Source organism: Sminthopsis crassicaudata, chromosome 5 (genome assembly GCF_048593235.1).
Source record: "Sminthopsis crassicaudata isolate SCR6 chromosome 5, ASM4859323v1, whole genome shotgun sequence".
NCBI lineage: Eukaryota > Metazoa > Chordata > Mammalia > Dasyuromorphia > Dasyuridae > Sminthopsis > Sminthopsis crassicaudata.
This window is the reverse complement of record NC_133621.1, coordinates 313,180,536-313,324,714: the sequence shown is the minus strand read 5'-3', so window position 1 is coordinate 313,324,714 and position 144,179 is coordinate 313,180,536. Positions and strand designations below refer to the sequence as shown.

General features: G+C 37.8%; 2 protein-coding genes across 7 annotated transcripts; both read right to left on the bottom strand.

Annotated features, from left to right (window-relative positions):
* Positions 1-34,792: 34,792 nt before the first annotated feature.
* On the bottom strand, positions 34,793-35,743 carry LOC141544026 (olfactory receptor 1D2-like). The gene has a single exon (XM_074269679.1). It carries the CDS (start codon positions 35,741-35,743, stop codon positions 34,793-34,795), a length of 951 nt encoding a protein of 316 aa, XP_074125780.1.
* Positions 35,744-62,874: 27,131 nt separating this feature from the next.
* Positions 62,875-118,699, bottom strand: CD163 (CD163 molecule). 6 transcript variants are annotated; one of them, XM_074272110.1, is made up of 18 exons: positions 118,617-118,699; positions 111,608-111,765; positions 108,231-108,320; positions 105,123-105,443; positions 100,380-100,694; positions 93,159-93,479; positions 90,051-90,371; positions 87,205-87,519; positions 86,805-87,119; positions 86,379-86,441; positions 85,504-85,818; positions 80,234-80,554; positions 73,718-74,029; positions 73,353-73,388; positions 72,643-72,753; positions 71,970-72,056; positions 66,029-66,178; positions 62,875-63,600 (listed from the first exon to the last, which is right to left on the bottom strand). In XM_074272110.1, exons 2-18 carry the CDS (start codon positions 111,651-111,653, stop codon positions 63,560-63,562), a joined length of 3,480 nt encoding a protein of 1,159 aa, XP_074128211.1. In that variant the 5' UTR covers positions 111,654-111,765; positions 118,617-118,699; the 3' UTR covers positions 62,875-63,559. The 6 variants fall into 6 exon arrangements, with proteins under 6 accessions (XP_074128211.1, XP_074128209.1, XP_074128212.1 ...); XM_074272108.1 differs by lacking the exon at positions 118,617-118,699 and adding an exon at positions 111,856-111,912; XM_074272111.1 differs by lacking the exon at positions 118,617-118,699 and having other exon boundaries at positions 71,970-72,053; positions 111,608-111,853.
* Positions 118,700-144,179: the final 25,480 nt, after the last annotated feature.

The following is a 144,179-nucleotide window of genomic DNA, read 5'->3' as shown; positions in this document are numbered from 1 at the left end:
GAGAGAAAACTTCTCACAACAAGGAGCTTATATTCTCTGTGTATTATGCTAGTCAGACCACCTTGGAATATTATGTTGGGTTCTGGACACCATAGTTTATGGAGAAAATGGAGAATGTCTAGAGGGGGAAACAAAATAGTGACAGTTTTTAAAATCCATATATCAGTTGAAGGAACTGGAAATGTTTACACTGGAGAAGAAGGAAAGGGACATAATAATCATCTGAAATTATTAGAAGGGTTGATGTGAAAAAGAGCAATCTATGATCCTCTGTTAGGTTCAAGAGGGCAGAAGTAAAAGCATGGGTGGTTTTTAAAGAAATAAATTGAGATCTGATCCTAAGAAAAAAACTTTCTGACAATAGTATTCCTTCCCAAGTAGAATAGATTGGCTCTCATAGTAGTGGGTTCCTCCTTCTTAGAGGTCTTCAATCCAAAGCTCGGATGACCTTTTGTCTTGTATGTGGGGATTCCTTTCAGATATATGCTGGACTTGATGATTACCAAGTTATAGCCAACTTTAAGATTTTGTGATTCTGTAATATTTAGCTATATCTATACATGTGCATATGTGTCTAGCTTTATTATCTGCCTGTCACTTTGTCTATTGATTACACCCAAGTACATATTTACACACATAAATGTACACACACACACATAAATGTACACACACACACACACACACACACACCCCTCAAAATAGCTGGGTAAAAACAAAGAAAATTACTTTTCCTCACTCACAAAGTCCTTAGTCAGATATTTAGATAGTACCTTAAACTCGAGTTCTTCCTTTTCTCTCCTCTAGAAGATGGAAAATTTGAAGGCAGGAGCTTAAATGTCACAAATACATCCATTCCCAAGAGCAGAGGAGACAAAATGAGGGCCCTGGAGAATTGGCTCCTGGCTCCTCAGTCCCTTGGGCACCACAGTTAGATCATTGGACTTGGCAGGGGACAAGCAAAGCCTGGGAGGGATGAAAAACCTGGGGGACACAGGTGTTTAGAAAGTTTGAGTGCTTGAATGGACATATGAGCTCATCAGAGTGGCTGTTCTTCCATGGTACTGATTACAAATCAAAGTGCTGTCTTATCCTCTATAATTATGGCCAGTGTCAAAATTTGGTGGTTGTCTTCCTCAATGTCCTGGAGACCTTCTTCTGAGCCCTTCCATCAAAGAGAGTTGTGAGGAGAAAATGTGATAATATATTAAAAAACTAAAGCTCTATATAAGTAATTTTATTGGCATTGTTTTTGGCACCATTGTTATTATTATTATTTTATTATTTATTTTATTTATTTTTTGTTCTTACTACATTTTTGAACTTGTTGCTTTTCTGGGCAATCATATTTGCCTTTAAAGATGTACAATTTCATGTAAAGTAGTGAATAGAGGTCTGGACTTGGAGTCCAGAAGGTTCAGACATCATCTCTGATATTTACTTACTGGCTGATCTCAGATTGTCTCTAATTCTTGCAGAATACTTATTTTCCTCATATATTACTTATTTCATGGAGTTTTTATAAAGATCAAATTAGATAAATAATGTAAAATTGTTTCTAAACTTTATAACTTTCTGGAAATGACAGAGATCATTAGGATTACCTCCCTGTCTCAATTATCCTGGTTAATTTATTGCACTTTACCTGTGTCCATTGTGAGTCTGTCCATTACTCTTTAGATCAATTGCATCCTTATTCTTTAGAAATTTGTCTGTGGTTTTTTTTTTTTATAGCTATATGACATCATCATGAAAATGTCAGTGTTAAATAAAGATCACGTGTGCTATGTGAATTGTAGTTGTTTCAGTTGCTACAAAACTTTGTGACTGCATTTGGGGTTTCCTTGGCTAAGCTGCTGGGGTATTTTGCCATATCCTTAAAATTTTATAGATGAGGAAACTGAGGTATATGGGGTAAAGTGGCCTGCCCAAATTTACATAGGAGGAAGGGTCTGAGGGCATAATTGAATTCAGGAAGAGAAGTCTTCTTGACTCTAGGACTGACATTCCATGCTTTAGGGCATACCCTAGCTTCCCATGTGTCATGTTACTAAAATGTGTAATTGGGGGGTCTTTGGAGACATTGTCTCTAATAAGGTACTTTGGGAATACATCTTGAATTCAGTAGGGAGGAGGTGTGTTTACATTGTAGCTATTGAGTTAACTTTTTTTTTACTTTTAATTACCCTGATTTGAATTCAGTTGGCAATCATCCAACTTGTCCAAATCTCTAACTAGTCTCAAATCACCAATGTTGTTTTGGAATGTGTTACTTTATTTTTAAAAAAATAGCTTTTCACTTTCAATACATATGCAAAGATAGCTTTCAACATTAATCCTTGCAAGATGTTGTGTTCCAAATTTTTTCTCCTTCCCTTCCCCCAACTCCTCCCCTAGACAGCAATGGTTATCTAATAAGGCAATGATTATCTCCTTCTTTAAACTTTGATTGGGACTTATCAAGACTGAGAATAAGAAGACTCTTCTGGGGCCCTTGATTTTGAAACATTTTATAGGACCCAAACTTCCTGCACTTGGATTCCCACTGAGAACCAACTATTCAGCAAAATTAAGCATTATCTTTCTGGGAAAAGATGGACTTTTATCGAATTAGAGGTTTTCCAATAATTTCTCATGAAAAGGCTATTTGATTTGCAAATATAAGATTCAAGAAAAGCATGTAAAGGTATATTTATCCCAACACAGGAAAATGATAGTCATAACTCTTGAGAACTGTATCTTTCATTGGGCACTTAGGAGTATTCCTAGAAAGAGGGGATAGGTATAAAATGACTTAACCTAAATTGGTGTTTCGGAATCTAATACTTAACGTGCAACAAGAAAATGGGATTTACACACATATATTGTATCTAGGTTATATTGTAACACACGTAAAATGTATGGGATTACCTGTCATCTAGGGGAGGGAGGGAAATTTGGAAAATTGAATACAAGGGATAATGTTATAAAAAATTACTCATGCATATATACTGTAAAAAAATTATAATTATAAAATTAAAAAAAGGAAAAAAACCAAAAACCTAAATTGGTGTGATGATATAAAAAAAGATATTACACTGGGGGAAGAAGAAAGGGGAGAATAAATAGGGAGAGAACTGATAGAAAGGAGAGCAGATTGAGGGAAGTGGGAGTCAGAAGCAAAACTTTGGTGAGAAGGGAAAAGATGAAAGGAGAGAGAAGTATTAATGGGGGGAAATAGTATGGAAGGAAATAAAGAGTTAGTAATCATTACTATGAATGTGAATAGGATGAACTCCCTCATAAAATGGAAGCAAATATCAGCATGAATGAACATAGAATACTACAGTATGTTGATTTAAAGAGACAAATTTGAAGCAGAGAGATACAGAGTAAAGGGAAAAGGCTACAGCTGAAGCAAACAAAGCAAAGTTTTTGCAGAAATAAAACCAACTTAGCCAAAGGAAGGAAGCAGAAACATGGGAAAACATTTTTTCTGACAAAGTCTTCATATACAGAGAACTGTATCATATTTGTAAGAATACAAATCAGTCACCAATTGATAAGTGGTCAAAGGATTTGAATAGACAATCTACAGATGAAGAAATGAAAAACACCTATAATCATGTAAAAAAATGTGCTAAATCACTGTTGATTAGAGAAATTCACATTACATAAGTTACAACCTCAACCTTCTCAGATTGACAAAGATTACAGGAAAATTTAATGATAAATGTTGTAGGGGGTGTGGGAAATCTGGAACACTAAAGCGTGGTTGGTGGAATTGTGAAATGATCCAATCATTCTGGAGAACAATTTAGAACCATGTCCAAAGGGCTGTAAAACTTTGTTTACCCTTTGATTCAGCAGTGTCACTACTGGGACTGTAAGGTAAAGAGATCTTAAAAGAGGGGAAAGGACCCATATGTTTGTAGCAGCTATTTTTATGGTGGCAAGGAAATGGAAATTGAGTGATGTCAATTAATTGGTGAATGGCTGAGTAAGTAATAGTATGTGAATGTAATGAAGTACTATTGTCCTGTAAGAAATGATGAGCAGTCTAATTTCAGAAAAGCCTGGACTTACATGAACTGTCATTTTTATATTTTAAATGTATTTAAAATGGAAAACATTGAAGTGGCTTAGAAACAGAATGATGGATGCACACTGATGCTAGTTATGGAGTCATTTTTCCATGCCAGATATGAAGCTTACATTTCTATAGTTTTATACTCTACAAAATATGTTATTCATAGCAGCTTGGTAAAGGAAGGAGCAAAGGCACCATTATGCTAATTTGAAAACAGGGAAGATGAGGTCCAAACTAGTAAAGAGGCATAACAATGGTCACTTGAAATGATCAGATTAAAATCAATGAAAATCAGGGATTTTCACTGACAGCACAAAGCTCATTCCATGAAACTCTTTCTCATTAGAGGCCAAGATCAGGACAGAAGATAACAAATTACCAGCACCAACTCAGTGACTACTTTTTTCAAGTCTACTATCTGTGTATTCTTAAGGTTGATCTTACTGTGAATGACTGCTACATCTAAAGATGAAACTGTGTATTTTGGGAAAACTTCATTTCACAAGACTGGGGATTCATAACACACCTAAGATGAAAGAGATGAACTCTACCATACATGTGCCTTTAGAGTATCTCCTGTATGACTATTCTAGGTAGATATGATGGCATGTATAGATGGTGGAACTTTGGAGAAGTATACTTGAAAGAAATATGTTTGAAACAAGGTGTTAACTCAGTGGAATTGAGGAGATAATGGTTCTCTAGTTCACATATATACTTAGGACTTAGTTTGGTGATGTAATAAGTTCACACATAATCAGTATGTTGTAATTTAAGTAATTTAAATAAGGACAATTTAAGTAATTTATTTCCTTTTCTGTTAATCTAGGCAATTTATACTTTTGTAAATATTCATCCATTTTAGTTAAATTGTCAGATTTATTGCCATACACTTGAGCAAAATAGCTCCTCATTATTGCTTTGATTTTTTTTTTCATTGGTATTAAGTTCATCTTTTTTCATTTTTGATGCTGGTTATTTGTTTTTTTCCATTCCTTTTTTCTGATCAAATTAAACAAAGTTTTATCTATTTTGTTATGTTGTTTTTCACAAAAGCAACTATTAGGTTTATTTATTAGTTCAATGGTTTTCTTAGTTTCAGTTTTATTAATCTCTTCTTTGAGTTTCAAAATTTCTAATTATATATTTAAGTGGGAGTTTTAATTTGCTTTTTTATTAGCTATTTTAGTTACATGCCCAATTCATTGATTTTCTCTTTCTCTATTTTATTCATGTAGCTATTTAGAGATATACAATTTCCCCTAAGAACTGCTTTGGCTGCAAAACCCATAGGTTTTGGTATATTGTCTCATTATTGTCATTCTCTTGGATGAAATTATGGATTATTGCTGTGATCTGTTGTTTGACCCACTCATTTTTTAGAATTACATTATTTAGTTTCCAAGTGGTTTTTAGTCTGTCCTTCCCCGTACTTTTTATTGCATTGTTGTCTGAGAAGAAAGCATTTACTATTTGTGCTTTTCTGTATTTAATTGTGAGGTTTTTATGCCCTCATACATAGTCAATTTTTGTGCAGGTGCCATGCATTTGGAAGAGTATATGTGTTCTATCAGTTTTTTGCAGAAGTCTATCATATGTAGGTTTCTAGGAGTCTGTAAACCTCCCTAGTTTATTTTTGGTTTATTTTGTGGTTAGATTTGACAGATTCTTAGAGGGGAAGATTGAGGTCTCCCACTAATATAGTTTTGCTGTCTATTTCTACTTATAACTGGCTTAAAATCTTCTCTAGGAATTTGGCTACTCTCATTTAGTGCATATACATTTATGTTTGTTACTGCTTTATTGTTTCTGGTACCCTTTATCAAGATGTACTTTTCTCCCTTCTCTTTTTTAATAAGATGTCTTTTTATTTTTACTTTATCTGAGATCAGAATTTCTACCCGTTTTTCTTTATTTCAGCTGAAGCATGATAAATTCTGTTCTAACCTTTTACTTTTACTCTGTATATATGTCTGTATCAAATGTGTTTCTTATAAGCAATGTATTGTAGGATTCTGTTTTTAAATCGCCTCTGTTATTCACTCAGGTTTTATGGGAGAAGTCATCCCATTCACATTCACAGTTATGATTACCAGCTCTGTAGTTCCTTCCATTCTATTTTCTCCCTGGCATATACTTTTGTACTCTCTTTCCATCCCTTTCTTAGTAGTATTTTTAATATCCATCTCATCCGCTACTTTATCTCCCATCATCCCTCTCCTCCTTTTCTTAGTAATGTTTTAACCCATGCAACCCACTACTTTATCTTCTGTCACTCCTCCCCCTATTCTCTTATATTTTTCTCTAGTGTTTCTGCCCTCCATTCTATTCAGCCCCTCCCTTTTCTGTCCTCTTTCTCTTCCTACTTCTTTATAGGCTTAGATACATTTCTATACCCAACTGAATGATTATTATTCCCTCTTAGAGCCAAAACTGATGAGATCAAGCTTCAGATAATGCTTATCCCCCTCCCTTCTTTCCCTGATTGTAGTAGATCTTTTGTGCCTCTTCATGTGATATGATCTGTCCCATTATATCTTCTCTTTATTATCTTTCTAGTCCAAATATTTTCTAACCCTGTAATGTGTTTTTCTTTGACAGCATCACATCAGAGTCCACTCAGAACTAAACTTCCAACCATGTGATGCCCTGCCTCTGTCTGCCAAGTAACAGGTATAGTTCTCAAGAGTTACAGATATCATTTTCCCATCAAGGAGTGTAAACAGTTTATTCTTTAAATAATATATATTCTTCCTTGTTTATCTTTATATGCTTCCCTTGCATCCTGGGATAATAGATCTTCTCTGTTTTATTTGGGTTTTTCAATAGAAATGATTGAAAGTTTCTTACTTCATTGAAGATCCATTGCCTCCCCTGAAAGATAGAATGCTGCCCAGAACTTCAGCCTCCGGAGCACAGTGCAAAGAGACACTTATGAAGTATTAAAGAAAGAGTATTTTCCTCAATCCTGAAGATCAAGAAAGGTACAATTTACTTAATCAAATAGGTATTGCTCTTTTTTACCTCTCTACATGGTGACAAACCTGGACCACAGAAATCCATTCTTCAAAACAGTGGAAAGTCTCACTCTAAATATACCCACAAAGTTCCGTGTCACAATTCCTTCTAGGCAGACCAGGAAGTCATATGCATGGCTAAGATTCTAGCTGTAAAGCATTGAACATAGTGCCAGACACCTGTCATAGTCTAGTTCCCATTCCTTTATTAATGGAAAAAAGAGGAAAGGAGAAGTATAATGGAACCAATTAGATCACATAAAGATCTTTATCAACAACATCAACTGCCTCTCAAAATCTTCCAGGCGACTCTAACACTTAAATGATTTTAATGCTCTACATAAATATCTCTGACCTTAGGAATAGGAGGAACTATAGGTAGACGACACTGGTATAAAACTTGAAAAGTAAAATATAAATATCATGCAATGTAAAAAGTTCTCTAAAAGTTCACGGAGAGGGATTAGGGGGTAATATCAGAGGCAGTGCACAGTAGCTCTCCTAATGATGACAACCAAGAATATCAGGACCAGAAAGGAGGTGATAATGCTGCTAACACAGCCACCAATATCCATCTTGGGTCAGGATTGTCTGTAACAAGTTACTAAGAGGTCATGGGGGCAGCCTACCCTTGTGCTTAAAGTCCAAGGACCAAGCTTTGGCTGAACCACCTCCTACTCACCATGTCCAGTCTGTCAGCCAGGACCTTCTATGTGTTTTCCCAATGGTTCTGCTTTTTGATTCCACAAATCCTTCCCAGGATGAGTTGTATGAATTCTCCCAGGGGAAAGGAGACTTCACAGTTGCTAGAGTGGAGAAGTAGGGGGGGGCAGTAGAAGTTCCCTGGAGCCTCCAGAAGGGCAGAGGCCTCAAGACCTAGGGCACTCTACAGGGGATGGAATAAAGGCTTTAGTGAATCCACTGGTATTGTGTCTAAAAACAGTTGGAAGGGGGCAGCTAGGTGGTACAGTGGATAGAGCACTAGCACCAGTCGGGAGAATCTGAGTTCAAATCTGGTCTCAGACACTTAACAATTCCTTGCTGTGTACCTAACTCTGGGCAAGTCACTTAACCCCAATTGCCTCAGCAAAACAAAACAAAACAAAACAAAACAAAACAAAACAAAACAAAACAAAACAAAACAAAACAAAACAAAATAAAAAAACACTGCTGGAAGTCTGAAAGAGCCATTCTCAACCCTCTTCCCCATCTATTCATACTTTTCACATTAGTTTCTTTGAGACTTTGGTGCTTTAGTTCCTCCAAATGAGTTCTTTTGTTTAGATGAATAAAATGTAGCCCTAGTTCAATCATTTCTATTGAAAACTTGGAGCTGTAAGAATCCTAACATTAGTGTGACTAGTGTGGTATGCATTCTGTACATTGATTAATTAATATCATGTCTCTTTTTGCATTTGTGTACTCAAACATACAGAGTAAAAAGTCTTTCAATTAACATCCTTGTTCCCTAATGAGCATTTTTGATGAGGGAAAGGAAAGGGGGATCCACGTTTGTCAGTGATAATCCCATGAGGTACAGTTTCCCCTGTAAATGAATTTACAGTTCCAAAAACCTAGATTGATAAATAAAAGGTTTATTGTAGAAATTTGGAAGTAAAGTTCAGTTAGAAAGATTCCAGGGCCAGAGATGGCCGTTGGGTAGACAGGAACCCTTACATGGCCAGAAACATACCATGTGTTGGGGAGAAGGGCTCCTGCCAGGAGAAAGCTCCAGCTTGGCTCTTTTATACCTAGAAGGGACTTTGTGGGAGGTGCCAAGTTCTGGCAAGAAGAAACGGTTTGTGGGGGTTTGGGGAAGCTGAGCAAATAGTGGGGGCTGGCCCCGAATATTCAAAAGGGTGCTTTTTGACCAGGATTTGTGAATCAAGTTCAGCCATGGGGTTGGGCAATCAGAAAGGAATCTTAAAAGGACTTCAACCCCCATCATTTTGTCATTGCAGTCATGCATTTATAATGGTCTTGGTTGATTGATATTCAGGTACTTGATCTCATAGTAATTTTGAATAAAATTTTGGTTTCTGTTTTTTTTTTTTCAATTTAGTCTGTTTTTTTTTTTTTTTACTTTTATACAGAAATGCTACTGATATGTGAGTTTTTTTTAATATATAGATATTATACTGAAGATACTGGTTATCTCACATTTTTTTTTCTTAAATTTTGGATTCTCTGGGTGTTTTCCAAAAAAACAACAACCACATTATCAGTAATTAGGTAGAATGTGGTCTTTCCTTTGCCACTTTCTAGTTCTTTAATTTCTTGATCTTTTCTCTTAATCTTAAACCATATTTCTAAAAAGATGCAAAATTGTATAATGGAAAGGCACCAGTTATCACTTTCCCTCTGCATTTATTTGGAAAGCTTCTTTTATTAGGTCTGGGTAAATAATTCTTATTTTTGTGTTTTATATATACATATATATATATATATGGATATGTATTTTTAGCATGTTAAAAAGTGACCTTTCCAAGCTTGTACTTTATTTTGGTTATTGATTAGTTTTGTATTTTGTATTTTGTTTTGTTTTTATTTTGGTAAAAATGAGCATTGGATTATGTCAACAACTTTTAAAGCATCTATTAGCATGATAATGTGGTTAGGAGCTTTTTTTAAAAATGTGATTATTTTGGAACAGCTAGGTAGTGCAGTGGATAAAGGACCAGCCTGAAGTCAGGAGGACCTGAGCTCAAATCTGGTCTAATTTAACACTTCCTGGATGTGTGACCTTGGGCAAGTCACTTAACCCCAATTGCCTCAGGAAAAAAAAAAGATTATTTTTTTTCTTTTCCTAATGTTGAAACATGCTCATATCTGTGGTAATAAATCCAATTTGTTCATGCTGAATCAATGTACATATTGCAATGGTTTTTCCTAATATTTTGTTTAAAATGATTGTATGTCATGAGTAAGTGATCTGAGTGATACTGGTCTTTTTTTTTTTTGCTTTGTCCTTCCATCATTTGGATTAATATCTACTTCTTAATTCATTTTGTCTAAACAGTCTAGTCTAATTGCCCTCCAGAAATTTGATGGATTATCCCTCAATATGTAAATTAATTTAATGTCTCATAAAAAGCATTTAATACAACACATAGGCAGCCATCCAGAAGGTTAGGCAGACAAATAGACAGGTAGACTGATGGGTAGTCAAGCAGGTAAATAGACAAGTAGGCAGAGAAACAGAAAGGCAGCACATAGTGGGCTAGTTAGGCAGACTGGGAGAGAGACACAAAAATGTAGGTAGAAAGGCATAGCCAAACAGACACCTAGGCAGGCAGACTGGCAGAGAGGCAGACCAATGCTTATGCAGACAAATAGGTAGAGAGACATTAAGGCAAACAGGTAAGCAGACAGATGGAGAGACAGACAACAAGCGGGCAGACAGGCAAACTTATGCTTAGATAAGTAGGTAGGCAGACAGACATATAGGTGATCATGAAGGCAAGCAGACAAATGGATGGGCAGGCAAACAGACATCTGGGTACACAAACAATTGGGCAGATAGAAGGGCAGCCATGATAAGGTATAGCAAACCAAGAGGCATGAAGCATCAACTTGAAGAAGGAAACCTAGGATCCAGCAAGCTTTCATAACACATGCATTGAGAGACACAGAAAAGTAGATAGGTAATTTTTAAAAATCTATAAGTGCCACAGGACTTAGCAGACAGAGGGAGATCTGTACTAGATTAGAACAACCTAAGCAAATTCAAGTTCTCACCATGAACATTTCAGAACTGAGGAATCTGGACTCTGAATTTCAGTGCCAAACTACAAATACACTCTAGACCTAGACAAGTGAGATCTTTCCCTGGTCTTCTTCAGACTAAAGGAAAATCCTCTGTGGCTACTGGATATTAAGGTTATTGTTTCTATTATACTATCAGGATCTCTTCTCTCACCGGGGAGCTACCCCTGAACTCATCCTGCCTCAGACAAGAACCTCTGACCTCAGGAGTAACAGAGAGTGGTGGGCCCTTATCCCAGAGCAGGGGCAACGTTCTTCCCAGTGTATCCTTAGGTCTTGGCCTCAGGTCTGTGCCCCTTCCCCAGATCCTTGAGTCCTTTGCCAAGACTATGTCCTTCCCTTCACTGATAATAAAGAAGAAAGGTTCCCCCCCTATTTCCTATCAGGGTTACTGAGGGAGAATGGAGGATTTACCAGGATGGCTTCTGCTTCTTAGAAGGGTGATGGTTGTGAGCAGCCACAGCAGCAAGATCTGAATCTGGGGGCTGAATAATAAGCTGCTGGAAGACTGAGTTCATCTCCCCTTGGAGATATCATCATCAATGATCATGTCACCTAGAAGTAACATTGTCTGCAAGGGGAGGCAGGGACATCTCCTCAGGAGTCCCCACCCCACATCCCATCCCAATCAATTACTCCCAGCAATTATCATGGACCAAGAAAACTATCTGAGAGCAGCTGACACAAACAAAACTTTGCATGGACCCACACTTAACATAGTACACCAAGATGAGATCAAAATGGGTCCATGGTTTAGGCTAAAAAATGAGATTATAAATAAATTAAAGGAGCATAAGATAGTATACCTCTCAGACTTGTGGAAGAGGAAGGAATTTGTGACCAAAGAAGAACTAGAGACAATTATTGATCACAAAATAGAACATTTTTATCACATCAAATTAAAAAGCCTTTGTACAAACAAAACTAATGCAAACAAAATTAGAAGGGAAGTAACAAACTGGGAAAACATTTTTACAGTTTAATGTTCTGATAAAGGCTTCATTTCCAAAATATATAGTGAATTGCCTCTAATTTGTAAGAAATCAAGCCATTCTCCAATTGATAAATGGTCAAAGAGACAATTTTCAGATGAAATTGAAACATTTTCTACCCATATGAAAGGGTGTTCCAAATTACTATTGACCAGAGAAATGCAAATTAAGACTACTCTGAGATACCACTCCATACCTGTGAGATTGGCTAAGATGACAGGAAAAAATAGTGATTAATGTTGGAGGGAAGGTGGGAATGGACACTGATGCATTGTTGGTAGAGTTGTGAATGGTTCTATTCATTCTGGAGAGCAATCTGGAATTATGCCCCAAAAGTTATCAAACTGTGCATACCCTTTGGTCCAGCAGTGTTACTAGTGGACTTATTTCCCCAAGAGATGCTAAAGAAGGGAAAGGGACCTGTCTGTGCCAAAATGTTTGTGGCAGCCCTTTTCATAGTGGCTAAAAACTGGAAAATGAATGGAATTGGAGAATGGTTGGGTAAATTGTGGCATATGAATGTTATGGAATATTATTGTTCTGTAAGAAATGACCAGCAGGATGAATACAGAGAGGGTAGGAGAGAATTATATGAAGTGATGCTGAGTGAAAGATCATTATAGACGTCAACAACAATACTATATGATGATCAATTCTGATGGACGTGGCCCTCTTCAACAATGAGATGAACCAAATCAGTTTCAATAGAGCAGTAATGAACTGAACCAGTTACACCCAGAGAAGGAACTCTGGGAGATGACTATGAACCACTACACAGAATTCCCAATCCCTCTATTTTTGTCTGCCTGCATTTCTGATTTCCTTCATAAGCTAATTGTACACTATTTCAAAGTCTGATTCTTTTTGTACAGCAAAATATCTGTTTGGACATGTATAAATATATTATATTTAACTTATACTTTAACATATTTAACATGTATTGGTCAACCTGCCATTTGGAGGACGGGGTGGGGAGAAGGAGGGGAAAAGTTGGAACAAAAGGTTTAGCAATTGTCAATGCTGAAAAATTACCTATGCATATATCGTGTAAATAAAAAGCTATAATTATAAAAAAAGAGAAAAAAGTGAAAAAAAAAAAAGAAATAGAAGGGCAATGGCAAATGGTTGTGAGAAAGGATAAGGGAGGAACTTTTAGAGGGGTGGGTAGATTAAGGAACAGGAAGTCAAGGTAGGAGGTAGAAGTAAAGTAGAGGAGTAAAGGGGGTTAGGATGAATAGGGCAAGAAGGATAGTGAGGAAAGAAAGGAGAAGGAAAATACACAGTAAGTTTTTGTAGCTTAAAATATAAATGGAATGTACTTAACCATAACACAGAAGTGGATAACAGATTAAAAATATGAATTCAACAATGTGTTGCTTTCAGGAAACCTAAAAATTAGAGTTTTTATGTCAAAAAAAAGCATGGATAGTAATCATGATGTAAGACAAAGTTAAACTTAAAATAGATTTAATCCAAAGGACAAAAAAATGGAGAAGCTATGCTGTGCCAGTAATGTTAATGTTGTTTTAGACCATTTAAATTATCTAGACAGAATAAAATTATGAGCAACAAGACATAGGAGCTATATGAACAGAAGCATAAATGAGATAAAAATAATTGAAATATTTATTGTTAATATAAAGCCAGTATAATTCTTAAATGATAATTTTACTTAACGTATTTATTCAATATCATCCCGATTAAATTACTAAAAAATTTTTTTTTACTGAGTTATAAAATTAATTAAAAAGTTCTTTTGGAAGTACAAAAGATCAGGAACTTCAGAGAAACTGGAGGAAAGACAGAGGAAGTAGATTCAGTAGTATCAGATTTTAAATTATATTATAAGGTGAGAACGTGGTTGAAGTATAAAAAGAATGATTTCAATTATTTTAAAACAAATTTTTTTGCACCAATAAAACCTGTGTAGCCAAGAATAGAAAGGATGCAGAAAAGTCGGACAACAACTTTCTGATACAATATCTCATGATGTGAGTGGGTTGGGATATTGCTGTGGTGTAGGAAAGGATCAGCTGGTTGATTTAGAAAAACATGGAAAGATGTCAACTTTTGAAAGAAGATGCCATCCACCTTCAGAGAAAGAAGAAAACAATCTTACAGAGGTATATGAGTGCACATTTATATGTTTATAGAAATCTGTATGTATATGCTTATGTGTATCCACACTTAACTATAGCCTTTATGGTGATAGGGGGAGGAAGGAGGAAAATAAAGTAAGAAATGAATAGCAGGCAATAAAAGAAAACTGACAAAAAAGCAAAGAAAAGCTGGGTACCTTTGAAAACAATACATATATAGTATTTATAGGTTTCTTGCAATGGACATTTATTGCTTTATGTTGAATCTTATCTTGTGGTCTTCTGTATACACAGTATTAAAAGAAATTTAAGTGTCATCTAGATAGGATTGGTCTTTAACCTGGGAATAGCCAGAGCTGCATAAAGTAGGCCAGAGACAACAGGGTTAGGGGTTTAACTAATTGCTTTGAATGTTGGCAATTGATGTGCAGATTTTTTGTGTTCTCCTGAGAAAATCTCCTCGTGCTGGAATGAAGACACATTTTGTAGACATCTGTGACAAGGGAGGGGGAATATGAATTACAATACAATCATTTTCAGGTACCGAATGATTTCCCATGACATACCAGAGGATGCAGGATACTATGGGTATTCTTGGGTCCTGGGGAAATCATTCTTAATTGTTTCAAATTCTGGGGGTCGTTACTTGATGGGACACAGGAACAGAGCTCCATGGTTGTAAGAGATTCTGCAATTTTGGATTGACTTCTCTTAACATACACAGGAGATTGTTGTCAAGAATTGATCATTTCGGGGGCGGAGCCAAGATGGCGGAGAAGAAACACACGACTCTGTGAACGTCCTCACTCCCTCACAACCAATTAGATAAATTAAGTTTCAAAATAAGCCCAGGACTGATAGATACCACAAGGACTGGAAGCACGACTTACCAGCTGAAGAGATTCTGGAGTTTCAACAGAGAAGGTCAGTCCCCAGGGGAGGAAGAAGAGAGGCCAGCATAGACGGCTGGGTGCTCGTATACTGCGCCCATTGCGCTGGGAAGGGCTCTGGGATCAGAGAAGCCACTGAGGTAAAGGAATCTGGCACAGGCTCTTAGCTCTTCTCTGCTAATTATTTAGCAGTTCAGAAGAGAAAGTCAAAATATTTTAAAACTCAGATTAGATTTTCCCAGGACCCTGGAGGTGACTCAGCAGATCTCAGCACCAGGGCGTGTGGCCTCAGCTACCACCTGAGAATAGTTAAAAGATTGACAAGTGGGTGGATACGGCCCAAGGCAACACACACTGCCTAGCTTAGCTGGAGGGAGTGGAACTCAGCTCCAGGAAGTCCCAGAGAAGCGGAACCTTTGAACTAGGGACCGCGGTTTCTGGCAGACACTTCCAGTTTGAGCACAGGGGCTTTTCACGTCACCTGCTGCAGACATCCACGCCCCACCCGGATGCATAGGCTGGGCTTTGTGCTGTCTTTACTGTTCAGTCTCAAATCTCAGGGAAGCCGCTAAAACACAGTGCCCTCGGGGCACAGCAGCGCTAATCACCTCTGAGGCACTTCCAGGGAGGGGGTGGGGAACTCTCTCCCAGAGCTCTATCTTAGCTCAGGCACAGGAGCCGCTGCATCCATCCGGTCTGGGAGGAAGCTGGTAAAGAAGTAAATAAATAATTTCCTACCCCAGAGACAGACCCCAAAAGATTTTTTAAGTATGAGCAAAAAAGCCAGAAAAACTATAGATTCCTTCTACACAGAGAAAGAGCGGGTATCCAACCCCGAGGAAGTTAACAGCAGAGAGACAGCAGATAACAACCTAAAGGGGAACGATTCCTGCTCCCCATCACATAACTCTCTCCTAGAAGAAACTCTTAAAAAATTAAGGGAGATTGAAGAAAAATGGGGAAAGGAAAGGGAAGCTATGATAGAGAATAACAACGTCCTGAAATTGGAGTTGGAAAAAATAAAGAATTCACAGGAGATGCAGGGAAACAAAATTTATGAATTAGAAAAGGTTAAAAAAAACACAGGAAAGTAGGATTTCTGAATTGGAAAAGATAAAAAAGTCTCAAAAAATAGAATTTCTGAATTGGAAAAAGAAAATAATTCTCAAAAAAAAATAGGGAAATGGAAAAAAATTCAATAGAGCAAAATAATTCATTTAAAAACGAAATTGGGCATTTACAAAAAGAACTAAAAACTGTGAAAGAAGAAAATAACTCCTTAAAAGTCAGGATGGAACAAATAGAAATGAATGATTCACAGAGAACCCAAGAATCAGTCAAACAAAACAAAAAAAATGAGAAGCTGGAGAACAACGTCAAATACTTGCTGGGAAAATCTATAGACCTGGAAAATAGATCTAGGAGAGATAATCTGCGGATCATTGGACTTCCAGAAAACTATGACCAAAAAAAGAGCCTAGATTCTATTTTACAGGAAATTATCAAAGAGAACTGTCCAGAGATAATAGAAACAGAGGGGAAAGTAGATGTGGAAGAATTCATCGAACTCCTTCTGAAATAGACCCTAAAAAAAGAACACCACGGAATATTGTGGCTAAGCTGCAGAATTACCACACAAAGGAGAAAATCCTGCAAGCAGCTAGAAAAAAACAATTTAAATACCAAGGTGCCACAATAAGGGTCACCCAAGATCTGGCTGCCTCCACATTAAAAGATAGAAGGGCCTGGAACCTGATATTCCATAAGGCAAAAGATCAAGGACTGCAACCAAGAATGAACTACCCAGCTAAGTTTAGCATCTTTTTCCATGGAAGAAGATGGTCATTCAATGAAACAGAGGAATTCTATATGTTTCTAAGAAAAAAACCAGACTTAAACAAAAAATTTGATCTACATCCACAAGACTGAAGAGAAACAGAAAAAGGTACACAGAACCCTTGAGAACTGTAACTCTGTTGTGGGTATATAAAAAGTACTCAAGGATAATTTGATTTTACTGATATAAAAGAAAAAAAGGGGGGTGTAGTAAAGGGAAGGAGGTCGGTTCAGAAAAAGGGGAAGGAATGATAAAAAGAGGGAAACTACATCCCAGGAAGAGGCATAGAAAATACACCATATCTGAGGGAACTTAGTGAGGGGGAGAATCATTGTGTGAATCTTACTCTCATCAGGAGAGGCTCAAAGAATAAATAATTAACATATTTGTTTTTCAGAGAATTTTCTCTCACCTCATTAAAAGGGGGGAGAGGAAAAGGGAAAAGGAAAAGGAGAATAAGTGAAGGGACTTGGAGGGAGGGGGGAGGGATCCTAAAAAAAAAAAAAAGAGGGAGGGTTGCGCGTCACAAGGGGGGTCTGTAAATTAAATATCGGGGAGGGAGATCAGGGGGGTCAAGGGAAAAAAGCATAATCTGGGGATAATAGGATGGCAGGAAATACAGAATTAGTAATTTTAACTGTAAATGTAAATGGGATGAACGATCCCATAAAACGGAGACGGATAGCAGATTGGATCAAAAAGCAGAACCCTACAATATGTTGTCTACAGGAAACACACTTAAAGCAGGGAGATACATACAGAGTAAAGGTAAAAGGTTGGAGCAGAGCCTATTATGCTTCAGGTAAAGCCAAAAAAGCAGGGGTAGCTATCCTTATCTCAGATCAAGCAAAAGCAGAAGTAGATCTCGTTAAAAAAGATAAGGAAGGAAACTATATCCTGCTGAAAGGTAGCATAAATAATGAAGCCATATCAATACTAAACATATATGCACCAAGTGGTATAGCATCTAACTTTCTAAAGGAAAAGTTAAGAGAACTGCAAAAAGAAATAGACAGTAAAACTATAATAGTGGGAGATCTCAACCTTGCACTCTCAGATTTCGACAAATCAAACCACAAAACAAACAAGAAAGAAATTAAAAAAGTAAATAGAACATTAGAAAAACTAGGTATGATAGACCTTTGGAGAAAACTGAATGGCAATAGAAAGGAATATACTTTCTTCTCAGCAGTTCATGGATCCTATACAAAAATAGACCATATATTAGGACATAAAGATCTCAAAATTAAATGTAGGAAGGCAGAAATAATAAATGCCTTCTTCTCAGATCACAATGCAATAAAAGCTACATTCAGTAAAAAGTTAGGGGGAAATAGACCAAAAAGTAATTGGAAACTGAATAATCTCATCTTAAAGAATGACTGGGTGAAAGAGCAAATTATAGAAACAATTAACAATTTCACCCAAGATAATGACAATGATGAGACATCATATCAAAATCTTTGGGATGCAGCTAAAGCAGTAATAAGGGGAAATTTTATATCTTTAGAGGCTTATTTGAAGAAAATAGAGAAAGAGAAGATTAACGAATTGGGCTTACAACTTAAAAGGCTAGAAAAAGACCAAATTATAAACCCCCAACCAAAAATTAAACTTGAAATACAAAAATTAAAAGGAGAAATCAATAATATTGAAAGTAAAAAAACTATTGAATTAATAAATAAAACCAAGAGTTGGTTTTATGAAAAAGCCAATAAAATAGATAAACCTTTGGTAAATTTGATCAAAAAAAAGAAAGAGGAAAATCAAATTGATAGTCTTACAAATGAAAAGGGGGATCTTTCCACCAATGAAGAGGAAATTAGAGAAATAATAAGGAGTTACTTTGCCCAACTTTATGCCAATAAATTTGATAACTTAAGTGAAATGGATGACTTCCTCCAAAAATATAGGCTCCCTAGATTAACAGAGGAGGAGATAAATTGCTTAAATAGTCCCATTTCAGAAAAAGAAATAGAACAAGCTATTAATCAACTCCCCAGGAAAAAATCCCCAGGGCCAGATGGATTCACATGTGAATTCTACCAAACATTTAAAGAACAATTAGCCCCAATGTTATATAAATTATTTGAAAAAATAGGGGATGAAGGAGTCCTACCAAACTCCTTTTATGACACAGTCATGGTACTGATACCTAAACCAGGTAGATCGAAAACTGAGAAAGAAAATTATAGACCAATCTCCTTAATGAATATTGATGTTAAAATCTTAAATAAGATATTAGCAAAAAGACTTCAGAAAATCATCTCCAGGATAATACACTATGATCAAGTAGGATTTATTCCAGGAATGCAGGGCTGGTTTAATATTAGGAAAACTATTAATATAATTGACCATATTAATAATCAAATTAATAAGAACCATATGATCATCTCAATAGATGCAGAAAAAGCATTTGACAAAATCCAACATCCATTCCTACTAAAAACTCTTGAGAGTGTAGGAATAAATGGATTATTCCTTAGAATAATCAGGAGCATATATTTAAGACCTTCAGTAAGCATAATATGCAATAGAAATAAACTGCAACCTTTCCCAGTAAGATCAGGAGTGAAACAAGGTTGCCCACTATCACCATTACTATTCAATATAGTACTAGAAACGCTAGCCTCGGCAATAAGAGCCGAGAAAGAGATTCAAGGAATTAGAGTAGGAAATGAGGAAATTAAACTATCACTTTTTGCAGATGACATGATTGTATACTTAGAGAACCCCAAAGACTCTGCTAAAAAGCTACTAGAAATAATTCAAAATTTCAGCAAAGTGGCAGGATACAAAATAAATCCACATAAATCCTCGGCATTTTTATATATCACTAACAAAATGCAACAGCAAGAGATACAAAGAGAAATTCCATTCCAAACAAATGTTGAGAGTATAAAGTATTTGGGAATCCATCTACCAAAGAAAAGTCAGGAATTATATGAGAAAAATTACAAAACACTTGCCACAAAAATAAAATCAGATTTAAATAATTGGAAAGACATTCAGTGCTCTTGGATAGGCCGAGCGAATATAATAAAGATGACAATACTCCCCAAATTAATCTATTTATTTAGTGCTATACCAATCAGACTCCCAAGAAACTATTTCAATGACCTAGAAAAAATAACAACAAAATTCATATGGAAGAATAAAAGGTCGAGAATTGCAAGGGAACTAATGAAAAAAAACTCAGAGGAAGGTGGTCTAAGTGTACCTGATCTAAAGCTATATTATATAGCAGCAGTCACCAAAACCATTTGGTATTGGCTAAGAAATCGACCGGTAGATCAGTGGAACAGATTAGATACAAAGGACAAAAAAGGATACATATATAGCAACCTAATCTTTGACAAACCCAAAGATTCCAACATTAGGGATAAAAATTCATTATTTGGAAAAAACTGTTGGGAAAACTGGAAATTAGTATGGCAGAAATTAGATATGGATCCACACTTAACACCATATACCAAGATAAGATCAAAATGGGTCCATGATTTAGGCATAAAGAGAGAGATAATAAATAGATTAGAGGAACAGAGGATAATCTACCTCTCAGACTTGTGGAGGAGGAAGGAATTTATGACCAGAGGAGAACTAGAGATCATTATTGATCACAAAATAGAAGATTTTGATTACATCAAACTAAAAAGTTTCTGTACAAATAATACTAATGCAAACAAGATTAGAAGGGAAGTAACAAATTGGGAAAATATTTTTAAAAACAAAGGTTCTGACAAAGGTCTCATTTCCAAAATATATAGAGAACTGACCCTAATTTATAAGAAACCGAACCATTCTCCAATTGATAAATGGTCAAAGGATATGAACAGACAATTCTCAGAGGAAGAAATTGAAACTATATCCACTCACATGAAAGAGTGTTCCAAATCACTACTGATCAGAGAAATGCAAATTAAGACCACTCTGAGATACCACTACACACCTGTCAGATTGGCTAAGATGACAGGAACAAATAATGATGAATGTTGGAGGGGCTGTGGGAAAACTGGGACACTGATACATTGCTGGTGGAGTTGCGAAAGAATCCAGCCATTCTGGAGAGCAATCTGGAATTATGCCCAAAAAGTTATCAAACTGTGCATACCCTTTGACCCAGCAGCGCTACTACTGGGATTATATCCCAAAGAAATACTAAAGAGCGGAAAGAGACATATATGTGCCAAAATGTTTGTGGCAGCTCTTTTTGTTGTAGCTAGAAACTGGAAGATGAATGGATGCCCATCAGTTGGAGAATGGTTGGGTAAATTGTGGTATATGAAGGTTATGGAATATCATTGCTCTGTAAGAAATGACCAGCAGGAGGAATACAGAGAGGCCTAGAGAGACTTAAATCAACTGATGCTGAGTGAAATAAGCAGAACCAGAAGATCACTGTACACTTCAACAACAATACTGTATGAGGATGTATTCTGATGGAAGTGGAAATCTTCAACAGAAAGAAAAACCAACTCACTTCCAGTTGATCAATGATGGACAGAGGTAGCTACACCCAGAGAAGAAACACTGGGAAGTGAATGTAAACTGTTAGCACTAATATCTGTCTGTCCAGGTTACATGTACCTTCGGAATCTAAAGTTTATTGTGCAACAAGAAAATGGTATTTACACACATGTATTGTACCTAGACTATATTGTAACACATGTAAAATGTATGGGATTGCCTATCATCGGGGGGAGGGAATAGAGGGAGGGGGGGATAATTTGGAAAAATGAATACAAGGGATAATATTATAAAATATATATATATATATATATATATATAATAAAAAATTAAAAAAAAAAGAATTGATCATTTCAAGGTGCATTGGGATACTCTCTCCCCACTCAGACTCTGTTGGGAAAATGGTAGTTTTGAAAAATCTAAGTTATTAGTATATTCACTGAACACATCATATCACTTAAAGTGAAAATCCTAATTCCCTTCAGAATGGCAATTTTTTCCTTTTCTCATTTTGTATTTCAGGTTTTGGTTTGTTTTTTTTTTTTTTTTTTTTTTTTGAATTACAAAAAAAAGGTACATGAACACAAGCACTGAAGAGGAGAGAGACTGTGAGTGAGGTACTGAGAGTGTCCTGATGGTTGACAAATAACAGTGATCAGTTTTGTTTGCATGAAGCTGAAGAAAAGATTGCTTATTGATGGTAGTGGAGGAAGGTGCTACAGTGACAATGAAATCAGAAAGTGAAATCAGTTCTGCAAGGGAAGGGGCAAGAAGGTTTTCTGATCAGGAGAGAATCAGGTCTCAATGAGCATCAGAAGATGTAGGGAGCAAGGAAGTAAAAGATTATGGATGAAAGCACTTTTGTTAAGTATGGAGCAGGAATTCCAGAGATGGCAATGGCATGTAGATGCAGCATGGGATAAATCTGACATGTGATATTGGGGCAGGAGATGCCAGGTGAAGATGAATAGAAAGGAGAGACATATGGTGGGAGATGGGAATGAGAGTTTTTACTAGACCATGCTTAGTTCAAACCAGCCCAATTATTCAACTTTAATGCTAGAAAAGAAGGCTTCTGGGCCTCCAGTTCTGCAAGAAAGAGAAATTTTTGAGCCCTAAAAAGGACCCTGCCGTCTCTTCAATTATAATCCTTCTCTGGGAGGAGATCTCTTTTCTGTAAAATCTTTGGCTCTGTGAGCAGGTTTCTTGGGAAGCTTCTGGAGCCTCCAGCCAGACTCTCTCCTTCCAGACTGCCATCCCAGACTAGCCTCACTCTCCAGGCTCAATGCTACCATTTTTATCCTCCCAGAGAATGGGCCTGTGAGAACTCCCACAGCCAATGAACTTGCTCCTTTTAAAAGTGTAAACTCCTCTAAATATGTAAACTCCTCTTCAGAAGTCCAAAGGTGTAAACTCCCCTTAAAGGCTAGAACCCAAAGTGTGAATTCTGAGCTAGAGAATTGCCCAGACAACCTGAGTTATCACCTTGTAATCCTAACATCTCCCCCTTTCTTTTGATTTAGAACATAGGGTGGTCATGACCTTGAAACATAAATCCATCAATATGGGAGGTATTACACATAATTACATAAATTACATAAATACATAGTAACATAACACATGCTAGAAGTGATGTAACAAATAACATGATCAAATAATCATAAATTGAGAATTTATAAATGTCCATAAGTCCATTGTCCATTAGTCTCATCTTGTGTTAAGAAATCCAATGATTCCTGCTGGTTTTGAAGTTCTTTAACAGTCTTCTTATTAGCCATGCTCTTTCAGTGTCAGATGTTTCTTAGGTTTTCTCCTTTGTTTTGAGATCTTTTTCTTTTTCCGTCTCTCTGTGATGGACAAGGTAAATACGACTCATTGGCACCCATCTGATTCCTTCTTCATCTGAAGAAATACAAGCAAACCCTCTCCCCCAAGTAGTTAACCTATCTTGTCCCTTCCATTCACCACTTTCTGGGTCTCTCCACATCACCTGGCAATTATCTAAGGACAGTGGAGTTATTAGCACTGGACACTGCCCTTCTGGTGGGTTATAAAACCTGTCTGCTGGAGACAGTGCATCTTTGTCAAAAATTAAAAAATTAATGGTATTGAGAACTAAATTTAGAAGTTCTCTAGGGTTACCTGTGGCTCCCCCTTTCTTTTGTTTTTGGAGGAGTGCCTTAATGTCTCTGTTTCTTCTCTCTACTATTGGCTGACCTTGTGGATTAAAAGGTATGCCCGTGGTGTGTAAAATCTTATACTGCGCACCAAAGTGCGCAAAATGTTTAGAAGTATATGCAGATCCATCATCTGTTTTTATTTCTTGTGGCACACCCATAATTGCAAATGCTTGGATAAGGAATTCATTGACCACTCAGGCTGTCTCTTTTGCTGTTGGCACTGCAAAAGTGAATCTTGAAAAGGTATCTACCACCACTTGGATAAAAGACAGACAACCAAAAGATTTATAATGGGTCACATCCATTTGTCAGATATCATTGGGTCTCAAACCATGAGGATTCTTCCCTGGAGGGAGTGTAGGAGCGTGGAAAGGAAGGCAAGCTGTACAGCTTTTTACTATGCTCCTAGCTTCCTCTCTTGTTATTCCAAATTGTAAACATAAAGCTCAGGCAGCCTGATGATATTTAGAATGAGATTCTTGTGCTTCCTGAAATAAAGTAGTACTAGCTAACATACTTAAAGGGCTATCTGCCTTTGAATTTCCATCAAAAATAGGACCTGGAAGTCCACTAGCGGTCATATACCATCATGGCAAGGATGAAGGTATCCAGTGTGGCAAATAGAAACAAAAAATAGATTTGTGTGAGACATCCAGCATAGGAGATGGCTTTATTTTGTCTATGGATATTTACCAGCATCTTGGAATGGAAGTAGAAAAGAAACACATATCATTGAATGAGAGGTTGGCAATGAAGAGGTACATGGGGGGTATATGGGAGTGTGGAGGTGAGAGTCAGAGATAATGGCCAGGACAATGAGCAGATTCCCAACCATGGTGACCATGTACATCCACCGGAAGAGTCCAAAGAGCAACTTGTACTGTTCTGGTTGGTCAGAAAATCCAAGAAGGAGGAATTCAGAGACGCTGGTTTGGTTTCTTTCATCCATATCCCTGATGTATCTTCAGAAAAAGAGCTTCTTTGGAAATAGATTGATGCTTTGGGGAAAAAAGGTGATTCCTAAAGAAAGAGGCTAGTTTGTTAGGCATGATTGTTGATGCATTTCTATTGTTCTATGACAATTATTCTTACTTCCAGCAATGTCCTAAACACAAGTGAGTCTAAGGTCATAATGACAGATTCCCTTATTTCTATTTGGTGACTTTCAATGCCCAATACACTTATATCTATGTTTACCTAATGGATAGAGTATTAGGCTCAGGAAGATGTGAAATAAATTCTGCCTGGGGCCCTTATGAAAGAAGGGACTCTGGCAAATCACTTAACTTCCTCAGTTTCCTCAAGTGAAAAATGGGGATAATAACTATCTCCTCAGATACTAGTTATGTGAGAATAAACAAATGATTTACTCTCTGTCTGTCTCATTTTGTAAAATGGGAATAATTATAATCCATTCTTCTGGAACTTTGCAAACCCCAAAATGAGGCCCGACCTAGAATGTGACGATGGTCATGGAAGAAAAGCTTCCTTGATCACTGATTCCACTAAAGTGTTGAAAGAGAAGAGTCAAAGATCAATCTGAAGTTATCATGCTTTGCAAAAGAGATGTTGTTGGTTTGGTAGAAATGACCAGTTCATTAGTTCCCTTGCAATTCTTGACCTTTTATTCTTCCATATGAATTTTGTTGTTATTTTTTCTAGGTCATTAAAATAGTTTCTTGGGAGTCTGATTGGTATAGCACTAAATAAATAGATTAGTTTGGGGAGTATTGTGATCTTTATTATATTCGCTCTGCCTATCCAAGAGCACTGAATGTCTTTCCAATTATTTAAATCTGACTTTATTTTTGTGGCAAGTGTTTCATAATTTTTTTCATATAATTCCTGACTTTTCTTTGGTAGATGGATTCCCAAATATTTTATACTCTCAACATTTGTTTGAAATGGAATTTCTCTTTGTATTTCTTGCTGTTGCATTTTGTTGGTGGTATATAAAAATGCTGAGGATTTATGTGGATTTATTTTGTATCCTTTAACTTTGCTAAAATTCTGAATTATTTCTGATAGCTTTTTAGCATAGTCTTTGGGGTTCTCTAAGTATGCCATCATGTCATCTCCAAAGAGTAATAGTTTGATTTCCTCATTTCCTACTCTAATTCCTTGAATCTCTTTCTCGGCTCTTATTGCCGAGGCTAGCATTTCTAGTACTATATTGAATAGTAATGGTGATAGTGGGCAACCATGTTTCACTCCTGATCTTACTGAGAAAGGTTCCAGTTTATCGCCATTACATATGATGTTTACTGATGGTTTTTAATATATGCTCCTTATTATTTTAAGGAATAGTCCATTTATTCCTATACTCTCAAGTGTTTTTAGTAGGAATGGATGTTGGATTTTATCAAATGCTTTTTCTGCATCTATTGAGATGATCATATGGTTTTTGTTAATTTGCTTATTGATATAGTCAATTATGCTAATAGTTTTCCTAATATTGAACCAGCCCTGCATTCCTGATATAAATCCCACTTGTTCATAGTGTATTATCCTGAGGATGATTTTCTGTAGTCTTTTTGCTAATATTTTATTTAAGATTTTAGCATCAATATTCATTAGGGAGATTGGTCTATAATTTTCTTTCTCAGTTTTCAGCATACCTGGTTTAGGTATCAGTACCATGTCTGTGCCATAAAAGGAATTTGGTAGGACTCCTTCAATCCCTGTTTTTTCAAATAGTTTATATAGCATTGGAGTTAGTTGTTCTTTAAATGTTTGGTAGAATTCACATTTAAATCCATCTGGTCCTGGGGATTTTTTCTTAGGAAGTTGGTTAATAGCTTGTTCTATTTCTTTTTCTGAAATGGGACTATTTAGACTATTTACTTCTTCCTTTGTTAATCTGGGCAAGCTATATTTTTGAAGGTATTCTTCCATTTCATTTAAGTTATCGAGTTTATTGGCATTAAGTTGAGCAAAGTAGCTCCTATTGTTCTAATTTCCTCTTCATTAGTTGTGAGTTCTTCCTCTTCATTTTAAAGACTAACAATATGCTTTTACTTTTTCCTTTTTTTAATCAGATTTACTAAGGGTTTGTCTATTTTGTTGTTTTTTTCATAGAACCAATTCTTAGTTTTATTAATTTATTCCATAGTTTTTTTACTTTCAATTTTATTAATCTCACCTTTTATTTTTAGAATTTCAAGTTTTGTGTTTGGGGGTTTTTAATTTGTTCCTTTTCTAGCAATTTTAGTTGTAAGCCCAAATTGTTGGCCCTCTCTTTCTCTATTTTATGCAAGTAGGCCTGTAGAGATATAAAACTTCCCCTTATTACTGCTTTGGCTGTATCCCACACATTTTGGTATGATGTCTCATTATCGTCATTTACTTGGGTGAAGTTATTAATTATGTCTATGATTTGCTGTTTTACCCAATCATTCTTTAGTATGAGATTATTTAGTTTCCAATTATTTTTGATCTATTTTCCCCTGGCTTTTTATGGAATGTAATTTTCATTGCATCATAGTCTGAAAAGGATGCATTTACTATTTCTGCCTTACTGCATTTGATTTTGAGGTTTTTATGTCCTAGTATATGATCAATTTTTGTATATGTTCCATGAACTGCTGAGAAGAAAGTGTACTCCTTTCTGTCTCCATTTAACTTTCGCCAAAGATCTATCATATCAACTTTTTCTAGTATTCTATTAACCTCTTTGACTTCTTATTTATTTTGTGGTTTGGTTTATCTAATTCTGAGAGTTCAAGGTTGAGATCTCCCACTATTGTAGTTTTGCTGTCTATTTCTTTTTGCAGCTCTCTTAATTTCTCTTTTAAGAATTTAGATGCTGTACCACTTGGTGCGTATATGTTTAACATTGATACTGCTTCATTATCTATGCTACCGTTTAGCAGGATATAATGCCCTTCCTTATCTCTTTTAATTAGATCAGTTTTTGTTTTTGCTTGATCTGAGATGAGGATGGCTACCCCTGCTTTTTGGGCTTCACCAGAAGCATAGTAAATTCTGTTCCACTTTTTTACTTTTATTTTGAATGTATCACCTTGTTTCAGGTGTATTTCCTGTAAACAACATATAGTAGGATTCTGGCTTTTAATCCAGTCTGCTAACTGCTTCCTCTTTATGAGGGAGTTTACCCCATTCACATTTATGGTTAGAATGACTAATTCTATATTGCTTACCCTCCTGTTAACCCTTGCTTATGCTTTTCTCCTTTCCTTCCCTCTTACCCTTCTACCCAGTATTAAACTTGTGAACACCACTTGCTTTTCACAGCCCTCCCTTTTTAGTATCCCTCCCCCACCTTTAAGTTCCTCTTCCTATTTTACCCCTTTTTCTCACAATTTCTATATTCCCTTCCCCTTAGCTAACTCCTTCCCTCTCACTTTTCAATGAAGTGGAAAAAGTTTCACCATAAATCGAATATGTCTATTGATACACACTATGTTCATCCCCCTCCTTTCTTTCTCTCAGATATAATAGGTTACCTTTGCCTCTTCATAGGATGTAGTACCACCACTTTGCCCTTTTTTGTGATATAATTTCCTTTCCACCTCTAGTTTCTAGGACAAATTATACATGTGTTCTTTACATATCTTTATGGCAGAAATATAGTTCTCAAGATTTCTTTTTACCTTTTTAGAAATCTCTTGAGTTCTGTATTTGAAGATCAAACATTTTGTGTAGATCTGGTTTTTTCATCAAGAACAGATGAAATTCATTTAAATGTCCATCTTCTTCCCTGGAAAATGATGCTCATTTTTGCTGGGTAAGTTATTCTTGGCTGCATACCCAGTTCCTTAGCCTTTCAGAATATCATATTCCAGACCCTTCATTCTTTTAATGTGGATGCTGCTAGATCCTGGGTTATCCTTATTGTGGCTCCTCCATATCTGAATTGATTTTTTCTAGCAGCTTCCAGTATTTTTTCCTTCGTCTGATGGTTCTTGAACTTGGCCAGTATATTTCTTGGCATTTTGATTTTAGGGTCCCTTTCAGTAGGTGATCGATTAATTTTTTTCAATGTCTATTTTACCATGTTTCCAAAACATCTGGGCAGTTAGTTCTCTTTGATAATTTCCTGGAAAATAGTGTCCAGGCTCTTTTTTTCTGCACATTTTTTAGGGAGTGCGATTATTCTCAAATTGTCTCTCCTAGATCTGTTTTCCAGGTCTATTGTCTTTCCAATAAGGTATTTGACATTCTTTTCAATTGTTTCATTTCTCTGGTTTTGCTTGACTACACTTTGGTTTTTCCTTGAGTCATTCATTTCTACTTGTTCGATTCTAATTTTCAATGATGTATTTTCTTCACTCACTTTTTTTATATTTTTTTGTAATTGTTCAAATGAGTTTTTATCTTCTATGGAATTTTTTCCATTTTATTTTTTAGGGAGCTGTTTTCTTTTTCCAACTCACTAATCTTGTTTTCCTTGGAGTTGTGTTTACCTTTTCTAATTCAGTAATTTTATTTCTCAAGGATTTGATCTCTTTATCCACTCTGGATAACTTCTCCAGGCTCTCTTGCCAAGCTTCCCTTTCCTTTTCCCATTTCTCTTAGAGCTCTCTTGTGAGAGCCTTTTTGATTTCCTCTATGAGATTCTTATGTATTGCAGAGCAGATCATATTTCCTTAGGGGATTCCTGTGGAGACAATCTGCTTTTAATCTCCTCAGTATTTGAAATCAGCTCTCTCTCCATACAGAAACTGTCAGTGGTTAGAGCCCTTTTAAATTTTTTGTTCATTTTGTCAGAGCGGGATTTGAAGAAAACCAATTGATAAGAGAAACAATTGTTCTGTGTTTTTTTTTGGGGGGGATGGGGCTGGACGGTGTTACTGGGCTTTCTCTACAGACTGTGGGAGACAGCAACGAGGCACTTACATGACAGTGATGGCTGCACTGCTTCTGCACTCTGAGGCTCTAAGGATGTGCTGAGTCACTTTGGGTGGGCGTGGGGGTGGCCGGGTCCCAAGAGATGCTAGCTTTTTGGGGTTTTATTCTTTACCTCCGGTGTTTACACCTTCTCCACTGCTCCTGGCTTGCTGCCAAGATGGAACATCCACATTGGGGTAAAAGTCATTTTGCAGAAATGGAAGAGATCGCACCCCTCCCCCCTCTGGTCCAGGCTGTGTGAGCTGCCTGTCTTGCTCTGGCTGCCTGCTCTTGGTCTGTGCCCAGTCTGTTTGACCCTCCCCCAAGCAAACACAGACCTTCTCTGGTGAATTTCAAGGATGTCTTCTGTTGGTGATTGTTTGTGGGTTTGTTTTCCGGTCAAGCATTAATTCTGAGGCTTGTCCTGAGAGAAAATGCGGAGCTCATGCAGCTGTCTGCCTCCACGCTGCCATATTAGCTGGAAGACAGAGTTAAAGTTAAGATAGATTTAATCAAAAGTAAAAAATGGAGAAGCTACACTGTTATCAGTAATGTTCATATTATTTTAGACATTTAAAGTATCTAGACAGTATAAAATTATGGGCATATTCCTGCCCATATATATATGAACTATATGAACAGACACATAAAAGACTTTTTATACAAATCAAATCAAATTAAAATAATTGAAATAATATTTATTGTTCATATAAAGGCAGAATAATTTTTAAAATTACAATTTTATCTAACTAATGTATTCATTCAATGTTATCCCAACTCAATTGCTAAAAACTATTTTTACTAAGTTGGAAACTTAATTAAAAAGTTCTTTTGGAAGAATAAAAGTTCAGGAACTTCAGAGAAACTAGGGGAAAAAAGACACTGAGGAAGTAGATTCAGTAATATCGGACCTTAAAATATATTACCAGGTGAAAACATGTTTGAAGTGTAAAAAGAATGATATCAATTACTTTAAATTAAATATTTCTTGCATAAATAAAACCTATGTAGCTAAGAATAGAAAGAGTACAGAACACTGAGATAAAAACTTTCATAGACAATCTCTCAGGATGTGAGTGTGTTGAAATATTGCTATGGTGTAGGAAGGGATGAACTGGTTGATTTAGAAAAACATGAAAAGATTTGGACTTTTGAAAGAAGATGCTATCTACGTAGAGAAGGATAGAAGAAAATAAGCACAGTATAGTCTAATAGATATGTATATGAGTGTATATTTGTATGTTTATAGAAATATATATGTATGTGTTTGTATGCACACTTAATTAACACGTTTATGGCAGTGGGGGGAGTAAGGGAGAAAATAAACTTAAAAATAACAGCAGAAAATAAAAGAAAACTGACAAAGAAGCAAAGAAAAGCTGGGCAGCTTTGAAACAAAATTCATTTATAGTAGGTATTATATAGGTTTTCTTGAAATAGACATTTATTGTTTTATATTGAATTTTATCTTGTGGTCATCAGTGTACACTATATTAACAGAAATTTAAGTGTAGTCTGTACAGTATTAACTTGGGAATAGCCAGAGCTGCCTAAAGTAGCCCAGAGAGGGAAGAACCAGTGCTTTAATTGATTACTTTCAATGTTGGGAATTGAGCTACAGATTTTTTGAATTCTCCTGAGGGGCTCTCCTCTTGCTGGAATAAAGGCACTTTTGATAGACATCAGTTTCAAGTGGGAAGGGTGAGGGAAGATGGATTAGAACATAACAATGTTCAGGGCCTGAGTGGTTTCCCATGACAAGCCCAAGGATGCAGGACAATATGGGTGTTCTTGAGTCCTTTGGAAACAGTTCTTAAGTAATTGTTTCAAATTCTGGGAGTCCTTATTTGGTGGGACACAGGACTAGAGTTCCATGATGGTGTCAGGCGCTGCAATTTTGGATTGACTTCTCTTAACATACACAGGACAGTGTTGTCAAGAATTGATTGATCATTTCAAACTGCATTGGGGATACACTGTCTGAAAGCAGAATCTGCTGGGAAAATGATAGTTTAGAAAAATCTAAATTTGATTTGATTTGATTACACACATCATATCAATTAATTGAAAACTCTAATTCTTTTCACAATGGCAATTTTTTTCTTTTCTCATTTTGTATTTGTTTAAGTTTTTTTTTTAATTTACAAAAAAATAAATACATGAACATAAGCATTGAAGAGGAGAGATTGTGACGTACTGAGAGTGTCCTGACGGTTGATAAATATCAGTGACCAATTTTGTTTGCATGAACCTGAAGAAGAGATTTATTAATGCTGATGATGAAGAAGGTACTACAGTGATAATGGGAGGCATGGAGTAGTGTGATTTCTCGGCCAGGCCCAGTGAGTGTAGATGGAGCATTACTATTAGAAGGGAGGGTTAGAGAAAGTCAAATCCGTCTTGGGAGGGAAGGGGGCAAAGAGAAGGTTGTCTGAACAAGAGAGAATCAGGTATCAATGAGCATCAGAGATGTAGGGAGCAAAAAAGGAAAAGATTATGGATGAAAGCGCTCTTGTTAACTATGGAGCAGGAATTCCAGAGATGGCAGTGGCTGTAGATCTGGCATGGGATAGATCTAGCATATGATATTGGGGCAGGAGATGCTAGATGGAGGTGAATAGAAAGGGGAGATGTACAGTGGGGTATGGGAATGAGAGATTTTCCTGGACCATGCTTAGTTTAAGCCAGTCCAGTGATTCAGGCTTAAGACTAGAAAAGAAGGCTCAGGGGCCTTGTAATATGCAAGAAAGACAAGTTTACTTCATTCTAAATAGGATCCAGGAAGATTTAATTTACTTATTCAGGTGGAAACTGTTCTGTTTTGTTTCCCTAACAGTAACAAAGCTGGGTCACAAGATTGTCTCTTAGGAGAAAAAAGTGAGGGAAGGCCCTCCTTTCACCTGGAACCAAGATAAAACCAAGAACCCATGGTCCTGCTTTGCTTCTCTGTCTGGTGTGTCCATTCTTTCCTACTTCTGGGGGGAGATTTGGGAGCTTGAAAGATTAAGAGGGGAAAACACCCATAGTCTGGTGCAGCACTTTGGGCCCAGTTTGTTTGTCAGGCAGGCCAACACTGAGGGCCCCGAGGATTGATCTTTTAAGCCTCACCCTATAAGTAACTGAGACATGGGCATATCCAGTGATATGCTGCATTTAGAATTGAATATGGTTGGATTCATACCATGTACAAAGTAAGTTAAGTCACAGGTATCTCTCCAGTGACCAGGATGGTATGGGGGACAATGAATCCTACCCCTGCCTTTAGATGCGAGGTAGTAGATTTATTTATATTTCTGTTATTGCTATATCAAGGCAGTAATATCAGTTCATAAAAGGTAATTGGGCAAATGGAATTCAGATTTTAATCATCTTCCACTAAAATGTGGGAGACAATGGAATATTGACTTGAGCTGATACCTTTAGATAGAGAGCTCACAGCCCCTCAGGAGTATCCCCCTGAACTGTGAGGGGCTGATGTACTGGGCTCAAATCAAGAAGTGAGGCTCAGAGTCACATGGCTACACTTATGAAACAGAATTTTTCCCACCCATTGAAGACCTCATATTTACAACTGACACTTTACTGTCTGCTTTGCTGCTGCATCCTGAGCCCCATGGGATCCTATAATCTGCCATGCAGATTTTGTGTGTCTTCTCTGGCTATTAGAGCTATGAGAGCAGGGGCATCTTATCTTAATCTTTGTAACATCATGTTGAGACTGCTGCTTCACACAAAGTGCTGGATAAATGATTCGCTAATAAAATTAATCTTGGTGAATTTATCTGAGATTCAGTTTACTTCTCTAGTCTTTCCAGATTTGTTTCCATTCTGACTATCATCATCCACTGTGTTACATATTCCTCCAAGATCTGTGTCTTCTACAAATGAGGTTAGGAACCCATTTATGCCTTTATCCAGGGTATTGATAAAAACAAAACAAAACAGCAAAAATACCAAAACCATATTGTACATTCTAGATCTAAGCCAAGATCCCAGGGCGTCCCTTGAAGACATCCTGTTGAGGTGACATGGAACCATCAAGGTTAAGCTCAATGTGTGATTGAGCTCTTTTTCCCCTTTCTCATAGCCATCTCTTCATTCTGCAAACTATTAGAAGTCCCCCAATTGGAGACTCCCATTCTTTCAGTGACTCCACTTTGCCATTCCATGCCCAGAATCATAACTGAATGCTGATCATGCTGGACTACTTTGGAACAATTAAATAATTATATTAAACAATTTTTATTAAGTTTTTACAAAGAAAAATAGTTTCCATTAGGCGCTAGGGCACATATACAAAACCCAAGGGAGCTCTACATTTGGGTAGCTTTCATTTTATAGAGAAGGCATGGAAATGGCAATGAACATGCGTTTTTGTAGTATCTGAATTGGAAAAGGCCCTTCCCAAGGCCCTACTGCTCAATAAAGCAACCACAAGAGCAAAAGAAGCCCTGGAGTCTCATCCAGTAGCTTCCAGTAAAGAATGTGTAATTCCAGAAGAGAGAAATTGCTTCTTGACTAATGGTAGAGGTATGAAGCTTCCAGAATCTGTTGTCCCCCTCCCATTGGTGGGAACTAAAATTCAGTAAAAGCTGCTCATTTGAGATGACTGTGGTCAACTCCTGACAGTACCTGTCTTCTGTGACATGGCTGCATGTGCATGCTGACAGTGCTTTGGTCTGAGCATCTACTGCCATGGTCACACCAAGGCCTTTACCCAAGAGCAATGGTTTTCTGTGGTCAAGAGTTCAGAGAGGGACCTGGGTGTGGCAGAGAAGAAAGGTCACATACTCATGTAAGCTCCAAGGCCAAAGTTTTCCAGATCTGGCCTTCCTGATGCAAAGTAATTCAGATCAATTCAACAAGCATTTATTGAGGCCCTACTCTGCCACATAGTATGATTTTTTGGGTTTAGGGGCTGACATCCCACTGGTAGGGGATGGGCAGGAAGTCAGAGGAAGATCAAGAAAGTGGCATCTGATCTGCATTTTAAAGGGAGAGGGATTTTCTGGGAAGTGAGAGCAGCAGGAGGAGTGTTCCAAAGTGGAGGCAGCAAATAAAAAAGCATGGAGATGAGAGATCCATTGTTGTGTGAGAAAGAATAAAGAGGTCAGTTTGAGGAGTATGTGGAGGGAATCACTTACAATTATCCTGAAAAAGAGGCTGAGGCCCTGTAGAGAAAGTCTTTAAAGGCCAGAAATGGGAGTTTTCATTTTTGTTCCAGAGGCAAGAGGGGAATCACTGAAGCCTCTGGTACAGGGGAGTGACCCAGTCACTGCCACATTTTAGGCATGTGATTGGGCACTTGGGAGTGGGTTCAGTGGGGAAGAGGAAAGACTGGAGGCAAAGAGACCATTTTCTGAAGGTTGCCCATCTGTTATCTAGGCCAGAAAACTGGTCTTTGGGCCTTTTAATGTCTCTGCCATCTCAGGGTTATTTTGCCAAGTCATGATAAATTAGTCACTTTGTCTTAGGCTGGCCTAGTCAGTGGGAGGCCAGGTAGCAGCACAAAAGAAGATGTTACCAGCTCCACAATTATAGACCATATCTAAGGATTAGTTTGGGCCTGAAATACTTCTCTAGAAGGACAAGAGATGCCTGTTCCTTGTCCTGTTTTCCCTTATCACTTCTATAGCCCTCTGACACCTAGCAAAGACCTCATATTCCACACCACTCTGCTTAGGGCTCCTTTTATGTCCTGGTTCTTGAAACTGTAGATGAATGGGTTAAGCATGGGGGTCACAACAGCATACATCACAGTGGCTACAGAGTCCTTGGTTGTATGTGTCGATGAGGGACGTAAGTAGACAGCAACTAGAGTCCCATAGAATAAAGTCACTACAGAAAGGTGGGAGCTGCAGGTGGAGAAGGCCTTCCACCTCCCACTGGCTGATGGGACTTTGAGGACTGCTGAGATGATGTGCACATAGGACACCAAGATAAATGAAAGGGGAGAAAGGAATAATACTGTTCCCAATGTGTAAATAATGATCTCATTAAGGTGGGTGGTAGAACAGGAGAGGGTAAGGAGGGCATAAATCTCACAGAAAATGTGAGAGATTCTATTGTCAGCACAAAAGGACAACCGATGAAGGAGAAAGATGTGCAATAATGAATAAAACTGAGTGATGAGGAAAGTTATGATAAACATCAGTAGGCAGAGCCGAGGGCTCATGATTGTGGAGTAGTGGAGTGGAAAACAGATGGCTATATAACGGTCATATGCCATCATGGCAAGGATGAAGTTATCCAATGTGGCAAATAGAAACAAAAAATAGATTTGTGTGAGACATCCAGCATAGGAGATGGCTTTATTTTGTCTATGGATATTTACCAGCATCTTGGGAATGGAAGTAGAAATGAAACACATATCATTGAATGAGAGGTTGGCAATGAAGAGGTACATGGGAGTGTGGAGGTGAGAGTCAGAGATAATGGCCAGGACAATGAGCAGATTCCCAACCATGGTGACCATGTACATCCACAGGAAGAGTCCAAAGAGCAACTTGTACTGTTCTGGTTGGTCAGAAAATCCAAGAAGGAGGAATTCAGAGACGCTGGTTTGGTTTCTTCCATCCATATCCCTGATGTGTCTTCAGAAAAAGAGCTTCTTTGGAAATAGATTGATGCTTTGGGGGAAAAAATGTGACTCTTTAAAAAAAGGCCAGATTGTTGATGCATTTCTATTGTTCTATGACACTTATTCTCACTTCCAGCAATGCTCTAAATACAAGTTGGTCTAAGGTCATAGTTATAGATTCGCTTATTTCTATTTGGTGACTTTCAATGCCCAATACACTTATATCTATATTCACCTCACCTAATGGATAAAGTTTTAGACTCAGGAAGATGTGAATTAAATTCTGCATGGGAACCTTATGAAAGAAGGGACTCTGGCATATCACTTAACTTCTGTCTGCCTCAGTTTCCTCAAGTGAAAAATGGAGATAATAACTCTATCTCCTTAGATACTAGTTATGTGAGAACAAACAGATTATTTACTCTCTGTCTGCCTCATTTTGTAAAATAGGAATAATTATAATCCATTCTTCTAGAACTTTGTAAACCCCAAAATGAGGCCTGACCTAGAATATGATAATGGTCATGGAAGAAAAGCGTCTTTGATCACTGATTCCACTAAGGTGTTGAGAAAGAAAAGTCAAAGATCAATCTGACGTTATGGTCCTTTGCAAAAGAGATGTTGGTGGTTTTACCAACAAAAATAGGAAAGAAGCAATGTTTGGTAGAAATGACAAGTTCATTATTGAGTTTGAATTATTGGAAGGATATCCAGAAGCAGCATAGATTTGAAAATGCAGAACTGTATCATGGGTGAAGTTGGGCTGGGCATAGAATTTGAGGAATCCAAGAAGAGCAACATGAGACAATGTTAGATGCAAAAGAGAGGTGAGACCTCACCAGAAGGGCTGAGGGACAAGGCACTGAGTGCTCTGGACATGCTTTCTATTTCTCATCATTATCATGATGTCTGTAATATGGAGAGGGAGAGAAAGAAGAGATTCTGGTGGCAAGTCCTAAGAGCACATGAGTTAAGAAGCAGGATGAGGACATATCCATGGAATCCAAGGAACAAGTTGGAAAGAGGGCTGTACCAAGATCAAAGGGATATTGACCAAAAAGAAGCCATAGTTTTTTGAAGGGAAAAGGAATTTTTTTAAGTGACATTATTTTAACATTAAGTTAAAAATGTCAAAATCAATGCCATTTTATTTAACAACGATATATTAAGGGGCCTTATAAAAGATATATTAGGCATTTGTAGTTAGAAGAAACAGTGGATGGAGTGCTAGGTCTGGAGTCAAGAAGATCTGTGTTCAAATTTGGCTTCTTACATTTTCTAATTGTGTGACCCTAGGCAAATCACTTTATGTCTGTCTCAATTTTCTCCATAGGAAAATGAGGACTCCTTTGTCTCTACCTGTCAGAAATTAATTCAAGTGCTCTCTCATTCAGGAAGCCTTCTTAGATATGAGTTCTCTCCTCTTCTTCAAAAACTCTCATACTTACATGTCTGAATATTCTCTATCTCACATTTAAATGAAAATTTCCCTTAATGATAATAATAAAGAGCACTTACTCTATACCTTGTAGGAATGGTGGGTGTTTGTGAGTGTATTGTGAAAAACATGGAGGCAGGAAATGAAATGCTGATCTAGTAGTTCTGGGTGGCTAGAACATAGAGTGGACAAAGAAGAAAAATGGAGAATCACAGTTGAAAGGTAGATTGGAACCAAGTTTAGAGAGCTTTACTGTCCAGGCTCAGAAATTGTATTTGCTCTTGGAGGCAATGAGACTTTCAGATCTAAGCCTTAGGAAAGTTCGTTTGGCAGCTGGGTGGAGGCTAGATTGGAAAGAGTAGAGTCCAGAAGCAAAGTAGCCAATTAGCAAGTGATTATAGTAGGCAAAGATCAGAGTGACCAGGGCCTATGAAGTGACTATGTGAATGAGGAGAGGGGGGTGGAAGTAAAAGACCTTAAATTAGAATTATTAGGTTCTGTAAACTTATTAGAGATATGTAGAAAATGGAAAAAATAGGATTTAGGAGTAACATTTAGCCTTGAAGGCTAGAAGGATGATGATTCCCTCTACAAAAGTAGGAAAAATTGGAAGAGATTTGAGTGAGAAAGGAGCTATGAGAAATTTCACTTAGGAAATAGCAAATCTGAGACTTAATATGGATATCCAAGTGGAGGAATCCAAAGAACAGTTGTTAGAATGACATTGGAGTTCACAAAACTAGCAGATTCTACCTATAGAATTGGTGATCATCTATAGAGATGAAATAATTGAACTCATAGGAATATAGGAAGGGAGCAAGTATTGAGAAGACTGGTAAGCTGGCCCAACATTGAGGACATGGGGAAACCTCCACTTAAGCAGATAGTTTATGAGTCACAAAAAGGAATTGAAAGAGAGCAGACAGAATGAGAATCAGGGAAGGTGAGCCTCATAAAACCAATAGAAAAAAGAAGCTTTGCATTGTAGGGATCTAGAAGGAGTTCAAGGGCTCAGAAATGGAGATGAGGTCATCTGATTCAGCAGATATGTGACCATTAATGACAATAAAATTAGTAAAAAATGAGTGTGTTCTACCAGACTGGAAAGTCTCTGAGTATATATGTGGAGGTAGATTACAATTAACCCTAACCACAGGCCTGTCAGCTAAAGATTAATATGGTTCATCACCATCTGGGATACAGGGTGATTCATTTTTCAGTCACTGAAACTTCCTTAAAACATTTGCTAAGACATAGCGAATATTGTTTTATGTCACTGGAGAAAGTACTAATCTCAAAAAAATAACAGATCTGAAGCATTAAATGATTACACTTAATGCTTAAAATCAATTCATAGGTTTTTTTTCCCCACATCACTAAAACCGCTCTGTTCTCCCATCTGTGCATCTATCTTGCTCATTTCTATAACTGTGAATCTTGACTTGTTTTGCCTTAACAAGAATTTCATCTTTCTGAATGTGGAATTATCAACAAAAGGTGATTCTATTGCAGATCTGAGTCCCACTAAGGGAACTGTTTGCTAGAGTAGAAATTCTTAGAGCATTGTAAGGAAGTAACCACTTCCTCCTAAAACAGATGTTCTTAATTTCTTTGTCATTTAAGCCCTTTGGCAATCTGGTAATTTTTTTTTCCAGAGCATGATTTTTAAATGCACAATACAAATTAATTTTCAAGATTTAAAGGAAGCCAATTACATTCTAATACTACACTCAAATATTTAAAAATTCAAGGCAATAATTCCAGGTAAAGTCTGTGATACAGGGGCATAGGGGTGGGCAGAGTTAAATATGTACACTAGAATTGGGGTGGTGAGACATAAAAGTCTGCCAAGAAGGATATGCCAGAAATCCTTTGGTATAACTATCTAAGGAGAAATGGGAAAATCTTAAAACTGACATTCTGAAAAACAACAATGGAATTTTTCTGAAGAGATTTTTGTAAGATAGATGCTAAACAATGGAAGCTATGGCAGGTAACAAAAACAAGTATAATAATATGGCATGATCCTATAATATTAATATCAGGAGTGTTAAAGCCCCAAAGCAACTGAAGCTACTGACTGAAGTTAAGAACAGTAAAATAGTTAGCTTTTTAAACTCTATATTGAGGAAAGAGGAGACCCAAAAGTAAAGATAGTTGTTAGGATATGGCAGGTGATGATCCTTGGCAAAAGAATGAGACAATTCTGATATGACTTCTCTTTGCCAAGGAGAAAGGATAAGACAAAAATATCCAAGAGTTGTAACTTGAGCATTGTGAGATGTCAAGTTGTTCTCACTTGTACCAGATTAAAAAGAACAATAGTCTTCTTGGGTTCTGAAAGAACTGGAGGGTGGGATTGCTAGTCACCTACAGCTGGCTCAGAAATAATAGAGGCCTTAGAAAAATGGAGGGAAAAAAGGAAGCAACTCAAATCTCCATATTGTAGACCAGAGAGCTTGATTTCCCTTTCTGACAAAATTCTGGAAGGTAGTATTAAAGGAAGTGATCATGCCATGCAAACCATCTTCTACTTTAGACAGGTCTACTGAGTTGCTCCTGTTTGGTTAAGTCAATGTGTCTGCTGAAAGCATTTACTTCAGCTTTTGCAAGGCATTTCAGAAAGTACCTCATAGGATTCTCATCAAAAAGAGGAGAAATGAGAACTTTATGGGCAGTTTGGCATTTTGGTATTGTCTTAAAGGAAGGATCCAGAGGCCTGAATAGGAATATTACTTGATTTTTTCCCATTATTCATGAGTGATTTTGATAAGCACAAAGATGACATGAATATTGCATTTTTAGAGAACAAAAAAGCTGGAAGGAATAGCTAAAGCAATGTATGACAGTCAACATACCAAAAGACTTTGATATCTTAGAGCTTGAAGGTTAACTGAAGTAGGTAGTTTACACTTAGGATTTCACTGATGTAGGACATGCCCTGGTGAGAACATTTTCTTTCCAATGCAGATTGTCAATTTCTCTGAAATCTCTAATCTTAAAGAGTGACTCAGAGTCACTTAGCCAGGCTATGTCTTAGGCAGGCTTGACTCCAACTCTTCCAATACTTGAAATCAGCTCCCTATCCATTAAACTGCTCTCCTTATCTGAATCTAATAAGGATATATGTAAAATCAAATACGCAGATTCTAAAAATAAATTTCACAAGTTCATGGTAGAAGAGGGATAGCTAGACTGTGGTATGTTTTTTAAATGCTCTGGCAGTAAGCAAGCTCATAAATTATTATTATATTGCGCCTGTCAAACTAAGCTAATCCAGGCTTGGACTATTTAAGATCTTTGGATCATATATTCAGAGAAGGAAGCTACCTCAAAGGTCATTGAGTCCATACCCAGCATTTTACTAATGAAAAAACTGGCCAAGAAAGCAGAACTCAATCTCGTTAGTAAGTGTAGGAGGCAAGATTTTTATCCATGTCTTCATAGTTACAAATCCAGCATTCCACCTATTCTTTTTTCCTTCTCAAGAGGGAGAGAAAACTTCTCACAACAAGGAGCTTATATTCTCTGTGTATTATGCTAGTCAGACCACCTTGGAATATTATGTTGGGTTCTGGACACCATAGTTTAGGGAGAAAATGGAGAAGTTGGAGAATGTCTAGAGGGGGAACCAAAATAGTGACGGTTTTAAAAATCCATATATCAGTTAAAGGAACTGGAAATGTTTACACTGGAGAAGACCGAAAGGGACATAATAATCATCTGAAATTATTAGAAGGGTTGATGTGAAAAAGAGCAATCTATGATCCTCTGTTAGGTTCAAGAGGGCAGAAGTAAAAGCATGGGTAGTTTTTAAAGAAATAAATTGAGATCTGATCCTAAGAAAAAAACTTTCTGACAATAGTATTCCTTCCCAAGTAGAATAGATTGGCTCTCATAGTAGTGGGTTCCTCCTTCTTAGAGGTCTTCAATCCAAAGCTCGGATGACCTTTTGTCTTGTATGTGGGGATTCCTTTCAGATATATGCTGGACTTGATGATTACCAAGTTATAGCCAACTTTAAGATTTTGTGATTCTGTAATATTTAGCTATATCTATACATGTGCATATGTGTCTAACTTTTTTATCTGCCTGTCACTTTGTCTATTGATTACACCCAAGTACATATTTACACACATAAATGTACACACACACACACATAAATGTACACACACACACACACACACACACACACACACACACACACACACCCCTCAAAATAGCTGGGTAAAAACAAAGAAAATTACTTTTCCTCACTCACAAAGTCCTTAGATATTTAGATAGTACCTTAAACTCGAGTTCTTCCTTTTTTCTCCTCTAGAAGATGGAAAATTTGAAGGCAGGAGCTTAAATGTCACAAATACATCCATTCCCAAGAGTAGAGGAGACAAAATGAGGGCTCTGGAGAATTGGCTCCTGGTTCCTCAGTCCTTTGGGCACCACAGTGAGGACAATGGAGTGACAGGGGACAAGCAAAGCCTGGGAGGCATGAAAAACCTGGGGGACACAGGTGTTTAGAAAGTCTGAGTGCTTGAATGGGCATATGAGCTCATCAGAGTGGGTTTTCTTCCATGGTACTGATTACACATCAAATTGCTGTCTTATCCTCTATAATTATGGTCAGTATCATTTGGTAGTTTCCCTCAATGTCCTGGAGACCTTCTTCTTTGCCCTTCCATTAAAGAGAATTGTGAGGACAAAATGTGATAATATATCAATAAAAATTAAAGCTCTATTTAAGTAATTTTATTGGCATTATTATTGGCACCATTGTTGTTTTTATTATTATTATTTATTATTATTATTATTTATTTTATTTTTAATTTTTTGTTCTCATTACATTTTTGAATGTGTTGCTTTTCTGCGCAATCATATTTGCCTTTAAAGATGTAGAAGATCATGTAAAGTAGTCTAGACTTGGAGTCCAGAAAGTTCAGATATCATCTCTGATATTTACTTACTGGCTAATCTCAGATTGTCTCTGATTCTTGCAGAATACTTCATTTTCCTCATATATTACTTATTTTATGGAGTTGTTATAAAGATCAAGTTAGACAAATAATGTAAAATTGTTTCTAAACTTTATAACTCTCTGGAAATGCCAGAGATCATTAGGATTACTTCCAGTTTCCTGGTTAATTTATTGCTCTTTACTTCTGTATTCACTGTGATTCTTTCCATTACTCTTTAGATCAATTGCATCCTTATTCTTTAGAAATTTGTCTGTGGTTTATTTTTTTTATAGCCATATGACATCATCATGAAAATGTCAGTGTTAAATAAAGATCACGTGTGCTATGGGAGTTGTAGTTGTTTCAGTTGCTATAAAACTTTGTGACTCCATTTGGGGTTTCCTTGGCTAAGTTGCTGGGGTCTTTTGCCATATCCTTTCCCAATAAATTTTATAGATGAGGAAACTGAGATATATGGGGTAAAGTGGTTTACATAATAGGAAGGGTCTGAGGGCATATTTGAATTCAGGAAGAGCAGTCTTCTTGACTCCATGCCTGAAACTCTATGTATTATGGAATACCCTAGCTGCCCATGTGTCATGTTACTAAAATGTGTAATTGGGAGTCTTTGGAGACATTGTCTCTAACAAAGTACTTTGGGAATACATCTTGAACTCAGTAGGGAGGAGGTGTGTTTACATTGTAGCTATTGAGTTAACTTTTCTTACTTTTAATTACCCTGATTTGAATTCAGTTGGCAATCATCCAACTTGTCCAAATCTCTAACTAGTCTCAAATCACCAATGTTGTTTTGGAATGTGTTACTTTGTTTTTTTTTTAAATAGTTTTTCACTTTCAATACATATGCAAAGATAGCTTTCACCATTAACCCTTGCAACACGTAGTGTTCCAAATTTTTTCTCCTTCCCTTCTCCTAACTCCTCCCCTAGACAGCAATGGTTATCTAATAAGGCAATGGTTATCTCCTTCTTCAAACTTTGATTGGGACTTATCAAGACTGAGAATAAGAAGACTCTTCTGGGACCCTCGATTTTGAAACATTCTATAGGACCCAAACTTCCTGTACTTGGGTGGGCAGCTTTACCCTGTTAAAATTATCCCAAGTTCCTGCACTTGGATGATTGGGCAAGTACATCTTGTTTTTCTCTTCCTTAACAAAGCCCTGCTGGAACCTATTTCACAACAATCATTGACAAAATCTGACAATAACGTCTTGAAAAACATCACATAATGAAAACTCAAAGCAATGTGGTAGCTAAATTCCAGAGTTATCAGATCAAGGAGGAAATACTTCAGGCAGCCAGAAAGAAACAATTCAAATACTGAGGAACCACAACTAGAATTAGCCAGGATGTAACAGCTTCCATATTAAAGAATCAGAGAGCCTGGAATATGCCATTCAGAAGGCAAAGGAACTTGGATTCCAACCAAGAATCAACTATTCAGCAAAATTGAGCATTTTCTTTCTGGGAAAAGATGGATTTTTATTGAGTTAGAGGTTTTCCAATAATTTCTCATGAAAAGACTATTTGATTTGCAAATATAAGATTCAAGAAAAGCATGAAAAGGTATATTTATCCCAACACAGGAAAATGATAGTCATAACTCTTGAGAACTGTATCTTTTATAGGGTACTTAGGAGTATTCCTAGAAAGAGGGGATAGGTATAAAATGACAACCTAAATTGGTGTGATGATATAAAAAAAGATATTATAGTGGGGGACGACGAAAGGGAAGAATAAATAGGGAGAGAACTGATAGAAAGGAGGGCAGATTGAGGAAAGTGGGAATCGGAAGCAAAACTTTGGTGAGAAGGGAAAAGGTGAAAGGAGAGAGAAGTATTAATGGGGGAAAATAGTATGGAAAGAAATAAGGAGTTAGTAATCATAACTATGAATGTGAATAGGATGAACTCTCCCATAACATGGAAGCAAATATCAGCATGAATGAAAATAGAATACTACAATATGTTGATTTAAAGAGACAAATTTGAAGCAGAGAGATACAGAGTAAAGGGAAAAGGCTAGAGCAGAATCCATTCAGCTGAAGCAAACAAAGCAAAGTTTTTGCAGAAATAAAACCAACTTAGCCAAAGGAAGGAAGCAGAAACATGGGAAAACATTTTTTCTGACAAAGTCTTCATATACAGAGAACTGTATCATATTTGTAAGAATACAAATCAGTCACCAATTGATAAGTGGTCAAAGGATTTGAATAGACAATCTACAGATGAAGAAATGAAAACCACCTATAATCATGTAAAAAAATGTGCTAAATCACTGTTGATTAGAGAAATTCACATTACATGAGTTACAACCTCAACCTTCTCAGATTGACAAAGATTACAGGGAAATTTAATGATAAATGTTGTAGGGGGTGTGGGAAATCTGGAACACTAAAGCGTGGTTGGTGGAATTGTGAAATGATCCAAGCATTCTGGAGAGCAATTTGGAACTATGTCCAAAGGGCTATAAAACTTTGTTTACCCTTTGATTCAGCAGTGTCACTACTGGGACTGTAAGGTAAAGAGATCTTAAAAGAGGGGAAAGGACCCATATGTTTGTAGCAGCTATTTTTATGATGGCAAGGAAATGGAAATTGAGTGATGTCAATTAATTGGTGAATGGCTGAGTAAGTAATAGTATGTGAATGTAATGAAATACTATTGTCCTGTAAGAAATGATGAGCAGTCTAATTTCAGAAAAGCCTGGACTTACATGAACTGTCATTTTTATATTTTAAATGTATTTAAAATGGAAAACATTGAAGTGGCTTAGAAATAGAATGATGGATGCGCACTGATGCTAGTTATGGAGTCATTTTTCCATGCCAGATATGAAGCTTACATTCCTATAGTTTTATATTCTACAAAATATTTTATTCACAGCAGCTTGGTAAAGGAAGGAGCAAAAACACCATTATGCTAATTTGAAAATAGGGAAGATGAGGTCCAAATTAGTAAAGAGGCATGACAATGGTCACTTGAAATGATCAGATTAAAATCAGGGGAAATCAGGGATTTTCACTGACAGCACAAAGCTCATTCCAGGAAACTCTCTTTCTCATTAGAGGCCAAGATCAGGACAGAAGATAGCAAATTACCAGCACCAACTCAGTGACTACTTTTTTTAAGTCTACCATCTGTGTATTCTTAAGTTTGATCTTACTGTGAATGACTGCTACATCTAAAGATGAAACTGTGTATTTTGGATAAACTTCATTTCACAAGACTGGGGATTCATAACATACCTAAGATGAAAGAGATGAACTCTATCATACATGTGCCTTTAGAGTATCTCCTGTATGACTATTCTAGGTAGATATATATGATGGCATGTATAGACGGTGGAACTTTGGAGAAGTATATTTGAAAGAAGTATGTTTGAAACAAGGTGTTAATTCAGTGGAATTGAGGAGATAATGGTTCTCTAGTTCACATATATACTTAGGACTTAGTTTGGTGATGTAATAAGTTCACACATAATCAGTATGTTGTAATTTAAGTAATTTAAATAAGGACAATTTAAGTAATTTATTTCCTTTTCTGTTAATCTAGGTAATTTATACTTTTGTAAATATTCATCCATTTCAGTTAGATTGTCAGATTTATTGCCATACACTTGAGCAAAATAGCTCCTCATTATTGCTTTGATTTTTTTCCATTAGTATTAAGTTCATCTTTTTTCATTTTTGATGCTAGTTATTTGTTTTTATCCATTCCTTTTTTTCTGATCAAATTAAACAAAGTTTTATCTATTTTGTTAGGTTGTTTTTCATAAAACCAACTATTAGGTTTATTTATTAGTTCAATGGTTTTCTTAGTTTCAGTTTTATTAATCTCTTCTTTGAGTTTTAGAATTTCTTATTATGTATTTAAGTGGGAGTTTTAATTTGCTTTTTTATTAGCTATTTTAGTTACATACCCAATTCATTGATCTCCTCTTTCTCTATTTTATTCATGTAGCTATTTAGAGATATAAAATTTCCCTTAAGAACTGCTTTGGCTGCAAAACCCATAGGCTTTGGTATATTGTCTCATTATTGTCATTCTCTTGGATGAAATTATGGATTTTTGCTGTGATCTGTTGTGTGACCCACTCATTTTTTAGAATTACATTATTTAGTTTCCAAGTGGTTTTTAGTCTATCCTTCCCTGTCCTTTTATTGAATATACTTTTTATTGCATTGTTGTCTGAAAAGAAAGCATTTACTATTTGTGCTTTTCTGTATTTAATTATGAGGTTTTTATGCCCTCATACATAATCAATTTTTGTGCAGGTGCCATGCAGTTGGAAGAGTATATGTGTTCTATCAGTTTTTTGCAGAAGTCTATCATATGTAGGTTTCTAGGATTCTGTAAACCTCCCTAGTTTATTTTTGGTTTATTTTGTGGTTAGATTTGACAGATTCTTAGAGGGGAAGATTGAGGTCTCTCACTAATATAGTTTTGCTGTCTATTTCTACTTATAACTGGCTTAAAATCTTCTCTAGGAATTTGGCTACTCTCATTTAGTGCATATACATTTATGTTTGTTACTGCTTTATTGTTTCTGGTACCCTTTTTCAAGATGTACTTTTCTCCCTTCTCTTTTTTAATAAGATGTCTTTTTATTTTTACTTTATCTGAGATCAGAATTTCTACCCGTTTTTCTTTATTTCAGCTGAAGCATGATAAATTCTGTTCTAGCCTTTTACTTCTACTCTGTATATATGTCTGTATCAAATGTGTTTCTTATAAGCAATGTATCGTAGGATTCTGTTTTTAAATCGCCTCTGTTATTCACTAAGGTTTTATAGGAGAATTCATCCCATTCACATTCACAGTTATGATTACCAGCTCTGTAGTTCCTTCCATTCTATTTTCTCCCCTGCATATACTTTTGTACTCTCTTTCCATCCCTTTCTTAGTAGTATTTTTAATATCCATCTCATCCACTACTTTATCTCCCATCATCCCTCTTCTCCCTTTCTTAGTAATGTTTTTTAACCCATGCAACCCTCTACTTTATCTTCTGTCACTCCTCCCCCTATTCTCTTATATTTTTCTCTAGTGTTTCTGCCCTCCATTCTATTCAGCCCCTCCCTTTTCTGTCCTCTTTCTCTTCCTACTTCTTTATAGGCTTAGATACATTTCTATACCCAACTGAATGATTGTTATTCCCTCTTAGAGCCAAAACTGATGAGATCAAGCTTCAGATAATGCTTATCCCCCTCCCTTCTTTCCCTGATTGTAGTAGGTCTTTTGTGCTTCTTCATGTGATATGATCTGTCCCATTATATCTTCTCTTTACTATTTTTCTAGTCTAAATCTTTTCCCATCCTGTAATGTGTTTTTCTTTGACATCATCACATCAGAGTCCATTCAGAACTAAACTTCCAACCATGTGATGCCCTGCCTCTGTCTGCCAAGTAACAGATATAGTTCTCAAGAGTTACAGATATCATTTTCCCATCAAGGAGTGTAAACAGTTTATTCTTTAAATAATATATATTCTTCCTTGTTTATCTTTATATGCTTCCCTTGCATCCTGGGATACTAGATCTTCTCTGTTTCATTTGGGTTTTTCAATAGAAATGATTGAAAGTTTCTTACTGCATTGAAGATCCATTGCCTCCCCTGAAAGATAAAATGCTGCCCAGAACTTCAGGCTCCAGAGCACAGTGCAAAAAGACACTTATGAACCATGAAGTATTAAAGAAAGAGTATTTTCCTCAATCCTGAAAAAGATCAAGAAAGGTGCAATTTACTTAATCAAATAGGTATTGCTTTTTTTACCTCTCTGCATGGTGACAAACCTGGACCACAGAAATCCATTCCTCAAACAGTGAAAAGTCTCACTCTAAATGTACCCACAAAGTTCCATGTCACAATTCCTTCTAGGCAGATCAAGAAGTCATATGCATGGCAAGATTCTAGCTGTAAAGCATTGATAATAATAATTATCTCCTCAGATACTAGTTATGTGAGAATAAACAAATGATTTACTTTCTGTCTCATTTTGTAAAATGGGAATAATTATAATCCATTCTTCTAGAACTTTGGAAACCCAAAAATGAGGCCCAACCTTGAATGTGACATTGGTCATGGAAGAAAAGCTTCCTTGATCACTGATTCCACTAAGATGTTGAGAGAGAAAAGAGTCAAAGATCAATCTGAAGTTATGGTCTTTTGCAAAAGAGATGTTGGTGGTTTTACCAACAGAAATAGGAAAGAAGCAATGTTTGGTAGAAATGACCAGTTCATTATTGAGTTTGAATTATTGGAAGGATATCCAGATGCAGCATAGAATTGAAAATGCAGAACTGTATCATGGGTGAAGTTGGGCTAGCCATAGAGTTTGAGGAATCCAAAAAAGGCAACATGAGACAATGTTTAGATGCAAAAGAGAGGTAAGACCTCACCAGAAGGGCTGAGGGACAAGGCACACACTGGGTGCTCTGGACATGCTTCTATTTCTCATCATTATCATGATGTCTGTAATATGGAGAGGGAGAGAAAGAAGAGATTCTGGTGCCAAGTCCTAAGAGCACATAACCCAAGAAGCAGGATGAGGACATATCCATGGAATCCAAGGGACAAAATGGCAAGAGGGCTGTACCAAGATCAAAGGGATATTGACTAAAAGGAAGCCATAGTTTTTTGAAGGGAAAAGGGAATTTTTTTAGTGATATTAGTTAAGAACATCAAAGTTAATGCCACTTTATTTAACAAAGATATATTAAGGGGCCAACATTTGCAATAATATAAATCTAATAAAAATAAGAGACTATTTTTGTGACTTTGGTTAAAAGATCTGTGTTCAGATATAAACTCTGACATTTTCTAATTGTGTGGCCTCAGGTAATTTGTCTTTCTCAATTTTCTCAATGGGAAAATTTGCTATAAAAATAATGATAGGCAGCACCTACTCTATGATTTCTAGGAAGGTTGCATATTTATGAGCATATTCAGTGAAAACATGGAGGGAGATGAAGAAATACTGATCTAGTAGTCCATGTTGTCTAGAACATAGAGTGGAAAAATCACACTGGAATGGAAGATTGGCAACCAAGTTTACAGAGCCTTACAATCTAGGATCAGAAATTGTATTTCCTCCTGTAGACAATGAGACTTTCTTTTGTCAGCTGCATGGAGGCAGAATTAAAACCAATTAGTAAGTGATTATACAAGGCAAGGATCAGAGAGACCAGGGTCTACGGAGTGTTGGTGACTATGTGAATAAGCAGAGGAGATGGAAGTAAGAGCCCTTAAAGTAGAATTGAGAAGAGCTAGAAAAATACTAGAGATAGGTAGGAAGAGGAAAAGTAGAATTTAGGAAAAACAAAAGACTAGGAACCTTGAAGGCTAGAAGGATGATTCCCTCTACAGAAATAGGAAAGTTTGGAGGAGATTTAAGTGAGAAAGAAGCTATGACAAATTTCACATAGGAAATAGCTAATCTGAGATATAGTAAGAATATCCAAGTGGAGATGTCCACTAGACCATTGTCAGGATGAAATTGGAGTTCACAAAAACTAGCAAAGTGTATCCACAGATTTGGTGATCATCTATATAAGTGAAATAATTGAATTTATGGTAGTATAGGAAGGGAGCAAGTATTGAGAAAAAAAGATAAGCTGATCCAAGATTGAGGATATAGGGGAAACCACTATTTAAGCAGATAGATTACGAGTCACAAAAAGGAACTGACAGAGATAACAGAATGAGAACCAGTGAAGGTGAGCATCACGAAAACCAAGGGAATAAAGAGGCTTTACAGTGTAAGAATCTAGAAACAGATCAAGGAAAGGAGATGGAGATGACATTATCTGATTCAGTAGATGCCTGACCATTAATGACAACAAAATCAATGAAGAATGTGTCCTACCAGGCTGGAAAGTCTCAGAGTATATATGTTGAGATAATAACTGTTAACCCTAACCATAGGCCTGTCACCTAAAATTTAATATGGCTCATTACCAGCTAGGATATAGCCACTGAAACTTTCTCAAAACATTTGCTAAGACATAGGGAATGTTGTTTTGTGTCAATGGAAAAATATTAATCTTGGAAAAAAAATCACAAATCTGAAGCATTAAATTATACAACTAAAATCAATTCCTAGATTTTCTCACATCCCTAAAACTGTTCTGTTTCTTTATCTGTGTCTTTATCTCGCCTATTTCTTTATAAGAATTTCAGCTTTATAAAAGTGGAATTGTCAACAAAAGATTTATTCTCTTCCTCATCTGAATCCGACTAATATGAAGGAACTGGTTGCTAGAGTAGAAATTCTTGGAACATCTTAGGAACCACTTCCTACTAGAACAGAAGTTCTTAACTTCTTTTTGTTATATAGAGCCTTTGACAATCTGGTGAAGCCGATGGGTCCCTTGCCTGGGCATTTTTTTTTCCCAGAGCATGATTTTTAAATGCACAACACAAATTAGTTTTCAAGATTTCAAAGGAAACTAATTATATTGGAATACTGTACTTATATATAAAATAAATTCAAGTTCATAACCCCAAGTAAAGTCTGTGATACAGGAATATAGAGCCAGGCAGAGTTATATATATATATATATAGAGACTAGAAAAGGGTTAGTCAAACTTGGAAAGTGTTCCAAGAAGGATGTGCTATGGATCCTTTGGTATAAATTTATACAAAGGTTGCCAGCTAAGGAGAAATGGGAAACTCTCAAAACTGAAACTATGAAAAATATAAGTAGAAAAACTACTTTTATCAAAAATAAAAATGGAATTTGTCTGAGGAGATGGGGGGTTTTATTGTGTTTTTGTTATTGATTGAGAAGCCTAATGAAATCTCTTCCCACTCTGACATTTTGTAATTTTGTAACTTATGTGGCTATTTAGGGAAATCATGAAATGGCTTACATTTTTATGAGACAGATGCCAAAAAATGGAAGCCATGGCAGGTAACAAAAGTGAATAAAATAGTGTGACATGGTCCTTTTGTATTAATGTAAAGGGTGTTAAAGCCCAGAAGGAACTGAAGCGCTGAATGAAGCTAAAAACAATAAAATAGTTGGTATTTTAAATTCTGCATTGAGGAAAGAGGAGACTCAGAGGAAAAGATAATTGTTGGGGTGTAGGGGGTGGTGATCTTTGGCAAAAGAAAGAATCCATTTTGATATGACTTCTCATATCCTCAGGATATGCCAAGGAGAAAGGATAAGCAAAAACTATGCAAGAGAGAATTGGTACTGGAGGATTGTAAAATATCAAATTGTTGTCACTTGTCCCAGATTAAAACCAATAACGATCTTCTTGGGTTCTGAAAGAACTAGAAGGTGTGATTGCTAAGTCCCCTACAGCTGGCTCAGAAATAATAGAGGATTTGGAGAGAGGGGGGAAAAAGGGCAAAGTTACTCAAATCTCCACATTGTAGACCAAAGAGCTTGGTTTCCCTTTCTGACAAAATTCTAGAATGTGGCCTTAAAGGAGGTGGTCATGCCATGTGAACTACCTTCTGCTTTGGATAGGTCTACTGAACTGCTCCTGCTCACTCAGGGAAATGTGTCTGCAAATAGCATTTACGTCAGTTTTTGCAAGGCATTTCAGAAAGTACCTCATAGCATTCTCTTTAAAAAGAAGAGAAATGGGAACTCATGGGCAGTTTGACATTTGGTATTGCCTTAATGGAAAGATCCAGAGGCCTGACCAGGAATATGCCTTGATTTTTTCCATTATTCATGAGTGATTTTGATAAACACAAAGATGACATGAATATTGCATTTTCAAAGAACAAAATAGCTGGAAGGAATAGCTAAAGCAATGCATGACAGTCAACATACAAAAGACTTTGATATCTTAGAGCTTGAAGGTAAACTGAAGTACATAGTTTAGACTTATGATTTCATTGATATAGGGGACTCTGTGGTGAGAAGATTTTCTTTCCATTGCAGATTGGCACTTTCTCTGAAATCTCTATTTTTTTTTCCAGTGGAATTCTTTTTTTTAAATTTTTAATTTTATTTTTTTTTAAATTTTATAATTATAAAAAAATTTTTTTGACAGTATATATGCATGTGTAATTTTTTTTATAACATTATCTCTTGTATTCATTTTTCCAAATTTTCCTCTCCCTCCCCTAGATGACAGGCAATCCTATACATTTTACATGTGTTACAGTATAACCTAAATCCAATTTTCTTGTTGCACGTTAAGTATTAGATTCCAAAGGTATAAGTAACCTGGGTAGATAGACAGTAGTGCTAACAATTTACATTCACTTCCCAGTGTTCCTTCTCTGGGTGTAGTTGTTTCTGTCCATCATTGATCAACTGGAAGTGAGCTGGATCTTCTTTATGTTGAAGATATCCACTTCCATCAGAATACGTCTTCATACAGCATTGTTGTTGAAATGTACAGCGATCTTCTGGTTCTGCTCATTTCACTCAGCATCAGTTGATGTAAGTCTCTCCAAGCCTCTCTGTATTCCTCCTGCTGGTCATTTCTTACAGAGCAATAATATTCCATAACCTTCATATACCATAATTTACCCAACCATTCTCCAATTGATGAACATCCATTCATCTTCCAGTTTCTAGCTACAACAAAAAGAGCTGCCACAAACATTTTGGCACATACAGGTCCCTTTCCCCTCTTTGTATTTCTTTGGGATATAAGCCCAATAGCAGCAATGCTGGATCAAAGGGTATGCACAGTTTGATGACTTTTTGGGCATAGTTCCAAATTGCTCTCCAGAATGGCTGGATTTTTTCCTAGCTCCACCAACAATGTATTAGTGTCCCAGTTTTCCCACATTCCCTCCAACATTCATCATTATTTGTTCCTGTCATCTTAGCTAATCTGACAGGTGTGTGAAATCTCTATTTTAAAAGAGTGATTCAACATCACCCAGCAAGGCTTGTCTAGTCAGGATTTGACTCCAAGTCTTCCAGTATTTGAAATCAGCTCATTTTCCATTAAGCTGCTCTTCTTATCTGAATCTAACAAGAATATGCGTAAAGTAAAATATACAAATTCTAAAATTAATTTGACAAGTACTTGGTAGAAGAAGGGTAGCTAGACCATAATATGTTTTCCAATACTCTGGCAGTTTAAGTGGATAGTAAGATCATTAATCATCAATGTATTATGGCAACCAAACTCAGCTAATATAATTTCGTGCTATCCTAAGATCATTGGACCATATATTCAGAGAAGGAAGCTACCTCAAAAGTCACTGAGTCCATACCCAAAATTTAACTAATGAAAAAACTAGCCTAGAAAGTGGAACTCATTTAGTTAGTAAGTGTAGGAGGCAAGATTTTTATCCAAGTCTTCATAGTTCTAAATCCAGTACTCCACATATTCTTTTTCCTTCTTCTTGAGAGAGAACTCAGAATAAAGAGGTTATATTCTCTCTGTATTATGCTGATCTGACCACTTTGAAATATTATGTTGGGTTCTGGACACCATAAGTTAAGTAGGAAATGGAGATGTCACATGCAGATATACACATACACACACACACACACACACACACACACACACACACACTCATACCCCTAAATAGCATGTGTAAAAACAATGAAAATTGCTTTTCCTCACTCACACAATCCTTATGTAGATGTACAGATGGTAGTACTGAGGACCTTAAATTTGGTTTCTTCCCTTTCTCTCCTCTAGAAGATGGATAATTTGAAGCCAGGAGCTTAAAGGTAAAAAATACATCCATTCCCGGAGCAGAGAAGATGAAATGAGGGGCCTGGGAATTGGCTCCTGGCTCCTCAATCCCTAGGGCACCTTGAGGGTCAGGATTCTAGAAAAGACTGGAAGGAATGAAAAACCTGGGGGACACATGTTTAGAGAGTCTGAGTGCTTGGATGGGCACATGAGCTCATCAGAGTGGTAGTCCTTCCATGGTACTGATTACAAATCAAAGTGCTGTCTTACCCTCTATAGTTATGGTCCGTGTCATTTTGTAAGGGTCTTCCTCAGTGCCTGAGAAAATGTATTTTGAGCCCCTCCATCAAAGATAGTTGTGAGGACAAAATGTGATAATATATCAAAAAGTTAAAGCACTAAATAAATAATTTTCACTGGCATTCTTATTATTGGCACAATTATTATTATTATTCATTTCTTCTTACTTGTTCTCACTACATTACTGAACTTGCTACTTTTCTGGGCAATCGTATTTGCTTTTAACAAAGTGAGTAGTGAATAGAGGGCTAGACTTGGATTCCAGAAAGTATGAATTCAGATATCATCTCTGACATTTACTAACTGATTGACCTCAGATTGTCTCTTACTCTTGGAGAATACTTCATTTTCCTCATATATTACTTATTTCATGGGGTTGCTATAAAGATCAAATTAGATAAATAATGTAAAATTCTTTGTAAACTTTATAACTCTCTGGAAATGCTATATAATGTTAGCATTAGCTTCCTATCTCATTTATCCTGGTTAATTTATTGCATCTTACATCTGTGTGCACTATGAGTCTTTCCACTGATCTTTAAATTAATTGCACACTTATTCTTTAAACATTTGTCAGTGTTTTTTTTCTTTTCTTTTTGTAGCCATATAAAATCATTAGGAAAATGTCAATGTTAAATAAAAGTCATGTGTGTTATGTAAACGTAGTTGTTTCAGTTGTGTACAAAACTTTGTGACCCCATTTGTGATTTCCGTGGCTAAGATACTGGAATGGTTTCTCATATCTTTTTTTTTTTTAAATAGAGGAGGAAACAGAGATATATGAGGGAAAGTGACCTGTCCAGTGTCACATAGCTAGGAAAGGTCTGAGTCCATATTTGAATTCAGGAAGAGCAGTCTTCTTGACTCCAGACCTGGTAATCCATGTTTTTGTTTTTTGTTTTTTTACAAAACATATGCATGGATAATTTTTTCCAACATGGACCCTTGCAGAAACCTTTTATTCCAAATTTCCCCCCCCCCACCTCCTCCCCTAGCTGGCAGGTAGTCCAATACATGTTAAATATGTTGAAATACATGTTAGATCCGATATATGTATGGATATTTACACAGTTATCTTGTTGCACAAGAAAAATCAGATCAAGAAAGAATAAAAAAGAAAAACTGAGAAAGAAAACATAATGCAAAGCAAATAACAACAGAAAGAGTGAGAATGCTATCTTGTGTTCCACATTCAGTTTCCACCGTCCTCTCTCTGTGTGTAAATGGCTCTGTTTGTGACTGAACAAGTGAAACTGCTTTGAATCATCTCATTGTAGAAGAGAGCCATATCCATCAGAATTGATCATCATTTAGTCTTGTTGTTGCTGTGTATAATGATCTCCTGGTTCTGCTCATTTCACTTAGCATCAGTAAATGTAGGTCTCTTCAGGCCTCTCTGAAATCATCCTGCTGATCGTTTCTTACAGAACAATAGTGTTCCATAGCATTAATATACCATAATTTATTTAGCCATTCTCTGATTGATGGGTATCCACTCAGTTTCCAGTTTCTTGCCACTATAAAAAGAGCTGCCACAAACATTTTTGCACATGTGGGCTCCTTTCCCTCCTTTAAGATCTCTTTGGGATATAATCCCAGTAGAAACAATGCTGAATTAGAGGGTATGCATAGTTTGATACCTTTTTGAGCATAGTTCCAAGCTGCTCTCCAGAATGTTTGGATCCATTCACGGTTCCACCAACAGTTATCAGTGTCCCAGTTTTCTTACATAACTCTCCAACATTTATCATTATCTTTTCCTGTCATCTTAGACAATCTGACAGGTGGGTAGTGGTATCTCAGAGTTATCTTAATTTGTATTTCTCTGATCAGTTGTGATTTGGACTAGAAATGTTACAATTTCTTCAACTGAAAATTGTCTGTTCATATCCTTTGATCATTTATCAACAGGAGAATGGCTTGAATTATTATAAATTTGAGTCAATTCTCTATATATTTTAGAGATGAGGACTTTATTACATCCTTTGGATGTAAAAGTGCATTCCTTCTAATCTTGTCTGCATTAGTTTTGTTTGTATAAAACATTTTAACAATATAATCAAAATTATCTATTTTGTGATCAATAATGATCTCTAGTTCTTAGGTCACAAATTCCTTCTTCCTCCACAGGTCTGAGAAGTAAACTATCCCATGTTCTTCCAATTTACTTATAATATTCTTTATATCTAGATCATGAACCCATTTTGAGCTTATCTTGGCATATAGTATTAGGTGTGGGTTTATGCCTACTTTCTGCCATCCTAGTTTCCAATGGCACTCCATGTATTATGGTATATCCTAGCTGCCCTTGTGCCATGTTGCTAAAATGTATATTTTGGAGGTCTTTGGAGACATTGTTTTTAAAAAGGCACTTTGGGAATACATCTTGAATTCAATAGGGAGGAGGCGTGTTTAAATTGTAACTTTTGAGTTAACTTCTCTTACATTTAATAATCCTGATTTGAATTCAGTTGGCAACCATCCAACTAGTCTCAAATTACTAATGTTGTTTTGGAACCTGCTACTTTTTTTTTTAATTAATAGTTTTTTACCTTCAAGATAGATTTTAACATTCACCCTTGCAAAACCTTGTGTTTTGAATTTTTTCTCCCTCTCTTGTCCTAGAGAGTAAGAATAATGCAATGATTCTCTCCTTCTAGAAGAGGATGCTCCTCAACCTTTGGTTGGGACTTATCAAGACTGAGAATAAGACTTTTTCAGAGCCCTAGATTTCAAAACATTTTACTGGACCAAACTTCCCACATTTGACTAAGTGTGCAGCTCCACCCTGTTTACAACATCACAAGCCCCTGCACCTGGATGACTGGGCTACTACATTCTGTTTTTCTGTTCCCTAACAAAGACCCTGCTATAGCCTGTTCCACAACAATCATTGCCAGAATCCACCCATCCTTTCTTGAAAAAGATGTCATAATGAAAACTCCAAGCAGTGTGGTAGCTAAATTACAGAGTTATCAGATCAAGGAGGAAATACTTCAGGCAGCCAGAAAGAAACAATTCAAATATCGAGGAACTGAAATCAGAATTAGCCAGGATCTAACAGTTTCCATATTAAAGAATCAGAGAGCCTGGAATATGCCATTCAGAAGGCAAAGGAATTTGGATTACAAGCAACAGTCAACTATTTAGCAAAATTGAGCATTATCTTTCAGGGGAAAAGATATATTTTTATTGAATTAGAGGGTTTCCAATAGTTGCTCATGAAAAGACTATTTGATTTGCAAATACAAGACTCAAGAGAAGCATAAAACAGTAAACAAGAAAAAATATTTTATTTATCCCAACACAGAAAAATGATATTCATAATTCTTGAGAACTGTATCATTCTTAGGGCTCTTAGTGTAATGCCAGAGAAATTGAGGCAAGATAGCGATTAGAGTTTTTAATAATTTATTTGAAAAGGAGATATTTTCTGGGACCAAATGGATCCATGGTTTGGTCCCAGGGCTGAATGAGACTATCATCTCCAAGAACCCAGCAAACAATGTGAATTCTCAGTGACATGTATACATGTGGTTCAGACACAGGGGATAGATAGACTGAGCCAGAGGCAGATTCAGGGTGCTGAGAGCACAGGGGACTCTGACAAGGTGAGCGGAAGGCACCGGAGGTGGGAAATGACATAATTGGGGGAGGCACCCCAGAGATGGGAGAGGCATCTTGATAATACGGTATCTGATATTCTGATAGATTGGTTTGGGGAGAGGCATTCTGATATTCTAAAATATAAGATCTTTTATCCTTATCAAATATTCTGATGATTAAGAGAGAGGGTTAGTTGCAGGATTGACCAAAACAATTAGGTCATAATTCAGGGGAAACTGAGGCAGAACAATTTAGGGAAACTGAGTCAGGATAATTAGGGAAACTGAGTCATGACAATTAGAGAAACTGAGTCAGGACAATGAAAGAGAACTGTGGCACAACAATTTGGCACAGAGCAATTTAGAACCATGCCCAATGGACTATAAAACTTTGCTTACTCTTTGATTCAGCAATGTTAATAAGGGAAAGGAAAGGGGGAACCCCATTTCTTGGAGCATAGATAGTAAGATAATCCCATGAGGCACAGTGTCCCCTGTAAATGAATTTACAGGCCTGAAAACCTAGATTGATAAATAAAAGGTTTATTGTAGAAATTTGGAAGTAAAGCTCAGTTAGAAAGACGCCGGGGCCAGACGTGGCTGCTGGGTGGGCAGGAACCCTTACATGGCCGGAAGGATACCATGTGTTGGTGGGAGGGGTCCTGCAAAGAGGGCTCTGGCTTGGCCCCTTTTATACCCAAAAGATTGTGGGTGGTGTCAAGTTCTTGGTGGGCTTTTCAGTTAGCTCAGATCAGGTGAGGGCTGGGGGAAGCTGAGCTGATAGTGGGGCTGGTCCCAGATATTCAAAGGGTGCCTTTGACTAGGATTTGTGAATCAAGGTCAGCCATGGGTTGGGCAATTAGGAAGGAATCTTAAAGGGACCTCAACCCCCATCAGTGTCACTACTGGGATTGTAACCCAAAGAGATACTAAAAGTGCAGAAAGGACCCACATATTTGTAGCAATTGTTTTTGTGGTGGCAAGGCATTGGAAATTGAGTGGATGTTGATTAATTGATGAATGTTATAGTATGTGAATGTAATGGAATACTACTGTCCTGGAGGAAATGATGAGCAGACTGATTCCATAAAAGCCTGGACTTACATGAACTATAATTTTTTTACTGTAAGGATGCATTAAAAATGGAAAACATTAGAGTAGCTTAGAAACAGAATGATGGATGGACATCTATGTTAGTTATGGGGTCATTTTTCCATGCCAAATAAGAAGTTTACCTTTCTATAGTTTTATACTCTACAAAATACTTTATTCCTAGCAGTCTGGTACAAGAAGGAGCAAAAGCATTGTTATGCTAATTTGCATAGGGAAATTTGCAAAGGGAAGTTGAGGTCCAAATTAGTAAAGAGCCATGGCAATGATCACTTGAAATGACCAGATTAAGATCAGGGAAAACCAGGGATTTTCACTGGCAGAACAATGCTCCTTCCATGAAACTTTACTTCTCATTAGAGGCCAAGATCAAGTCAAAAGACAACAAAATACCAGCACCAACTCAGAGACTACTTTTTCAAGTCTGCTGTCTGTGTGTTCTTAGGGTACATCCAGTAGTGTAATGCCATAGAAATTGAGGTAAGATAGAGAGTAGAGAGTTATTAATATTTTACTTGAAAAGGAGAGATTTATTGGGACCAAATGGATCCATGGTTTGGTCCCAGGGCTGAATGAGACTGTTGTCTCCAAGAATACAACAAATAATGTGAGTTCTCAATGACATATATACATGTGGCCCAGACACGGGGGTAAACTGAGGCAGGGGCATAGTCAGGATCTGATAGCAGGAATATGAGACTCTGATAGGTTGGGGGGAGCCACCTGAGATGGGGAGAGGCATCTTGATAAAAAGGTATCTGATATTCTGATGGTTTGGGATGGGGGAGAAGCATTCTGATATTCTAAAATATAAGATCTTTTATCCTTATCAAATATTCTGATGATTAAGAGGGAGGAGTGGTTGCAGGATTGACCAGAACAATTAGGTCACAATTCAGGGAAACTGAGGCAAGACAATTTAGGGAAACTGAGTCAGGATAATAAGAGAACTATGGCACAACAGTAGATTGAGCTTACTGTAAATGGATGCTACATCTAAAGATAAAACTATCAGTTCTATATTGCCTGTGTATTTTTAGACGACATCCTTTCACAAGACTGGGGATTTCTAACACACCTAATATCAAAGAGATGAATTCTACCATACATGTGCCTTTAGGGTATCTCCTGTATGACTGTTGTAGGTATATATGATATATTTAAAAATTAAAAAGATGGCATGACATTTCACAAATTGGAATCTCATTGAAAATTGTTAGTTCTTGTCTTTCATTTTTGATGGGCAACATTATGTTAGAATCAAGTTATTATGTCTGGGTGTGGCTGATCACACCAATATGAGCTTGGAATGTTCTGCCACAGAGAGGACACAAATAATCCATGGCTCGGTACTCTCTCTAGGTAGAGCCCCATAGCCTAAGCAATTGGTCATCACATAATCTTGTTGTTTCTGTGTTCAGTGTTTTCCTGGCTTTACTCACTTCAGTTAGCATCAGTTCCTGCAAATCCCTCCAGGCCTTTCTGAAATCATCCTGCTGATAATTTCTTACAGAACAATAATATCCCATTACATTCATATACCATTATTTATTTGGTCATTCCCCAAATTATGGGCGTCCACTCAGTTTCCAGTTTCTTGCCACTGCAAAAAGGACTGCTGCCTAATAATTTATAACTAATTTCTAAATTCTAATGACCTCCTTGACTCCATTGTCCCCCATTTTGATACTTCCTAAAACTGGCATCCAAAATAATTCCTAAAGCATAATTCTAAATATGTATTACCATAAATACATTATATAATAAATTCCTAGGGACTCCTGTTGATTCTAGGATCAAAAGCATTTCAATTTTGTTGTAACTTGGACTTTTTATTCTTCACTTCCTTCCCTATACTCTGTGATTGAGGCTTCCATTGTAGAACTACAATTGTCTACTTCCTGTTCTTCACACTCAATCTTCTATCTTTTATCTTTGTAACTTTGCACTGGCTCTCCTCCATACCTGGAATTCTTTGCTCCCTCACTTCTTTCTCTTGACTTCCCTGGCTTCCACAAAGAGTCACATTATGTCTCATATTGAGAAAGAAAATATTTAAGATGAAATTAAGTTTGATGCCTGTTTATCCTAGGGAGCACTTTGGAAGGGAAGAATGGCATTTGGTTGGGACTTTGTGGTGGTGATATTGAAGGGAATGGGAATAAAGTATTCATCAGGGAAGAGGAAAGAGCTTTGGATGATGATATACAAAGAGTTCAGCATTACTACAATGGGAGAACATCAATAGACAAGCGTTTGTCAATTATTGATTGAAAATTTTAGAGAGATTTTCAAAGTCTCATCAAAGTATTTTGATCTGAGGGTTGAATGATTTCAGAACTTTGGACAGTTCTAGCAAAGGAAACGGGATTTAGAGCAGGAGTGGTAATGCTTTCTTTCCCCTTGGCAGGAAAATAGCTTGGGTTTTGGTAAAATAGCACCTCCTTCCATCTGTCACTCACTTTTTGATTCTTCCCTGCTTTAGTGATGATTCTCTTGAGGTCTAGATTTTAAAATAAAAATAGTTTCAGCTTCCTCCTGATCTGGGTGAGTCACTTTTCACTGGCCTCAGTAATGCCCCAAGGGATTTCTGAGTAAACAGAAATGTCCCTACTTGTATACCAATCCTCATTTCTTCAGGACTAATGTACCTCGCCACCTACCCTCATCCCCACATATTTCTTTGTGGTGAAATTCTGTCATCTGCCTAGGAATCTCATCCTTCAGCCCTAGTTGCTATGAATCCTCACTACTGTTCCAGAAATGGCTGAGCCATTAGACAAACCATGCAAATAAAGTAGGTTTCTAGGTTGGGTCACATTTTTCAATTATCACACCTGTTAACCTGCAGAATCATCTCCTGAACAGGGCTGTCTGGCTTTGTGCTTCTATTCATGTCATAACTACTGTAAAACTAAGTGAATTTTCCTTAGTCTATGGCCCAGAATTGATTTGTGCTTAGTGGTGTTACACTGTGATGTAGAAACAAAGATATTGGAATGGAAAAGTATAAAGTACAGGCTAGCTCCCTGGAGGGCCTCACGATCAGCCAGGGTCAGTATAAATCAAAATCCTTGGTCTTTAGGGGGAGAGGTGAAGGAAGCAGGGAAGGTACCACGTGGCTTGCCAAAGATGTATCCTGGATTCTGAGTCTGGAGTCGCCAGCCTCTCTCCTCCTTGTCCTGCTGCCAAGTGACTCTGACTTCTCTTCCCCTGCCCTCAAATCCATGCCTACAATTATCTTATTATCAAATATTAAACAAGCACCAATGGTGAGGAGAGCCATTATCCAAATATATGCTAATAGAGCCATTGTCCCACATAGAATAGGTAGCCTTAAGTGCCCTCTTGTCTGATTCATTTTCAGCCCTCTATAGAAAAGCAAGTTTGAAAATGATCTAGAGAATGAAGCAAGTTTTCCTTTGAAATTTGTTCTCTCCATATTCCTTAGAAATGTGCCTCATCAACAAACTCAAAAGGCAAATCAATATTACAACATCAGAGGTTTAGAGATAGAAGGGGCTCAGCAGCATTTAAGCTAAGTTCTTATTTTATAGATAGAAGGGAAAGGGGAGGAGGAAGAGAAGAATAAGGAAGAGTAGAAGGAGAAGGAACAGAAGATGATGAAGGTGGAGAAAAAGAAAGATGACAGAAGAAAGGAAGAGAAGGAGGAGGCATTCTTTTCCAGGCATTCTTCAGTTCAATATGTGGAACTGACCTCTTTACTGTTCTTACACAAAACACTCCATTTCATGATTATGCAGTTTCATTAACTATTCTCCCTGCTGATCATTCTGTCCTAGATTCCCTGGCATTACTCGAATTGCAACTCAACTTTGACTTTTTGAACGAAGCTGGTGAATCCTAAGATTATCCCCAATGTTAAACTATGAACTTCTTGAGGACAGGAACTGTTTTTGCCTTTTTTTTTCTATCTCTAGCACTTAACACAGTGATTGATACAGAGTGGATACATAATAAAATGCTTGTTGATTGACTTTACAGCAATGCTTCCTGAGATGAGCAAAAGCAGTAAAAGCAAATGCCCATTGATCAGAAAATGGCAAAATAAGTGACATGTGAATGGAAATTTATTGTATTATTAGAAATAACCAATATCTAAAAATGAGAGATATGAAATTACCATATAAATTGGTGTCATGAAGCAGTCAGAATCAGTCTAAAAACATATATGTGATACAGAGAATCACAGTGGACAAGCATGCTCAGGGATAAGAAAAAAATCTGAAAAAAAATCATGAATGTCTGGACACTTTGTTCTTTTTCCAAAATCTTTTTGTATCCCATTAAACATTCTTGTTTTCTTTTCCCAAGCCATATTTTCCCTGGAATATGACTTTATTCACTGAATCTCTTTATTTGTAATTACTATAGTGGGACAATCACAGACTAGGAGGTTATCTTGATGTCCTGTGAAGACACTTGAGTTTAGAATCAAACTTTATAATTTTGGACACAACCTATCACTCTGGCAAGTAGGCACAAACCAGAGATTGATAAAATTGCCCTGAATTAGATTCAAATATCGTAGGAATAAAGCAATCAAAAAGTCGTGGAAGAACAACAGGATGATGTAAATCTCATGCAATATCATTCCCAAGGAAGGATATACATACTTCTCAACATCTTAGTCACTACTTCCTTCTAAACTTAGTTGTTCTTATTGTTCTAATCAGAGAAATTGAGCTCTACATCACAATCGTGTTTATCCAATAGATGATTTTATCCAACTTTTATTCAAAAGGTTGTGTCTTTTTCAAGGAATTGTAGATGTTGACCTAAAAAAACAAAACAAAACAGGGGAAATATATTACCAATTCATCTATTCATACTATGTTGTTAGGGTTTAAAAAAAAGGTTCAGACATTTCCCATATTGCATATAATTATCATCATCATCTTTGTCATTGTCATCGACATTATCATCATCATCAACATAAGTAATATTAACAATAGCTAACCTTTATATAATGCTTTAAGTGTGCAAGTCCTTTATTTTGTCACATGTAACCTTCACAACAACCCTATAAAGTAGGTGATGTTATTTTTCCTGTTTTATAGATGAGGATACAGAGGTATATAAAGATTTTGTCTATACTTCATAACTAGTAAATGTCTGAAGTAAGGCAGAACTCATTTCTTGCCTCCAAAGTGAAGACTCCATTTGATATGTCACTTAAAGGTCTATTAGCTAGGATATGAGGATTTGGGCAATGTTAGGCACAAGGGAGAAAACTGTCCAAATGATAATATATTAATAGTATTTAATTGGATGAGAATACACATTAAAAATGACCAACAACAGCAATAATAAGCCTAAATCTAAAAACTACCTAATAGGAATAGATAAGGAATGGGCACTAAGTAGCAGGAAACCAATAGAAATAGACATTAATTCCATATTTTAGAAAACTGTTCCTGAGTATATAGTGTCTAGGAGAAAGTGAACAAGAGAGAAAAAGACAAATACCAAATACTGTAAAGGTGGTGACGGTGGTGATGATGATGGTGATGAACTGTTAGATTGGATAAATAATCAGAGGAGAAAGCATAAACAGGAACTGAACATATCATTTAATTAGTAGACTTAATTTGATTGAGGAACTTCAAAGGGAGGAAATTTATCTCTACCAGTGAAGGTCTAAGGACCTTGTCTGGAACAGTCTTAGAGTGATGAGAGGTTGTGACTTGTCCATAATCACACAGCCAGGATTCTGTGTTCAAATGTGAGATCAACCCTGAACCCAAGTGTTCCTGATTCAGAAGCCAGCTCTCTATCTATTATACCATTCCTCTTCTCATTATGGTAAAAAAAAAAAGTTACATAATAATGGGAGGTAGAAAATGGTCCAAAGGGAATATATATGTGTATTTGTGGAAAAAAAATTTTTTTAAATGACATTTCTCAACAAAGTTAATTGGGTTGAAATAATGTTCTGACCTAATTCTTTAGTTGGATTCTCACCATAAAATAAAGAAAGCTATATCCAAGGCTTTCATCAAAAATGTCTGAGCTGAGATATTTTTTGAGCAGCATAGTATTTGGAAGCTAATTATTTTCTAGACAAATACTTTTCACATGCAAAAGTCTTTATGATAACTCCTGCTATTTAGTGATTCTTTCATTGTGAGCTGGAAAAAGACTTCTAGAGAAAAAAGAAGAGCAATAGGTTATGTCTCAATCTAGCTTCCACTCTTACTATCTCAAAACAGCAAGAAACTTGAAAAATAAAACAAAAATTTTGAGAAGGAAATATTTCCCCATAAGTAAACTTCTGTTAAAACAAATAAAAAACTCAAAAGGTCACATTAGTAATCCACCTTTTTTTTACATAGATTACTTCTGACTGACTTCAAAAGGCCTTTACATTGAGCTTAACATAGATGAAGTGGTAATTCTACTTTTCCTCTGCTAACCCTCAAAGTGTTTTCTTGGCAGTAACTTTAACCCTCACAATTGGGGGAAAGCATAGCACTTTCCCACATTCAAACTGAAGAGACAAAAGTGAGGTTGGTACCAGTAATATAGACCCTTTTGACATCACATAAAACAGAAATGAAAAGACTTGTGGCAAGAATCCTGAGGGGAAATAAGATAAAAGCCTCTCATTGTTGTGGTTCCCATTAGAATCTCACTCTGTAATGGAAAGCATTCCTCACTTAATTCTAGTTGTGTAAATAGGAGAAAATCAGAAGCAGTGCATGCTAACATAGCAAAACTTGATAAAACAACAACAAAATTCTCAAACAAAGGAAAGCACCATCTTCAAAAAGACTAAGAGAGCTTAGCCCTCCTACTTCCTAGTAACCAACTACTAGACTTAGAAAGAAATAGTAAAAGAATATGGTAAAGGACACAACACAATGAACAAAGGTAAAGCTAAAGTATAGTGATACAAACATCCTCACTGAATGGTAAAGCAAAACATTAGGTTCTATGGGATCCCCGAATCATCATGGAACAAAAACAAGAATCTCCAGAATGTTTCAAGAGAGAAAAAAATAAGAATGCAAATGAGAAATTGAAATTTGGTTAGAAATCAGAGGCATCAGGAAAGAAATAATAGTGTTGTATAAGAGAGTTGAAAATTTAGAACTTTGAAAAGACAAATCACTCCAAATTCTTAAGATGATCTGAAAGCTACACACAGAACTACTAGGATCTCTCTCCATTAAGTTTTATAATTTTTTATTGCTGCCCACTCACTTGAGGAAGTTCTGTTCCTGCTCCTTTCTTCTGGAATTGCCATGGCATCCTTTTTGTTAATCCAGGAAATGGAAAGTGGTTCAGGCTCAGAGACTTCTGTAGCAACTTCAGAATCAGATCTTGGGATACCACTTATGCCATTAGGACCATCTGAAATGTTAAAAAAAATTTTTAAAAATTTTTTTTATTAATTTTTATAATTATAACTTTTTTTGGACAGTACATATGCATAGGTAATTTTATTTTTTTACAACATTATCCCTTGTACTCCCTTCTGTTCCAAATTTTTCCCCTCCTCCCCTAGATGGCAGGCATTCCCATACATATTAAATATCTTATAGTATATCCTAGGTACAATACATATGTGCAGAACCGAATTTTGCTGTTGTTGTTGTTGCAAAAGAAGAATTGTATTCGGAAGGTAAAAATAATCTGGGAAGAAAAACAAACAAACAAAAAAAAAAACAAATGCTCACAGTTTACACTCATTTCCCAGTGTTCCTTTTCTGGATGTAGCTGATTCTGTCCATCATTGATCATCCATGATTGGATTCGCTCTTCTCTATATTGAAGATATCCACTTCCATCAGAATACATCCTCACACAGTATCATTGTTGAAGTGTATAATGATCTCCTAGTTCTGCTCGTTTCACTCAGCATCAGTTGATGTAAGTCTCTCCAAGCCTCTCTGTATTCCTCCCATTGGTCATTTCTTACAGAACAATAATATTCCATGACATTCATATACCATAATTTACCCAACCATTCTCCAAATGATGGGCATCCATTCATTTTCCAGTTTCTAGCCACTACAAAAAGGGCTGCCACAAACATTTTGGCACATACAGGTCCCTTTCCCTTCTTTAGTATTTCCTTGAGTGTTTAAAAATTTTAATGAGAATAAAGAAAAGCCTACTTCGCTCCCTGTAAAGTGAGTGAGTCTGAACCAGGTAAAAGTCTCCAATCATAGGTTCTAATAAGAGTCTAATCCTTATACAGAGGTGAATGCAAGGAGGCTCATTGGTGGGGTAGAGAGAGGTTGGAATCAGATAATAGGTGTCCCTGGATCAAAAGTTTCCTCAAAGACCCCAAAAGATGCTTGATGGCTTCATTATCAATGGCTCCCTTAGATGAATTCTCTAAAGATCTCTGTCAAACTGATATCCTCATTTCCCTTACTCACATCTTAGCAGTTAGCTATACAGTTTCTCAAAGTAGGCTCAGGAATACTCAGGCCAATTCCTGAGCTTTTAGCTCTGTGTTGGGGTAAACTGAATCAGTGATAGTAAAGGTGATTTCTAGACTTCACATCCTGCAGATGATAAGGGGTTCAAACGACTGTTCAAAAGAAAATTAAGGGGGTGATTTTGCTAGCAGTGGGAGCAGCTCTCTATTCTGTTGCTCGTATTTGGACCTTGAACCCAGGCCAGGGTCTTGATCCCAGGATGAGGAGTAGTACTAGCACTGAGTAAGTATGTGGCTGCAAGGGAACTAGGACCTTGCTCAAAATTACTAAAGCAGAAAAGAGTGTTTGTGGTAACTCTGAGACAAGAACACAGACCAGGAGAAGGTAAGCATTCCTCTTCTTAGAACATACCACATTGGAAAAACTGAAAACTTACAGGTCCCAAGAATTTTTTTTGAAAACAACTGAAACCTGAAGTTTGGAACAATGTTCCCTTCATTTCAGAAGCAGAGTCTCATTTAAGCATACAGGTAGAAGTGCATATCCTTTGATCCAGTAATACCACTACTAGTTCTGTATCCCAAAAAGATCATAACAAAGGGGAGAAAACCTTCATGAACAAAAATATTTATATTTTGTGGTGGCAAAGAATTGGAAATTCAGGGAATGTCCATCAGTTGGGCAAAGACTGAATAAGTTGTGGTATATGAATATAATGGAATACTATTGTATTATAAGAAATGAGCAGACAAATTTCAGAAAATCCTGGAAAGACTTACATGAACTGATGCTAAATAGAGTGACAAAACCAGAACAACATTGTAAACAGCAACAACAACATTGTATGAATCGACTATGATAGATTTAACTCATCTCAACAATACAATGATCCAAGACAAGTCCAACACTCCTAATACAAAATACTAATGCAGGAATGTGTTTAACATGATTGTAAATGTGTGACATATATCAAAATGCTTGCTGTCTTGGGGAGCAGGGAAAGGAAGATGGGAGAAATGAAAATTTAGAACTCTAAATTTTATAAAAATGAATGTCAATAAGTATTAAAATGAATTGTCAAAATAAAATAATAATTATATGACTGCGAAACAATGCTATTTTTCCAAAAAAAAGAAGGGGAGAGGGAGAAATAAATAGAATGGGGAATAAATGAGCAAACAACAGAAAAGGATCCTGACTATAGAAAGTTATAAGAGTGACAGGAAAAATCAAAATACAAACTCAGAAGATGACAAAATCAAAACTGCTACATCCAAAGCCTCAAAGAAAAATATAAATACTTCTCAAGTCATGGAAAAGCTCAGAAAGAACTTTAAAAATCAAGTAATAGAAATACAGGAAAAATTGGGAAGAAAAATGAGAGTGATTTAAGAAAACCATGAAAAAAAATTAGTCGACAGCTTGGTAAAGGAGATATTTAAAAGAGAGAGAGAGAGAGAGAGAGAGAGAGACAGAGAGAGAGAGAGAGAGAGAGAGAGAGAGAGAGAGAGAGAGAGAGAGAGAGAGAGAGAGAGAGAGAGAGAGAGAGAGAGAGAATACCTTAAAAAAAGGCAGAGACTCACTTGAGCTGTCCCCCAAAACAATACTCAACAAATTCTAGAGTGGCAGGATCCCCAAAAGGAGTACAAATATTCACTGAAGAAAAGAAATCCTCAAAAGGTAGAATTGGTCAAATTGAAAAGGAGATACAAAAGCTCCCTAAAGAAAATAATTCCTTAAAAGTTAGAATTGGGCAAGTGGAAGCTAAGGACTTTATGAAAACTACAGAAACAATAAAACAAAATCAAAAGAACGAAAAAATAGAAGAAAATGTGAAATATTAGAAAAAGAAATAGCCTTAAAATGCATTGAGGAGAGATAATTTAAGAATTATTGAACTACCTGAAAGCTATCACACACACACACACACACACACACAAAAAAAAAAACCCAAAACAAATCTAAACATCAAAATTCAAGAAATTATCAAGGAAAGCTGCCCTGGTATTCTAAAACTAGAGAGTAAAATAGAAATTGAAAGAAACTACTAATCACCCTCTGAAAGAGATCCCAAAATGAAAACTCCATGAATATTATAGCTAAATTCCTGAGCTACCAGGTCAAGGAGAAAATATTACAATCACTCAAAAAGAAACAATTCCAATATCATGTACCCAGTAGGATAACACAAGATTTTAATAGCTTCTACATTAAAGGATTCGAGTCCTGGGAATATGGTACTCCAGAGGGCAAAAAAACTATGATTACAACCAAGAATTACCTGCCCAGCAAAACTGATATAATCCTTCAGGGGGAAAAATGAATATCTAATACTTTTAATCATTCCTGTTGAAAAAAAATCAGGGGTGAAAAGAAAATCTGATTTTCAAATACAAGACTCAAGAGAAGTATAAAAAGTTAAATAGGAAAGAAAAATCCTAATGGATACAGTAAGACTAACTTTCTACAGCTTGTTTAGCCATTCCCTAATTAATAACCATATGGGAAAATACATGGGAAAATAATAGTTATAACATCTAAAAACTTTCTTATTATTAGGGTAGTTAGAGGGAGTCTGTATAGAGAAAGGGCATTTAAAAATTAAAATTAAGGTGTGAGAATGAGGAATGCACTGGAAAAAAGGGAAAGGCAGAGATAGGATAGGATAAATTATCTGACAAAAAAAAGTTTGAAAGAACTTTTACAGTGGAGGGGAAGATGGAAGAATTGATGAGGGTAGTGAGTGAACCTTTCTCTTATTGGAATTAGATCAAAGAGGGAATAACATACACACAATAAAGAAATCTATCTTACATACAGGAAAGTAGTTGGGAAAGGGGAGTGACTTATAGAAGGGAGGGTGGATTGGAGAAGGTAAAAATCAGAATCAAAATGCTTTTGAGGGTGGTTAGGGTGAAAGGAAAGAGACAGACACAGAAATAGACACAGAGAGAAACAGAGACAGAGACAGAGACAGACTCAGAGAGACAGGATAATGGAGGAAAATATTTACAGCTATGTGAATAGACAATTTTCAGAAAAAGTTATCAAAACTATAGTCATATAAAAATACTCTAAATAACCATTGATTAGAAAAATGCAAATTAAAACAATTCTGAAGTATCATCCCACATCTATCAGATTAGTTAATATGACGGAAAAGGAAAATGACAAATACTGAAGGGGATGTGGGAAAATTGAGACATTAATGGTGAAGTTGTATACTGATTCAGTCATTCTATAGAGCAATTTAGTACTATGCCCAAAGTGTTATAAAATCATGCATACTTTTTGACCAAACAATACCATTATGAGGTCTGTATCCCAAAGAGATTAAAAAGAAAAGAAAAGGAACTAGCTGTACAAAAAGATTTATAGCCATTTTTTTTTAGTAGTAGAAAAGAGTTAGAAATTGAGGGTATGGTAATTAATTGAGGAATGGCTGAACAAGCTGTATATAATAGTGAATGAATATTGTGCTGCAAGGGCTGATGAACAAGATGCCCTCAGAAAAATCTGGAAAGATTTATGTGAATGGATGTAAAGTAAAATCGGCTGAAGCAGCAGTATTGTATACAGTTGGCAGCAATTGTATACAATAAGAGCAATATTTCACAATCAATTATGAATGACATAGCAGTTCTCTTCAATACAGCGATCCAAGACACTTCTGAAAGATTTTTAGTGAAAATATTACCAATTCCAGAGAAAGAACTAATGAGTCTGAATATGGAATAAGCAAACCTTTACTTTATTTCCCTTATTTTTCTTGGGGCTTTTTTGTCTGTTTTCCTTCACAATATGACTAACATAGAAATATATTTTGCATGACTTACACGTATAATCTAGATAGGACTGCTTGTCTTCTCAATGAAGTGGAGAGGGAAAAGAGGGAAGGAGAAAATTTGAAATTCAAATTTTAAAAATTAATATGAAAATTGTTTTTTTCATATAACTAGGGAGAAAATTAATATTAAGTAAAATTACAATATTGTCAAAAATATGAAAAACATAGAATGAAAATTTGTAATTTGGCCTTCTTTCAAGGATCCATGAAGAAAAATTTCCCTCAACCAGGAGAAGAGCCTTATTTTGATATGAGCAATAGTGATAATAAGAGCAGAAGGAGAATGGAAGATAATCTTGAATTATATCAAGATTCTTTTATAAAACAAGTTTCTCAGCTGAGAGGACAGGGACAGGAATTAGGAAGAAACAGAGAAGAGATGAGATAACTACCATTTCTCTAGGGCTTTAAGATTAGCAAGCACTTTTCAGACTCTGTCACATGATATATGAATGAAATATTTTATGTGAAGGACTTTTTAAAGCATTCTACAAGTATGCCAGCATAATACAAAGGATAGGACCTTGTGCTTGGACTAAAAATACCTTGATTCAAATCCCATTTCAGACACTTACCAGTTCTGTTATTCTGGGCAAAGCACTTAAGCTGTCTGTGACTCAGTGTATTCTTTTGTAAAAAGCTCTAAATCTATGATCTTATGAAAAGTAACTATTCTTGGGAAAAAAGATAGTTTTATTGCATCGCTTCCTACAAAGTCATCAAAGCTTCATTGAACTCAGAAATATGGGGCCAGATGAACTGTGAGCTTACCCAGAGGTTGGCTATTCTTGGGTTTGAGTCATTTAAAGCAGGCCTTTTCAGGGATTTACTCTTGCCTGTGGATAGGGGCTATTCTCATAATGGGAGTCCCCACCAACTAAGCAAAATATCTCTGAGCCCCACAGACCTGGGTGACTGAATAGATACAGGTCTTCATGTTCTTTCTGGTGAACATCCATCTTCTTGTAAACAGCATTCTGAAGAATATTTCCTACTTGGGAAAAGCATCAGAATAGAAGACTTAGGTTGAATGCTTCATAGCTTGATATCCCAACTCTTGCCATGCTCATTTTGGATTGGATGAATTGTCCTTTCAGTGAATGAAAAGACTCCTTTTCCCATACCTGGACATATATTCATATCTCTATGGTTGATCTTCCTCGTGGTCCACTTTCTAGCTTCCTTTCCCACATATTTTACTTCCTTAGAATTGTACATTTGTTTCCTATGTCCTCTCCCTCTTGTGCGTAAACCCTCTCTTGGCCACCTGTCTTTTATTGGCCTATCTTAGAACACCCAAGAGATATCATCAAGTCATATATTCATGCTGACTTCTGTCAATTATGTATATTGAAACAACTGAACTGATACATTGGCTCTATCCAGTGCCATTCCTTTAGTTCTGGTATAGCAATCCCCTAAATGTTCATTCTGTCCTGGTAAATTTCACCACCATGAAAACTTTCTTACCTTCATACTGAACCCCTGCATTAGCCTCAGATCATCTGAAGATGAATGTCCTATCCTAGAAAATCCCTACTAGTGGATCTCCTAAGCTGCAGCCTAATGAGGGTTCTCACCTCTGACTTGATGAGTCCATCTTCTAGCCTTTGCCCACAGGAAGAGAGCAAGCAGGAACAGTACTATCAAGATGACCCCAAGGATCCAGAACAGCTTGAAGGTTTTGTGACCTATGAAAGAGATACACTATGGCTTGTTATCCTAATGAAATGCCGTGGATTTTATTTATATCTAATGATATTCAAGTAGCCAAAGGTCTATCAATACATTCAGATAAAAAAAATTGGGTTTCTTGTGTAAATTACAAATGCACTTGTTGGCTCATTATTTTATAAATGTAGACCACCCATATCTAAATTCCCTATCTCTCCAAGGCACTGAGTCCTTTAAAAACATACAAGCTCATGTGGGGGGTGGAAATGGAGCCTGTTTCGGGGAAATATCAATAACCTAGCAATGGGAACTAGAGAAGTCCTGTCCCTTATGGAAGAGTCATCAGAAGAACTGCAGCTGGTCAGACAGTGAGAAGCATTTTCCAAATGGATGTGTATCTGAAGAATGTTTCTATATCCCCAATAACTGAACGGGATTTATCAGAGCCAAGTCCCAATAGGGAAACAGACTCAGAAGTTGATGGGGGGTATGTGTGAGCAGGCACACAGGAGAGGGTATGACTTGATTTTCACTGAGCTGCTCCCATGCAAGTTATTGGAACCCCCCTCTAGCCTTTAAACTCCATCATAGTGACTCCATGATAAGGGAGTTGTACCTGAGAATTCCTGAGGTTCTGTAGTCATGGGAACACCTGCAAGAAGAAGGAGGAAGACAGCTGTATCTTGAGGGCAGAAAACAAGATTCTATGCTGCTTCCTGCTTGTTACAGTCCCACTGTCACTTGACTATATTCCCTGAGTCTCTTTCTGCCCATCTCAGAACCTTTTCATCTCCTTCTATCAAGAGTGGGAAGTTTGAAGAAAACAGGGTCAAAGTCAGAGTGTCCAGAGATGACTACAATCTCTGGTAGCAGTAAAAGATGCCTTTTGTGCCTTCTAACTGCTTCCCTCCCCAGTACCCCAAGCCATTCTGACAAGACCCCCAGTGCTGAGGCTTCTGGTCTCAATATAGGCTCTCAGACCTTTACCTGAGCATCTCACACCAGCATCTTCTTTGTGCCCACAGTCTGCCTGCCCCCAGAGATCAGCAGTGCAATCCCACAGAGAGGACTCATTCCCTTTACAATGAATATTATTCAGCCAGATGGGTCCAGTTCCTTGGCCAAATGCAGCCTCCACAGAGGCACCCAAGGCTGAACCACAGCCCAGTTGTCGACAGACTACTTCAGCATCAGCCAGATCCCAGGAATCATCACAAACTGTACCCCAAGAGCCTTCGTGCCAGACCTCCACACGCCCTGAACATTTGTCTCCTCCTTGGAGCCGTAGCTTGCCTGGAAATACAAAGCATTGCTCTTTCCACATTCAATAAGATAAAAAAAAAAGTTCCCTAATTCCCAAATCCCAAATCAGAGGAGAAGGCAAGGTCTGTCATCGGGACAAAAAGACATAATTATAGCCAAGGCTGCTGACTTTGGATGTTTGGAATAAGAACACATATAAAAGACATAGCCTGCTTCCTTATTTGGCAGTGCATTGAATAAAAAGGATGGAACGAATGGAAGCCTCCACCACACAGAAGCTGCTTGGCCCTTGAGAAAAATCCTTTCTTCCTCTGGTGTCTGATGCAAGTCCTCTGCAACCAAACCTCCCCTTGGTGGGCTTGAGTAGTGATAGCATGTTCCCTCTCTTTGTAGGATATGTACATATCCAAATACACCTGGACTTTTCTCATCTATGATGAAATTGTACAGTTTCCAATGATGAGATCTAATCTGGCCAAAAGAAAGCGATCTACACCTAATTTGGTGGTTTGGTTCTTTGTGGAGTCAACCACAAAGGAATTTTTCTGAGCCTTTTTCCTCATATGAAAAATGAGAGGATTGTACTGAATGAATTCCAAGATGCTTTCCTGATTTATCCTCATCCCAGATTCTAATCAAAGTGTCTATTCTGCTATTAATGAAAAATTAAATATTTCTCTAACTGAACGATTAACTCTTAACCCTATAAAATCTAGAAACTCTGTGTCCCTCCCTAAATTTAAATAAGCACAGGGTTATTGACTATGCTGATTATTAACAATGTAACAAAAATGAAATAAAACCATAAATAATAGTTTATAATATAATTATCTATTTAAAAAAAAAAGACCACAGCTGATGACACCTTTAAGCATCATTACATCTGACTTCTCAATTCTGGGAACACAGTCCCACCATTCACTTCTCTCAGGATATCAGATATCCTTCTCAAGGATTTTCTTCATACTTCCTTGCAAGCAAAGCATTAAATATAATCCTCTAAGCAAATAAGTTCTCTCAGTCCTTTCACTTATTCTTTTCTTGAGCTATCACATTAACAGTTTCTCCAGAATGGCAATTAAATTTCAGTTTCTTCACAGATTCCTCAGAAATGACTGCTCTCTCTCTAAAATTCCATTTCCTCTTAAAGATACAAATAACAGTTGCTACATTTTTTAGTGGAAGAAGCTACTGAACCAGATGTTACATATGATGCTATACATATCTACTTCTCAGATTTCTTTTGTCTTCTATACTAACTGAAACTGAACTTCTTTCTGAAGACACCATATCTCTTGGATCTCTTCAATTTAAAAAAAAATTAAAGTAATTTTAAAAAATCAACAAACATTTATTTTTTCTCTCTTTAACCTCACCTTTCCCATCAGGAAACCAAAATGAAAAAAAGGAAAAAGCTACTTGCTACAAACATGTGTGGTCAAACAAAATAAATTCTAACCTTGGTCACATCTGTACATGTATACACATACACACAAATATGCACATGCATGCACACACATATCTCAGTCTTCTTTTTGAGGCTATCCCCTCTATGTCCAGAGGCTATTGGTTTTTATCATGGCTCTTCTAGAATCATAGTAAGTCACTGCATTTATTAGAGTAAAAACTTTCCAGAGTTAATGGTCTTTACGATGTTATTGTTGTACACATTGTTTTCCTGGTTCTGCTCAGTATCAATTCTTGTTCTTCCTTACCCTGGCTCTTCGAACGTATTGGCTTTCTGTTTTCTCAGTCTTCTCAACTTCTACAACCTTTTTCTCCAATCAATCTCAAGGATGCACAGGAGAAACCGTAGCAAACACACACATTATCAGCATCATCACCATTATTATCATTTCCCATCCTGACGCCATTTGAGTAAATTTGCTCTGGTAGTAGAATTTTAAGTTTGGCCTCTGACAGTTACTATGCCCCAATTATATTATATGCCATGAAGGCAGTGTATAGTAAATTGTGCTCAGGACTGAAGGAAGCACTTATACAAATGTTGAAGGGAAAGGAGATTTCTGTTGATTTTAATTTTCATGTATAAAGACCCAGGAAACACTAAAGGGCACTTTGGCATCAGAGATATGCCTAATTATCCATAAGAGTCAAAAGAAAACACATTGAACCAGTGTTTTGGTTGCTGAGACTAGCTGTAGACTCCTGCAGAGATATGAGCTTTTGTAGGTGAAGTTTTTGCCCTTCAATTGAGTTTTAGAAGGTTGTTTAAAAAATTGGCTTCCTTATAGGGACAGAGAATTTGTAGGCTCATATTTCCCAAACCAACCAGGAAGAAGAATGACATATTTAGTCTTGTGTGTAATTAGTGATTCCCTATTAATTTACTTTATATTTTTTTTCATTTTGATGACATGTTTTATTGTTCCTTTTCTTATTTTTTTCCTAGGTCAGTTAGAATGGTGAATAGCAAACTTCCTGGATCTGAGTTTACTTTAAATATTTCTAGTTGTGAACTAGGTGGGAATTATTTTTTAAAAAAAAGTTTTTGAACTTCAAGTTCCTATAAATTTTCTGGGAGTCTGGGTTCATATGAGCTATATATGCCCACATTTCCCTGAGGTCCTAAGGGCCACATTTATTATCCTAATGCCCATGTTCTGGGGACAGGTGAAATGAAATCTGGAAGCAAGAAACCAGTGACCAGGAAGTATAGACTCATAAATTTCTCATTAAATAATCAGATTGCCGGTATAGAATGAAACACTAGGGTCATCCCAACCTGAAGTGTAAACAGCATAAATAACCCCTCTCCCAGTTACTCCCAAGCTATAACTATAAGTGATGGGAAATGTACCTTCTGATCAAATAGTAATGAATGTTATCACTGTAATATAAGAAGCAATTAAAATAAATTCAAGAGAGGAATCAGCTTTTCTAGTGACTTGTAGATATGTCGTTAACAATGCAGGTAACCTGTTCTGGCTAACCAGGAAATAACTTAGTTTTTTCTAAAGAGTTGTTTTTTTGCAAGTATCTTGAGCTGGTCATAGATCTTGAGGCCATCAGTGTTAGGTAAAAAGGAAAAAGGAAAGTATTTTTTAGTATTATTTTTTCTCCCCAACTTTGTTGTAGCCTGAAAAGATTAGGTGGCTTGGTTAGCAGCCAAAGCCAATCCTTCCCCTTTGTGTCTTGCTCCTATTCCTCTGTAACTCCCTTGCTCCATTGATGACATTCCCTTTCCTTCTTCATATCCCAATAACACATATTCCATGTCTCCATTTCTCTCGGTTCCTTCTTTGATGCAAGGTGTCCCTTGTCCCAAAAGAAAGCCTCTTCATTCACAGTTAATCATATTTAAAATGTTGTCAGTTATTTGCTCTTACTACTTCTTCACCGTTTAGTCTTCCATAACCTCACCCTCCTGCAACCTTGCTTTCTGCCCTCCCATTAAATGGGAACTGTTCCTTATAAAGTCATCTAGAACCTCTTGATTGAGAAATTCAGGGAATGTTTCTTACTTGCCACCCTTCATACTCAGTAAGGCATATTGGAGAGCACTGGACTTGGAACTTTCATTTTTCTAGCCTAAAATTCAGACTCTTATGGGGGGGATGTAAATGTTGAAAATAAAAATTTACTCTCTCTTTGGTTTTTATTACTTTCATTTCCCCATTTTCCCTTCACCCAGATGTCTTCCTCCTTCAGCTTCCTTGTCTAGAGAGCAACACCATGTAATAAGCAGGTTTTTTTTTTAATTAAGAAAAGTTCAGCAAAATGAACCAATACATTGAAAAATTTTGATGTTACATATAGAATTCCACATTGATCATTCCACACAAGACAAGAAGGGGAATTTCCAATCTCCTTTTTGTGACCATGTTTGATCATACTGAAGAGGGTGTGATACTAGGCAAAGATGGGTCTGTGGTTCTCTCTCTCTCTCTCCTCTCTCCAAAGTGCTAAGGCTGGATCCGTGGGGAAAGAACCCACCCACTCAAAGCTGTGTTAAAATAAAGTTTTTATTGAGTAGGAAAGGGACGCCCCAAAGTCAGCGAGCAATAAGCTTTCAGGGAGAAAAGCCTTATTTCAAAGAATAGAAATTTGGAGCTTCAATTTATACACAAACAGGATCATAAAACAGAATTTGTATTTGAAAAAGACTTTTCTGCTTCCAGAGGATATGGAGAAGTTTGTATATCAAAGGAGTTTCTCCAGAGACTGTCAGTCCTCTGAAATTTGTATGAAAAAGGAATTTTTCTTCAGAGGATGTAAAGTTTTATTGGTCATTTACATACTGGGCTATCTGCTTTCCCCTCATCAATACTTCCATTACCTCTGATCTTATTGGAAATATCACCACCATTTCTTCATTTATATAATGCATATAAGGTGTGTTCTTAGTTTTATATACTCTTAATCCTATTTTTAAAAGGTTCATTTCTTCTCCTGAGCATACCTAACATGGAAAGGGGCAAATTAACGTACTCTCTATATTGTCACAGATCTGTCACCCATCTCCCCCAAGTCATTGGACAGAGGATCCTGTCAACCTCCTTATCCCACTTGCTGAGTAATCCTAATTTGTCATCATCCCCCAGTTCAGATTCTTATAGCTATTATATACTCTGAATCTTTGAATATTTATCTTTCTCACAACTTCATTGCTTGGCTCACAATCTTTCTCTTCTTCATTAATATGTTGATATTCCCTCAAAGACCCTGAATTTCAAATTCCTCAATTTACACAACTCTCATGAATTTCTACTCTTTTACTTCACCTCACTCTTTCAGTTACAACACAAAGATGATCAGATCTTTCATCTCACCATCACCCTTACTAAGCATTTCATTGTCATGACTGAAAATAATGAATATCCTTTATTTTTCCATCTCACCCTGTGCATTATTTCTACTAAATCTTTTCTTCAACCCCACTGTAACCTCCACTCAGGTAGGATTATCTCAATTAAAAACTCTTCTATGATGATAATCTTCCCCCTTTACAAATTTTCACCTCTTAATGACTCAGTTCAACTGCCCTAAGTCCTGTACTTGAATCCCTCCCTCACTTATCCTGTCATCCATCACAGCTTGCCAAACAACCACCTTGGATTCATTTTCTTAACTATGCTAGATGAAATGAGACATTCATGAAACTGTTCTCACCATAAATTTATGCCAGCTTAATAGCATAAATCTCACCTAGACTCTCACTAAAGATAGGGGATCCTAATGCTACTCACTAACCCTAACTCTTTCCTGCTATTTTGTTTGGCTTTGGCCACTCACAGTTTAGAGACCAGTATAGTTGATTATGTATTCACTCAGAGTAGGTGTTCCCCAAGACCCTGATTCCTCCTCTCTTCATTTCTCTCTCTCTCTCTCTCTCTCTCTCTCTCTCTCTCTCTCTCTCTCTCTCTCTCTCTCTCTCTCTCTCTCTCTCTCTCACACACACACACACACACACACACACACACACACACACACCAGTTTGTCAATCAATTACCAAATCTTATAATTACTCATGTCCTTTCTCTCCACCGACACAATTAACATCCTAATTCAGGTTTTCATCACCTATCCCTTGGTTTATTATAACAATCTTCTAATTGTTCTCAAGTCCTAATTCACTCTCCAGTTAGCTGCCAAAATGATTTTTCCACATTTGATTATGTCAAACCACCCCATTTTGCTGCTCAGTAAAGTAGCATGTCTCCTTTTTATGTCCAGGTCCTATGATATCTAAAGAAACTCCCTTTCTGGTGCTTTTCTACCTTCCTCATCTTTTAGTATTTGATTCTTCTCTACTCATTCTATGTTGCAGTCATATTGGCTGACTCACCCTTCCTTCTTACTCCCATCTCCCCCCTTTGCACTGATTGTTCCCCATGCCCAGATTGCTTTCCCTCCCAAACTTTGACTCTTAAAATCTCTAAACTGAAGATTTAACTCAAGTGCCCAGCTGCAAGTTTCATTCCCCATATGATTGCCATCCAATCTATCATTATTTTGTATTATCTAACTGATAAGTGGTATCTCTCCCCCACTCCCGTTAGAATGTCCTTGAGGACAGAAACTATTTTTTATCTTTCTCTGTATTGCAAGTTCCTTAGCATTGTATCTGGCTCATAGGAAGCTCATAAAAAATGCTATCTGATTGGGTGACTAATAATACATGTTCAATGTTTGTTGAATTGAAGTATATCAAATGAGATTAGCAACTGGATAGATTTCATGAAACCTGTGAACAGACCAAGAGACACTCACCAATACATGTAATCCAGGCCTCCTGTCTTGCACTGGATGGTGTCTTCTCCCATGGATCTGATGGACACTGCCACAGGGAGGTGGGCCCCTTAGGACATTGAACACCATTCACCCACATGCTTCTGGAACTTGCCTTGTTTGTAGGAGCAGGGTCAAGAATTCCATTGTCTCCACAGCCTAAATGCCTGCATACCACTCCCACAGTGACTGCAGTCATGTTGTGTCTGCCAACACTGCCCCAGGTCCCATTGTAAAAGACTTCCAGTCGTCCTGCACAGGTCTGGGTGTTGGTCTCACTGAGTAGCCTCAGAGACATGACCTCTACAGAGAAATGTGGCTTAAATTCCTTGATACATAAAATATTAGGAGATTCCCTCCCTTTGATTCTTTGGGGTCCACAGGACAGGTTTTTCCCAGACTCCTTTTGAGTATACTCTTCCTGGGATTGCAGGAGAGGTCACCAAAACCATAACAGTTCCAGCACCAAATCCTTCTGTCCAGGGTTTTCAATTTCTATATGACTTGGGGTTAGTGTTCAGGCATAAGTTACTAGATATTGTGTACCCTTGTGTTTGTCATAGGAACCAAAGTCAGCTAGACTCAAATTGGGACAGCAATAAGCCACAGGCATGTGAAAAAATAAGACTTTTCACTTACTACTATCATAGCAAAAACTGGTTGCACATATACAATGTCAGGAGAAGCTTTAATCACAATGCATCATGGGAGTATCTTTTAAAAATTATAAGCCATGTCTCATTGAGGGGAGATACAGAGAAAGAGAGAAAGACACACAGAGAGAATTTGGAGAGGTCTTTTATACCCTGAGTGCCACCTGCCCCCCTCCCCAAACTCTAGTTTCTAATTTTCATTAACCTTGCTTGTGATCTTATTGCAAAACTTTATCACTGATAATACTGATCATTAACCCTAGTAGCAAAGATAGAGACTGGTAGAGAATCCACAAACTAGTCCATGAGAAATAGCTGGACTTTGAGTAGAAGCAAGATTATTCCTAAGATGGGATTTCTGTTGCTAAAAGGGGGGGGGGGTGCAGGGTCCCTCTCTGTTCCTCCTTACTGGTGTATCACCAATTTGACACAGGCGTTTCTCAAGGAAACTGTTCCTTTTCAAGAACTTGTTCCAAGGTTACAGATTATTAATGGCATAAATGGGAACAGGATTCCTGGTTCTTATTTTATTAATTCTTTATATTACAAGAGAAAATCTTATGTGGCTGAGGAGGGAGACAAAAATGGGAGATAGTTTGATGAAATGTTTCTCGCTACAGTGGCCTTGTGTCATACAACCATTGAACATGCTTATTTCTTTTTTATGTATTAGCAAGTTTACATGTTAATATGTAAGCTTATGATCATTCTAATTCAATTCAGACTTTAATATGCATATCTATATTGCACATGGTAGATTATATATATATATATATATACATACATGTGTATATGTGTTTGTACCGTATATGAGGGTGGGTTTTCTCTCCATAAATATGTGCACATATGTGTGTGCATATATATTATGCTTGTCTGTCATACTGTACATGTGACTTTGTGTAAAACCAGAGCAGTATCATGAAGAAAAGACCATTAAGTATACATACTTTTGATGGATCTTTTCCCATCTTCTCTACAAGAATGCCCCTACAATCATTGCCTCTCTCTCCTTTATAGACTCTCAGCTCCTTGGTATACAAACATATGAGATAATAAGATTGATTCATTGCTGGGCCTGGAATCAGGAAGACCTGAGTTCAATTTGACCTCAGCTACCTACAATCCTGAGCACATAACTTGACCTCTGTTTGCTTTGTTGTTGTTTTTTTTTTTAGCTGTAAATGGAGGTAATAACAGAGCCTAGCTTGCAAGGTGGTTGTAAAAATAAAATTAAAAGATAATTTTAAAAAAAAGGGCTTACACTTGGTTTCTGATGCATAGTGGTTGCATTTTAAATGTTTATCCCCTTCCTTCCCTTCCTTATTACCAATATCTCCTTTAATTACCACTTCCATTCTTGTTTTCTATGGTCTTGCTTACTTCATCTTTTAGTTTTTCCCTAGACCCTTAAAGGTCTTTCAGATGTCATCCTAATTCTATCTCATGTTCTTTAGTTGGCCACATTCAGAAGAACCCTGCCATTTATACTGTCCCTGCTTCCTTTCTTCTCAGCACCTTGCACTCTGGATTAGACCTTATCACTCTCAGAAGAGGTCACTGAGCTTTTCACTAGCAGACATGGCAGGCTCTTCTCAAGCCTCATCCTTTCCAAGCTTTCTGATTTCACTGCTAACTCAGATACTCTTTTCTTTCTGGGGTTTTGTGATACTGCTTTCATTCCCATCTATCTAAGCCGTCATTCTCAGTATTCTTTGCTGAAACACCAACCATCTCATGACCTCTAACTTATTTTAATAGCTTGTTATTCAAGCTAACTTGTTTCTTTTCTTTCCCTTTTTCATTTACTGTTTTATATGCTTGGAGAAAATTGCTCACAAAGAGCACATACATTTCCTTATGGCGATTATGGTTATTTTTCCAATGACTATCAAATATCTCTGAATTCAGTGTTGTCCAGTTTTCAAAGTCTAAGTCTCTTTCATGCCTTCATGTAGATGAATGGGAGATGATCAAGAAAAGGACACTGAGAATGAATAGTGTAGAGAAAATCAAGTGAAAGAAGAGTTACAAAAACCCAGAAAAAAGAAACAATGGCAAAGCCCATTGCTGGTCTAGTCATCTCTCTGAGAAGGTTTTCAGTTCTCACAAATAGTTGAGTAAGTCCACGCACTCTGTCGCTTCCTCACAGGTACTTAAATTATAGAGCTCATAAGTGGTATTATATGTTGTAATATATTATGCTTGCTTTAAAAAAAAAAAAAGCAACTTAAACATTTCCTTTATCCCAATTGTTGTCTCAACAACAAAAGGGGGCAGAGGCTAGCTAAAGATAAATACAAACTTAAATTATGTCAGAGAGCCAAAGTTCTGCCTTAAAGTTAGGAATTTCCCCATTTAGGAACTATTAGCTATTATAATAGTATTCCTAACTTTTCATATGATGTTAAATCATTTTTCAATTGTATCTGACTCTCTGTGACTTCATTTTGCTTCTTGCTAATCTATAAACAATTTTTGTATTGAATTTTTAAAAATCTAGGACCTCACTTTCCAAGAAAGCTTTTGAAACTCAGCCCTATGTCCACCTTTCAATGCAACTGTAAACATTGTTGACATTGTTAAGACAGGATTTGGTATTTGGACATATGATCTTCCTACTTTATCTTCTACAATTTATTAGTGTGTAGAGCTTTGAGTCACTTCACAGTGGTCAATTTGCTAAGACTGGAGCCCTGCATATCTGCTCAAGGACCAAAGATCTCATAAAATAATGACTCCTCTCACTTCCTAGCCCTCGATAAAGCTCATGCAGGCCGTTCCCTTAAAGTAGAATGGACTTCCTTTATGTCTTCTGATTGAGTTCCTAATGAGAATGTCAATGTGGATGGAGTCTAGATCCATTAGGAGTGTTTGGAGTCATATACTTGGTTAAATCGGTGGTCATGATATAGTTGTTGGTCATGTGATTCTTAACCCCTTGTGACTCCTTTCCTATAAAGTTGCTCCATCACTGCAGTAGTTAACTGGGGTTTAAACATCCTGAAGGTCATCAATTAGAAAAGACAAATTGAATGTGTAAATTTCTCTGATTTCCTGTTTAGAAAACAAAACAAAACAACAAAAAAACAACAACAAAAGCTCTTTCTTTTTTCTATCTTTGTTGGATCACCATAATCACCCTCTCATTCTATTCACATCTGAACTCATTCTATGATGATTTTATATTTGTACCAAAAATGTTTTGGTATGAATGACAGTTAAAGATTATCCAGATGAAAAAATTAAAGCTATCTATAGTCATATAAAAAGTTCTAAATCACTATTGATTAGATAAATGCAAATTAATACAACTCTGAGGTGCCAGCTCATACCTATCAGATTAGCTAAGATGACCAAAAAATAAAGAGGAAAATGAGAACCATTTGAGGGAATGTGGGAAAACTGGGACATTATTGCACTCTTAGTAGAATTATGAACTGATCCAAGCATTCTGGAGAGCAATTTGGAACAATGCTCAAACATACCCTTTGATCCAGAAATACCACTGCTACTTCTATATCCCAAAGAGATTTTTTTTTAAAGGAAGACCTATTTGAATGAAAATATTTATAGCAGTTCTTTTTGTGGTAATTAAGAACTAGAAATCAAAGGGATGTCCATCAATTGGAAAAAGACTGAACAAGTTGTGGTATATGATTGTAATGGGATATTGTTGTGCTATAAGAAATCACAAACAATGATTTCAGGAAAGCTTGGAAAGACATGTAGAAACTGAAACAAAGTGAAATGAGCAAAAAGAGAAAACATCGTAGACAGTAACAACATTATTGTATGACTTAGTTATTCTCAGCAATACAATGGTCCAAACCAATCTCAAAGGATTCATGATGAAAAATGCTATCCACTTTCAGAGAAAGAACTGATGTTTTCTGAATAAAGATTGAGCACATTATTTTTCCTCTTTCTTTTTTTCCTTCCTTTCTTCCTTCTCATTTGTTTTATTTTTCTTTTTTTGGAATCTTTTAATTTTCAAAACATATGCAAGGATTTTTTTTTCAACATTGACCCTTGAAAACTCTTGTGTTCCAACTTTGCCCCCCCTTCCTTCCATTCCCTCCTTGATATGGCAAGTAATCCAATATATGTTAAACATTGTAAAAATATATCTCATCTGTTTTCTTGCACAAAATGACTGATATGGAAGTGTTTTACATAATTAAACCTATATCTGATTACTTACCATCTCAGGGAGGAGTAAGAGAAAGGAGGTAGAGGTAGAATTTGGAATTCAAAACTTTAAAGAAAAACTAATGTTAAAAATTGTTTTTACAGATAATTGGGGGAAAATAAATTAACTTTAAAATGCTTTGGTGTCCTATGTCTTTTATAAAGCACAATTTTCAAGTTTGATCCTTCTGTGACAAAAATCAGTGATCTTGGGCCACTGTACATTACAGGAGAGACATGGCAATGCCACATCTTAATAAATGTCTGTATTGCTCAAGGTGCCCTTATTGGCCAACCCTATGTTAACCTCAACCAAGAGCTTCTCTCAGGTGATTCTCTCTCATTCGCTTTCGTCCTCCCACTGGCCTTCCCCCTTTGATTGGATATTCAGTAGATATATTCAGAACAAACCTGAGCAGAACACTCCTGCATCTTCCTTGTGCCGGCATTCATGCTGACCCCAGTCTTTTGAGGGACATTGCCACAGTGAGGATTCATTCCCAGAGCAGTTCATATCATCCAGCCAGATGGGTCCAGTTCCCGCTCCAAAGTGAGCACTAACAGTGGCATTGAGGGCCACTCCACAGCCAAGCTGTCTGCATACCACATGGGCATCATTTAGATCCCAGGAGTCATCACAGATAGTGCCCCAGGAACCCTCATGGTAGACCTCAACTCTTCCGGCACAACGATCTCCCCCATTTGCAAGGTTGATCTTTCTCAGCTCTACAGGGAAAAATATCTGTTAATAAGCAATCCAGTCTAAGCCTTTATTAAGTGATGGCATTGTATTAAGTGATGACATTGTACCATAGAGCATTTGTGCTGAAGACAAACTAAAAACAAAACTGCCTTCAAGGAGTTTCTCTTCTACTGAGGGAAATAGAGCAGGTGAACTGACAATAAGTCAGATACTGGGGCTCCTTTGGGAGCCATTCAGGATTTCTGAGCAGGGAAGTAAAAAGGTCAGGTCTGTGTCTTAGGAAGATGATTTAGGCAGCTGACTGTAAGGATGTGCTGCAGAGGAAAAAGACAGAAAGCTGCTGGAGGCCACATGAGAGGTGACAAACGAGCCTGAGTTGAGGAGTCCTCCACAATGGAAAGAAGACGAAGGGAGCTAAAGTAAAATCTGCAAGACTCAGAAACTATTTGTCTGTGAAGAGGATTGGGACTGGGAATAGACAGGAAAGACGGTGAGTTCGAGGTTGTGAACCTCGATGCTTATGAATCTAGATTACACTGGCATAGACTGAAAAGAGTTTCCAGGTGCTGCTTGCAATTCTTACCTGAACACAATGGTGACTGAGGATGGGCACTTTGGCACTGGAATTGAGCATCCCACTGGTTTCCTGAAAACACAAATCTGCTCAGCTGTAGGCAGGAGAAGACAGATCAGGTGATGTGCATATGTGTGTTATAAAGAGAGAGAGAGAGAGAGAGAGAGAGAGAGAGAGAGAGAGAGAGAGAGAGAGAGAGAGAGAGAGAGAGACACCCAGTTCCAAAGACAAATCCCTGCTCTTTGGGGTCCCTCTAAATGTTGATTGACCAGAAAGGAAGAGAATAACACTGTCTTTGTTTTGACACTCCCTCCCATGGACCTCTGTGACCACAAACCTTCTTGTCCGAGTTGCCTGCTCTCAAGGAAAGGTCTCCCAAGGAGACCTGGTCTCCCTTTGCCCCTGGATCCTAAATGGAAGATTATCTTCTCTTACCTGAGCAGTTCACAGAAGCAATATTTGTAGGGGAACAAATTGGGGCTCCCAAGGCAGTCATTGGACAACTCTCCAGGTGGACTTCAGTCCCTGAGCAATGAAATATGTGCCCCCATACAGGGCCTTTGGCTTTTCCAAAATATGCTCCTGTAGGTACTGAGACAGCAACTCCACAGTCAAGCTGCTTGCAGAGAACATTGGCATTGGTCAGATCCCAGTGGGAGCCACAGAGGGCTCCCCAGACCCCTTGGACTTGGATCTCAACACGCCCCTCACACCTGGAGTTGCCATCCACCAGTCGGAAGTCTCTGTACCCTGGGAAGAAGATAGAACCTTAGACAAGAGCCTGTGACCCTGGAAGCAAGGGGGAGGGCCAGACAAATTGTTCTCTGACTCTCACTTGAACAGACGATGCCAATGGTTCTGTTAAAGCTGCACTTCCTGCCATGAACGGAGCCTGTGGGACACAGTGTGATATGATTCTCATTGCCCTCACACTGCAGTTCCTCAGGCAGAACCTGGCCATTTCCTTCTCCAAAGTGAGCCCCATCGAGGATGGAGACAAGGGTGCCACACTGCAGCTCCCGGCACAACACGTTGGCAGTCTGAAGAGGAAAATCAGGACTGCAGACAGAGACCCAGCTGCCCTCATGCTTCACTTCCACTCTCCCAGAGCAGGGAAAATCTCCTCCACTCAGTCGTGGCTGCATGTGTTCTGTGAGACGAGAAAGCTCCAATAAAGACCTCATCTTGTGTTGCTGGAAAAGTGCACATATTTTTTTCCTGAGCCCTACCCTGATCTTCCAAGCCCAGTGGGTTTCCACCAGGAAGTCCTCTCCTTTCCTCCTCCCCAGGAGCTGCTGCTCTCCTGGGAACAATTCTTTGAGAGCCTGGACATTCCACTGAAGCTTTCTTGGAAAGCCTATTTCTTCTACATACACATATCAAGCACCTGCTATGTTACAATCATGGAGTACACTTGGCAGGGGACTTCAAGGTGCTGCCTATTCTATAGACTGACACCAATTGTGCCATACATGGAGCTCCCAATACAAGAAATCCATCGCAATGGAAGAATAGATATAAAAATAGACCATTTTGCGTATGAATTCCTTTCCCCAAATTTGAACGTACTCCATAGCCTGGTTCCATCCCATATTTAATTTATAACAAGGATAGTAATAATAATTGTCAGCATTGGCTTGCATAGAATGTCTAACTCCATCTTTATAGAAACTCTGTGTAGTATGAGATATATTTTGACTGCCATTTTACAGGAAGGTTAGAGAGGAGTGGAATGACTCTTCAATATCTGCAGTCAGATATGAACACAGTTCCCTTTTTACTTCACATCCAGCCTCCCAGCCACCATCCAGTGATCTTTGAAGGGATCCTCTTAGTAACTGGAAATCTCACAGGAAACCTCACCAGGCCCGGACACGGAAAGGATTGACAGATTGATAGCTCTTTCTCAATTCTCTTCAATTATCAAAGTGATCAGTAGGTTTGAGTTTTGAGGGACTACATCTAGCTCTTTATCCAAAATGGACTTACTGACCATCTTGCCTGATCATAAAGTGTCCAATGAATTTTTGGCACGATGACAGGCCACTACATGTGCTTTTATCCTTTGGTAATAGCTGGTTTATACATTTATAATGTCTAAATATTATCATTGGTAATGATTTTAGTTTTAATAATGGACATTTAAGTAGCATTTGAAGTTGGACAAGTGATCTCGATATGTAAAATCTCACTGGAGCTTCAGAATCACCTGATCCCTGTTTTTCATTTGATTTGCTAGGCACTGTTGACCCAGGAATTCCAAAGGTCGACATCACTCATAGAACTGGATGCCTAAGGATCAATGATTATTGCATGTAATGAAACCAGTCCTGCCCATTTATGGAAAGAGTTCCACTTATGGAAAGAGGTTTGAAACATAGCTAAAAGAGGTTCATTGTCCAAGGCAATCTGGATAGACTTTGCATAGAAAATACCAGCCACAAAAAAAGAAAAGAAAAAGAAAATACCAGCCACATCCAGAAAAAGAAATAAGGAGAGTAAATGTATGTCAGCGCAAACTATGTTTACTTCTTTTTTTCCCCCTTCTCCTGGTTTTTCTCTTTTGTTCTGATTTCTCTCTTCTAACATGATTCACAAAGCAATGTGTATTATAAATATAGATAGATAGAAAGATAGAGAAAGAAAGAGAAAAGAAAGAAATGACAAGGAAGGAAGGAAGAAAGAAGAGAGGGAGGGAAGGAAGGGAGGGAGAAAGAAAAGAAGGAAGGAAGGAAGTAGTACAAAAAAGAAATCCATTAGAATCACTGACTGGAAAATGTAGACATGTCTTTGTTGAGGGCCCTGGCATTACCCTGACAATGGCAGGGTCTCTGCTAAGACTCCTGATACTTATGTTCTGTATAAGTCTGTGTACTCCCTTTCTGGGGATGGGGAGAATCTGTGTCTCTGGGAAACTGAAAATTGAGCAAAATGGAGGAAAGGAGGCCAAGTGGGGCAAGGGTTGAAGCATGGTCTGGATTGATCATGCCTTGGCATATTGATGCTGAGGTTTTCTAATTGTGAAACCATTCAAAAGAGTAGTACAAATTTAATTCCTTCCTCCACAAGTTAAGAACAGGATATAGAGGAAGATAAGTCTACTTTGGAAAATGGTCTTTCCAGAAAAGACTGGGCTTTGCAATTTGAGCCTGATTGGGTCTGAAATAACTAGAAGTGTCCTGGGACCAGGAGGGCAGAGAGGACTTGTTTCCTATTCAGGAAGGAGTCGGTGGGCAGGCAGTTCTCAGGAAGAGGTTTGAGCCTTAGCAGAATTCCAGCAGAGAATTCTTGTTGCTGTGACCCCATCCCCCCAAATTCCCTACTTTTTCTCTACTCTGATATTTCCTTATTCTTATTGGGAAAAGGCACGTGTCACTTTTATTAAATGACTTCTTGGCCCCTAACAACTCACAACTTGTATGTTGTGTATGTAAGATTTAGGGCTCAGTCTGGTTTTGCTGCTGAAGCTGTCAAGGAAATGGTGACTATAGGTATAGGCTGGAGAAGAAGGTACAGCATCAGGAGAAAGCAGCTCCCCAGATTATCCAGGATTGCTCAGAATCATGATGACTGGAATCGGCTGAGGTCCTGAGAGGATCCTTGCCCATTTGCCAGTGGAGGTCTTGAGCCTCTTAGAAGTTAGATTTCCTCCCGTGGAGAATTTCTGGGATCAAAACTCACCTGAGCAGATGACAGCAGCTTTTTCATACTCCTGACAGGAAATCTTTTCCCATTCCCAATTCCCACAATCCCAAAAAGATTCCTCTTTTCCAAAGCATTTAATTCCAGTGATCCAGGTGTGCTCAGGGATGTCTTCAAAATTGGATTGGAAATCGATGCTGACAGCAGTTCCACAACCAAGCTGCCTGCAAACTACGGTGGCTTCATCCAGTGACCAGCTTCTTCTGCACACAATTCCCACCTCCTCACGGACTCTTACCTCCACTACCCCTACACATTGGCTGTTTCCCCCAAGAAGCTTCAGCTCCAGGGTAGATGAGTCTGTAAAAAGGACAGCAATTTCAGATATAAGCAAACCATGAGATATGCCATGACTGTGAGGAAGCCAGTCCCTACACAATATGCAAAACCCTGGTACCCCTACCCTAGAGACTTCAACCATACAAATAAAAATAAAAAGTAAAAGTGAAGGAGTTTGCCCAACACTTATTATCTATAAATGAATGAAGTGGCTTTTCCTCTGCCCTGCTATAGAAAAGTGAGAAAATTTACCCAAATACTGAATACCTTGAGAATTAGAATAGACCAAACAATTTTCAAGGCATTCAGTATTTGAGTAAATTTTCTCATTATTCTATGGCATCAATGGCCCATTCCCTCCCTCCCTCCTTCCCTCCTTCCTTCCCTCCCTTCATTCCTTTTTCTTTCCCTACTCCAGTCTCATATTTTTGTTGTTTGTTTATTTTCTTTATCTATTAGAAATTAGACCTTTCCTTCTTTTAAAATAATAGTCTTTTATTTTCAAAATACAAGTAAAGATAATTTTCAACATTCACCCTTGCAAAACCTTGTATTCCAAATTTTTCTCCTTTCCTTTCTCTCATCTTCCTCCCCAAGACATCAAGTAATCCAATATATTTCAAACATGAGCAATTCTTCTATACATATTTATACAATTGTCATGCTTATGGCTTTCCTTTTAATCCCTTTCATTCACCTGACAATGAATCTTGTTTTGCATATGACTGAACCCCTTTCTTCTCCCTCATTCTTGCCCCTTCTTTCTTTTCTGAGTTTAATGTATTTCTATACCTCAACTTTTATATCTGTTACATGATTATGTGTGTTAGCTTCAGTATTCCTTTGTTTGGTTCATATAAAGGTGAATTTCACGGGATTCCTGATTATCTCCTCAGTTCAGTTCCTTCCTCCATATTTACTACCTTCCGGTGCCTCTTTCTCTTCCTTCCCCTTGCATCTCCACGATAGTCCCCTATCCCCCACATTGTCTTTCTTCATCTGAGGACATTGGAATAGAACAAAGTCTCACTGATTCTCTGTCATATTTATTTGCTCTATGACCCTTGAAGACATTAGGATTTTGAGAAGACATTTGTTTCTTATTCTCCGGTTAACGTAGAATTAAAATCATCTCCACATAGTCTTTCAGCTAAACAGTTGGATGTACATTTTGATGTTTCTTGCTTCTACGTATTCATTTTTTAAAATCTACTAATTTTTGACCTTTTAATTAAAAATGCTTAAAAATCCCATGTCTCATTAAAGGTCTCTCTTCCTAAAGGATTTTCTCAGTTTAATGAGATAAGTTATTCTTAGTTGTAAGCCTTTGGTATACCAAATTTTGCTCTCATTTTCAATGGCAGCTACTAAGTCTTGTGTTATTTTAAACTGATACTTGAATTCTTTTTGTATGTTATTAATATTTTTTTATTTGACAAGAAAACTCTGCATTTTGGCTGTTGTGTTTTGAGGAGTTTTTATTTAAGGTTTCTTTTAGAAGATAAATGGCTTAAAGAATTAAAGAAAATAGCAAACTATTTTCATTTTGACCTCTGATTCCAAGAATTCTGGGAAGGTTTTAAGATATTTATGATAACTTAAAATATGGGATCCAAGTTTGTTTTTTCTTTTTAAATCATGGTATTCAGGAGATCTGATAACTCTTAGATTATCCCATTTTGACATGTTTCACAGGTCACATATTGAGCATATTTTGCTCTTCTTTGATTTTGATTGAATGTTTATTGTTTTATTGAGTCAGCTTTTAATTGTTTGGTCTATTCTAATTTTTAGGGCATTCAGTATTTGGGTAAATTTTCTCAGTGTGCTATCCATTATTTTCCTTAAGTATTCTACTTTTTATTTCTTGTTTAATTTCACCTATTGTTTCTTTCATAATTTTTGTAGTTAGAACTTTTTTTCTCTGAACCTCTACTTGGACTAATTGTGGAATTATGTTTCCTTTGAGATTTACCCCTTGGATGTCTCTCTGTAATTTTTCACAGCATTCATCTATTCATAAAATTATTCATCTATTCATAATAGGAGACTAAATACCTGGGTTGTGGGATACATGTATAGGTCAAATTCTAATCCCATAATCCTGATTAGTATGGACAGGCTGTGCCTGATCCTGAATTTGATGACCAAAATCATCCCACCATTAGCAAGAATTACCTGCTTGTGAGTCAGGGCCAAGCCTCCTGGCCCAAAAGGGGAAAAAAAAAATTTGGTAAGTCCCTTCCTCCCTTCCTCCCTCCCTTCCTCCCCTCCTTTCCCTCCTCTTCTCCCTTCCTTCCTCCCTTCCTTCCTTCCCTTCCTTCCCTCCCTTCCTTCCTCCCTTCCTTCTCTCCCTCCCCTCCCTCCCCTTCCTTCCCTCCCTCCCTCCTTCCCTCCCTTCCTTCCTTCCTTCCTCTCTCCTTTCCTTCCTTCCTTCCTTCCTTCCTTCCTTCCTTCCTTCCTTCCTTCCTTCCTTCCTTCCTTCCTTCCTTCCTTCCTTCCTTCCTTCCTTCCTTCCTTCCTTCCTTCCTTCCTTCCTTCCTTCCTTCCTTCCTTCCTCCCTCCCTCCCTCCCTCCCTCCCTCCCTCCCTCCCTCCCTCCCTCCCTCCCTCCCTTCCTTCCTTCCTTCCTTCCTTCCTTCCTTCCTTCCTTCCTTCCTTCCTTCCTTCCTTCCTTCCTTCCTTCCTTCCTTCCTTCCTTCCTTCCCTCCTTCTTTCCCATGAGAAAGAATAAATCATCTCCCAATAAATTATTTCCCCCAAACAACTCACCTTCCTTCTGTAATGTACCCCTGATCTGGGGTCTTACCTGAACACAACACTCCAGCATCCTCATAGTGTCCACAGTCATGGTTTTTCCATCCTCTGTGTTTGCAGCCCCAAATAGCTGACTCATTCCCAAAGCAGGAAACATCATCAAACCAAATGTGTTCAATGTCATCACTAGCATTAACTTTTATCAGGGCACTAAATGCAGAAGGGCATCCTGCTTGCCTGCATACCACAGCCCCAGCATTCTTGTTCCAGTTGTCATCACAGACTGTCCCCCACTGGTTATTTACTCTCACCTCCACTCGCCCTGAACAGGTGTTCATTCCACTTCCCAGTCTCAGGGCTAGTTCTGCTCCCTCTGCAACAGAAATGCACAAACATGTCAATGATGTGGGAAATTTAGAGACAGAAGTGAACGGAATTGTCCTATTGAGGAGAAGGACCTAAGTTGAAGAGAAGAGCCAGGTGAAAACCACAGGAGTAAGGCAAAGTTAGTTAGCCTTTGAATCCCTGATTTACAGTTTTTGAGGAAAGGAGTAATCTTTCACCAAAAGAAAAAATTACCTCATAATTTTAGTTAGGCATAGAATTATTAATGAAAAAAGGGATAGAGGAAATTTTGAAAGACATAATAGATTCATATATCATTGACTACATTCTGATGACCAAGAAATAAAAGGAATTATACATATGGATATACATACATGTAGATGGATACCTATATATTCAAATAGATGGCCGATAAATGGATGAGAAATATAGAAAAACAATGCTCAAAAGAAGAATCGTGAATATGGAAGAATATCCCAAATCACTAATTGTAAGAGTAACCTAATAAACAAATCTTGACAAAAAGGGTAAAAAGATAGGATTCATCCATGTTGGAGGAATTGTGGAAACAGTAATGAATTACTGCAAGATTTGTGAATTGAACTAACCAGTCTGAAAAACAAAGAATTATACAAAGAAAGTGACTACCAAGTTCATATTCTTTGACTCAAAAGAGTTCACTGTTTAGGATATAATGGAGTATATTCAGTATAAAAAGTCAAAAAAAAAAAAAGCTCTTATTAAAAAAAAAAGTATTTATGGTAACACATTTTGCAGAATTTTGTAATAATAGAAGACTGGAAAGTGGTGAATGACCCAAGAAGGTAAATTAGCTCTGGAACATGAAAGAAACAGAATCTTACTCTACTGTAAGGACTATTCTATATATTCAGTTCATGGGGGGAAGCAGGAATGGAAGAATCCAGGAATTAGCTAGAAATAAATACCTTTTAAATTAGGGCAGAGACCTAAATCTAAATATGCATGTTTCCCTAATTTATTAATAATATCACCTTTTACCTATACATACAAAAATATTTATAGCAACTCTCTTCTCTGAGCAAAGAATTGGAAATTGAGGTGATGCCCATCAATTGGGGAAATGCTGAATAAATTGTGGTATATGATTATGATGGAATATTACTGTTCTGTGGGGAATGATGAACAGGATGCTCTCAGAAAAACCTGGAAAGTTCTCCATGAACTCAAGAAAAGTGCCATGTACTATATACAAAGTAATAGCAACATTGTGGGATGATTAAAATGACTGCTATTATCAGTAAAAAAAAAAGTGATTCAAAACTACTTGTGATGAAAAATGTTATCCATTCCCAAAAGACTGATTATGTCTTAATACAGATTGAAGAATACTATTTAAAATTTTTTTTACTTTATTTTTCTTGAGGGTTTTTTTTTTCTTTTTGGAGGGGAGATCTATGTTTTCTTTCACAATCAGACTTTTATGAAAGTGTTTTGCATAACTTCATATATGCCTTCTTAATGAGGGAGTGAAGATGGGGAGGAAGAAAGAGAATATGGAACACAAAATTTAAAAAATATATTAAAATTGTTTTACATGTAACTGGATGAAATAAAAATATTTAAAATGAAGTGGAGAGGAAAAAAGAAAAGACTATGATATTAAAAGGCATCAATAAATTTAAATTTTGAAAATATCTTTAAATTCATACCCATTGTTACCACACCTTAATATTCATGAGATGTTAGTCTATGGCTCATTTCTGCCAGACTCTACAGTTTTCTAGCAATTTTTGTCAAATATGGGGTTCTTGCCCCTAAATTTTGGTTCTTTGGGTTTATCAAACACTATATTACTATGGCCATTTACTACTGCTTTGTGTAGCTACTCTTTTCCATTGATCCACCACTTTGTTTCTCAGCTAATCCCAGATTGTTTTTATGATTACCACTTTATAGTTTTGTTTGACATCTGGTATGGTTAGGCCACCTTCTTACACATTTTTTTTTTCATCACTTCTCTTGATATTTGTGGCCTTTTGTACCACAAATACATTTTGCATTTTGTTTTGTTTTGTTTTTAGCTTTATCAAACAAACATTTAGTAAGTATCTACAATGTGTTAGGTATTGTGCTAATTCTTTTGAAATTAATTGGCGTGGCACTGAATAAATTAATTTAGGTAGTATTGACAATTTTATTATGTTGTCCTGGTCTACTCATGACTGTCATCTGCTTAGCTCTATCTTATTTGTATGAAAAGTGTTTTCTAGTTATTTTAATTGAAATCTCTTTTTCTATCTCTTCTTTTTGGGTTTTGTTGATTATATACAGATATGCTGACAATTTTTTTGTGTTTATCTTGGATTCTGTAACTTTCATAAAGTTCATTGCTTGGATTAGTTTTTTTTTTTATTATTTGATCTTGGGGTTTTCTAAATGTATCATCATATCATTGGCAAAAAGGATAGTTTTGTTTCCCTATTGCCTATTCTAACTAGTTCACTTTATTTTTCTTATCATATTTTTATTGCTGGCATTTCTGGTACAATATCAAATAATAAAGTGGACATCTTTACTTCACCCAAGATCGTACTGGGAAGATTTCTAGTTTATCCCTATTAAAGATAATATTTGTTCTTGGTTTCAGATAGATACTACTACTTATCATTTTTTAAAAGCATCATTTATTTCTATATTTTCTGGTAATTTTAATTGGAATTTTTTTTTATTTTGTCAAAAGCTTTTTCTGCATAAAATATTATAATCATAAATTCTGTTATTGATATGATCAATTTTCTATGTGACGCTTTCTTGATATTGAGTCAATCCTACAGTTCTTATGTAAATCCTATCTGATCATGTTTATATAATTTTTGTGACATATTTCTATAGTTTTCTTGCTAGCATTTTATTAATTATTGTACTAAATATTCATTACAGCAGGGTTTTTTAAATTTTTTCCACTCACCACCCCTTTTGCCTGAGAAATTTTTATATGACCTCATGTGTATGTATGTATACACACACACACACACTCACACACACACACATATATATATATATATATACACACACATATACCTTTATGTATGTGAGTAGATAAACTAGATATATAAATCAAATATTTACTGAAAATAAATCATAAATTCATTATCCCCACATTTAGTTACAATACCCTATATGATAGTATTTAACATATACTTTAATATATTTAATATGTATGGGACTACCTGCCATCTAGGGGAGGGGGGGTAGGAAGGAGGGGAAAAGTTGGAACAGCAGTTTTTGCAAGGATCAATGTTGAAAAACTACCCATGCATATGTTTTTTCAATAAAAAGCTATAATTAAAAAAAAAGTTTAAAAAAAGTTTTTAAATACCCTATATGGGGTTGTGATCCTCAGTTTAAGGATCTGAACAATTTTAAGGAAATTGATCTATAGTTTTCTTTCTCCTTTTTTGCTCTCCCTGGTTTAGGAAAAAACCATATTTGTGAAAATGCCTAGAACTGAAAAATGGAGTGACTTATTCATGGAAGAGAAGAGAATAGTTGTTATGGGCCAGAACTCTAAACTTGAAACAAAGGATTCTTACAAGGTTCTAAGTTAGTGGAATTGATAGAGATAATGGTTATCTAATTAAGCATGGTTCAGTCTGATTGATTTAATCTTACAACAAATAATGGTTTCCTAGTGATGATTGGTTTATACTCAGTGTGGAGCATATAAACTGGGACTAAGAAAGCCCTCAGGGGCAGAGGTAGAGAAGACAAAGGACTGGTGGCAGAAGCTTAAGCTCTCAGAACCAAGGAGAGAAATTCATTTCGATCTTTGATCTTTCTGTTGTCTGGCCTGGCCTCTTGAACTTCCCCCACTGAGACCAAGGCTGTCTGAAAGGCTCTCCAGGAAGCTGACCAGCCCCAGGAAGGAGAAAATAAAGGATGTGGACTATAAGAAAGCTAACTGGGCCCCAGGAAAGGAGACAAGACTTTGAAAGAGATAAAGGATTTAGATTTTAACCCCTAGCTACTTGTGTGGTGAATACTGAACTGAAAAGAAGGCTACTCCCAGAGACCCCAGGAAAACCAAACCAGAGAACATTACAAATAGTGTTATTGATTTGCAGAGTATGGGGAAGGTGTGATGTTACAAAGTATTTGGAATGCCAAAAAGAAGATTTTGTATTTTAAGGTATAAGTGATAGGAAGTCATTGAAATTTATTGATTAGGGAGTGAAATTGTTGAACCTGTGCTTTAGAAAGACAATTTTGACAGTTCACAGTGGATGAACTGCATGAGAGAGACTTGTAGTCAGCCTTCCAATTTTATTATTCAACCCAAACTGCTTTCTCCAGAGTTAGTATATAATCTCTTAGTTGCTAAAGCTAATGGCATCTCTTCAGTTCTCACCTTGTCTGACTTCTCTTTAGCCTTTGACATTATTGATCATTCTTTTCTGGACTCTCTTTTCTCTCTGGGCTTTCAAGAAATTGCTCTCCTGTTTTTTTTTTTGTTTTGTTTTGTTTTGTTTTGTTTTGTTTTGTTTTGTTTTTATGCTTCTCTGACTACTCCTTAATCTCTTTAGCTACATCTTCTTGTAGGATCCCCCTAAAGTTCTGTGTTGTGTCCTCTTTTCTTCTTTTTCTATACTATTTCACTTAGTGATCTCATTAATTGATTTCAGTTATCATCCTTTTTGCAGATAACTCTCACATTTGTGTGTCTAGCCCTAACATCTGTCCTGTGATTTCTAATCATATATCGATTATAGCCTACTAGACATCTTGAACTACATATCCCATAAGTATGTCAAACTCAACAGGTCCATAAATGAATTCACAATCTCCCCCACAGCAATCTTCACCTCTTTGTAATTTCTGTATTAATGTGGAGGATACCACCATCCTTCCATCACCCAAGCTCACACCTTAGATATCATCCTCAACTCTCTTTCCCCCATATCCAATTCATTATCATGTTTTGTTTATCCTGCTTTCATGATATTTCTTGTATATGCCTATTCTTTCTTTTGCTCTTGGCACTTATTACCTCATATTTGTTCTGTTACCATAGTCTGCTGGTTGATCTTCCTGTGTTAAGCCTTTCTCCCCTCCATCCTCCACTCAGTTGTTAAATTGATCTTCCTAAAGCATATATCTGACCTTGCCACCTCTATTTTATAAAATCTAGCAGCTTTTCACTGATTCCCCAAATGAAGATAAAAGTCCAATTTTGTTTCTCTTTAATACATAGACTTTCCCTCTAAGATTATCTCCATTCTCTTTGATCTATATATTGTTTGGGTATAGTTGCTTGCATGTTGTTGTCTCCCCTATTAAACTTGGAGCCTTGGGGATTCTGGGAAGATAGTGGAGTCAGTCAGAAAATTCTAAGTTCTCCAGATTCCCTTCACAAACAAGATGAAATGAAGCCTGAGAATGAGCATAAAGTAACCAAAATAATCAAGAGTTGGAAATAGAGCAGTAGTGCTCCAGGGACAAATGCAAAACTGAACCAAAACAACAACAACCAAAAAAAAAAAAAAAAAAAGATCCCCAGGATGGAGAGGTTCAGCTAGGCTGTCTTTGCTGAAACAAACAAGATCTGAGGACAGATGGGTTGGGAGGTAGTCTCAGCCTCAGACACAGGAATTCTTACCTCATAGACTGTGTATGTGTGTGTGTGTGTGTGTGTGTGTGTGTGTGTGTGTGTGTGTGTATGTGTAGGAGATGGGTTTCCTATATTTGAGCTGAGGAAGATTGAAAGTCCCTTTTGAGGGAAGCCAGACAGTTCTAAGGAACAAGAACATTTCCAACATAGTATGCTTGGACCCTATCTGTGACTTCAAAGAGAAAAGAACTGCTGAGGTTGAGTCCTGGACAAAGCTCAACAAATAACAGTAAGAATGATCTGAGTCCAGTCACCATCTCCCACACCCTAAAACTTAAGGTTATTACAATATAATAAAAAACTACTAAAAATAAAAATGAAAAAGAACAATCACAGCAGAAAGAACCCAGCTATAGGCAGATACTATAGGAAAAAAGAAGATGAAGGTTCCTTTTCAGGAGAGGCTATTGAAGCAAAAAAAAAATTATCTTAAAAATATGATCACCTGCTCAAAAAAGAGACATTGGAAGAATTTTTGAAGGACTTTAAATATCAAATAATAGAAATTGAGGGGGAAATAGACAAAAAATAAGAATCTAAGAAAACCAAGAAAATTATGAAAAGTTTACCAACTAAAAAAAATTATCCTTAAGATGAAAACAACTCCTTGAAAACTAGAATTGTGCAAGAGGTAGTGAATTGTGAAATAGGACACCAAGAAATAATAAAACAAAGTAAAAAGAATGTGAAATATCTCATGAGAAAAATAGCCCATCTGGAAAACATCTAGAAGAGAATCAAAAAACAAATTGAGAAAAGGAATCTTGATACAATATTACAAGAAATAATTAAGGTAAATTGTCCTGAAGTGTTAGAACAAGAGGGGAAAGTAAGAATAGAAAAAATAAAATCCACTGATTACCACCTGAAACAGTTTTCGTGATGAAAACTTATAGGAATATTATAGCCAAATTTCAAAATCTTCAGATTAAGAAGAAATATTATCAGCAACAAGCAAAAAGAAGATTAATAAATTCAAATATGGCAAAATCACAATTAAAATTACACAAGACTTAGCAGCTGCTACACTAAAAGACCACAGTTCTTGTAATACCATATATCAAAATACAAAAGAACTGGAGATGTGTAACCTACCCAGCAAAGTTAAGTATATTCTGGAATGGAAAAAAAAATCATTGCATGAATTGACAGACTTTCAGGATTTTGTCATACTTGAAAGAAGTAAGAATGCTTCAAAGGTCAAAACCATTTGTGTCAGAGTCCAGAGATTTCTGTTTGGGGGCATAAAGGAGTTTCTATTTGGGATCCAAGACTTACCTGAGCAGAGGACAAATACATCCTCATCATGATGACAGTTATGTTCTCCCCATCCACTGTGTTGGCAGTTCCAGAGAGCTGATTCATTACCATGGCAAGAAACTTCATCAAGCCAAATGGGCCCAGATCCATTTTTGGTATCCCCAAGGAAATGAAGAACTGATCCACATCCCAGCTGTCTACACACTGTGGAAGCCTCGGTATTGCCCCAACTATCATCACACACAGTCCCCCACTGTCCTTTGACTTTTATCTCCACTCTGCCTTCACAGCGATTAGACCCATCTGCTAGCCTCAGTTCCAAGTCTTCTTCACCTGCAGCAAAGGAAAAGATATAATCAGAGAAGAAATTTCACTGAGTTTGTTTCCCAAGGTATTTAGGAGTGTGTGCCCACTTACAGAGAGAACTGGGAAGGGGGGTGAAAAGGGAAATGGAATCACGAAAGACAACGCTTAGAAAGACTCTGAACAGCCGTGTGGCTGTGTTTATGGGAAATAATTTGGTAGTTCAGTGGAAAGATCTTTGGACTCTGGTCAATGAAAAGCTTGAGTCTGAATTCTCCTTCTAGCATTTATCAATTTTGTGATCCTGTGGACAAGTCTTTAAATCATTTTGAGCCTCAGGTTTCTCATCTATAAAATTCGAATTATAATAATTGCAGGAACTACCTCATAAGGATGTTGTAAAGATCCAATGAGACAATCAATATTTGTGAAGCCTTGTTGAAACTTTTAAAGTCCACTACAAAGATTAGCCACCATCATTGAGCATCATCAATGCTACTGCCTTCAAAGTTAGTAATTAACATCTCTCTTTTTCTCTAAGGGGATTAAAAAAATCCTTGAATACCAATGGAGCCTTCTATTTAATTGAGAGCACTTGGCACATAGTTACAACTGAATTAAAAGTTAAAGGAGAAATTGATGTCTATGCTTCAGAAACTGCTTGTGTCTTTCTCCACCTGCACATGCCTATGTGTTCCACATGAACATCCGGCATTCCTGTTGTCTTCTGGATGTTCAAGGTAACCTACTGAAGTATCTATATCTGACATTCTTCAGAGAGAATTCCACTTTCTTGATTTATTCCCCATTTGTAAAACTTGATTTCATCTATCAAACTGTTGCCAAGGTGTTGATAAATTAATTCACACTAGAATATTATATACAAACTGATAAAGGAAAAATATTACCACCAGAAGCAGCTTTGGATCTCTCCTCTTATTAGAAAAGGGCTTAAATGTGGTATCAGTAACAGATTTTGCCCACTGATAACTAATCTGAGTAAGTATGAAAATTTGAGATTGTTATTAGAAAGGTAGGCAGTTGATAAGACTTTTTTTTGGGCCTTGACAAAACACAAAATATGATGAAGTAGTTATTCATCTTGTGGAGACTTCTTTTACTTCTACAGTGGTTGTGCTGGGATTGGTGGGAAAGGAGAAGAGGGGTATTAGAGACTACATTCTCCTAGTTGTTGTCTAGTTGTTCTAGTTACATACAACTATTTGTGACCCCATTTGGTGTTTTCCTGGCAAGGATACGAGAATGAGTTATCATTTCCTTCTCTAGATTATTTTGACAGATGAAGCAAACGGGAAAAGTGGCTTATCCAGTCACACAACTAATGAGTTTCTGAGGTCATATTTGAACTCAGGAAGAGAAGTCTTCCTGACTCCAGGTCTGGTATTCTATCCACTTTACCTCCTAGCAATCCCTGTTTCAGTTTCTCCTCAAATAAAATGGGAGTCATAATAGCATCCATATCCAATAATTCATGGGAAGATCAAATGAAATCATATATGTAAAATGCTTTGCAAACCTTAAAGTGCCATATAGATGGAAGCTAGTTAATTTTATTTAATTTCATCAGCAAAGTGCTCAAGAAAAGTTATATTTTTATGCAGTAAATACAAAGGAATACAATGAAGCTCCACAGGAACTGGACTGAGATTATTAGAAGAATTGGCCCAGTAGTCCAGTGGTAAACCAGCCTGGCTGATTGCTGAGTCTGCATCAGGATAGACCAGACTCGTAGTAGCCTGAAGTCTCCACAGTGAGCACTGAATAAAGCTGCATCTGCTTTAGGGGAAACTCAGGAAGACTGTGCAAAGTCAGAAAAGTATTGCCAGTGAACAAGACTTCTAACTTTGAACCCACTTTTCAGATTCTATGAGTACTTGTGGGGAAAAGTGTCACAAACTTTTGAGGGGATTATTCATCTTAAGAATTCTTGCTTTAGCTAGATGGCACAGTACATAGAATGCGGGCCCTGAAGTCAAGAGGACCTGAGTTAAAATCCACCCTCAGACAATTAAGACTTCCTAGCTGTGTGACCCTGGGCAAGTCATTTAACCCCAAATGCCTCGGGGGGGAAAAAAGAGTTCTTACTTCCAAGGCAATCCCAGTAGACTTTGGATAGAGGACACCATCTGCATCCAGAAAAAGAATTATGGAGACTGAATATAAATCAACACATGCTGTGTTCACTTCTTTTTTCTGTTTTTTTTCCACTTCTCTCATGGTTTTTCCCTTTTTTTCTGATTTTTCTCTCTCAATATGATTCATAAAGCAATGTATATTAAAAATAAAGAATTTTTAAAAATTTAAACAATTTTTACTATGTCATCTTAGTAAATACTAGTTTTTCAAATTAAACCAAGTCTGGCTGGCTCATTGATATCAGCTGATAATGGGGGTATAGCCACACTCAGCTATTCCTAAACCCAGAACTTGGATTATTTAGGGCTATTCATAGAACTGTGAGGTCCTAATTGCACCAAACGTACAGCCAGATGACTTGCATGAAAATTTTGGCCCTGCCACTTACTGCTAGTTTGCCTTTGGACAACAAATCACCCAACATAACCTAACCTTAGTTTCTTCATATATAAAAAGTTATAAAGAGTTATATATATGTATATATAAAGAGTTACACAGAATGACCTCTTAGAGATATCATTCCTTGTTTGAATCTCTCACAAAAATATCTTTCAAGATATTTTTGCATCCTGACTTTAATTGTCTGTTAACTATCCCTTCCACCTTGTTCTAGTGTAGAAAATTGATGGACACTGCTAAATGTGATTTTAAAAATAATTTTAAAAAACTACGAAATGTGATTTAAAAATAAAGGAATGCATGAATAAATAAGTACAAAAAAGGATGTGAGCTTCCATGATCTGCAAGAAAGCTGGCCACTATGAAGATGAAGGAATTAAGATTATCCAATGAAATTGAGACTTCTGAGGCTTCCTTATAGATCATGAAATAGCAAGAAATTCCCAGAGGTTTCCAAAAGAAAAATTGAAAATAAGATCTCAACAAGCAGAATCACACACACATACACATACTCACATAGCACAGATGGAAAAGCATTGAAGAGACAGTGAGATATCTCCCCAAAGAAGAGAGGCAGACAAAGTTGGACCCCCAAATTCCTGAAATGAAAGGGCGTTTGCACCAGCTTGCCGGGCCAAAGATATCAGGAATGGAATATGCTCATGTTGGTTGCTAGACCTTGAGGACCTGAGTCACAAGAACAGGAATCGAGTAGTCTTGAGCAAGGATGAGACCACCTGAAGAAGCAGAGAATGAGGATTCTACTCCCTGCCCTCATCCCCCTGAGGAAGTGTACCCAGAAAAGGGATGGCTACAGAGCTACGTGAAGAAGAGTTCCTGGGCTGGCTTGGAAAGGAGGGGGAAGAACCAGGTTCCTCAAGGGAAACGAGCCCCCAAGCATGGCCTAGAAAAGACTAGACTTATCACGTCAGACCAGAGTCTAATCCACCTCCAGTTCAATGACAGCTCCCTGGTCTTGAAGGGAATCCTCCAGGTAGGGAACCCAGGAATGGGGTGCTTGGTGTCTCCTCAGCCACGAATCATTAGCCTTGAAGGGTTAAGGAAATCTTTGCTGGGTTCATGAGCCAGGGTCCAGGCAAGATAAATAGGTCCTCCAGATGGATCAAGCAGGGAACTAATGGCCACCAGGCAGCAACAAAGACAAAACCTCTGCAGGGAATGGCAGCCCAACTCCCAAGGGAACAGGGGTAAGGTGGCCTAGCTAATCAGAGAGGGCCTTATGCCCCTTACACACCAGACACAGTGGCAGAAGATAGGAAAAGGGCCTTGTTGGCCATCCCCAAATACCAGTTTTGTCCTTGTCCAATCTAGGAGAAAGTCTCCCTGCCCATTTGAGAGGTGTCCCTGTCAGGAGCTCTAGTCACCCCTGGTGAGACCCCTGGCTGGCTTGGGGAAACTTCTGCTCACCAACTCTTCCTGTAGCACGAGAGTGAGCAAAGACCTTATCCAAGTCTGTTCTGGAGGGTAGTAGGAAGGCTAGGAGGAATTTAGTGGTTCAGCCCCGGTGCTCACACCTTAAACTGCCAAGCTGCAGAGGGAAGCTTCATCCCACTCTCCCCAACTGTAACCCTGGAAAAGGGCAGAAAGATGAGATGGGAGAGGGTAGAGCAGTACCTGCCACTCAGAACTCCTTGCTGAATCCAGGATTTAAAAAACCTCAGCATAACCAAGGGTGCCAACCATCTGGGACAAGCTTGGACTCCAGTGTGCCCAGTGGGCTTGGGAGAAAGACCCTAAGGAGACAGAACTCCTTTAGGAACTATCCCTGTTTCCACTCACTCAGTTTCTGAAAGCCAATTCTGATTCTAGCCCTAATTCTCAAAATTCAGTTTTTAAGAGATTTCTCATTGGAGGTTTTGAGAAAGTGCAAGTGAGACTTACCTGTGCAGGTCACTTGGGCATCTTGACTGTGAGTGCAATTATGCTCCCTCCAGCCATTGTGTCTGCAGTCCCAAAGTGTAGATTCACTCCCATCACAGGAAACACCAGCCATCCAGAAAGGTGCAGGTGCCACAGTCATATTCCTCCACCCAGGGATGATGAAGGTAGATGGACATCCCAGTTGCTTGCAGACCACAGAAATCTCATTTTTTTCCCAGCCATCATTGCACACTAAACCCCACTGACCCTGGAATTTCACCTCCACTGTCCCAGCACAACTGCTGTTCCCGTTGGCCAGCCTCAACTCCAAGTTAGACTCTCCTGCAATAAACAAGGCTTGAATCACTGGAGAATTCACAGGAAATTCAGCATAAATTCTATGATAATTTAAGGTCCCTTTGACATCTTTTCCCCCCTTCCATTTCCATTTCCAGAGGTTTTCACCTCTATCCCTGGTGAGCTCTAGGAGAAGCAATTCCTGCTTTCAAAAAGCATTGAGAACTTCAAAATGAAACAAGCCCTCAAATGGTGCTTCTATTCAGTGACTTATTTGACCTCTATTCTCTTCTTCTGCTCTCAACCATAATTATGATATGACATCCTTCCATGGAATTTTTTATTTCTAAAACTTCAGGTCCCCAAACTTTTCCCACAAAGATTTACTCACTATCTGAAAGCCTGGTGATCTTGGGGACCTTGGAATGAATGGAGAGGCCATGTGGTATATTGAATAGAATACTGTACTTTAAATACTTGAAAGAATTGAATTATTGAAAGACTTTGGACTAGCCATGTGACCACGGCCAAGTCACTTACCCTTTTTTGAGTATCACTTTTCCCCTTTGTAAAAATGAAAGCAGTAACAACTATAGTACACATCTCACAAGTATTTCCAGGAAGATCAAACCATAGTATATGTCCTAATGTATTTCAGTCATGTTCAGGAATAAAAATTTTCAGAACGTCCTCTTTCATAAAGATCAAGGAAAATGATTCCATCTAATTTCTCCTATTTCTTATTTACTTCAATAAAGTTTCCTCCCAGCCAAAAATTTAATCCTCGATACACTTTTAAAAAATATTAACTTCAGGGAGGGCCTGGGAAAGTAGAGGTAGAGGGATAAGAGGAAAATTTAAATGATATAAAAACAAAATACGCCAATACAAATGTACTAATAAAAATGCATCAACTTCTTTTATATCAGATATAAAATAAGGAAAGATGGTTGAAAGATGAAGGGAGGAGATCAAAAAGGATACTATATAAAAAGAGGCACATTAATGCACTCCTTACTGGAGCTCAGAATTGGTATGAGCATTTTGAAAAATAATTGGATATTATGTAAAATATATATAATTAATTATGTAATTAGTAATTGTTATGTAATAATTATACATTAATTATTAATTAATGTCATATATAATATTAATAATGTTATACATAACAATTATTACATAATTAATAATATATAATTTATATATATATATAAGTAAGGATATCATATCATTAAAAAATTTTTTTAAAATTTCTATCTTGACCCAGAGTTGACCAAGGGCATTTTTGAATGGAAAAAAAAAATCTGCATTTGCAAAAATAAAAAATTCAAAGACACATTGTGATAACAGAAATTTGGCAATAAATCAATTGATTTCTAGTAAAGAATTAGTAAACTTTAAGATATTCATGTAATGGCAAAATGCATCCCATAATGAGTCCCAGGGAGGAATCCAAGAAATATCCTTCAAGTGAGCCAGAGAACAAAGAGAAATGAGATGACTTGCCCCATGATCACTAGCCAAGAACAAGGTCAATGTTGGCTCCAAGTGGAGTGAAAGCAACAGTATGACCTTCAGGTTGAGGTTCTGGGCAGCCCCAGTGAAAGCCCTCAGGAGTCTTGTTTCTTCCTTGTTTTCAGAGACTAGATTGTGTGTAGGACCAGTAGGATCAATGACCACTTGATAGAGTACTTCCTTGAAACCAGAAGGATCAATAACAACATGGTCTTGTGCAGGACATTTCTTGTTTTATTCTCATCCCTTTCTCACCATTTTGCCACTGTTTCTGGGGCCATTTCATTCTATTGCTGAGCTATCTTTTTAACTGTTGTGACAGAGATGCAAAACAATTTCTAAAAGAACATTAGTGAAACATTTTTCAATGGACAGAAAAACATACATAAGGGGGTGCCAACAAATGGCAATTTGGTTACTCTCTTGTAAATAAAAAACATATCCATCCATCTATCTTTGCTTATCTGTCTATTCCAAAACCAAAACAAATATAAGGAAACCTCAGAGTTTCTAATAAAAGGCTTGTTGTTGTTGTTGTTGTTGTTGTTGTTGTTGTTGTTGTTGTTGTTGTTCTTCTTCTTCTTCTTCTTCTTCTTCTTCTTCTTCTTCTTCTTCTTGTTCTTCTTGTTCTTCTTGTTCTTGTTCTTCTTGTTCTTGTTCTTGTTCTTCTTGTTCTTCTTCTTGTTCTTCTTGTTCTTGTTCTTGTTCTTGTTCTTGTTCTTGTTCTTCTTCTTCTTCTTCTTTTTCTTCTTCTTCTCTCTCTCCTAGTGATTCTTATGTTCACAATAAAATGAAAAGATAGCCTACTGGTGTTTCTAGGTAATCAGCAGAGGCTGAGCATCTCTGCACTTTAGCCCACAGTGTAATCATGTCTTGAACTTGCAAAGAGTAAGAGAGGCAGCATAGCTTCCTAGGCAAAGTCCTGGCTTTAGAATCAGAAGTCCTGATTTAGAGGTCCAGTCATTATGAACAAAGCAGGGAGCCTCCTGGAGTCTCCTTTTCCTCCTCCCCATGACAAGTGCAAAGATTTATGCCCTTTCTGCCTCTTGGAGAAAGGCTTGGTAAGCCATCCAGGGCTAAATACAATTGGGTCACCAGCCACCTTCATTTCCATGAATTCTGAACTCTCTCAGAGTTATTCCCACTCCCCAACACATTAACTCAAGAGGTGTTTTGCTTTTGGTCAGAAGAGTTCCTGTACATCAAATCAAAGGTTTTTCCTTTGTAACTTATATTCAGCATTCCAAAGTCCTTCCTCTGGTGCCAAGTAGAATGAAGTGATTGTTTATTCCAGAAATGGGCCAACCCAGTACTCACCAACACAGCTGGTAATAAAAGAGTCAGTCAAGAACAGGATGGGGAGCCCATAAATCCAGGGGTTCAGCTGGGGCCAGTAGCTTCTAAACTCTGTGGGGACAAGGAAAACACTAAGAATGACCCTCAGTGGACCTCAGAAGTGTGGGCTGGCCACATAGCAGAGCTATTGACTTTTCTATCAGGGTGGCAGCTTGGGGGTGCTGCAAGGGATGAAGTGCTGGAAGGCTCAACTTCCTGAATTCAAATTCAGCCTCAAATACTTCCCAGATGTGGGACCCTGACTAAATCCTGTTTGCCTCAGTTTCTTCACCTATAAAATGAGCTGGAAATAGAAATAGCAAAGCACTCCTGTATCTTTGCTAAGAATACCCCAAATGGGATCATGAGCCACAGGGACAACTGAACAACAACAGAATGACTTTTCTGCCAAATAACAAAGTTGTGACTTAAGAGCCCAGTGTTGATTCTAGAGAAGCTCAGAGCAGTCTGCATGGATTCTGAGGAAGTGCTGGTAATGCCAGGGTGCCAGGGTACTGGGGGACTTGTAGGGATGGCTTTCCCACTAGCCCATCCACAAATCAAGCTTCAGATTATGTGAGAGCCACTTTCCTCTGCTGTGCTCTGATGTGTGTCAAGATTTCCTGAGTGTATGTTTTTGGGTCTCTTTAGAACGCTGCCTTATTGTTATGTACCAAAGCCTCCTTGCCCCTTCTCTATGCCTATCTCTTCTCAACAGCTGCTGCCCTTGGCCCTGTCTCTCTGCCCTTTCTCCATGCCCATCTCTTCCCATAAGCTGCTACTTTTGTTCCTAAGTCCTTGACTTTGCTCTCTACCTGTTTGTTTCCCCTGTTTTATAATCTATCCATAACAGAGATCACGGTAGAGGTAATCCACAAAGAACAACCTCCACTCCCACTTCTCCCTAATAGACAGAAGCAGCAGAGCATATAGACACACTCTGTATGGCTGAAATTTGCTGAGTCCAGCCTTTCACTTCATTGGGTTAGCTCCAGCCTTGCTTCTGAACCCAGCAGCACTCCACGTGGGTGCTGAGCAAGGCAGAGCTGATGTTCTTGGGGGAAAGTTGCTGATGGGGAGGAGCTGCGTGATGTGCATCCACTAAGGGATGGCCACAATATTCCACAGAGTCTTGGTAACTAGGGTGTTAGTGGTCAGGCCCCCATTAATTGCTAAATCACTGGTCCCTCACCGGTTATTACTGAAGCAATCCAGGTACATTGATGATGGTTCCTCACCTCCTCCTTTGCTATCAAGTCCCTGAGTATGTTCATTGCCCTCCATCATTGGCATTATAGAGACATAACGAAACACTTATTTTCTCCAGAAGCAAAATTTAAGGGGAGTAGCAGTATCTGTAGCAGGGCACTGGGAGATGGTGCTCCTGGAGTTCTGGTCTCCATAGCCTCCAAGAGACAGGTGCCCACAAAGTGAGCCACAGGGATTGGGAAGCAGCTACTCCCACCTCCACTCCTCCACCAGGCCATGAAAGCCTCTTTAGCCATGAATTCTGAACTCTCTCAGAGTTATTCCCACTCCCCAACACATTAACTCAAGAGGTGTTTTGCTTTTGGTCAGAAGAGTTCCTGTACGTCAAATCAAAGGTTTTTCCTTTGTGACTCTGCCCTGTGGCCCTTCCCTTGGATGGACTCTTTCTTCCCAAAACATCTATTTTAAGAGGAACAGATGCCTAAGTCTTCCTTTGCTTTTCTTCATGCTCCCTTCTGTTGTCTCTGGACTTTCATGACCTTGCAGGCATCTTTTCTCTCCAGTTCTAATGCTTTTGGCTTCTTTTTCTGGTCTTTCTCCTCCAACATGAATGTAACACCTGGAGGTAGGAGCTGTTTAACTGCTACTGTTCCTACCCCCAGGTCTTAGCACAAAGTCTGGATTAAATATGTATATCTCTAAAAAAAGATTCTTTAACTTGTTTGAAAAGAAGGATGTGGTTGCCTCAGAGGAGAAGCATAGGACAAAGCCTGAAAGCTAGTTACTTTCAACTCTAAGTTCCTTCTTCAGTTCACCCAGAGCATTTTTGTATTAGCAAAAGCAAAGCTTTGAATCTGCCTCAGAAAATTCAACGCAGATTTAAGCAGCTAATATGTGCAGTACCCTTGTTGATACCCTCATTCCTTTTTGCATGCACCTTGTATCTCCTAATGAGGAAGGAAGCTTTAAGAGGTGGGTGTTGCACTGTTGAGGCCTCTGGATTCCCCCAAAATTAGACTTGGCAGGTAACTGGGTAGCTAAGGACAAAGCAGGTCACGTCTCTGAGCTTTTCTTTTCTTGGTCTCAAAAGTAGGGATGTGGGGCAGCTAGTTGGCACAGTGGATAGAGCACCAGTCCTGAATTCAGGAGGACCCGAGTTCAAATCTGGTCTCAGACACTTAACACTTCCTAGTTGTGTGACCCTGGGCAAGTCACTTAACCCCAGCCTCAGGGAGAGAGAAAAAAAAAAGCAGGCATGTGCATAATGAGAAGTCATCTTTCAGAGTTATCTAGACTCAATGACAGAGTAGTGAGTGGGGCTCCACAAACTGTAAAACACTTCAAAATATCAACAGGTATTGCTTTGAATGATAGGGGAAATTCTATTTCTATTCTGAAGGGAAGGGACATGGAATTACTCTCCTTGAAGATAGGGGTTCTTTTCTTGGTCTTGAAGATGTAAGAAATAATTCTCCTGAGTCTAACAGCTCTGCTGCCCTACAGTGCCATCACTCTCATTGGTATTATGTTGGCATTTTTAAAAACAGGGGCTACATTCTTGATCTTAGCCTTCTGGACTAGGCTGTTTTTCCCTGAGGACAAAAGGTATATGGTGATTACTCTTCATTACAGGGTCTCTCCTGCTTTTCTTGTTGAGACTATTTCATTATGATTCATGAAGATAGAAGTTCTGTCCCTTTCCTTTCCCTTCCTACTACTAATTTCAAGCTCACAATTCCCAGTCCTGGGCTCTAGGAAATACTCAGTGAATACTGCTTGATTTGCATTGCCAGAATGCTTCTATGTAATCCTCTATAGCAGAGATTCTAGACTTAAATTTCTCATTCTTAGCTATGTTCCTTTTCTCATCTGTCTCCTTTCTTTTTTCCTTCCTTTTTTCCTTCTGTTCATTCTTCCTTCCTTCAATTCTGACACCCTTGTTGACCTTCATCCCTTAGCTCCAGTCTTCATCATGTTGATCCTCCACTCTTATTTTCCATTGAAACCTCATTTTGCCTCCAGGACTATATTGAGCTCATCAACAATTTCCATATGCTTTCTACATCTCCTCTCTGCCTCCTCACCCCCAAGTTCTTGCTCACTGATTCACAGAAAGACTCCTACATTGCTCCCAAAGATGAGAAACTCACGTTTGCGGGGAGAATCAGCAGGTGGTAGCCATCTGTTTCTAGTCATCTCTGCCTGTGTCTTGAGAAGTCAGTAATGCTGAAATCTCTTCTCTATCTTCTGCTAAAGATGCTGACCCAGAGAAGGAGACCATCTGAGCTTGGCCAGTCACCTTTCCCTGCTGGAAAAGCATGAGTTGAAAAATGGAAGTAGAGTTAATTTAGAAGAAGGAGAAGTCTGCCCAAGAACTGCTATTCCCATTTATACTCACGAGTTTAGTTTGTGCTAGTTGTTCTTATCAGGGAACAAGGAACAATAAAAGGAAATTGAGAAACTTGACCCCCAGAATTTTTAGAGAATAAGAATGCTTTAAATAACACAGTAGTTTTGATGAATTGTCATTTTTTTTTCGTTTTGTTTTTGATTTTTACTTTGTTGTATGTATATAGTCTTACAAAACATAAGGCTATTATCCTTCAGCCTAAGGAGGAGGGGAAAAAAATCAAGAAAATCCAAAGAAACCCCCCAAAATCAACTCAGTGTCTAAGTGGCAAGGATTCTGCTACTCTTGGTATCTCGATAGATATGAATGTGATCTACCTCAGTTACATACTCACTTGGTGACCCCAGTCAAGTGACATGATTTCTGGTTATGTCCAAACCATGTTGCCATTTTCCCACCCTTTTTGCTTCTGCCATCAGAAAGTAAACTCCTCAAGGACAATAACTGTCTTGATTTCCTTTATTTGCTTCTTCCCTGATGCCCAACTCATGCAGGAAGGACAATGGGTCTCTAGAAGATTATACATACTTAGCATACTGCTAGAGAAATACAACATACCTAGTAGTAGTGTAATGGTGGAGAAACTAAGCAAGATAGAGATTAGAGAATATTTAATAATTTATTAAATGGAGAGATATACTGGGACCAACAGGTCTATGTTTGGTCCCAGGGCTGAATGAGACTGGTCTCCAAGAATCCAGCAAACAGAGTTCTCAATGACATATATAAACGTGGCTCATTCACAGAGGGTAGACTGAGGTAGGGGTGGAGTCAGGGTACTCAGAGAAGGAATGGGATTCTGCCAGGGTGGGGTGAACCACCAGAGATGGGATGACACAATCAGGGGGGCGGCACCCTGGACATGGGGAGAGGCATCTTGATAAGACAGTATCTGACATTCCCATAGCTTGGGATAGGGAGAGGCATTCTGATATTCTAAAACACAAGATCTTTTATCCTTATCAAGTATTCTGATAAAGAGAGAGGGGAGGTTTTGCTGAACTGAGGAGCAGGGAAACCCAGGTAGGACTGAGTTCATAATTAGGGAAACTGAGTCAGGACAATAAAAGAGAACTGTGACATAACAGTAGGTAGGTAAAGCAGACATGAAAACATTTACAGTCTTCTGTTTCTTTTTTAAAAATTGAAAAATGTGTTAAAGACATACTTACAAAATGTCGTTTGCCCCGCCCCGGGAGGAAGGACTGAATCTGGTGACATTTGGACTGAGTTTTGCAAGATTGACAAAACATGGCAGAATGAAATGTTGTATGAGGCTGGCTTGTCCTCTTTAATTCAAAACAGCAAGAAACAAAGGGCATAGCCCTTGACCCAGCAGTACCATTACTGAGTCTGTATCCCGAGGAAATCATAAAGGAGGAGAAAGGATGAACATGTGCAAAAAGGTTTGTAGCAGCTCTTTTTGTGGTAGCAAAGAATTGGAAAATGAGTAGATGCCCTTTCATTGGGGAATGGCTGAAGAAGTTGTGGTCTATGAAAATAATTTTTTTATGAAAAACTATTATCCTTCTATAAAAAATTGACAAACAAGCTGATTTTGAATAGGTCTCAAAAGATTTTCATTAACTGACACCGAGCAAAACAAGCAGAATCAGGAATACATTATACACAATAACAGCTGTTGTGAACGACTTGGTTCTTCTCAGCAATTCAGTGATCCAAGGCAATCCCAATAAACTTTATGATAGAAAATGCCATCTGTATCCAGAGAGTAAACTATGGAAATTGAATGTAAATCAACACATGCTATGTTCACTTTTTTGTTTGTTTGGTTTTTTTCCTTCTGTTGTGTTTTTTCCCTTTTGTCCTGATTTTTCTTTCCCAACATGACTCAAATTTTTTCTTACAGCTTTTTATTTACGAACCATATGAATGGATAATTTTTAAACTTGACCCTTGCAAAATTTTCTGTTCCAAATTTTTCCCTTCTTTCCCCCACCTCCTCCTCTAGATGGCTGGAAGTCCAATAGATATTAAATATGTTAAAATATGTATGTGTGGGTATATACATATATATATATATATGTAGAGAGAGAGAGAGAGAGAGAGAAAGAGAGAGAGAAAGAGAGAGAGAGAGAGATCTTGCTGCACAAGAAAAATCGGATCTAAAAAGAAAAAAAAAGGAAAACAAAATGCAAGCAAACATTAACAGAAAATGTGAAAATGCTATGTTGTGGTTCACACTCAGTTCCCACAGGCCTTTTTCTGGATATATATATGACTTTCTTCATCACTGAACAACTGGAATTGGTTTGAAACATCTTATTGTTGAAGAGAGCCATGTCCATCAGAATTGATCATTGTATAGTCTTCCAATATGACTCATAAAGAAATGTGTATTTTGAAAGTTAATATACACGTAAAAAAAATACCAAAACAACTTTTAAAAAAAGAAAGAAAAGCACCAAATAAAGCTCTCCTGCATTTCTGAATAATGGCATGGGAAAGACAAAAGAAACCAGTATAGAACTTAAAACGAGAAGCTCTGATCCAAAGACTAGAGATTTGAGTCCATCTCCAAGAGGGGAAGAACATAGCAATCCTGATGTGTCACTGGCTTCTGGTGTATTCCTAGAGGATTGTTAGTAGCATCTCCAGGTGGAATCTGTGAGGGAGAAGATGGCATTTGTCCCTGTGGAGGATGCCAGGGAACTGTTTCTGGGAGAATCATAAATATAGGAAGTGCCTTGGCGAGAAAGGCTGTGGACAATGCATGGGTAGATATTCCATTCAGCTAACACTGAAAATATAGAAATCATGCAGCATGCTGGGTTCTGTAGACAGCTCAGCATTGAGGGTCTCAGGAGCAAAGAGTGATTTTTTAGACTTAATCTAGGGGAGATGAGTATGCTGCTGTCTTGCTATATCTGTATGTGAACTTGATGGTTCCAGTTCAATGGCAAACCTTGACTCTTTGTCTAAAGTGCTGTATAATTCTGAGCCTTGATGCTTTCTGAACCTTTGACCAAAACATAACTCCAATCAGAAAGAAAGAGGCTCTTTGAGGACTTCAAACAGGCCTATCAAGTTCAGTCATCATCTCCTTGCTTCAGCACTCCCTGAGCAAAAATCAATGTCCTCTGCAGAGGAGCCTAAAGATTTTGTAAAAGGGCTGTATTACAATGAAAACATAGAAAATCTTACTCTAACTGGTTCAAATTAAAATAAATGGAACCAAATTAACAAGGTACAAATTTATTATAGCAGTGTAAATGGAAAGAGCAATCATAAATAAATAAATTTTAAAGAACAAGTTTGGCCCAACAAGACATAGAAGGCTTCTGCTGGCCTCCATCCCCATGGTGATTCCTTTGAAAAGGTAAAGGTATGTAACGTTGCATGTTTTCAGAAATTTTTCAATTGTGTTTTTGCTGTCCTGCCCCCTTCCTCTCTGTTAAATATGCAACAAGGATTGGAATGTCCGGAGAGGGTATTAAGAGTGCCCTGCTCTTGCAAATCCCCCACGTTGGAGAGGTTGGCAAGTGGCTTTCCAGAGCTTTATGATGATGTATAATGATGCTGGAGCATGCTTAAGCATTCTGTAATAGGTTTTGGTCTGCCAACCTAGTGGCTAGTAGTACTTCTAGTGGCCTAGAAAGCTTATTAAATAGGAATACTGAAGCCATTAGAGCCTCAGGCACTTTCCTTTCAACTGCTTATGTGGTTTGGTTCCTTTGCCTTTGGTGTCCAGAGAGGAACAATGCTGTAAGAGGAGAGGTCATGTTCTCCCCACCCGCAAGGAAATGGAACCCTTTGAAGTAGACCTCAGTAGTTTACTCAGTAGTTAGACCTTTTTTGTTGTTGTTTTTCTAGGTAAAGGAGGTTAATCTGTGTTATGCCACAGTTCTCTTTTATTGTCCTGACTCAGTTTCCCTAATAATTCAGACCCAGTCCTGACTCAGTTTCTCTAATTGTTCTGCTTCAGTTTATAATTGTCAGCTCAAAGCTCAATCCTGCAAAACCATGTCCCCCTCTTTATCAGAATATTTGATAAGGATAAAAGATCTTATGTTTTAGAATATCCGAATGCCTCTCCCCATCCCAAGCTATCAGAATGTCAAGACACCTCTCCCCATCTCCGGGGTTCCTCCCCCCATTAGGTCATCCCATCTCCGGAGGCTCACCCCATCCTGTCGGAGTCCTGTTCCTGCTCTTAGCACCCTGACTCTGACCCTGCCTCAGTCTACCCCTTGAGTCTGAGCCATGTGTATATATGTCATTGAGAACTCACACTGTTTGCTGGATTCTTGGAGATGATAGTCTCATTCAGCCCTGGGACCAAACCATGAATCCATTTGGTCCCAGTATATTGCTCCCTTTTCAATAAATTATTAAATACTCTCTAATCTCTATCTTGCCTCAGTTTCTCCAGCATTACAACATGAAGGCACTGATAGTGTGAGTTTCCAAAGAGCAAAACACTGAGACATTAGAAATCATGCAGCATGCTGTGTTCTGTAGACAGCTCAGCATTGGGGGTCTCAGGAGCAAAGAGTAATTTTTTTAGACCTAATCTAGGGGAGATGAGTATGCTGCAGTCTTGCTATATCTGTATGTAAACTTGATGGGACCAATTCAATGGCAAACATTGACTCTTTGTCTAAAGTGCTGTATAATTTTGAGCCTTGATGCTTTCTGAACCTTTGACCAAAACATAGTTTACCACCCTGCTCCACCTCTATAGACCCCTCACTTTCGGCTGCCCACTGCAGGCATGGAAGTGCTGAGATTGCCCCTTCTGGCAGTGGTTCTCCTCACTTTTTGAGCAGTAGTAAAATTTATTAAAAGCTATTACTCTTCCCTTGAATTTCTTTGTATTGTAATGTCTGTCAGAGGACTGATGATGAAGTCCTCTGCTACCTGACAGAAAGGTTTGCAGGCAGAAGGAGACGTTGTGGGAAATGGAGAGTTTGGGGATTTTTTCCCTTTGTTCAGTGATGCAAGGATTTAGTTATTCTTTTTTAAAAATGGAAGAAGATGAGAGAGATAGAAAATAAAATGCTTGTTTATTGAAAAAGAAAAGGAATCAATGTATTGGTAAAAAGCAATTTTCAAAACTTTCTTGATAGTGATACTTTCAGAGATTAAAGGTCTAGGGATCGTAATGGACTGCTGCTAGGCCTTATTGATAGGCCTGAAAATAGAAAGTGGGACTGGTATACAGAGTTAGCTAATTATATAGGCATATAGAGACTATCATAATCAAGTAAATCACCCGAACTTTTTGCTTTCCCAGTACATATAAAATTATTTTTACACTATATTGTAGTCTATTAAGTACACAAGAACATTGTGTCTAAAAAACACCTTAGTTAAAAATATTTTATTGTTTAAAAATGCTAACCCTCATTTGAGCTTTCAATGAAATGTCATCTTTTTGTGTAGAAAGTGTTCCTTAAGTGTTGATGGCTGCTGAGTGCTCAGAGTGGTGAAAGATGGGGTGATTGGCACTTAAAATAAGACAGCAATGAAGTTTGTATCATATCACTTGAGTCTTCTTCACTTCACTCTTTTTTTCATTTGAACACTTAGGTGCTACTGTTATTAATTGGTCTAAATTCAATATCACATGTCTCAGGGAATAAAGAGGTGAGGGGGAGATTGGGGTGGGGACCTGCTAGTCAGTGGAACGTTCAGAACACATACATTTACTAAGTATGCCATCTAATATGGATGTGATTCATGGTGTTTCAAAACAATTATAATAGCATTAAAGGTCACTGATCACAGATCACTATAATGGATACAATAATCATGAAAATGTTGGAAATATTAAGAGAATTACCAAATGTGACATAGGACATGATGTGAGTACATACTATTGGGGAAAAAATAGATGCAGATAAATTTACTGGATACACAACTGCCACAAAGCTTCAATTTTTTTTAAATGCAATATCTGTGAATTGCAATAAAGTGAAGCACAATAAAACAAAGTACAATAAAATGAGTCTGCATTATGATGCCTCTCAGTTTAGAAGAAAAAACTTGGGGATCAAGGAAAGTATAAATAGTCTAACCAGATTAGTTTATAGAGAGACAGTTATCAGACATAAGGGGCAAGGTCTGGGGGATTCAAGGACAGCAGAAATTGCCCTGGGATGATCCTAATCATGCTTTCCTCCCCCCTCCCTAAAGTGTGACAACTCACCTCCCTTTCATAGAATGCCCTCTGCTACCCTAGTGTATAGCTTTTCCCAAATCACTGAGTCATATCAAAAGCCTTTAGAGATATGGTATATATTCTATAAGCAGAAAACAAGCTAGAAAAGTCTAGAGCAGTCAGCCAGTGACCCACTCCATTAAGAAAGGTGATCAAGTGAAGACCTTTTTTTTTTCTGTTCTAATCAATAAAAAACAATCTACTGAGGTGCTACTGGATTTTGCCCTGTATTAGTGGACAGGAGGTCAGAGAGCAAAATCTCAAAGCTCTCCTGAAGGAGTGAGGGTAGAAGTAATGACTCTTATACGTCTCATTAGTACACTACGTTATAGAGGTCAAGATCCATAATATAAACAGAGCTCAGTGGAACCCTAAAAACCCAGCAAGGAAGGCAGAGTATATATTTCCCTTTTTAGAAAGGAAGGAAATAAATCTGAGTATTTGGGTCCCTTGTTACACAATTAAATGAGAGGCAAGACCCAGGTCTTCTGATTCCTAGCCCATCTAGCTCATCTCCAACCTGACATAGAGAAGATAATAGTACTTAATAGTCTTAAAATGGTACCGGTGGCTGAGATATATCTTCCTCTGAATTGTCCCTGTTCTCTTTGTCCTCTCTCTTGAGTGCTGAAGTGTATTGCAAACTGAGCACAGCAGCTTTTGCTGACAGACAGACACAGGATTGCTGTGGTTTGCTAACAGATGATAAAACAAAAAAGGAAGCAATCCTGCTGCCTAAGCCCTTGAGAAATGTTTATATAAGTTGCATAGGTTTAAGCAATCTAAAGCATTTTTTCAACCACAAAATATCCACCATTTGTTGATACTTGTAGCTTGCATTAGAAACCTGTATTCCCAGCTATTCCAATTTTTGGTCCAAATGAAAGTTCCAAGTGGTTACTCATGGGTAAGGCTAGTAAATTACATTAGTGTGTCCTTTTCTTGGGCTTAGAAAGGGAACTGGGAATTACCTTGCCTTCAGAACCAACTGTTTCTTTCCATTCCTATTTTATGTTTAGAATCAAGGTTTAATACCTTGAGGTACTGAGGGAGAAAAGGAGGAAGGGTGGGTGGGAGTGGGGGAGGGATTCATGGTGATCCATTTCTACTCTCCTTTCTGCTCAAGAGTAAAAGTGTTAAGTTTCCAAATCAGGAAGGGAGTCATTGCCCAACCATTTAAAATTAGCCTGTTCAGCACCCTGAGAGGATACAGCTGCTGTAAAGAAAGAATTGCTTCCTGTTAATGCAGACAGTGAAGCTGCCACTGCCCTTCAATCAAGTTCCAGGCAATCCACACAACATCTATTAAGCTAGGAATTTCAGTAGGAGAAGGATATTCTTGACGGGGAATTGACTAAAAATTGGTGAGTGCGCCAATAAAATCTCTGACCTAGTACTAAAGAAAAAACATCAGGCACTTCATTAAGGGCTATTGATCTAAAACTTGAAATGAAGCAGTGGCTACTCAGGGAATTTATTTTACAACTGTCAAACAAACTGGATCTGGAAACTGGTTTAGCGAGAACTAACAGCAGTACCTTCTGACATGAGATCAAGACTATAGACTTGGTGGGACTATGGGTTCAGGATCCCATCCTAAAGTAGATGCTCAGGATTTCAGGAATGGCTGAATAAATTGTGGTATATGTGGTAAATATGTGGTAATGGAACATTCTCATTCTATAAAAAATGAACAAGCTGATTTTTAGAAAAGCCTGGAAAAATTTACATGAATTGATGCTGAATGAAACAAGCAGAACCAAAAATACATTGTACACAATAACAACAAGAACGTGTGGTGATCAGTTATGAAAGACTTGGTTCCTCTCATTGATTTCGTGATCCAAGGCAATCACAGTACACTTCGACAGAAAATGCCATCTGTATCCAGAAAAAGAACTGTGGAGATTGAATGTAAATCAACACATGCCATATTCACTTCTTTTTTTTCTGTTTTCTTATCTCTCCCATGATTTTTCCCTTTTGCTCTGATATCATTCTCCCAACATGACTCATAAAGCAATGTATATTAAAAACAAATAAATTTACTAGAAAAACATTTTTTAAAAGATCCCATTCTGTGCAGCTATGTGGTGCAGTGGATAGAGTACTGGCCCTGGAACCTGAAATAAAATCTGGTCTCATATCCTTTCTAGCTGTATGACCCTAGGAAAACTGAAGTCCAGTTGCCTCAAGAAATACCAGAAAAGAAAATAACAACATTTCACTCCTTCAGCAATGATTAAGGACTCTTGGTGGTTTGGGCAGTCACCACCTACCACTCATGATTACTGCTGCTGTGGTACGTGGCAAAGAATAAGCTACGGTACATCCAGAAGAGCTGGTCATCAGGGCCCCCCGGCTGAGGTGGTGATTGGAGCAGTGCCCAAAGGCAAAGTTGAACTTAGTAGTCAGCTTGGCATTTGCCATGGCATTGCCAGTGAGGTCAGGTTGAGAAATTGAAATTAAGCCCCTGGCTTCTGGGCTATGGGTCTCCACCATACACAAATATGATTCCAAGGTTCCAAACACATGGTCCCTAATTTTATTAGAGAATAGAAGCAGATGAAATCATCCCACTCTATCATGTCCAAGAAAGTGTGTGTCCATTATGGGGAGTGTCTGGGGACAGAAATGCAGCAAGCTGGCTGGATTGAATTAAAATCTCACAAACTTGAGACCAAGTGGGATGGTTTCATCATTCGGGATAAGGAGAAAAAGCCAATCCTCTCCATCACACTTTGACTCACACCCAAGCATGCCTTGAGGAATACTCCAGAAAACATAAAAATTATAGTGAAAAATTCAGTCAAATTAAGATCTTCTGTCTTCTATGATGTCTATAGGTTGACACATCTCAAGGTAATCATAGTAAAAATTAACCCAGAGGTCCCTTTTCCCATGGTTTCAGAAAGAGACAGCACATACACAATCATACAAAATCTTTATTCTGAAGATTGAATTTTAATGTGGATTCTTGGGATCCATTTCTGAAGATTGAACACAGCTACAAAAAAATTGGAATTTTTATTGATTTTGAGAACCTATTCTGATATATTCCAAGTATTAGTCATTAGTGATTAGTCTTCAGAGTATCATTTATCTAGTTAACATCAATTAGATTTTTAAAAGGGATATTTACTGAGAAGGTATAGAAAGAACAGAAATACATATTTTTTTTACAACCACAGGGGCAAACTTTCTATTCTCCTTATTTCTTTTACCCTCTTTAATATCTCAGTCCATGGGGAAAGTAAACTCAGATTTACAATGCCTGCAAAGAAAATTCACCCACTTTGGAATCTGGCATAGGGATGAGACTTCCTTAGAGCAGAACAAGGGACAGGATCTCACCCTGCAGGTACTCGTAGGCATCAGGCCAACGTGGCCATGGACTTCTTCCTGAACCTCCAAATCTCCAGGTCAGACACAAGACACGACAGGTAGGTAAGCAACAGTAAGGTCATCTGTTCATGGCTTCATGTTGACCTGAGAGGGAAAAGTAGCCAACTGGGACCATAGGAGTCTAATAGTGTCGTGCTAGCTCTGGTATCGAAGGTTCCTCCCTATACAGAGACCCATAATATCTTGTGATCACTGGATACCAGGAAAGGAAAAAAGGGACTTGCTCCTGAGTTAACATGGTTCTTCATGCAATTAATGTTGGAGTTGTTGGTGTCCCTGTTTTTTCTCCTCTATTAAACTAAGCTCAATTAAGGCAAATGCTTTCTCTTTCCACTAATCCACAGTATACAACTTTTTACATAGGAGGCACTTGGAAACTATTTGTTGAATGAATGAATTGTGCAAGGCCTTGAATGCTAGGGAATTTGAACTTGATATCATGAGTAATTAATAGCACTGTTTCAGTGACTTCCTGCCAACCTTAGCATCCTAAGAAGGAGATAATAAAGGATCTGGACTAGACAAAAGCTAACTGGGCTCTAGGAAAGGAGAGGAGACTTGGAAGGAGGCAATAAAGGATTTGGATTTTAACCCCTGGAGGTGCTCATGTGGAGATTGCTGAACTGAAATGAAGGCTGCTCCCAGAGACCCCAGAAGCCCCCCAAGAAACCTGCTCCCAGAGAACATTACATTTTAGAGAGCATATTACACCTCCCCTCAGTAGGGTGCTGAAAACCTTCATTACTCCCTCTATAGTTGTTTGGAGAAAAGCCATTTTCAAACCTTTCATTATATACTAAGGATTTATGGTCACATGGTCACAAGAACTCCTTTTGCGGAAACTCCGTCCACTAGCATAGATCACATCTTTCCTGTGGTTTAGTAGATAAGACTTCAGGTGTTGCCTGCAACACAGTAAGTCACAGTGAAGTGACTTTACATGATGGCACAGCTATGAAGAGACAGAGGTAGGATCTGCGCCAGCTTCTTGAGACTTAGCCCAGAACTGCTATGTCATTTTACAATGTCATTCTGTTTCTATACTAGAGAAGAAAATTATTATAGTTTGGGGGAGGATATTGGAATAGATAATGCTAATCACTATTTTTAAATGCTCAGATAAGTGTTTACTGTAGCCCCACTTGATTTATTTTAGCTTTTTTCTTAAATTCTTCTTTTCTGAAGAAAAGTCAGTAGTTAAAACAGGGGTTCTCAAACTACCGCCAGCGGGCCAGATGCGGCCTGCTGAGGACATTTATGCAGCCACCGGTTATGGCCAATGGGCTGAGGGGTGGAGACAGAGTGTGAGCTTTTGTTTTACTATAGTCCGGCCCTCCCACAGTCTGAGGGACAGGGAACTGGCCCCTTTTTAAAAACGTTTGAGGACCACTGAGTTAAAACAATCAAATTCAACAAATTATGTTCAGCACCTACTCTGTACTCATTGGCTTGTTGTTGAGCACTGGGAATAAAGAGATGAAATCTAGCATAGTCCCTGCCTTCGAAGGGCTTACAATCACATAGATAAATTGAATAGACATACACATAAATATGAGATGAGAGAGCATGATGGGAAAAAAGAAAAAATTTGAAAGAATATTCTACGATAATTAATAGTAGGAAAGATTACTTTCATCTGGAGAAATCAGGTAAGGTTTCATATAGCTGCCCCCTGATTTGGGCCTTGAAGAACAAGGAGGATTTTGCCAGATGAAGTTGGGGAACAAGTAATCCAGTTGTGTTGGAGAGAAGCCAAATCAACATCCAGATGGAGTCTAATTTGAGCTACTGATTAAGAAAATGAAAGAAAAGTCAAATCAAACAAAGCAAATAGAGGAAGTATGACCAAGTAGACAGGCTACAGCATTTGGAGCCACGAACAATTAGGTTCAGGGCAGCTGCATAGCATAGTATAGGCCTTGAGTTCAAATATGACCTCAGATACTTACTTGCTATACTTACTGGCTTATTAGCTGCAAGTCATTTAACCTTCATTTACCTCAAAAAAAATTGGAGAGCTAAATTTAAATCCCATTACAGAAGCTTATTACTCATTGATTCTGGACAAGTGACTTCTCTCTGTGCCTCAGTTTTCTTCTCTGTAAAATGAGGAGTTTCAGCTCAGGATTCTTACAGTAAAAATCTGTCGTACCCTGAGAGCTGAGCAGGAAAGAGCTTAAATGCTAGGTTGTAGAGTTTGTATTTCATTTTATAGGCACAATTTCTTGTTTTTTATTAAAGGAGAAACATGGTCACTAGTAATCCACATGGGGCAAAACATGGCTGCTGAAGAATGCATATTTCCCATATTGTGACATAGTTCTTAAGTTCATACATCTTAGACTTTATATACAGACAGTGGACAGGAAGAGGAGATGAGGTGGGATTGTTTTTGGGAAATGATTGCGTATTCAAAGACATGGTTCCTTTATTTCATTATGAAATGAAGGAACTACTTACATCTATAGCCCACTAATTTAGATGGGGATAAATGATATTTCTAAAAGAACCAGCAAACATTCCTAAAGATTATGAAATTCTAGGCAAGGAACTGAAGACCCAAGGGACATAAGTCCTATGTTTCTCACTATTGCCACGTCAAGGTTTGGACTCCAGAGGGAAAAGTTAGACTTTTAAAGTGAATAGCTAGCTTAAAAAATGGTTCTAAGACTGGGATTCATATTTGTTGACCCTGGAATGTATTATTTTTTTAAATTTAATTTTTATTTTATTTTATAATTATAACATTTTTTGACAGTACATATGCATGGGTAATTTTTTACAACATTATCCCTTGTACTTACTTCTATTCAGATTTTTTTCCCTTCCTCCCCCAGCCCCCTCCCCCAGATGGCAGCCAGTCTTATACATGTTAAATATATTACAGTATATTCTAGATACAATATATATGTGTAGAACCGAATTTCTTGTTGCACAGGAAGAATTAGATTCAGAAGGTAAAAATAACAGTTTACATTCATTTCCCAGTGTTCCTTTTCTGGATGTAGCTGGTTCTGTCCATCATTAATCAATTGGAATTGGCTTAGCTCTTCTCTATGTTGAAGAAATCCACTTCCATCAGCATACATCCTCGTACAGTATCATTGTTGAAGTGTATAGTGATCTTCTGGTTCTGCTCGTTTCACTCAGCATCAGTTGATGTAAGTCTCTCCAGGCCTCTCTGTATTCCTCCTGTTGGTCATTTCTTACAGAACAATAATATTCCATAACATTCATATACCATCATTTACCCAACCATTCTCCAACTGATGGACATCCATTCATCTTCCAGCTTCTAGCCACTATCTGAAAAGAGCTGCCACAAACATTTTGGCACATACAGGTCCCTTTCCCTTCTTTAGTATTTCCTTGGGATATAAGCCCAGGAGTAGTATGGCTGGGTCAAAGGGTATGCACATTTTGATAACTTTTTGGGCATAATCCTGGAATGTATTCTTGACAAAGAATAGTGTATCCCTAACCAGCATCAAGGGAAAAAATACAAACATGTATACACAATTCTTGCAAACCTGATAAAACCAGATTTGCATTGAAAATGGAGGACTATTAAGAAAAGTGCTCACATAGATCTGTCAAATTATATGCCTTAGACCTTATTAAGAAGGCAAATATGCAACAATATAGCAGAAGACATGACTAATAATACATAGAAATATCCCAAGAGACTTGAGAGAACAAAACAAAGGATCAGAGATTCCCCAAGTCTGGGGAATAAACAGTATAACTTATAGTTCAAAAGATCAAAAGTCACCTTTGGCCTCGTAGGTGTGACCAAATAAATTTTAGTGAGAGAAGCTACATGGCTAGAACCTGGTTCTATAGGAAGGCTATAACTTTTTATTATTATAGCTTTTTATTGACAATATAGGAATGGGTAATTTTTCAACATTGTCCCTTGCACTCACTTCTGTTCCAGCTTTTCCCCTCCTTCCCCCCACCTCCTCCCCTAGATGGCAGGCACTGTCATACATGTTAAAGCATATCTTAAAAGCAATATATGTGTATAGATCCATACAGTTCTCTTGCTTCACAAGAAAAATTGGATTCAGAAAGTAAAAATACTCTGGGGACAGAAACAAAAATGCAAGTAGTCCGCATTCATTTGCCAGTGTTCCTTCTGTGGGTGTAGCTGATTCTGTCCATCACTGATCCATTGGAACAGAATTGGAACTTCTCATTGTCGGAGATATCCACTTCCATCAGAATACATCTTCATGTAGTATTGTATAACTTTTTTTTTTAATGGAAGGCTGAATGGAATCATATATTAAAAGTACTCCTATGAGGAAATTCAGGAACAGTTCAAGGGAGAATAGTGGAGAGTGTTGTGATACAGCCAGTGGCTGCTGGAGGTCTAACTCAGACCTGTAGAATGGATCTCTTCATGTGAGAGGAATAGGATGATGATGATGATGATGATGATGATGATGATGATGATGATGATGATACAAGGAGACTGAGAGGCAGTTGCGTTCCCTGACTTCTTTTCCCTCTTGCCTCCATTTTATTTCATTCCCAATCCACAAGGAATACCTACATCAGCAGTCCTTCAAGTTTACAATTCAGGGCTGTGGAGGCTCTTGGAGAATTGACCTGCCCCTTCACTTAGGCATGTCCTTAACAGGAGAGCATTGGTTGAGGCTCAGTGAAGGAAAAGTTAAAAGAGTACGGCTGTGACAGAACACTACAGATCTGGGAAGAAGGCCAAAGGTGACCTCAAACTTAACATGGAAGCTCATGTTATTAGACCACTCAGATTTCTTCTGAAGCTCTCATCATTTGCAGTAAGTAGCAGATGAAAAGATCCATGAGTCCCTCTAAAGACAGTCTCAGTCTTCCAGAGCTGAAGGTAGGGAAGATAGAGAATTGCCTTCTATCACTGATTCTGACTTGGTGTCATTGATTCTAAACTTGGTATAAAGGCAGAAGTGTTGGGACTTTCCATCAGGAAATAGACAGAGATAGTAAGTTTTTATCCCTGGAGTCTTCAGAGGCTGCTTGTCAGGGAAGTTGGAGAGAAGATTATACTATCGTGTGTACATGAAGCGTTCAGACCTGACCATCTTAGAACTCCTTTGCGGGCCTAGAATTCTGGGATTCAGCAGTGCAGAGGTTATTTAATTCAACCCATACTTCTGTGGGTGTCATAGTGACAGGGGATATTAATAAGGTTCACAACACCTGGGATTTGTGCGTGGGGATTCCTGGATATAATGCCACAAACATTAATGATCATTATTATAAATCATCCAGCTAGGACATGAAGGGATTTTGGAGGCCACGTAGTCCAGTTTTTTTTTTCATCTTACAAATAAATAAACTGAGATAATAGAGAGGCTTAATGCCTAGTTAGAGGTCATAAGTAATAAAGCCAGGATTTGAAGTCCTTTGAATTTAAGTTTAAAATAATTTTCATTGCGTGGTAATGATAAGGAAGAGGAAGATAAAGATGGATGAAGAGGAGGAGGCAGAGAATAAATCCTTTCATCTGTAGAGGGTATTGTGATTTCACATTTTGGATTCCATCTACATTTCTGGAAAAGAGACAGTTCAGGGATGATCATCCCCATTTTACAAAAGAGGAAGCTGAGTTTCAAAGACGTAAGGTCAGAACCCATATTCTAATCTAGTTTGTTTTTTGTTTGTTTGTTTTTCTAGCATAAAACTATTCCCACTGCACCATGGGGCTCATGAGTTTGCCTGTAAATATTTATCCATCTTTAAATAGCTCACTTCACACAGACACCAGATTTACCATCTCAGAAATCAAATCATCTTTAGTGTGTCTTAATGGATGATTTCTATCCTGTGAGTCTAGCTCCATTACCAATCCCTTTAGTTGAATGGAAACCATGGATATGACTATTTTCTGTAGCTTTTATTTTTGTCACCACACTCAGCCTACACTTAATTTCTATATTCCAGATATTGTCCTTACTGTATTCCACATGATTAAGATGTCACTTTTATTATATAACAAAAAGATATTGTTGATTTTAAATCATTTAACTCCCCCCTTAAATTTATTGAAAAGAGAATGTTGTCCCAACACCCCCTTCCCTCTCACCCTCTTGCCAATGCATGGACAGCATCTGTCTCTCCCACCTTCCATTTCCCACTCATTCTTTTTGAGACAACACTCGGGCATGGTCGGTTTTTTATTTTTATTTTTTTTAATATGGCTTTTTATTTACCAGATATATGCATGGGTAATTTTATAGCATTGACAATTGCCAAACCTTTTGTTCCAATTTTTCCCTTTCTTCCCCCCACCCCCTCCCTCAGATGGCAGGTTGACCAATACATGTTAAATATGTTAAAGTATAAATTAAATACAACATATGTACAAAAAGAATCAGACTTTGAAATAGTGTACAATGAGTCTGTTAAGGAAATCAAAAATGCAGGCAGACAAAAATAGAGGGATTGGGAATTCTATGTAGTGGTTCACAGTTGTCTCTCAGACTTCTTTCACTGGTTGTAGCTGGTTCAATTCATTACTGCTCTATGGGAACTGATTTGGTTCATCTCGTTGTTGAAGATGTCATGGTCAGTTTTTTTTTAAAAACACAGTTTGATCTTTTGTGCTTTTGGTAATTGTAGAATATTTTCATCTTTCAGAGATATGAAAAGGGCCCTTCTTTTACCTTGCCATTTGCCATATTCCTCTCTGCCTCCTCATCATCAGCATTATGTTAGATAATGTCTGTCTTTTTGAAAGATGTCTGACAGTAGAAAGATGTCATTATGGTAAGACTTATTGTGGAGGATAAAGTATGGTCTTGGAGTTGTCTGAGGAGGATAATAATGTATGTTGGAGATTTGCGGCCTTGTTCAAAGCTCTGATAACAAATTGCGGATTTTCTTTTTTTTCTGTTCCCTTCAGATTTCCTTCTGGGCGCTCCACTTCATGGATAGTGAGAAGCCTGGCCCTTGAGAGCATGCCATTCCAACCAGCTCTACCATTGAAATCACTTAATGGGGACAAGTGGAATTTGGGTGTTGTTGATGGGGTGAGCGAGGTAACGGAAGGAGGAGATCTTAATAACTATCATTGAGGAAATAAAAGACTATTGTGTGAATGTGGTTTTGAGCTGTGGTGCTTTCTCTGAGGATAAAGCAAGATTATGATAGAAATAAACTCTGGAACCATAGGATTTTATAGCTGAAAGGAACCTTATAACTATCTATAACTAATCTATACGTGAATTTTAGAAATCTCAATAGAATCTGAAGAAGTGATTATAAAGCTTTTCCTTGAATACCTTAAGTGATGAACTCACTACCTTTTGAAGCATACCATTTTGCACAACCCTAATTCATCAGATATTTATTAAGCACATACTTAATCTGCCAAGCACTGAATGGAACATCTCCTGCCCTCAGGGAACACAAATCCCACTATGAGACAGAGAGTGAGGGAACATTTACAACTGGGACCTGAGGCTGAATCAGAAAAGGTTCCAGGTAGGAGATGGCCACTCAGCTGTGTCTCATGCCGAATCTTTCATGTGCTTGGAACACAGAATGAATAATGTGAGGGTGCAGATTATAGAAAATATATCTTAAGGGCAATCATATTGAGAAGGACATTCAATGTAAGGATGGAGAGAAACTCTAGAGCTACGATTGGTATTTGAACAGGAGAACTACATGATCAGATTTGTATTTTAACAAGTTTGATTTGGCACTGGTGGATAGATTGGAGAGTGGAAATAAGGGCACCAATTATCAGACTGTTCTAATTATCCAGAAAACAGGCAATAATGGCATGAAGTCATGTAGCAGATGTGAATAGACAAAGGAAAAACCCATGAGAAATGATTTGTAGATAAAATTGACATACTATGCTGATGGATTGGCAATCCAGGATGAGAGAAAGGGCAGTTAAAAATGGATCTGAAGTTGCTAACTTAGGTAACTAAAGTGATGGTGGTCCTCTAACCAGAAAAAGAAAAGTTTGGAGAAGAGGAATAATTTGAGACTAGAAAGAAAATAATGAATTCCATTTGGATGATTTCAGTTTGAATGACATATGTAGATGGAGATATTCAAGAATCACTTGGTTGTGATGACCGCATTAGCACTCTATGTAACTTAGAATCAGCCAGAGTCAGGATAAGCAAAAGTCTTTATTCTTGGTCTTTAGTGGTAGAAATCAAGGGGATGGACGCGTAGGATCTTCCCAACCTCTTAGTCTCCTGTCCAGAAGTAACCCTGTCTAGTCTCATTCCACCTCCTAGTCCTTCCTACAATTCTCTATATACAACAAACGATTGGGCCAGCACAGGATAGTGGGAAGGGCCATTTTACAAGCATATTCTTATAGAGTATTATCCAATTGTTAATTAGCCTCAAGTGCTTGATTGTCTGACCTCAGTGCATTAACTCAAGAGTTTCAGCCCTTTACACTTGGTAATATAGAATTAGAACTCAAGGGACAAATCAGTAGTAGACAGCCAGATTTTCCATGTCATCTGTATTGAGTTGATGGTTGAGCTCATGGAAAGAGAAGAAATTTGTACAAGCTACATAATGGTAAAGAATGAAAAGGAAGTCCAGACTAAAGTTTGGGAGTGAGGGGAATTTACATTTAGAAAGCAGGATCTATATGAATGCTTCAGCAAAGGAAACTAAAATGTAGTCAAAAAAGGAAGAAATCATGAAAGAACAATGCCATGGAATCCAAGAGAGAATAGAATACTGTGGAAGAGGAAGGTGGAGAACTAGAGATAGAGGCACTGGATAGCTTATATAGTCCAGCTCCCTCATTTTACCAAAGGGGAAACTGAAAGTCATCAGATCCAGAAAGCAAATTACATGGGACGGAGAAGTGAGTGGTGGTAAAGTGGAGGCAATACCATAGAAAACATTTCTAAGGATTGGGCTGTGGAAATAAAAATAGATCCTGGCTAACAGCTTTCAGGGAACATGAAGGGAAATAAAGTGGTTTCTTTTTTTTTTTTAAATACAAACATCTTAAGACCCAATGTAAGAGGATAGTTGCCAATGACCATTAGCGAATGGCGATTTATACCCATGAAATCACAAATCTAGTTCAAAAAAGATGAGAGGGCAAAGGAGGAAAGTTACTCGGACATGTTTGCAGATAGCAGAAAAGAAGCCAATGGCAAAAGGATTGAATATGGTGAGGTCAGACAAATGATCCCAGAGGAAAATTCCCAGAGGAGTTGAGGATGATTAGACTGGGAGTAGAGACCTCATAGTTATCTGTGATGACTTGTAGAGTATTTGATTAGAAAATGGATGGCTTCTGTTTTGCTTGATCTCAAGGGGCACAGAGATAAGTAAAATGAGTGGAAGTTTCAAAATGGCACATTTAGATAATATATATGGAAAAAGCAAGAAAATCAAACAACAACTTCTTAACAAGGAGAGCTATTCCCAAATTGAATTAGATTTTCCTTACTGGTAGTCTTTGAATAGTGGCTTGATGCTCATTTGCTGGGTACCTTGTATAGGAAATTTTTTGTTCTGGATTCCTTCAAACTCTAAAAGTCTATATTTCGGTGCCATGGGGCAGAATAGGATCAATAGAACAATAAAGAGATTGGTCTTAAAAAACAAAAAACAAAAAAACTCATCATAGAGTCAAATCTTCCTCAGAGACTGCAAGAATGAGGAAAGAATGAGACTAAACATATGGTGACTTATACTGCCGAATAGAGAAGAAGCATCTTACTAGAATTGTCTTTCTTTTCTCATTAAAGAAAAAAGTGAGGTCCTCTTCTGAGAGGGATCAAATGAAAGATTATTTCAAGGACCTGAAGAGAAAGAAGGAGGTGTGAAAAGGCCCTTCATGGAATGTTAGAGTTAAAGAATAATAAAAGCATTTCTAAATAGTAATAATGGACTAGTGAAGGTTAGAAGTGTCAGCTTGCAATGGACCTGGATAGTGGAGCTGTGTGCCTTTCTCCAGTAATGTTCATCGACTCATGAATACAAATGGAAAGGGCTGATGGCAGGGATTGATCCAAGGGTGAGGTTTGGCAACTTGTGAGTGGAAATACCACTAGAAATGAAGCAATTTTGGAAAAAAGCACAGTGTATGGCTGAATGGGTGCATGATAGGATTAAAATTTTGAAGGGCAGAGAATGAGGCCTGATAATGGTCAAAAAGAACAAGGAAATGGGAAAAGATGAAGATTAAAAATAATTTTGGAGGGAAAAATCAGGAGGTTGTGGTAAGAGAAATTAATTTCAAAGTTCAGAATCCTGGAAGTCACATGGTTATGTGGATGATGGCCAGTCCTATGAATGCCTGAGAGAAAGTGAAGATATAGGTTTTGGAATTGAGATGATTGATGATTATTGGGTGATTGATCTGAAACTGAATGAGAGCCCGAGGCAGACTCAGGCAAAAGAAATGATTTGTGTATGGTTACAGTTGGGAACCATCAGAGGCAGCATTTGAACTTAAGTATTTTGACTCCAGAATCAATGTTCTTTCAACTATAGCAGATTATCTAGGTATAGATATTGAATATTGAAGTCTACAAGTATTAAAGCAGGGGTTTGGAGTAAAAGAGGTCTCTATGCTAAAGGAGGGAAAGTAATTTGGTTATGGGCAGGGAACCACAGCCAAATCAAATGAACCTTACGGAAGTAAAGGTTGTGGATAATGGCAACGAAGGAGGAGGTTATAAGTGGCAGTCAGGGACATGGCACCCTAAGGGTGGTAAGTGAAAAAGTACAACCAATAATGGAAAGTGTGGCCACTTCTGATAGAAGTCAGGTTTCCATGAGTACAAGAATGTGAAAAGGGGTGGTCAAGGAATACAAGAGCATAAATTTAGAGCTTAGGAAACTTAGAAGTCAAATGGCTCTAGCTTCTCATGTTATACACAAGCAACTAAGGCCAAGAGAACCTAAGTTATTTGTTGAAGGTCACAAGTGTCTGAGGCTATACTGGAACTTAAGGCTTCTTGGTTTCCTGGCACCTATGAAAAATGAATGGGAATTTATTACTGATGGATCAACATTTCTAGGGGGCACAGTGGAAAAGGAGGAAGGAGAAGACCAGGGGTTGGGGAAAAGCGGGATTGAGCTAGATGGAAAAAAATCAAAGAACTAGTAGGGAAAGAGGGCATTGTTAGGGAGTAATTTCTATTATTGAGCCTCAATGGGCATTTTCTTTGCTCTTCTTTGTATCTCCTGGGGCCGCACAACACAAAGTAAAGCACCTTTTCAAAGGCTCCAGCTTGTGCTACTGAACAGAAAAGGATGTATTAAGTAATTTTTCAGCCCTTTCTGATTTTGTGACCCTATTTGGAGTCAAAATTATCTTTTCTAGCTCATTTTTACAGATGAGAAAACTGAGGCAAAGTTAAGTGACTTGTTTCATCACACAGTTTTTCATAGGCTGGCTCTTCAAGTATCTGAGCAAGGAACTCTGATTTGGGGTCAGGAAGATCTTCCTAGTTCTGAAGGTGTGAGAATACCAAGTCAGATTATGGTGGGAGATGGTGTATTATTTAAGAGAAGAGTAGGAGGCTCTCCCCTTTCTCTGACCTGCAAGCGTTTGAGTCCATGCCAGGAAACTCACTCTCTTGGCTGTTTCTGGCTTCTGTTCTCACTTTTGTGTGTTTGTTAAATCTTGTTTCATTGAAAAAGAAATGTGTTTATTTTTTCCTTAAACTTCTGTTTAATTTTGTTCAAAATGTTCTCTTCTTTTGTAAGGGATAAGGTCACTTCAGTAGAGACAGTTTTGAAAAGAAACCAGTCACAAGTGGTGCTGCCAGGGGAAATCAGCAGCTTCAGGCTGGTGATTAAGGATTGTCTCTAAATCAAATCTCCAGGCCACGGAAAGGCTAGAGCAGATGATTCTCCAAAAAGAAAAGAATAAAAGAGAACCAAGGGGGTAGAGAGATCTGTGGAGTTTGGAAAAAGCCTGATCCTGTGTGGGTAAAGTCATGTTTTTTGAGGAGAGGAGGAAAGAAGAATCGAGAAAATCATACAGAGAGAAGTAGGGCATTTGCTCTAGCTTACCATTAATCTCTTGTCTACTAGCTTAGTTCCAATCTCCTCCTCTTGACATTGAAAGCACATGGCAACCAGGCATCCCACCTTCATAGTTTCATCTATCTTTTCAATCATTGCTCTGTCCTCCCACCAAACTGGATACCCTTTTTTGCCTTTAACCTATCCTTCTCTTTCCCATCTCTCCCTGATTTGGCTCACTCCATTGCCATGAAACATCTCATCATTTCCTGCCCTTCTGCCTGGTACATTTCTTGTCATCCTTTCACATAGGGGTTCTTAACCTGGGGTCTGTGACTTGGTTCTAAAAAGATTAAACACTAATAATTGCCTTTTAATTCTGTTAATTTCCTTTGAAATTCCTTGTATTATATTGTATGCATTTAGAAATTTAATGCTGAAAGTGAGTCACTGGGCTTCATCAGATAAAATGCCAAAGTATCCATGACTTAAAAATCAAACAAACAAACAAAAAAAACCTATGAAGTGGTCATCTAGTTTCTGCATTGAAGATCACAAATGAAAATGAACAGATGGCTCTTCATTCTATTGTTAGACTACTCATAGGCCACCCACAACTACCTGAGAGACTGTCTAGTCTGAACTTCTCATTTTACAGATGGGGTATTTTGAACTCATTGACATGAACTGCTTTGCTTAAGGTCACACAGGGAGTAAGCATTAGAGGCAGAACTCAGACTCAGGCCCCCGACTGCACAATCAGTGTTCTTTCCACTGTATTGTATTGCCCTACTTGGAAGTTTTCCCTCTGTGCATACTCATTATCCTCCAATGGTCAAAGAAATTGATTCTAGTCCAGAAACCTAGAACAATGGAACACATTTCCCATCTTCTCTTTTATAAGCTAAACATTTCCTGTTCCTTTATATGATACTCCTATGGCCTGGACTCCAGTCTCTTGAACAAGTTGGTGGTCAGTATTAGGAAGTAACTCTCCTAGCTTCTACTCCACAAGCATTTATTAGAGAACTATTATGTGCCATTGTTTTGTCTACCATGCGACATTGCTAAAGAAAAATGTTCAATGTCGATTCTAGTTCTAGATTATCTGGGGAGCCAGTTTATACTTCTGCTTAAAGACAAGGAGAACACATCTGGCTACATGTGGAACATATGGAGCAAGGAAGAGAGTACTGAACAAGAAATAAGAGACCTGTCCTGATCCTTGGGCAAGCATTCTACTTGAGAGCTAGTTTCCCAATTTTTAATATGGGGACAAAGCTCCCTGCCTGTTCAGCCTCCCAAGACACTTTTGTGAAGAGCAGATAAAAAATGATAATGGGTTTCTATCACATTTGCAGGGGGACATAGAAACAAGATAATGGAGCTAAACTTATTTAAGATTTGATTGGGTTTTGGATTGGAGGTCTGATTACATCAGTATAAGGATTTCTGGGAGAGAAATGACCCCCTTCTCCACCACACAGTGCTCTGCAGGCACTCTTCTTAGAGAGACCCCAGGGGCATTCTGAGGGGAGGGGTCATGCCTTAAATGTGTGAATCCAAAATTTCCTTATCTTGAAGCCAGCTCTCCATTCTGGACTCCAGGGATAAGAACAACAACTTGACAATGATATAATAAAAACCCAAGAAATGATAAATGTAAAATTTACTAAGAAATATGAAAATATTAACAACAATAGCAGGTAACATTTATATGTTGTTTAAGGTGTGCAAAGCACATGCACATGTTATTTCATTTAGTCCTCACAATGAATTTACAAACAAGGAAACAGGTTAAAACAGGTTAGCCCACTCTCCCAAGGTCACAGAGCTAGTAAGTGTCTGAGACAGGATTTGAACTCAGAACTTTCTGACTCGGTATAAGAAAACACTCGTTATAGTTGTTCTTTATTATTACTATTACTGCTAGTAGTAACTTGTAGCTCCTTGAAATGCTACCATTAGTTCCTTTGGCCACAGCAGATGACATTTCTACTCTGGGTTGGACTCTGTGTTGGTAAAGGGAGGAGAGATGAGCAGATTGATAGAATCATGGTGTTTCTGTAGCTTTTAAATATCACTTACTTGTTGGGAGATCTGAGTAATTGAATGTGTGTCTGCGTGTGTGCTTAGAATCCAACTAGATAGCATTTTATCTAAAGAAGATGTTGGATAGAACTTGTAGAGTGGGTTTGAGAAAATAATTTATAATAATATATTAATATATAATATAAATAACAAATACATGTGGCTAATTGGGGGAAAAGACAAAGACCTGAGAGCCTTGGTGGACTCCAAGCTCAGGATGCATCATGGGTGATTGGAGACCTTGATACCAAGTTAGGTGTCCTCTTACCAAGAGTAAGTGTCCTCTGCCTTGCTCGAACCACACCTGGAGTCTTGGGTCTTGTTCTGGAGTTTGGAAGATCTTTGAAGAACAGGAGAGCTTCCTGGGGAGCAGGAGGTAGTGTGGATGGAGAAGGGTCTTGAGTCCATATAAGGCGAGGATCTTTTTGCAGGAAGGAAACCATACTGACCCTGGGAAAGAGAGAGGGGACAAAGATAATCTGCATATTTGAATGGCTGTATTGGGAAACGGGTCTTGTTGAGACCCAGAGCCCCTAAGCTGGGAGTGAGTTTAGGCTTGAAGAGTGTGTGTGTGTGTGTGTGTGTGTGGGCAGGTGCAATGGTTGATTCTAAAGTGTGTCCTAACGGGAAACGGGCTCTCCTTATAAAGTAGTAAATTCCCCATCCTCCAAACGGAGGCTGAATGGCTACTTGACAAGTGTTGTTCTTGTCCTGGCATGGGGTAGAGTGGTTGCCCAGTGAAGGCTTCCCAGTTCTAAGAGTCCGATTCTGTGCAGCAGCTTTTCTCGGGGGAGCCTCCACAAGTCCTCATTCCTCCTTGGGGAAAGGAGCTAAGTCTCAAAAACTTTGCCACTGCTTCCTCTGTTAATTGAACTCTAATGTTCTCCTCCAACATGTGTTAGTTGGGGACTAATTAGTAAGATATGTCACTGATGAATGACATATTTCTATATTTAATCTTATTTATGGCCACTGTTAAACTCGGGCCCTTGTCCACAGGACATTTTTCATCCCTCCACCATTGTTTGGACTTTCTGGAACCATGCCAGGCATTAAGGAAACAAAGGAGGCTGGGAATACCTCGCCCAGCAGCCAGCAGCTTGGTCCCAGATGCTCCTTATCAGAATGTGACCAAGAGTCAGGAAGGAAGCGAGCAGTCATCTTAGCAATCTCCCACTCCATCTCAGCTCATCCCTTCTCAATGTCTTACAAGTACAGTGGTCAAAGTGAAGAGATTAAGATCTCTTAAACTGAACTGGTTTTATTTTTATAGCCATGCACCTTGATCGATCAGTTAGTAAATGTTTATTAAACACCTACTATGTAACAGACACTATCCTCTGTTTTGGATTTACTGGCTCGACTCTGCCTCCAGGAAGAGGCTTTGAGTAGCACAGTTCCCTCCCTCTCATAGTTTTTGGGGAAAAGGAAACATTTTTCATTGAAATACCACCTTGGCCCTGCAAATGTCATGCCTAAGGATGAAGAAGGTGGGAGGGAGCTACCTGAGGACAGAACGAAGCCTTCCTCCCAACTTGATTGCTTTGTTTGGGCCCAGAATTTGTCCCTAGGTTAAGTAAATTCTAAGAAACAACGAAGCAACAATTTGGACTCAATACTGCTTGTGACATATTACATTTTTCTTCAGCTTCAGACGTGATTGGATTCTTGGTGTCTTTGAATGGAAGTCTTGCTTTTGGTCTCAAGAAGTGTCCTCTTTGTTACATGTCACCTCGGGTCTGAATACAACTTGTCTACTTGCAAAAATAATCACAATCAAGCCCATCCCTTGGGCAGTTGGATGATGTAGTGGACTGAGTATCAGATCTGGAGTCAAGGAGATCCGAGTTCAAAGGTGGCTTCATACTTGCTAGCTGTATGACCCTGGACTAGTCATCCAACCCTGCTTGCCTATTTCCTCATCCATAAAATGAACTTGTAAAGGATATGCCTAAAACTACTCCCTTATTTTTGCCAAGAAGATCCCAAGAGCTCAGTCATGAAAAATGACTAAATGACTAAAGAACAGCTCTTGATTTTAATGCTATTTTTTTCTTTCTAAAATTTTTATTATAGCTTTTTTATTTACAAAACCTATGCATGAGTAGTTTTTCCAACACTGACCCTTACAAAACCTGCTATTCCAAATTTTCCCCTCCTTCTCCACACCCTCTCCCCCAAATGGCAGGTAGTCCAATACATATTAAGTATGTTAAAATATATGTTAAATAAGTGTATAAATATTTATACAGTTATCTTGCTGCCCAAGAAGATTTTGTGCTGTTTCAGAGGGTTGTAGCATGTTACATCTAGAAATAGCTAGGTGGCCCCATAGTGCACAGATCACTGGATTTACCTTCATGAGTTCAAATCCTACCTCAGATTCTTTTTTTTTTTTTTTTTTTTTTTTTTTTTTTTAAAAAGGCTGGGGTTAAGTGACTTGCCCAGGGTCACACAGCTAGGAAGTGTTAAGTGTCTGAGACCAGATTTGAACTCGGGTCCTCCTGAATTCAGGGCTGGTGCTCTATCCACTGCACCACCTAGCTGCCCCCCCCACCTCAGATTCTTACAAATTGGATGGGCAAGTCGCTTAACCCTGTTTATCTCAGTTCCCAGTAAGTAAAATAAGCTGAAGATGCAAACCACTTTGCCATTTATCTTTGCCAAGAAAACCCCCAAATGGGATCACAAGGAGTCATGACTAAATAGCAAAGACACAGCAAAGTTCTAGAGATTATTCCATTGACAAAGGAGATGATAAGGAAATGAGAGGAAAAAACAACTTGCTAAATCTCTAAGGTGCAAATAGTAGATCTCAGACTTGAACCCAGGAATGTAGACTCCAGATTCGGGATTCTTTCCTTACACCTTGGTTGCTCACTAGGATGCTCTCTGGGGTTCCTCACTGTGAGCTGAGAATGTCTCAGGCTCTCTGAGCTGCAGTGAAGACAGAAGGAGAGTGTGGAGAGACAGAGGAAGCTGAGAGGGAGCCTGGAAGACTTCACAGGAAATGTGATTAGCCAGGGAATGTAAATAAGAGCTGCTGAATCAGGACTGCTTGGGGATTGACTATAGCCAGAGATGGCCCGCGCTAAGTAGCCTTGAATATGTAGCCGTCTGGTAATTAGTAGAGGGTTCGAGTCTATGACAAGGGGTAAGACATGATGGTCTGTGTTGCTTTGGCCATCCTACTGAGAGAGGTCATGAGCAGATCAAGGAAATGAATAGTAACATGCCACATCCCACACTACCAGTAATTCTCCTGGCCGGGTGCTGGACCTCACTCCTGAGAGCTGGTCCCCCGTGAGCTGGACGGCCTGGCCGACTGGGAAGCCATGGAAGTTTCTGATCATAAAACTTGGAGACAACCAGTTCCCTTAATTCAGGGCCCATCACTCACCCCCTTATAACGTTCTCGCTCTACTTTTTTCTATCTCTATATCTTTCTATATTCTATCTCTATAACATTTCCTATCTTTCCCTCCCTCTATTTCCTAGCACACAGCTGCCACTTCTTGAAGCCCTTATCCCTTCTCTCCAAGGTTATTTCAGCAACCAATTCAACTTCTACCTTCTCCACTTTGTATTTCATGCATTTGTTTCAAAGAAGTAACTTGTATAAAGAACTACAGATACTGTTGTTGTTGTTCAGTTATTTCAATTGTACCTAATTTTTTTTGTATCCTCATTTTGTGATTTTCTTGGCAAAGATACCGGAGTGGTTTAGTAGTCTCTTTCTCCAGCTCATTTTATAGCTGAGGAAACAGAAAAACAGGGTTAAGTGACTTGATCACACAGCTAGGAAGTGAATGTGACTGAATTTGAATTCATAAAGACGGTGCTCTATCCATTGGGCCACTTAACTATCCTTTTCCCTACAGATGATACTTCTCTAATGCAAAACATTTAATGGCTTGCAAAGACCACTGAAGATTAATGTGGTAGAAGTGAAAAGTTCTCTTGGTTTGAGAGGCAGAAAACCGTGGCTTAAATTCTGTCTGTGACGTTTATGGAGTCTGTGATTCTGGGCCAATTGCTCTGAGTTTCAGTTTCCTCCTCCGTAAATTATTGAAAATTTGGCCTATGTTTTGCTGGCCTATTGTAGGAGAGGGCCAGAGTGATTTCTAGACATTGAAGTGCTATATAATGAAATGCATTTTATTGTCTCATCCCTCATATATTGTCGTGCATCATTTATGACACATCGTGCATATCGTGCAAGGTACAAAGTACATCAGCCAGCATGTCTGTAACCAGACCATATACCAGAGCATTTCAGATGTCTTAAATCACCTCATATTGCTGAAGGTCTCCAAGCAGAGGCTGGAGGACCACTTGTTGGGTGGAGAGGGATGCCTTTCCTGTAGGGGATTGGACTGAATGGCTGCTGAGTTCAGATTCTGCATGCATCTGGAGCCCAGAGCCTTGACTGTGTTAGCTTGAAAGAACTCCCAGTAATTACATTTCCTGTGACAGGCCAGGTCTCTGCAACTTTCTCTCTGATAAGTTGTCTGTTGGCCATACACATCCAGTGTCCCAAAGTCAGGTGTTTAGAGTATTGTGCAGCTTTTGATGTGCTAGGTATGACAATAACAATCCCCATAAGAGAGATTTCAGGCTTCCAAGATGACCAGTTACAGAGAAACAGCCACCATCTGCAACAGTGGAGGAACTTTTCACACTAGAAATTGCGTGCACTTTGAGAGTACAAGCCCCTATCCAAATATGGTTTCTAATGACTAATTCTGCTGCTGATAATAATAGTGTTAATATTCGGACACTGAGACTGGTACGATGAACCTCTCCTCTCTTCCTACAATCCACATTTTGGCAGCATGAGGTGCCCAGTGACCGAGCTGTGGAAGCTGCCTCATTGGCTGAGCAACCTTGGCTCTCCGGGGTCCTGCCCACCGAGAGGCTTCAGTAATCAGCAGCAGCATCTATTTTGAATTCATGGGGGAGGAGGCAGAGAGGTGATCAATTTTTTTCTAAATGTAAATTGTATTTTAAAAAATCTATACCTCTTGGAGTATATAATAAGTAATAAGGCCATAAATCACTCACCCAGCAGCTCCTGTTGGGGAGCCAATGTCTTACTTATTGTGGAGAAAGAAAACTATGAGGTCAGCTTTCTCAGGCACGGTCATCAGCTCTAGAGTGAGTGCTGGGTGGGAGCTACCTGAGGCTGGCCAGCACACTGGCACTTGCAAACTCCTGAGGAGTCCCTTGTGGCATAGAACCCAAGGTAAAGGCTGACTGGCTCCCTTCAAACCTTCCAAGGTGGAGGGATGGGGCATTTAAGAAGGGCTTGCTGCATGTCTAGCCCTGAGCTAAGCACTGGAGGCAAAACTATAGCCATTAATAGAGTTTCTGCTCTGTAGGAGCTTATTTTATGGAGGTGGGTGAAGAGGGTCAAGATATAACTGGGCATTGAAAAGGAGGATGTTGTTGGTTTGAAGCCAGAGAAATCCAGAGCGGAGTCAGGAATAAAATAGTGAACACAACTGGAGTATCTCAGGAGATGTTGGTCCATCAGAGAAGAGGACAGAGTGGGGAGATGTCTCCAGAGTGAAAGTCGCAAAGGGGGTCAGGGTGGACAATTAGGCTGGCTACACCTTGATGACTTGGTATGGGAGGGAATCCTTCATTCTGAAGTACTACCCTCTCCCAGGAGGATTTTTTTCATTTTTCACTTGGGAAAGCTTGGCAAAATCCAGATCTCCCTGACTGAGGGATCAGGAACCCAGGGTCCCCTCTTAACCAAAATGTGGCAATAGAGGAGGCCCAGAGCAAAAGGTACAATTGTGTATTTTATTTATGTCCAGTCAGTTTAAAACATCTCTGAAGTAACTCCCTCACACAAGGCACATTGCTAAGCACTGAAGGGACAAAGGAAAACAATGCAATCCCTGTCCTTCCCCTGAGGAATGCCAGGCGCTCTAGGATGTAGAGATTAGAGTCAAAGCAACATAATTTAACATCTGCGTGACCCTGCGCCTACCATGGAATTGCTTAGCCTTGGTTTTGTCATACTTAAGTTGGAGATAATATACACACGGATAATCGTATATTATGAAAAAATACATAGGTTCTTTAATAGTATAGGCAGATGGGTGGCCCAATGATTGGAGTGTTGGACCATAAGTCATAAAAACTAGAATCCAAATCCAGTTTCAGATCCCTATTAGCTGTGTGACCCTGTGATGCTGAATAAGTAAGTTAACCTCTGCCTCCATTTTTTTGAATTGAAAAATACAGCATATAATGAAACTTCCTTCCCAGAGCTGTTAGGATCCAATAAGATAACATTTGTAAAGTGCTATATAATAGCACAATCTCTGACACATAGTAGGTATTTAATAAATGCTTATTTCTTTCCCCCCTCGATTATTTTATGGAGCATAAACTACTGCATATATAATCTATATACGTGATATATGTATATGTTTGCCCACATATGCAGAGAACACATATGAGAACCATTCATTATCTGTTTGCTGCTCTTGTCCAAATGGAGATGTGTGTGTATATATCCATACCTTTATCTAATATACAGTATTTTATTGAAATCTCAAAACAATTCTGTGGAGAACATATCATGGTTATTAATATATTCATTTTATAGAAGAGTGTAGAAAGATATTAAGTGATTTACCAAAAGTCACATATCTAGTAATAGAAATGAAATTTAAACCTTGGTCCTCTTGATTGCAAGTGTAGTGCATTGCCTTTATGATTTAGAAATTGTCAGCATGGAGATCATAATATAATCCATGATAGCAGATGAGATTTCCCAAGAAAAGGGGATTGGGGAAAGAAGAGCTAAGAAACTCTGGGAGTCACCTAAGCTGACTCCTGCCTCCAATAATCTCAGGGGAGCACAGGGGAGCAAAGTTGAGGTAAGGAGACAGAGTTGGAATGTCTAAGTAAGAAAACCAAGAGAACGATGTCTTAATCCCTGTGGAGGAAAGAGTGTGAGGAGAGAGTGTCCAGGACAAAGGGGGCCTTTAACAACAGCAAAAGCTTCTTAGAGCTCCCTAGGTGTGATGGAGAAAAGGAATGCCATGGATACAACAGGGAAAAAAATTCTGGCCACCTTGCAGATAGTTTCAGTCATTTATTGGGTCAGAAGCCATACTGCCTGGGAAGTGAGTCGGGAATGAGCCTGTGGAATACAGGAATGCCGTTCTGAAAGAAGTAGAGCTGTAGGATTGAAGGGAGTATCAGAATAAAATCAGAATTTCAGAATGGGAGGGAGGTGGGTCCATGGGCATGTTTGTGGGTAGCAGGTAAGGACCCAGGAATAAATAGGGAGAAAGTGAAGATAAGAGACAATTTTTAGAGGCACAATGTCCTGAAGGAGATCGAGGGCATAAATAGAAAATCAGCTTTAAGATGGCAGAAGAGAAATAATATAAGGTAGCCTAGAAGGATCTTGACTTTAAGCCAATTTTCTTAGTAATGTAGTAGATAAAGCCATCTGTTGGGAAGGAGGGGTTGGATTTGGAAAGCTTTAGGAGGGAGGAAAAGATTTTTGTAGTCAATGGGGAATTATTAAAAGTGCCATGAAGTAGTAAGGGTCTGATAGAAATAAAATGATGCTTGTTTGTAGTGATCCATCATCAAGATTCTAGAATGTCTAGCAAAGATCAAAAGGAGCATTAGAGAAGGCAAATAGTAGAGGTTGCTGAAATTTGGATGAATTCTTTTGTCTCTCTCTTCCAGATATTTCCTTGATGCTACAAAACTTACCAAATCACTTGCCATCTTTTAAAACAACTAAGAGTTCTATCCTTTTGAATCCATTGTCCTTCACCACCACCCCCCAATATGTGGTCTCTGCTCTTTTCTTCCTTTTTGCAATTAGACATTTAGGAGAAATACAACACTCATTGCAATAAGACAATTGATGTGAGTGATTCAGTTTTAGATAATAGTAGCACATGATAGAACTGATTTTTCTTAGGTGTTGGACTGGGAGAAACTAAGGACAGCTGAAATGTTTCAAATCCTTTTTTTAGGCTTGTAGTTTTCTTCCTTATTTCTGGTTCTCTCTATAAGAGTCTGCATGAGGGAATGTGATATTGAATCCAAAAGTGACATGCTTAATTGTTAGGAAGGGTTTTCAGATGGTATCTATTTTTTTTTCTTTTTGGCCAATTATCCTCCTTCCAGTTTTGACCTTAAATGCCTTCAAAATGACTCTACTATGTTAGGTCTCTTGCCAAACTTTCTTTAAAAATGATTTTTACCCTCCTACTTTTCAGTAATATTAGGTAATACTGCTTATAGCACCCCAACCACCATCATTTCCTATTAAACTTGACAGATGAGGCTATATTCTAAACCTTGACTGCTGTTCTGTTTGTCAAGATGTCATGCATTTACTAACTGAGATTTATAACATCTTATATAATTCATTCTTGTCAACTAAAATTCTGAATGTAGTTAGTATAGTCAATACCACCATCTTTTCTTCTATCCATTTCCAAACTTTAAAGTCAGTATCTTAAATAGGTCTAGTTGGAGTTATTTCATTTGTACACCATTTTTTTCTAACTCACTTCTAACTTTGCACTAATTTTCATTCTTCTAACTTTGTACTAATTTAGAACTTTTGTGCATCAAATTAGACTAACTATGCAAGACA

Coding starts and splice junctions, on each gene's coding strand:
- CD163 (XM_074272110.1), bottom strand. CDS start 111,653: ATGACTAGAAACAGATGGCTACCACCTGCTGATTCTCCCCGCAAAC. Junction 93,480..100,379: donor TGTATTTGTCCTCTGCTCAG/GTAAGTCTTGGA, acceptor TTTCTGTTGCAG/AGGGAGCAGAACTAGCCCTG. Junction 85,819..86,378: donor TCAGTCACCATTGTGTTCAG/GTAAGAATTGCA, acceptor TTTTCCCTGTAG/AGCTGAGAAAGATCAACCTT.
- LOC141544026 (XM_074269679.1), bottom strand. CDS start 35,743: ATGGATGGAAGAAACCAAACCAGCGTCTCTGAATTCCTCCTTCTTGGA.